Raw genomic sequence first — 121888 nt, 5'->3', positions numbered from 1 at the left:
CCTCAGGCAGCAGCTGGGTCAGACTGCCTGGGTTCAAGTACCAAGCCCACCACTTGCTGGGTGGGTGACTTGGGGCAAGCCACTCACACTCTCTGAACCTGTTTCCCCTCTGTAAAATGGAGATAATGACAGTAGCACCTTGCAGGGTAGTGTGGGGCTTACAAAAGGTAAGGCTGGCAAAGTCACTAGAAGCACTCTATGAAGCCATCATATTTCACAGATGAAGGATCTGAAGCCCAGAAAGGACCAGGGCCTGGCCCAAAGTTGCCAAGTGGCAGAGCCTGGTGGAGAGGGGCCTCCCTGGCCACAGAGCCCAGAAAACGTGGAGCTGGAAAGCTGGCCAGCTTCTCCCTGAGCCAGGGGTCTGGATAGGCCCGAACTGCATCAGCCATACCCTCTGAAGAGCTCTAAGGGAAAGCCAAGAGGTGTGTGGGGGTAGAGAGAGACAGTGTGTGTGTTGGTAATGGGGAGATGGTGCTCTCTCCTGCCTGGGCCCCAACCAGACTCCTGGGAAAACTGTGACTCAGGAATGTGCTCTTCCAGCCCTGGGGGAAAGATGGAGAGGCAGCAAAAGGCAGAAACCAGACAGGTCCTAACATGGTCTCCCTCCTGTCTCACTGGGACCCTTCCCGCATCAGCCCAAGCACACCTCACAGGTAGTACAAGTGGCCTCTGCGGAAGCAGGAGGGACCTGCTCCTTGGAGGGCAGGCAGGTCCCCATCCCAGCTGCACGGTGAAGGCTTTGCAGGGACACCAGTGCACCTATGTCCTGACTCTTGGGCTACACTCCCTCTGGGTGACTTGGGCAAGCCTTGGCCCTTCTTGGCACTTCTGTTTTCTTTGATCATGATCCAGACCTTGACCTCCAGGCCCTTCCTTTCTGAGGTCACCCAGCTACCACTAGGATTGCCATGCCAACCTCCTCCTTCCTCATGCTGAATGTGAGCCCAATTGGCTGTTCTCAGGGCTCAGGAGGAGGTCCTGCCTACCCCACAGCCCCTCTATTTTCCAGCCTGGGTCTGTACCAGCCTCACTGTGCCGTGCTTCAGTTGGGGACTACGTTAGTGCCTGTTACTTAGCCCTGCACTCCTGGTCCTGAAACTCACTACCAAGATACTCTCCTGCTCAAAAGCCAGTGGTGAGGCTAGGTGCGGTGACTCAGGCCTGTAATCCCAGCACTTTGGGAGGCAGAGGCAGGTGGATCACTTAAGGCTAGGAGTTTGAGACCAGCCTGGGCAACATGGCAAAACACCCTCTCTACTAAAAATACAAAAATTAGCCGGGCGTGGTGGCACACACTTGTAATCCTAGGTACTCAGGAGACTGAGGCACAAGAATCGCTTAAACCCAGGAGGTGGAGGTGGCAGTGAGCCGAGATCACACCACTGCATTCCAGCTTGGGCAACAGAGCGAGACTCCGTCTCAAAAACAAAACAAACAAACAAAACAAACCAGTGGTGGCTTCCTTCACAGTCTAACCCCATCCAACTTCCACCGCCACCCAGTCTGAGTGTGCTTGCCATATTAATACCCACCTCCCTGCTCGGTCCCAGCTGTGGTCCCACACATGTACCTGGGAAGCCCTCCAGCTCCTCTCCACCCATCAGGGCTCCACTGGATCCTGCCTCCTCCAGGAAGGCTTCTCTGCCTCCCGCTCCTCTGCAAAACACTCTGGATGCTTGAGTGGTAGGAAGCCTGCCAGTCTTCTCTCAGGCCCCCAGGCAGGGAGGAGGCCACATACCATCCCAGTAAAGTGTCTCCTCATATGGGGGCTACTAATCCTGGTGAGCTGCAAGAAGACTGTAGTGGGACCCCAACAGGACTTTAGATAAACTGTGTTACACTGCAAAAAATGTCATTTACACGTCTTTCTCAATCTTGGTTGTGTCCAGCAGAAGCCTCAGCTTAGGTCTAAACTGTTTGTTTTGTTTTTTGTTTGTGTGTTTGTTTGTTTGAGACAGAGTCTCACTCTATCAACAGGCTGGAGTGCAGTGGTTCAATCTCGGCTCTCTGCAACCTCTGCTCCCGGGTTCAAGCAATTCTCCTGCCTCAGCCTCCCAAGTAGCTGGGACTGCAGACGCACGCCACCACACCCAGCTAATTTTTGTATTTTTAGTAGAGACGGGGTTTCACCATGTTGGCCAGGATGGTCTCGATCTCTTGACAAGTCAAATGATCTGCTCACCTTTGTCTCCCAAAGTGCTGGGATTATAGGTGTGAGCCACCGCGCTCAGCCAAGGGCTAAACTGTTTTAACCCCTCTCTCACAAGGACTAGGTCCCTTATTTTTCCCCATTTTTCAATCTTTTATTAGACATCAAAACAGGATGTCTGACTTCTAAATGCTTTATTGTGGTACGAAATATATATATATATATACACACATACATGCTTAAAATGGTAACAAAAGTTACCATTTTAAGCATTTTTAAGTGTAGATTCAGGCCAGGTGGGGTGGCTCACGCCTATAATCCCAACACTTTGGACAAAGCCCTAGTGGTAGGACTACTTGAGCCCAGGAGTTCAAGACCAGCCTGGGAAACAGCAGACCCTGACTCTACAAAAAAAAAAAAAAAAGAAAAGAAAAAAAAATTAGTTGGTCATGGTAACATGCCCCTGTAGATCCACCTACTCAGGAGGCTAAGGTGGGAGGATCGCTTGAGCCCAGGAAGTCGAGGCTGCAGAGAGTTGTGTTCGAACCACTGCACTCTAGCCTGGCGATACAGTGAGACTCTGTCTCAAACAAACAAACACCCTGTCTCAAAAAAAAAAAAAAAAAGTGTACAGTGCAATGGTATTATGTACCTTCACACTGTCATGCAAACATCACCACATCCCATGTCCAAAACATTTTTCATATTCTCAAACTGAAACTCCATACCCATGAAACAGAACTTCCTGTTTTCTACTCCCCCAAGCCCTTGCAGCCACGGTTCTATTTTCTGTCTCTTGAATTTGACCAATCTAAGTACCTCATCTTAGTAGAATCACACAGTCTTTGCCCTTGCGTGACTGGCTCATTTCACTTAGCATGATGTCTTCAAGGTTCCTCCGTGTTGTAGTGTGTCAGACTCTCATTCCTTTTAAAGGTTGAATCACATTCCACTATGTGTATAATACACATTACATTTTGTTCATTCATTTGTTGATGGACACTTGAGTTACTTCCACCTTTCAGCTATTGTGATTAATGCTGCAATGAACATGGGTGTAGAAATCATGCCCCTTCTTAACAAAGAGAACGTTTCTAGCTAGACTTTACTAATGTTGTTTTATTTGCATGCTATTTATTGTTGTGATTTTCTTCTACTTCTGGCAAATTATACAAATTTTCTATTTACCTAGCTATATGAAATAGCCTTTAAGATACACGTAGATCCTCCACAGTGGAATGATTTAAAGAAAAATGCTAAGTAAATAAGGGCACAAGCGTCATGTGTTAGTGGCAAAAAGTGGTGGCAGTGATACAGGAAGAGAACTGCTGAAGTGTGAAAAATATCGATACACGCCTCAAAAACCTGACTGTCCTGAGAGGGAGTGGGACAGACTGCCAGAAAGAAACCCTACCGAGACCACGGGGGAGGCTGATGCCAGATCAACCTTGCATTCAGAGAGGCACCTGGAGGTGTTGTTCTAGAAAGAGAACTACAGTAAAATTGAAACAGTCAGATCTGGGATCCAAAATCTCATAGGGTGACCCCGGGCCAGTTACTTGAGATGATCCTCTGGCCTCTGCCTCCCAAGTTAGCTGGGACTACAGGTGCGTACCACCACACCTGTCTAAACTTTTCATCTTTTTGTAGAGACAGGGTGTCCCTATGTTGCCCACGCTGGTCTTGAACTCCAGGCCTCAGGCGATCCTCCTGCTTCGGCTTCCCAAAGCACCGGGATTACAAGTGTGAGCCACCGTGCCCAGCCCAGTCACTTCTGATCTTCACTTTTCTCATTATGACACGGTGGTAACAACACCCAGCCCCAAGGTAACTAAGATAACATCATGGGAGCTGCCAAAACCTGTGGCCAGCACCTACCTTGGTTCTACGATCGGGTTGGTCACGTCACCCAACCCTAGCCCCTGCAAAAGACACCCTCAGGACAATATTTATTGCTTCTCTCTAAGGAGAGAAGGCCTGATAGTGAGGAGGTTATAGCTAGAGTTCAGGTGCACCATCAACTCAGTCTCCACCACCTTCCCCAGCCCCATTTCCACCTCCAAAAACTCTGGGCAAGACCTCTGGGCTCTTGACCCAAGGCTGTTACTGACTGTAGGACCCTGTGCAAGTCTGAGCCAAGAGCCTCTCTGAGCCTTCACTTCCCCAGCTGTAAAATGTGGATGCCCTTGTCCTCTGAGTACTCAAACCGCATACATCCCCTATCTGTCTCTGGCTGGTGAACAGACGCTGTCAGCATTCAGCCATGCAGAACAAATACAAAGCAAATGAATCGACAAGTGAAACTACCAGTCTTGCAAAGTGTGGGATTTCATGAAGTTGGTGGAAGCAATGCAGGAGAAATGGAACAGCCGCTGCCCACAGAGAAAGGGAACGTCTGCAAGGGAAGTGACCCAGACCCGAAAAAAATCACTGGACTATCAAAGGATTGAGAGTGATCCTAGAGTTTGAGGAAGCTTTCAAATATTTTTGCAAAAATGACTCACTGCAAAAACCAAATCAGAAGGGAAGGATGCTATATACTCAACCACTACAAGAAAAAATAAGACTTCCAGTGTTAACATTTGATTCATTCTTGGTTCATTCTAAGGCGTGCGTGGTTGCAATCATAATCTAAACTCTGTTAATCATGGGGTAAAACGAACTTATCTTTGTAATATTTAGCTTCTTTTTCTAGGTAAAATCCCAATCAGGCTGGGTTTTCCCCACTGTCTTGGTGAATTTTTGGTCTTCTTTTAAATAGATTCACCTCGGGGGCCTTCCAGGGTACAGGATGTGGTGGGGAGTCCTCCAGACGCCTGTCCACGCTTTCCAGCCAAGATCACAAACACCCTACCCCCAAAACATACGGGCGCCCCCGAAGGTGCATTACCGTAATTCCCCAGGGCCTGCTAACCACCATCGCAATGCGGAGAAAAGCCTCTGCCCGCCGGGCCGAGTGCTCCCCGCGCCCCCCACTTCTTAAGCGCGAGGCTGCTTTGGTCAACCCTTTTGTTGTACAGAAGGAGAAACTGAGGCCCGATGGGTACAGACTTGTTGGCCCACGTCCACTCGGTGGCAGAGCTGGCCCAGGGAAGAATGCAAGTAACAACAGTGAAGACTTGTTAAGCTCGCTCCACGTGCCGAGCTGGGACCCGCGGTGCCCGTTTCTGCGGGGGGCGCCTCGTACCTAGTTGGCGCTGAGGAAACCTGAACCAAGAAAGCCGAGCCCCCCCACTCTCGGCCCCTCATGGGGGTGGGGCCTCCATCGGGGTCCGGCCAGCTCTGCAGCAGAGCCCACCGCCCCGGCCCGCACCCCTCGCCCAGAAGTTAGACTGGAGCCCCCACCCCAGCAGCTCGGCGGGCCGGGGTCACAGCGGGGCCGCAGCCTGCGACCGCCTCGGGGGCCCCGCCGCTCCCCCTGCTTCCCCTCCCCCCAGGAGGGAGGAGGAGACTCCGCGGCCCTCCCTCGGCCCCTCCAGCGGCGGTCGCCGCTTCACTGTGCCCGCTCCACCCTGCCGCGGCGGCTCGGACAGCCGGAGCCCGCAGGTCTCGGCCCGAGGTGAGTGGGGGCGGCAGGCGGGGGGCGGCACGCCACAGCGGCCCGGGAACTTGCTCCAGGCCGCGCGCTTTCCGCGGGAAAGAAGGGGTTAAGTTGTGGGGCGTGCTGTAGGAGCAGACACAGTCGGGGCGCCCGCGGCAACCCCCGAACTCAGAGCAGAACTTTCTAGACCCCTCCCCGGACTCCCTCACCCCCTGGAACCCCAGGTCTCCAGTGGGGAGGGGCCGCGGGGAGATGGGGGAGGGGAGGCGCCTCCGGAATGCCGCGGCCCGGGCCGGACGGGAGGGGGCGGCGGGCGGGGACGGAATTTGGAACTCTCCCGGGGGACCCAACGTGGTCGCCATGGCGAATGCGGGATGGACGGGCGGCACTGGCCAATCAGAACACGGCGCTCTGCCCAGAGCCGCGGCGGCTGCCAATGGGGGCCTTGCGGTGGGGTGGGCGGGACCGCGCCGCACGGGCCGGGAACCCCCTCCACCCTCCGCCCGCCGCTAGGGGGAGCCGGGCGGCTAGCAGGGCGGGCAGCCTAGGAGGGGGCGACTAAGTGAGGAGTAAGACGACCCAGGGCTGGGGCTTCAGTTTCTCTACCTTAGATGGGGGTGGTGTCTACCTCCCCACCCCCGCTCTGCCAGGGCTTTTGTGGGGGTTGGATTGATTTGGGTTAGCGAAGTCTGCTCACCTGTTAGAGCGTTCAGGAATCTTTTTAGTGCCTCTCCCCATCCTGTAGGTAGGGAAACTGAGGCCCAGAGAGGGCAGAGACTTGCACATATCACACAGCATATCAGTGACGGAGCTGGGACTAGTGGGATGTCTGCTGTACAAGAGTGACAAGTTCACGGTGTTGCCGAGAGGGGTGGGGCTGGGGTCGGGGTTGGCTCCCATGAAGGTTCACGCCGCCATCCCAGCTGTGAGTATCCACTTCGCCTGGTGCCTGCTGACCCCATCGTGTAGGTGCTCTGTGTAGGTGGGCACTGTGCCCCTCATCGTGTAGGACCCACATCGTGTAGGTGGGCACTGTGCCCCTCAGGTGGTCAAGACCCAGAAGAGGAAGCATCCCATCTCCAGCTCCCTACCCTGGCCTTTCTGCTGGTCTACGGTGTGGACACAGACACGTAGCTGTACCTCTGGGCCTCAGTTGGTCCATCTGTAAAGAAAGGAGTTCAAATCAGTGATCCAGGCTGTCTCTGTAGCTCCTCAGTCTAAGATAGGGGTACCTGGGAACAGACCAGGGGTGCCTACCCCCGGGCTCAGGTCCAGCCTGGAGGCCTAGCCTCCATCCCTTCCCTCCCCGCCAGCCAGCTCCCCCAAGAGGTCCTATAGCTGGAGCCTGGGCAGCAGGTCACAGGGACAGGTGCCCGCAGTCTGTGGGCTGACCAGCCTTGGGCCCTGCACTTATTCAATCAGGCTGTCCTCTGTGGTTTCCCACTGGGCTCTGCTTTCTGTCCGCAGCCAGGCCTGTGGCCATGGGCTTGTCCCAGGGCCCTACCTGAAAGGCTCTGGGAGGATCTACAGGGTTTCAGACCTGGGGGAAGGGGTTGGGCCACTGGGCTCCCCATCCCTTCAGCTGGCCCCTGTCCAGGCCTTGGCATTACTCATTCTTCTCACTGGATATGGAGAGACCCATCCAAACATTCTGAGGACAAAACACAACATTGTTTCCCTCTGGGTCAATTAGGCTTCCCCAGGTAAAAGGTGGGACAGCTGACCTGGCCGTGAGACGACCTCTTACTCCGACCATGGCCACAGACAGGCTCAGATACCTACCTGTCTCAGAGCCTGGCCACAGACTGACTCCTGATCCTTAGGATGACTCAACCTTCCCAAACTCTGCATGGTCACAAGAGTACCCCTAAGAGTGGTACCACCTTCTTAGGGGTACCTTCCATCCATCACGCATCTGCTGTATGCTGGGCCCTGTGCTGATGCCCTCACTTGTGGACTTCAGAGTGAAGCCTTTGCTGTAGAACAGGGAGGTGCCTGGTGCTTTGGCAGCATACTCTGTGCAGAGGTTAGAGAAGGCTTCCCAGGGGAGGGGACGCTGGAGGTGGGTTTTGAAGGATGTGTAGGAGTTTGCTGATGAAGGAAGGAGAGATATTCCAGACAAGTCCACAAGCAACAGCAACCACTGGTCACTTTCTGTGGGCAGGGCTGATGAGGGCCTAGCCTGGAGCAAGTGTCAGACCAAAATATTCCTGTTTCTGTCCTGGAGTGAGCTACCAGTGAGCACAGCTGTGGGGCTGGGGTTCAGGAGCCCTGGTTTCTACTCAGCTCTGCTGCCCAGCTAAGGGGATGTAAGGTCATAATTCAGTCTTCTGCTCTCCAGCCCACCAGCTAGCATTAATCAGTATCTGTGGGGCCTGTCCTAGAAGCTCTAAGTGGCACGAGTGTCCCATCTGGATGGGGGAAGCCTGTACTGCCAGGAGACAGCAGCTTGCCCGGCCTGGCTGTGGGAGGTTGTAGGGCTGTGCTCCCCAGGTTGGGGGGTGGTTGGGGAGATCAAGGCATTTCCTGGAGTTGGTGGCAGCTGAACTTGCAGATGGGTGGGGGTTCTGGAGTCTGGGACAGGGGCATTTGGAATACAAACCCAGAGATTTAAAGCAGTAACAGACCCGTCTCGCTGTTGGGAGGCAGGACAAGAGAGGGTGGGATAGGAAAGGCTCCCTGGGGCCTGTGGTGGCTGGTCCCACCGTGACCTGCCCCTTGGTGGGGCAGTGATGCCAAGGGAACAGGAGGCCCCACCCCACACACATACACACCTCATGGGAAGAGGGCACTGAGCCTGCTGGAAGGGGTGGGCAGGGCAGCTGGGGCATCTCCATGACTGTGGGCCATGCTCTGCGCTGCTGCTGCCCCTCAGTGAGTGTGTGCGTTACTGGGGCTGTGTGTGAGTGTGAGTGTGCACGTGTTACTGGGGCTGCATGTGAGTGTGTGCATTACCGGGGCTATGTGTGTGTGAGCGTGCAGGTTACTGGGGCTGTGAGTGCGGGTCCCTGGGGCCATGTGTGAGTGTGTGCGTTACTGGGGCTGTATGTGAGTGTGTGTCCCCAGGGCTGTGCTGTATGAGTGGGGAGGGATGGGGAGAGGTGTTGCTAGGCAGGGTCTGGCTGCCCTTGGGTCTATGTGGGAGTGCGGGATTCCTGGTGTGCTGGGGGTGGGGTGGGCTTCTCCAGAAAACTCTTGAGGACCCTGACCCCACCCCTTCCCACACACCCGCTCCAGGGGACCCTGGGCCTGAAGTACAAAGGTGGGAGTGCTGTTGCAAAACCTCCCTGCCCTGCTGTGCCCCTTTCTCCTCCTTCCTCCTAGGAGGGGCCTGGCCAGGACGCTGGGAAGGAGAACAAGCTGAGTCTGGATCCCCCATCTCTGCCTTTAGCATGGGTGCCTGGAAGCCATTAGGGGCCTGGGTGGTGCCTGCCCTGGCCCTGCGCAACAGGCTTGGATTCCTGGAAGGAGCCGGTGGCCCTCTCCGGGCCAAGCCCTGTGCCAGGCCTGGCAGCTCCCAGAGGCAGGGAGGATGTGGCAATGACCCCCTCCCTGCCAGGCTCCTAGTTCAGGGGCTGCGGGAAGGGCCCAGCCAACAGGGCCCAGGCCCCCATACCCAGCACAGCTGCTGGCTGGCACTCGGGTTTCCTGCCTCCTCCTCCTCCTCCCTTCCCCCGCAGGCTCTCACATTGTTTTTCTTTTCCAAGAGCTTCTCTATGTGGAGCTAGGCCAGGAAAATGAGGAGTGTGTGTGTCTGCGTGTGTGTGTGTGTGTGTGTATCTACTTCTCCTGGGGATGAGCATGTCTCCTTGCATGTCCTTGTAGCTGTGTGTCACTGTGCTGGCATGTGTGTGTCTTCAGGTGTGTCTGTGTCTACAGGCGAATGTCTCTCCATGCACCCGTGTAGTTGTGTGTGCCTGTTGGTCCATCTGAGCATATGTGTATCTGCCCCTGGGTGTTCGCATCTGTGCATGGGATTGCATGTCTGTGTGTGCACAGATGTTTGTGAACACACACGGGCATCAAGGCCAGCGAGCTCACTGCACAGGTAGAGAGACTGAGTCACAGAGGCACAGGCTGCTAGGGATCTCCCAGGGTGTCAGTGCCTGGATCTGTATGGCTGTATCTGGGTGTGTGACACAGATGTTATCAGGGTCAGGATGTACACGTTGTGTTTATGGAACTGTGGGTAGTAAGAAAGCAACGCGAAATACTCAAATACCCCAAACGATTAAAATGCAAATTCTCAGCTCCACACCTACCAAACATGACTCTCTTCGGTATGGGGCCAAGTGTCCGGGTGAATCTGAAGGATACCCTGATGAAGAAGCAGTGGTCTCTCTCACACGTCCTCCCTTCTACACATGGGGAAACTGAAGCCCAGAAAGGGACAGTGGCTTACATGAGGTTGGTGTCAGAGCTGGGCCTAGACCTCATGCATGGTAAAGGCAGACAGACAATAAACGAACAGCAAATGGCCTAGAGAAATGCAGTGGGGTCGCTGAGCAGCACGGAGGAACCTTGACAAAAGGTCATGAATTTTTAAAAATACTGCTCCACGTGGTGGTGTAAACCTCCAATGCCCGGCTCCACAGTTGAAGGTAAGAGCGGGCAAAGCAGTGGAGGGAACAGGGTTGGCGTTTGCCGGGACAGTCCACAACAGAAGGGGCCTAGGGCATGGAGGGTGCTGGCAAGGGAGAGATTAGGAGCACCGAAGGTGAGCTGGGAAGGAGAGGGACATGGGGGGTGGGCAGTGCAGTGGTGGGATCAGTGGCTTGTGGCTCCTTGCTGGGATTGGAGAGTATTTGGAGTTGAGTCCTAGAGGGAGTAACCTTAGAATTGAGGCTAGGGAGGAATCAGTATTGGTAATGACACAAGGGGTGGCCACCAGAGTGGTCAGGTTCTTAAAAGCAACTCTGGCTGTTGCTTTTGAGAACGGATTTGAAGGAGGCAAAAGTGCATGATGGGCAGGGAGGTGGGTGTGGGTACTGTTGCCCAGGTGAGTGAAGGTGGTGTGGACCCTGACAGGTTAGTGACTGTGGACAAAGAAGGTGGATGGAAGGTAGATGCAAGGCAGACAGACTGACAAGGTTTGGCGGTGGGTGGGGGAGGAGAGAAGGCAGATTTCAGGGGCCCCCACAGCTGGAAGGAGTGAGGAAGTGCCTTCTCTGGGAGGAGCACCCAGAAGGAGCTGGTCATGGGGGGAATGGAGGCAGCAAGTTCCATTTTGACCAAGACGAGCCTGAGTCGTCTATCAGGCATCTGGATGGAGGTATGGCAGGCTCTGAGGGCAACCTGGGCTGGAGAGAGACTTGGGGTTGAGGGTTGAGGACATAGCAAGATGGCTCGGGCAGGGATAGCGTGAGAGGAGAAGGGGGCCCAGGGCTGGATGACAGCAGCACTCGAGGGTTAAGCCCAGGGGGTCCACCTGGGAGGCTGACAAGCAGCTAGAGAGGAGGGGAAACCTGGAGAGGAAGACGTGGAAGAAGTGAGGCAGGGAAGCAGGTGGCATGGTAGGTCCACAGGGGACACCGTCACAGGGGCCTGGAAACCAGCCTGCCATAGGTGGCTGGGTGGCAGAGCACCAAGATGGAGTGGAGACAGTAAGTGTGGACCACTTTGGAAGGGCCTTAAAAGGAAGGAGCCAGGGGAGGGGAGAAGAAGGTGCCAGGAGACACTTCAGCAGGGGTAAGGCCCCTGGAGAGGATGTCACTGGCTAGGGTGGGACAGGCAGGAGGGGGCCTTCGGCTCAAGGAGAACCCCTCTGTCCTCTTAGGGGCAGAGAGGAGGGGGCCGTGGGGCTTGACAGCTTCCTTTTTCACTGCAAACCCTGACATTAGATCATCTGCCAAGAATGAGGTGGGTTAGAGATTGGAAGAGGGTGGAGAGGGGACACAGAAGGCTGCCAGGCAGCCTTGGGGACAGCCAGTGCTGAGAGTCCCACCGACAGTGCACTGATCACTCAGAAAGGGTGAGTCTTAGGGGCAGGCGTGAAGATCTGTGGACCAGGGCTCTCTGCCTAATGGGGATGGAAAGGTGTGATGTCCCAAGGGGCTATTGGTGGGTGGCAGTCAGCAGAGGCCACAATGGAGGGAGACTGGGTCAGACTGGGGACAGAGAAGGACATGCCTCTCATTTATTTTAAGGCAGAGGCATGGCCCATAAATGGCAGAGCCCATTGCTGGGCGATGGGGAGGCTGAAGTGAGACACAGAGAACAAGAGAGATGTTTGCAGTGAGTCAGGGTGTCAGGGAGGGGTGGTTCCGGCAGAGAAGGGGAGGGAACATCCTGCTGTACTCTCAGAAGCCCCTGCCATCTGAGGACTGGTTTATTTCCATCATCATCCCCAGCGCATGCATTCATTCAGCAAATCCTTACTAGAGTTTGCATTTGGACTCATAGATACCATAAATGGAGGTAATCATTTTCCTCACCTCCACTCTTTAAGGAATAAATGAGATCGTTCACCTAAAGCCCTGGGCATAATGCCTGGCTTGTGGCCTGCCCTCCACAAATATCATTGTCATCATGTGTTGGGACTAAAACAGTGGCCACGACCCAGTCCCGGACCACAGCAAACTCTCACAGCCTTGGGTTAAGGGTACAGAGCAGACACATAAAGGACAGGGTAAGTTAGTGCAGTGATGGAGACACATAAGGGGCTGACAGACCTGGCCTGAGGTGCTCCAGGAGGGCTTCCAGGAGGAGGTGATATCTCAGAAGAATTTTAAAGATAAGAAGTTAGCCCAGTGCAGGAAGAGGCAGGGAGCGGACTCCTGGCACCAGCCCAGTGCCCCTGCGTGGGTGCCGTGCGGAAGTGGGACAGTAGTATAGTATAAGCCATCGAGATGGGACCTGGATGATAAAGAACAGATCAAGGTTTCAGATCAGCGCCGCTAGGTGAAGGGATTGGAATGGGAGTCTGGAGGCCACTGAGGAGGCTTTTGCGGGCCCTTGCTCCACCAATCCTGCCTCACTGGGACGCTCCTGGAACAGAACTCACTCCTCCCACCTTGGCCGTTCTGTTCTCTCCGCCTGGCCCTTAGCGCGGCTGATCTTCCAGACTGACGGTGGTCAGTCCAATAACGGTTGCGTTCTCCCGCAGGTCCGAGGAGGCGTCCTCCGCCCTGTGGCCTGGAGAGAAACGGGGCGCGGCGCCATCATGCACAGTGGTATCGCGTCCGCCGCGCGTCCCCGGAGCCGCCCCTGAGCCCGGCCGCCAGTTCGAGCCCAGGGCCCGCCCGGCCGCACCATGAGCCACGGGCCCAGCCCCCGGCTGGCCGAATCCCCGCAGCTGTCCAAGGGTAGCCTCCTGACCATCCTGGGCAGCCCGTCGCCGGAGCGCATGGGGCCTGCCGACTCCCTGCCGCCCACGCCGCCCAGCGGCACGCCCTCGCCCGGGCCGCCCCCCGCGCTGCCCCTGCCCCCCGCGCCCGCGCTGCTGGCCGACGGCGACTGGGAGAGCCGCGAGGAGCTGCGGCTGCGGGAGCTGGAGGAGGCGCGGGCGCGGGCGGCGCAGATGGAGAAGACCATGCGCTGGTGGTCGGACTGCACTGCCAATTGGCGCGAGAAGTGGAGCAAGGTGCGCGCTGAGCGCAACCGCGCGCGCGAGGAGGTGCGCCAGCTGCGCCAGCGCCTGGACGCGCTCACCAAAGAGCTGGCGGGCGCACGGCGCGAGCGCCAGGAGGCACAGGGCGAGTGCGAGGCACGGGGCCGCGAGCTGGCGCGGCTGAGGGGCGCCCGGGGCGTAGCCGACCAGATGCGCGAAGGCCCCGAGCCGGAGGCGGAGCGCGAGCCAGTGCGTGACGTCGGATCCGAGAGGCCGCCGAGCAGCCAGGTGCGCGGCGCGGGCGCGGCGTTCGCGCCCCAGTGTCGAAGTGGGCGGGGCCGATTGGCCTGAGCTGCTGGGCTCAGAAACAAGCTAGTAAAGGCCTGGCCTCCTGGAGGTTTCACTTCTCCAGGTCGGGTTCTACTCTTGTGGGGCCTCACATCATCTTCCTTCCGGAGACCTCAGGGTGGAGAATCCCAAGTTCTGTGATACCTCCACTCCCACACCTGATAAGTCAACAGAACCAAGGAATCATCCCCTTTGAGCAGCAGAGGGATCCAGCAGCTTGCATGGAAGTTAGCTGATTCGTAGCAGAGCTGAATCCATTGATTCAATCAGAGCTGAGCGGTGGGGGAAATCAGGGCACTGGGATCACAGAGGAGGTCCCTGACGCAGGCTTCACAGAAGCTTTCCTGGAAGAGGGCACATTCAAGCTGAGACTAGAATGATAAGTAGGAATTAGCTGTGAAAAGTGCCAGGAGGGCAGGACGACGTGACTCGTACCTGGAGTACCAGCTACTTGGGAGGCTGTGACTGTGACAGGAGGATCCCTTGAACCCAGGAGGTCGAGGTTGCAGTGAAATATGATTATACTGCTGCAGTGGGCACCCTCTCCTGAGCCAGCAGGCCTGTTACCAGAAAACCACCTAGGGGCAGGGTCCTAGCTCAGCTCCCCAGCTCTGTCCCCAGCTCAGTCCCTGGACAGGCCAACTCTTCCAGATAAGACTGCCCCCTGCTCTCTCCTGCCCAGCCCCCTCCACCCCATAGGCTAGCTCAGGCACTGCTGCCTCCTGTGGCTGAAGTCCCCTCTTCCCTGGGGCGACCTGGTGTTTGGAGGTGGTGTTCACTGTGCACAATGCTGTTCCTCTCCTATCCTTGTTCCAGTTGTCCGTCACAGGCCAGAGGGCTGTGGGCAGTCGCAGGAGCCCTAGGCTTGCAGTCTGAGTTTGTCCTCCAGCCCAGCCTCTTCATGCTGTGGCCCAGAACAAGTCCTGTCTCTCCCTGTTCCCCATTCGTAAAACGGGGCTTTGAACCAGTTGCCACCCCCACCTGGATAATCTGAGATACAGAAGAGTACCTCTCACTCCTCAGGGAGTCCTCAGGGCCACCACTCCAGTCCAGCTAGAGAAACCGAGGGCCGGGCCAGGAAGAGGTTGGCCTGGACTCATCTGGAAAGGCTGTGGGAGAAGCTGGAACAGGGGCTGTGGTCCTTGTGGGTTTGTGTCGGAGACAGGGGATGGCAGGGGCAGAGAAGAAGGGGAGGATGGCAAGGAGGAAGGGGTCTCGGCCCTGGGTTCGTAATTTCTCACTGCTTCCTGTCTGAGAGCTGGCTCTTCTCACAGGCACTGCTTGCCCATGTCACCAGTCTCCCCATGCCTTACTGTTTGCCCCTAAAAAAACAGGATCTTAGAGCTGGAATTCCTTTGGAAGGAATCTAGGCTTAAGCCATTACAGGAATTCCTGCTTCACCATTTGTTCCCATCAGTGCCCCACTATAGGTTTGCATACTTCCAGTGACAGGGAGCTCACCACCTCTCCTGGGGAATCTTCTAGGATACAGGGAACCATGGCGGCTGACACTGTAGCTCCAGGAGGTGAAGGGGGAGGCCCAGAGCAGGGCGTGTCTTCCTTCTCCAGAGCTGGAGAGGCAGGCAGCAGAAGAGGAAACTGAGGCCCAAAGACACTGTGTGACTTGCCCAAGATTACCCATCAAGCTGATCTCAGACCCAGGGCCTGGCTTGGCGGCCACTGCTCCAGCCTCCACCTTGGTCCCCGCAGGAACTGGAGCTGGTGGAAAGCCTGCTGAAGAGCATGCCGGAAGAGTCTGAGGACTGCTGGGAGGCACGCAGCGTGGGGGCCGGGGGCCCGCGGGGCAGCTCAGGCCGCCAGGAGCGGAGCCGGCTGCCCTGGGAGGACACAGCTACCATGGAGGAGGAGGCCTCCAAGTTGACTGCCCTGCGGCTACGACTGGATGAGTCCCAGAAGGTGCTGCTCAAGGAGCGAGAGTGAGTCGTGGGAGGCAGGAGGGGGCAGGGGCAGGGCCAGGTGAGCACCCTCAGAATGACAGAACTTTAGACTCACGAAGATGACAGGTAGTGTTTAGGCTGTGTCTTGGAACTGTAGAGCAGTGGTGTTCCACCCGAGAACTCAATGCAAGTTTTTATTTCTTCATTCAAATAATACGTTACTGGGCACCTGTTCTGGACCAGGCACTGTGCTCAGCCCTGAGGATACAGCCCTAAATAAGACAGAAGCCCTTGCCTTCCTGAAACTTACTTTCTAGCTGGGGGAGAGGGCTGTGGGCAGGGTAAAAGCAGGAATGGAGACCGGGAAGTTGGTAGGTTGCAGCTGGGACCTTGGTTTTGTACCTGTGAGTTTGAGATGGCAGGGAGGCAGCTGGGGAAGTGAATGAGTCTAGAGTTCATGAGACGGTCCTGTGCTGGAGGTAAAAATGCAAGAGTCACCAGTGAAGAAATGATATTGAAAGCCATGAGCTGGGCCGGGTGCGGTGGCTCACGCCTGTAATCCCAGCACTTTGGGAGGCTGAAGTGGGCAGATCACTTGAGGTCAGGAGTTTGAGACCCACCTGACCAACATGGTGAAACCCCATCTCTACTAAAAATGCAAAAGTTAGCCAGGCATGGTGGCAGGTACCTGTAATACCAGCTACTCAGGAGGCTGAGGCAGAAGAATTGCTTGAAGCCGGGAGGTGGAGGTTGCAGTGAGCCAGAATTGCGCCACCGCACTCCAGCCTGGGCGACAGAGCAAGATTCTGTATATTAAAAAAAACAAAAAAAAAAAACCATGAGCCTGGCCAAGGGCCAAGGAGTGAGTATGGATAGGGAAGAGGTCAGAGGATCCAGCCCTGAAGTGCGAAGTTTAGAGGTCTGTTAGAGGAAAGGGAAACAGCAGAGGAGACAAGAGAAGGAAGCCGGGCTGGGGAAGGGGAACCACAAGAAACAGTTTCCCGGAGGACAGAGTGATCAGTAAGAACAGGGCTGAGCCCTGACCATTGGATTTAGAATGTGGAGGTAACCAGTGACCTTGATCAGGGCAGTTTAGAGGGCATGAGCTTGATGATAATGAATATTCTGCAGTTTTTCTGTCCAGAAATTAAATACATCAATAGCATAACCTATCTACATACCCCTTTTTTAAAAAAATCAATATAATGGCCAGATGCAGTGACTCATGCCTGTAATCTTAGCACTTTGGGATTCCAAGGCAGGAGAATTGCTTGAGACCAGCCTGGGCCACACAGCAAGACCCTGTCTCTACAAAAAAAGACAGAGCCTTACTCTGTCGCCCAGGCTGGAGTACAGTAGCACAGTCTCGGCTCACTGGAACCTCTGCCTCCCATGTTCAAGTGATTCTCTTGCCTCAGCCTCCCGAGTAACTGGGATTACAGGCATGTGCCACCAGACCTGGCTAATTTTTGTATTTTTAGTAGAGACAGAGTTTTAGCATGTTGGCCAGGCTGGTCTCGAACTCCTGACCTCAGGTAATCCACCCACCTCAGCTTCCCATAGTGCTGGGAATACAGGCATGAGCCTTTGTGCCCAGCCTACAAAAAAAAAAATAGCTGGGAATAGTGCTGTGCCACTGTAGTCCCAGCTACTTGGAAGGCTGAGGCGGGAGGATGGCTCGAGCCCAGGAGATCGAGGCTGAGGGAGCTATGATTGTATGATTGCACCAGTACCCTCCAGCCCAGGTGACAGAGAGAGACACTGTCTCAAAAAAAAAATCAGTATAATGCCTCTGTGAAGATGTAGGCAGAGATCAGGATGATGCTTCTGTGGACATCGTTGCATCTTTGGTCAAGGAATACCAAAGATGGCCAGCAAACTGCCAGAAGCTGGGGGAGACGCATGGAACAGATTCTTTCTCGCAGCCCTCAGAGAACCAGCCCTGCCAACAATTAGATCTTGGACTTCTAGCCTCTAGAAATATGAGAGAATAAATTTTGACTGTTTAAGCCAAACAAGCAAAAAAATCAACCTAGTGCACTAACTGAAATATAAAGTAGAAGTGAAAGTAACTTTTTTTTTTTTTTGGAGACAGAGTCTCACTCTGTTGCCCAGGCTGGAGTACGGTGGCGCTATCTCGGCTCACTACAATCTCTGTCTCCCTGGTTCAAGCAATTCTCATGCGTCAGCCTCCTGAGTAGCTAGGACTATAGGCACACACCACCATGCCCAGCTAATTTTTTGTATTTTTAGTAGAGACAGGGTTTCACCTTGTTGCCCAGGCTGCTCTTGAACTCCTGAGCTCAGGCAGTCCACCTGCCTTGGCCTCCCAAAGTGCCAGGATTACAGTATGAGTCACTGCACCCAGCCTGAAAGTAACTTAAAATACACATGTTGTGATATGGAAGGGCTTGGGCTAGCTCCTCCAGAAGAAATGATGAAGTGGTCAGAGTGGGTGCCTTTAAACGGGATGATAGTGACGATAGTTACAACAGCAAACACGTAGCACATGCTCCGAGTCAGGTGCTGTGTTGAAGGCTTACATGTATCTGCACATTTAAGTCACCTTGCAGGACAGCTACAAAGGCGGCTCATGCAGATGTGCAGAGTTAGCAACTCAAAGACACAAGTAGTGTCACTGTGATGATGAGGTTTCTTGAGAGATGAACAACCTTTGGTAAAGTTCTTTTTTTTTTTTTTTTTTTTTTTNCCACGCCCGGCTAGTTTTTTGTATCTTTTAGTAGAGACGGGGTTTCGTCGTGTTAGCCAGGATGGTCTCGATCGCCTGACCTCGTGATCCGCCCGTCTCGGCCTCCCAAAGTGCTGGGATTACAGGCTTGAGCCACCGCGCCCGGCCCCTTTGGTAAAGTTCTGAACAAAGAAAAGTGCAGCCAGGGCCGGGCGCGGTGGCTCACGCCTGTAATCCCTGCACTTTGGGAGGCCGAGGGGGGCGGATCACGAGGTCAGGAGATCGAGACCATCCTGGCTAACACGGCGAAACCCCGTCTCTACTAAAATACAAAAAATTAGCCGGGCGCGGTGGTGGGCGCCTGTAGTCCCAGCTACTCGGGAGGCTGAGGCAGGAGAATGGCGCGAACCCGGGAGGCGGAGCTTGCAGTGAGCCGAGATCGTGCCACTGCACTCCAGCCTGGGCGAGGGAGTGAAGACTCCGCCTCAAAAAGAAAAAAAGAAATGTGCAGCCAGGCACAGTGGCTCATGCCTGTAATCCCAGTACTTTGGGAGCTCGAGGTGGCACGATCGCTTGAGCCCCGGAGTTCACGGTTGCAGTGAGCTGTGAACAGACAGGAACAGGGTGGTCTTTCACAGATGAACCTGGGGCAGAGCCGGAGGGAGGTACTTGCCCAGACATGCCCAGTGCTCTGGAGCCTTGACCCCCTCCCCACAGTATGAGCTGGGCACTTGCCCTCTGGTAGGGAGTGCGGTTCCAGGGAGTGAGCTGTGATCTGCGCTCCAGTCTCTGGAATGCAGAGCCAGATCCTGTCTCTAAAAACAAAGAAAAGTGCAGTCTTCCCTCAGTTTATACAGTGATTCCATTCCTAGAAAATTCAGTGTATGTTAGTATAAACATTACTTTCTGTTTCGATGTAAATCAGAGGCTCTAGGCTCAGCTCATCTCCACCCCGAGCAATGTCCAGTGGGCTGTGCATGCATTCAGTAGGATGCAGCATGCATCCTGATGGGCAGAATGCCCAGGGCATTGCAGGGAGTCAGGCACCCTGGCCCCTGCCCACTAAATGACCCCTAATCACTGGGATAGCCAAAAATGTCCCTTTGGGTTTTCAACCTGCCTCCTACAGGGTGACGTCCCCTCTGGGAACCCCATGTTGGAGGCGTGGAGTTTTCCACTCTCAGAGAGAGAGGCCAGTGTGGTGTGGGGTTATGAAGGGCAGCGTGCTGGAAGGTGATGCTGAGCTCAGCCATTGGTGAGCACCTACTCTGCCAGGGCCAGGCATCAGGCTTGTTACCTACAGTGCCTCATTCAAGATCAAGGCAGGGTGGCGGTTATGGGAGGATGTAGGGATCCCACACAGTGACGATGGCAAGAGAGGACCCTCTCTCCGGGTCACTGGACAGTGTTTTCCAGCGTTTCTATTTGCAGAACGGTGTGTTCAGACCAAGCCTTGCAGGGAACATAGTCTACGAAACAGACAGGAGCGGGTTGGTCTTTGACAGCTCTTTGAGAAGAACAAGGTGGGGCAAGGAGTGGAGTGGTCAGTGCTGGGGCTGCCACCTCCTGGAGCCATTTTCAGATGAGCCTGGAGTACAGCAGGAGAGAGGTTCTTGCCCGGGGATGCTCAGTGCGCTGGAACCCCAACCACCTCCCCGCAATGTGAGCAGGGCACTTGCACTTGGATAGGGAATGCAGTTCCAGGAGAACTGCAAAGCCAGGGTGCTTGTAGCCACGTAGGGTGCCTGGGCCTGAATACCAAGGCAAGGATTTTGGACTTGGGCTCAACAAGTGCAGAGGGTACACGGCAGGGCCACCTTTGGTGAGGACTCCAAGCAGAGGGCCTCGGTGGGCTCACCCCTGTGTCTGTCCCTTCCCTAGGGATAAACTGGCATTGAGCAGGAACATTGAGAAGCTAGAGGGGGAGCTCAGCCAGTGGAAGATCAAGTATGAGGAGCTGAGCAAGACCAAGCAGGAGATGCTCAAGCAGGTGAGTCTTGGAGACCAGAGGGGCTTCCTGGAGATGGCAGGATCACACTGTTGAATTTCAGTAGTGGAAATAGAAGAGAGAATTCATTCATTAATTCATCTGACCATCTGACAGTCGTTCCTTTTTTTTTTTTTTTTTTTTTTGAGACAGAGTCTTACTCTGTCGCCTAGGCTAGAGTGCAGTGGTGTGATCTCAGCTCACTGCAACCTCCACCTCCCAGGTTCAAGTGATTCTCATGCCTCAGCTTCCCAAATAGCTGGGATTACAGGCGCCCACAACCACGCCCGGCTAATTTTTGTATTTTTAGTAGACAGGGTTTCACCATGTTGGCCAGGCTGGTCTCAAACTCCTGAACCCAAGTGATCCTTCTGCCTCAGCCTCCAAAGTGCTGGGATTACAGGTGTGAGCCACCATGCCTGGCCTTATTTATTTATTTATTTATTTAATTCTGAGTTGTTCTGAGTGTTGGGTAGGCACGGTCCCTGCCTTCAGGAGCTCACTTTGTGGGGGCTGTGGGCAGGGGAGACCGACAGTCACCAGGCAGATTCGTGAGTTATGAGAGAGTCAAAACAGAATGAGAGAGATGGGGTGGTAAGTCAGGAAAGGCCTAAGAAGGTGGCATTTGAGGCAAGACCTAAAGGGGCTAGAAGAGGCTGTCCTTGAGAAGATACAGGGGAGAGTGTTCCTGGCAGAAGGCACAGCGATGCCAAAGTCCTGAGGCAGGAACAAGCCCAGCACGTGCGGGAAACAGGGAGGGCCAAGTGTCTGGAGAGCAGGAAGTGAGAGGCGAGGCCGCAGGAGGGGACCTTGTAGACCAAGATGAAGAGGAGGAGTCTGGATGTGGCGTTCATTGGGATCCTATCTGTACTAGGTGTCACTGAAGCCTCATGGCAGTCCAGGGAGCTGGGTCCTCATGTCCCCACCTTACGGATGGGGAAACTGAGGCTACAGAGAAGGGAATCCACCACTGCAGGTGTCGGGGCTCAGAGCAGGCTGAGCTGCCACGACTGCCTCCTGTGCAGGCCTCAGTGGCCACCAGAGGGCGCAGCCACCCACGGAACGCCGCACTGGATCAGTCGGTTTCTAGCAGCTGGAAGGATCACAGACCTTTAGAGTCTGAACTGTCCTGGAGGTGACCGAGACTAGTCTTACATGAGAATCTCTTAGGAAATCTCCTAAAATACAGATTCCCAGACCTCACCTCCACCTTCCTGAATCAGCACCTTTCAGGCTTGGGTCCAGGACCCTGTTTTGTATTCTTTCCAAATTATGAAGTATAATCATTTGAAGAAAAGCAAAGGAAACACAAATGTACAATTTAGTAGAAAATTATAAAGGTTCTCTTTTGTATGTGGCGTTTCTCCCTCAACACTGTGTGTTGAAAACTCATCCATGTGTTGCAGGGAGCAGCAGTTTGTTGGGGTTTGCTGTATACCACAAGAAATGTTATTGTCTTAAATGCATGCCAAGCAATTCTGATGCATCTGTGTGCAGAGCAGTGTTGGAATCAGTCACTATACACTGAGGGCAGCCCTGTGCCCAGGCCATACAACGACACAAAGGGGGACAGACACAGAAGCTCCCCATCCTCCCAGGCTAGCTTTCCAGTGGGGAGTGGGATGAGGAGGCCCCTCCTCCAAGCCAGGTGGACAGAGGAGGCATCCCTAAGGAGGGGACCTTTAGGTCAAGGCCTGAGAGTAAGAAAAATCAGTCCTATGAAGTGTCTCAGAAAGAATGTTCCACGCATGTGCAAAGGCCCTGTGGTGGGCAGGAACTTGGTGTGTCTGAGGAGTAGAAAGGAGTCCATGGTGCCTGGAGTACAGTGAACTAAGGGGAGAATGGTGGGTAGGCACCCAATCGTGCAGGGCTTTGTGAGTGTAGAGAGGAGCTGGACTTTACCCTAAGGCACCTGGGAGCCATCAGAGGCTTCCTGGGAGGAGGGTGGTATGATTGCATTCATCTTTGTTAAAAGCTCCCTCTGGGCTGCTGTTGTGGAAAATGGGTTGACGGAGAAGGGCCAGGAGTAGACACTGGGAGGCTAGACAGTAATGAGGAAGAGAGACATTGGGAGGAGCGGAAGTGGTCAGATTTGAGGTCTGTTTGGAATACCTGGTGCCTGCCCCATTTGGGTGCTGCCTCAGGCTCTGCGCTGAGCACTCCTGCACTGGTACCTACCCCTGGAGCTGGTTCCAGGCTGTATCCTGGTGGTTCTCATGACCAGGTGGGGCCTTATCCTTGCAGCTCAGCATCCTGAAGGAGGCGCACCAGGATGAGCTGGGCCGCATGTCTGAGGACCTGGAGGATGAGCTCGGTGCACGCTCCAGCATGGACCGGAAGATGGCCGAGCTGAGGGGCGAGGTGAGGCCATGGATGGGACCCAGGAGGACGTGGGTTTAGGGGTCCTGGGGCCCTGCCTCCATCAGCGGGTCACTGGGAAAAGGGCAGGGGCCAGGCCTATGCTCTGAGGGGGACCAGCCACATCCAGGGGTGTCCTGATCTGCAGGAGGCAGGCCTCTCTCCCATACAGAGGCCAGAAGCGCTCTCACATCCTGTACACCATGAAATGAGCCCAGCTTAATTATAGCCAGTGCAGCTGGATCTGCTTCCTGGAGCCAAAAATGGCTCCAGGAGGTGGTGGGGGCGTCCAGCTCAGGCCCTGCATGCCCCCTCCCCTGGGAGTCCTCACTCTGCCCTGCCCTGCTGCAGATGGAGCGGCTGCAGGCCGAAAATGCCGCGGAGTGGGGCCGCCGGGAGCGGCTAGAGACAGAGAAACTGGGCCTTGAACGGGAGAACAAGAAGCTGCGGGCACAGGTCGGGGACCTGGAGGAGGCGCTGGCCCGGCGGCGGCGGCAGACAGCCAGTGCACTGGACTGTGACCTGAGGGCCAGCCAGGCCGCGCTCTTCGAGAAGAACAAGGTGGGGCAAGGAGTGGAGTGGCCAGTGCTGGGGCCGCCACCTCCCAGAGCGTAGCCTCCCTACTGTGTGTCAGGCCTGGTGATAATTATGGTAGCTGCATGTATTGAGCACCTTGTGTGCTAGACCAGTTGGTAATTATAGTAGCCACATTCATTGAGCACTTACTGTGTGCCAGGCTCCACTCTAGGTGCCAGGGACACAGCACTGAGCAGACAGATGTGGCCTCCCCTCTTCCCCTCATGGAGCTGAAGGCTCACTTGGGGGATGTGCACGTGGCTCTCTCTGTCACACAGATTCATGCCAATCACACAGCTTCATGGTCACCAGCAAGAAGAGGGGATACCAGGAGACCTGGCTTAGGCCCACGGTCCTGGAAATGTCTCCTGGAGGCAGTGAATTTTAAACTGAGTTCTCAGCTGGGCGCAGTGGCACACACCTGTAATCTCAGCACTTTGGGAGGCTGGGGCGGGCGGATCACCTGAGGTCAGCAGTTTGGGACCAGTCTGGCTAACATGGCGAAACCCCATCTCTACTAAAAATACAAAAATTAGCCGAGCATTGTGGTGGGCGCCTGTAATCCCAGCTACTTGGGTGGCTGAGGCAGGAGAATCGCTTGAAACCGGGAGGCGGAGGTTGCACTGAGCTGAGATTGCACCACTGCACCCCAGCCTGGGTGACAGAGAGAAACTCTGTCTCAAAAAAAGAATAATAAATAAATAAACTGAGTTCTCTAGGAAAAGCAGCTGTTGACTGGTAGTGTGTGGATTTAGGGGAGGGGATGGAGAGAAGTTAGGACTAACATGAATAAACGTCCGTGGTGAAAGAGACACAGAGCTTTGGAGGAACAAGGCCAGTGTGCTGGAGGGGAGTGAACGGGGGGATGTGGTAGGTGAGGCAGGAGTGGTGGGCCTCCTCGAGAGAGTTTAAAGCAGGAGGAAAATGTGAGCAGGCTGTGTGGACAGAGGATGGGAATACAGGCTGGGGGGAAGCTGTTGACATTCTCTGGACAGCAAGAGAGGGAGGAGACCTGGACCAGGTTGCAGTCGGTAGAGATGGAACAAAAAGGATGGACTCGAGACTTTCAGGCAATGCCTATTCCTATTTTACAGATATGGAAACTGAGGCTTGGAGAACTCACAGAGCTCCAGAGTGGACACCTCTTTTGCTGGCTGCCCTTCCTCTCCCCAACCACTCTGGGCTCTGAGACACCCACCTACTCCCCAGCCTAGCTCATTCCGAACCCAGGTCTTTCAATGCCATGTATATGCCCCTGAAGACTCCAGACCTCATCCTTCCCCAGAAACCCCGATTCTGCTTCAGCAGCTCCAGGGCAGATCCAGTAGCATCTGAAAGTTACACATCCAAACTGGAGCCACAGGTTCCACCCACCCAGCCCTCTCACCTCCCTAGAAGGCACCTCCAGCCTCTGGCTTCTCAGCCAAGCCTCTAATGCTGATATTTCAGACAGCAGATGGAGAGATTCTGGGAAGGAGAGACACCCAGCATCCCTAGAACTGCCTGACCTCATGGGACTCCCTGGCATGGCGCCCAGGCTGATACTGATCCCCCCTCCCTCCCACCCCATCCCTGTGCCCTGCAGGAGCTGGCAGACTTGAAGCATGTGCATGGCAAGCTGAAGAAGCAGTTCCAGGAGAAGGTGGCAGAGCTGGCACATGCCAACCGGCGGGTGGAGCAGCACGAGGCCGAGGTGAAGAAGCTGCGGCTGCGGGTGGAGGAGCTCAAGAAGGAGCTGGCCCAGGCTGAGGATGAGGTGACGACCACAGAGGGGCAGGGGCAGCCACAGACCTCAGCCAGGGAGGAGTGGGGGCCGCAGGGCCCTCCTGGCCTCTCCATTCTCAGCCCCTGGTGCCTGGCACAAGCCTGGCTCTCAGGAGGTGCCCAGGGTAGAGTGGGTAGGTGTGTGATGAATGGATGGCAGGATAGACATGTGGGTGGGAAGATGGGAAGAAAAATGAACAGAAGACAAGATGGATGTGTGCATGGATGAACCGATAGATGAAGGAATGAGTGGATGGAGGAATGGGAGAGAGAGGCAGGGCGGGCGGATGGATGGGTGGTTCCAATGGATGTATGAACAGATGATGGCTGGATGGGTAGACAGTGGACAAACGGATGGACAGCTGACTGGGTCAGTGGGTGGAAGAAAGAATGGAGAGGGAGAAAGGCCAGGTTGACGGGAAGATAGGTGTGTCCGGGAAAGCAGGAAGGCATGGCTAGGCATGCTGGATGGGCAGCCGATTAGATGAATGGATGGGGAGTGATGGGTGACTGTCTCCATGGGCAGATGAATATCTCCCTGGACGAATGGTCAGATGGACAGACTGATGGGGACAGAAGGATAGGAGGTGGATGGCTGCATCAGTAGTGCAGGGCTTGGGAGGATGGGTAGATGTGCAAGAGGAGGCAAAGGGGATGGAGAGGAACCGAAGCGATGCTTTTCTGGAAGAGGTAAACCTTAGCCTAGGCCTCAAGGAGCAAACACTCTGGGAGGAGCACCTTCCCAGGGAACAGCGGTGGGAGTGGTTGTCCCTGGGCGGGTGGCCAGCCTTGCCCAGCCCTGGGTGACCCTCATGCTCTCGGCCCTGCTCACCCCCCCGCAGCTGGACGAGGCCCACAACCAGGCACGTAAGCTGCAGCGGTCGCTGGACGAGCAGACGGAGCAGAGTGAGAACCTGCAAGTGCAACTGGAGCACCTGCAGTCCAGGTGGGCCCCGGGCAGGGAGCAAAAACAGGGCAGAGACTTCCAGCCAGGGAACCCTCCAGTCAGGGATGGAGCCCAAACCAAGGCTGGAGGGGGAGACGGAGAAGGAAGAGGTCCAGGTGCCTGGAGCCAAAATCCTTTCCCCTCCGGGCAGGAAGGGCCAGAGCCAGGAAAGCAGGGCAGGGGGTGCAGGAAGTCAGGCCAGCTGCAGGCCCTGGAATTGTCTCCTCTAGTGGGAGGGCTGGTGGGCGGAGTGAGGGCCGGAAGGGCGGGCTGGAGAGGTCAGGCCCAAGGCGGGGGTGGGGGGGACAGTGGGTGGGGCCAGCAGGGCTCCAGAGTCGTGGACAAGAAGAATAAGCAGTCCTCAGGGTTACTGGGCCCAGGTGACACCAGGACATCAGGGATCTGAGAGACTGGCAAGCAGGGAATCGTGGAGGGACTCCAGGCCTGGATCCCCTCCACTGCCAACAGGCCCCACCCAGCACGCTCTGCCTCCCTCCCCCAGCCCTGTCTCCTTCCCAGCACTCTGCGAATCACAGAGCCAGGTGATATCAGAAAACTTCAGTCCAGGTCCCTCCCACTTCACAGCTGGGAGGCCCAAGGAGCATTGGAGCCACAGCATTGACCTGTGCCGGATCACAGAATTGACCGGTGCCGGGCCCTGAGAATGCATTTACTTGCATTCTCTTCTTTCGTGGAATAGAGGGTGCCCGGTTCTGCAGCCAGACTGCCTGAATGGTGTGAAGCCTGGCTCAGCATTAGCAGCTGTGTGGCCTTGGGACACTTATTTAACCTCTCTGTGTCAGTTTCTTCATCTGTAAAATGGGGATGGTGATAGTTCTTACCTCTTGATTGTTGTGAGCATTAAATGAGCTGATCCATTCTTATGAAAGTACCTGGGCCGGGCGCGGTGGCTCAAGCCTGTAATCCCAGCACTTTGGGAGGCCGAGACGGGTGGATCACGAGGTCAGGAGATCGAGACCATCCTGGCTAACATGGTGAAACCCCGTCTCTACTAAGAAATACAAAAAACTAGCCGGGCGAGGTGGCGGGCGCCTGTAGTCCCAGCTACTCGGGAGGCTGAGGCCGGAGAATGGCGTGAACCCGGGAGGCGGAGCTTGCAGTGAGCTGAGATCCGGCCACTGCACTCTAGCCTGGGCTACAGAGCGAGACTCCGTCTCAAAAAAAAAAAAAAAAAAAAAAAAAAAAAGAAAGTACCTGGAGGCGAGGCATGGTAGCTCACACCTGTAATCCCAATACTTTGAGAGGCCAGGGCAAGAGGATTGCTTGAGACTAGGAGTTCGAGACCCCTGGGCAACATAGCAAGACCCCATGTCTACAAAAAAATACAAAACTTACCACGCATGGTGGTGTGTGCCTGTAGTTCCGCCTACTTGGGAGACCGAGGCAGGAGGATCACTTGAGCTTAGGAGTTCATAGCTGTAGTGAGCTGTGATGACACCACTGCACTCCAACCTGGGAGACAGAGTGAGATCCTGTCAGAAAGAAAGAGAGAAAGAGACAAAGAGAGAGAGAGGGAGAGAGAGGGAGGGAGGCGGGGAGAGAGAGAGAGACAGAGAGACAGAGAGAAAGGAAAACACCTGGCACATAATAAATGCTGAGTAATTGTCAGCAGCTGCTGCTATTACTACTATTACTACTACTGCTGGGGAGGGGCTTATATTTGGGTTACATATTGTGCTTCAGCATCACACCGCTTCTATGAGAGAAAGGAAAGATGTTTTTTCCTAGGGGGCTGGCAGATGAGGAAACTAAGGCCCAAGAGGGTAAGTCTTTCCATGGCCACACAGTTCGTGGGTGGCCAGGCAGAATCACCCCTGGCCATCAACCATCCAAGCCCTTATTTACTGAGCATTTACTATATGCTGCTGTTTGCTGAGATCTTGTGGCTTAGAGTATGGGCTGCAGAGACCTAACAGCCGTTGTCCCATGGTAAACTGAGCCTCGATTTCCCCACCCGCCTGGGATGATGCCCATAAAGTGTTGTGCAGGGACCCAGGCATGGGTCCAAGTCAGGACCCATGCCTGGCTGGCTCTGCCCACTCTGACCCCGCAGGACACACCCTTCAAAAGCCCACTTAGCCTTGGGGCTTTCCCGCAGTCTGGGTCACATTGTTCAAGAGCCATAAACTCCAGAAGTGGGCAGGCAGGCTCTGCTGGGCCTCTCAAGTGCTTCCATCCGGAAGGGTGGGGCCACCCAGGACCGCTGTGTCGTTTTATTTTCCAACTTTTTGTGCTTTAATGTTCCGGGGACAGCTCACTAAATCACTGTGCAGTAATGGAGGCCCCCGCCTGTGCCCCTCCCTTGCATGTTAATAATTCATGCCTTCCAGTAAGATGCAGCCGGGGTGGCCACTTTGCTGGAGGGTGGGGGGAGGGATCGGCATTTCCTTTTGCTCATAAATTTTGACTTTAGGAATTTTAATGTGAGGAAGAACTGGGGCTGAGCCCTTTCTCACTGACACTGGGAATGTAGAGGGCTCAGCCCACCGCCACCGTCGCCACCACCCAACTCTGCTGCCTGTGCTCTGAGAGCCAGGCTTGGGTTCAAATCCTGCAGCATGACCTTGAGCCAACTCCTTCACTTCTCTAACCGCCCAGCTGCTCTGGCACCACCCACTTCAGTTCAGAGCTCTGCCCCACTCCCCACCATCTGTGTGACTTTGAGCGAATGACTTCACCTTTCTGTGCCTCGGTTTCCTTGCTTATAAAATGGGGGTGATAATGGCACCTCTATCATATAAGGAGATTACAGGAGATGAGACAGCAGGGAAAGCGCCAGGGAAGGCTTAACTGCTGCTTCACCAGCTGCAGCCACCTTATTGGAGGACTGCCGGCCAGGCTGCTCTAACCTCCCATCACCTCAACCCCGCAGGCTCCGCAGGCAGCAGCAGAACGCTCCCCTCTTCGGGAAGATCCGCAGTGCTCGCTTTGGCACCGAGGAGGCCGGGGATGGAGCCAGCGACCTGGACGAGGACGAGGACCTGCAAATCCAGGTGGCCTAGAGCTTCCTGTGGCTGGCAGGATGGGCTGCCCCACACCTGCCCAGGGTCCAGGCTAACCAGCCACTCAAACTGATGCAGCACCTAGGCTCACTCTGGGACCAGTCCCTGCCACAGCCGACTTTCTTCTCTCCCAGGGATGGTGTCAACAGTCCCACTTACAAACGCCCTGTGGAAAGGAAGCCTATGTCTCATATATATATATGTATGTATCTCCAGGAGTCTTTGGACCCATTTGGTTTTATAAATACAGGACAGCTCCAAGGCCCAGTCCAGGTGACCTCACCCACCCAGGACTTCATGCAGGGCTGGGCATGTTGGGGGAGGTTGTTGGAGCCACAGCCTGGGCTGCCCCTCTAGGCTTCGCTGTTCATCATACAATGCAGTGAACCCAGTTCTTTGTAATAAATGAAGTTCAAGTTCTTGGGGCATCTGAAAGTGTGGCGGATGTGGGCGGGGGGGGTGTGGGGGACGGCATCGGCCTGCACCTGACACTGAACCAGAGCTCAGGAATGTCAAGTAACTTAATAAATGAGTGAATGTGAAGAAGAAAGAATGAATGAATGAATGAGGCCAGGCACGGTGGCTCACACCTGTAATCCCAGCACTTTGGAGTCCAAGGCAGGTAAATCACTTGAGCCCTGGAGTTCGAGACCAGCCTGGGCAACATGGCCAAACCGTGTCTTTACTAAAAACACAAAAATGAAACACACACACACACACACGAGCCAGGCGTGGTGGCGGTCGCCTGTAATCTCAGCTACTCAGGAGGCTGAGGCAGGAGAATCGCTTGAAGCCAGGAGGTGGAGGTTGCAGTGAGCCGAGATCACACCATTGCACTCCAGTCTAGGCAACAGAGCAAGACTCGGTCTCAAAAACCCCGCAAAGAATGAATAAACGAACATCTGAGCTGCTGAGCAGTCTGGTATCCACTCCTATGGTGAGGAGGAAGAAAGTATAGTGCGTGTCTACTCTAGAGACTTCAGTTCCGGCACCCGATGGATTCATGTCTCTGCCCCTTATTAGCTGTGCAACCTCTGGGAAGTTACTTGCCCTCTCTGAGCCTCAGTTTTTTCATTTGTAAGATGCCTCAGAGCTGTCACAAGAATTAGATAGGTTAACCCAGAGCTCAGTAAAGGTTAGCTATATTAAATACCTAAAGGTTTTCCCTGGAGAGGAGGAATTTGCCAGATGGGCGCAGGGGATGAAGTTCAGGTGATTGATGGAAGTTTACCTAGAGGTAGGTGTGGACACAGTAAATAACAAACCCTTTTCTTTTTTTCCCCAGCCCTGCCCTAGGTAGCGAAATTACAGGCGGTTTTATTTTTGGTATTTAATTTCTACACCTTCCATAACCAGCAGATTTATGTTAAATCTGATGGAAACAGTGATTACAAACACGGTAGCAGGTCAGGCGTGGTGGTTCACGCCTGTAATCCTAGCACTTTGAGAGGCTGAGGCAGGTGGATCACCTGAGGTCAGGAGTTCAAGACCAGCCTGGCCAACATGGTGAAACCCCGTCGCTACTAAAAATACAAAAATTAGTCAGGCATGGTGGCAGGCGCCTATAATCCCAGCTACTTGGGAAGCTGAGGCAGGATAATCACTTGAACTCGGGAGGCAGAGTTTGCAGTGAGCTGAGATTGCACCACTGCACTCCAGCCTGAGCAACAGAGCAAGCCTCCATCTCAAAAAGAAAGAAACACAGTAGTATACACTTTGGATCTTTCACAGTCTAGGTGGCTTTCAGGGCATCTGCTCTTTGGACAGGACCCTTTAGTTAAATTCTCAGTACCCGGGCCTGCTTTCTGCAGAAGGAAGCATTGCCAGAATTATTCTAGCATAAAGAAGGTGGTGAGCTCCCTGTGTTTAGGGGTGTGCACGGAGAGGCTAGGGCTCCAGCCTGGCACCAAAGAGGAGTTAAATTCAGATGATTAAGGGGCTGCCTTCTCGGGGTAGGAGAGCTGCACTAAATGATTTTCTTTCTTGGCGTGGCCTAGTTAAGAGGGAGCCCTGAGGCCACAGTGCTCAGAGCACCAGGGACACCTGGTGCTGGGCCTCAGGGTCACCAGGAGACCTGGGGACTGCGAAGAGGGGAGAGGCAGACCCAGGAGCCCAGCTGGGCGCTAATAAATACGGGCACTGAAAAATTGTCCGTTGCCAAGACTAAATGAATTATGTTAGCGAGGTGGTTTGCTGCCATGGCAAAGAGGCCCCTGGGCTCTGAGGGGGATGGAGGGGCTGAGTGAGACAACCATGGGGACTCCCCGTTTGTGGCCAGTGGAAAGTCAGCGCCAGTGGAAAACAGGGCTTTGGGAAGAAGGTCATTTCCTGCCAGGGATCTGTCTGCTTTCTCTCCCAAATAGGAAGTTGGTCCCAGAAAAGGCTGAAAGTTCTGCCCTTTGACCCTGAAGAGCTAGGAGTCAGGAGCCAGGCCCTCACTGACACTAGCTCTAAGAGCCACCTCCGGCTGGACCTGTTGGACCTGCCATTCCCAGACACAGAGCAGACCCCGTCTGGCGCGGCCAGGCTCCCCCAGACTCCCTGGCACCTCTTGTGAGATAGCACTGAGCCAGGGCCTCGTTACAGCCCCTATCTTCCAGGCAGACTGCTCCTAAGAATGTCAGCAAGGAGAGGGTCTGGCTTCCCACCTCCACGGTACATAGGAAAACAGGCCTCGGGAGGGGAGGGACTGTTGTAGATAGGGCTTGGAGATGGTCCCAGCCTGGAACGCGTGCTGCTTCTGCTCACAACCCTTCCGTGGCTCCCCACCTTACCTGCAGAGAAAGTCACCTAGTGGTCATGGCGGCCGCTGCCAACAGAAGCATTAGCTTTGCCACACGTGATACTTTAAAAAAATATTTAATGCATTGCTAACATTAGTAATGGAGGTTTTCCCACAAAGGCGTGGGTTTCCCTCTCTTGAGAAGTTAGCATCTCTGACCAGCCTGGACTCACTCCCACATGGCTATAGTTGCTGGGCTGAGAGGAGGCTGCTCCCTGGGGTGGGACACAGGCACCCTAGGCACTGCAGTCCCCACCACTCCCTGCAGCCTTCCCCTGCACCACCCTCACTCATTTAAATTACTGCCCCACTCCTGGAGACATTTGAAGATTTTTCCTCAGGCTTAGTCCAGTTTCTCTTTGAACAAGTAAGGAAACAGAGAGAGGGGAAGCACTGAGCCCGCCAGCATGAAGTGTAGTCAGGCCAAGGGCACATGTCACTCGCAGGCTCAGATCCCCTGCAGGTTCCTGGTCACTCCAGGGGTGACTGCCGAGAACAGCCAGAATGTGTTGAGCCCCCGTCCCACCTCCCGGTGCCTCACAGGCATCCTCTCACTGGTCGCTCCCAACAGCCACACACGGTAGGTGTCACCATCATCATCCTATTTTATGCTGAGGATCCAGGGGCTCAGAGAGGCGGAGTGATTGTTCCAAGGCCACACAGCTGATTAGACATGAAACTGGGATCCCAGGCCAGAGCCCACACTCCTTTATTTTTATTATTATTATAATTTTTTTTTTTTTGATACAGCATTTCTCTGTGTCGCCCAGGCTGGCGTGCAGTGGCACAATCTCGGCTCACTACAGCCTCTGTCTCCCAGGTTCAGGAGATTCTCATGCCTCAGCCTTCCATGTAGCTGGGATTACAAGCATGTGCCACCATGCCCAGCTGTTTGTTGTTGTTGTTTGTTTGTTTGTTTGTTTTTAGTAGAGATGGGGTTTCACCATGTTGGCCAGGCTGGTCTCAAACTCCTGACCTCAAGTGATCCACCTGCCTTGGCCTCTCAAAGTGCTGGGGTTACGGACATGAGCCACCACGCCTGGCCCACACTCCTGATCATGGGCTGCCACCCCATCCTCCAAGGCAAGGCCCCGTGTGGCCCCTGCCCTCTGCCACACCACCACACTCTACTCTGCAGACACTGCAGCTCCAGCCATGCCAACCTCCTTACTGCCCCGAGTACTGCCCTGCACCCATCAAAGTCCCACCAGCCCTTCAGAGCTCGGTCTACTGGGTTCATTCTTAGCATGTTGGGGTAGCTGTTTATGTGTCTGCTGCTTCTGCCTCCCTGGCTGCTCCTGGAGGGCAGAGAATCGTCTAGCAACCAGCACAGTGCCTTGGACCTAGTGGGCATTTCTTTAAGTGTTAGAGGGGAGGCAGGAGGGAAAGCGTGATGGATGCATGGAAGGATGGATGGAGGAAGGACAGATGGGTGGGATGGTAGAAGCTGAAACCAGAACCCTACCCCACCCCCAGCTCCACTGCAATAACCGCCAGGCCAGTCCTAGGAGGGTCTTTCTGTTGCCCAGCTAAGTCTTCCTCCTGGAGTTGGGGGTGTGGAAGTCCCCCAAGCCCAGGTACCAAAAGCCACAGCAACCCAGGGGCAGCAGTGCCAGGGCCTCTCCTCATAGGCCTGGAGTGCCCAGACGGGCTGGAAAACTAGCTGAGCCAGACACTACCCCGCCACCCAGTCCCTCCTCTCCTGTAGTGGGAGGGCTGGGGGCCCTGAGCCTGTCCTTCCTCTCCAGCCAAGGCCATTTTATCCAGCCTGACTCTACCAGGCAGCCCCTAGGGATTTCTGCCTAGAAATCCATGCCCAGCAGTGAGCCCTCTGCACTCCAGCCCTCCAGACAAACCTGGCTTCTGGCCCCAGCCTCTCTCTGATTGGCTGTATGTCTTCCGGTGAGCTCCTGCCTCTCTCCCAGCTTTGGTTTCCCTATCTGTCAAATGGGGACAGGAAAAAATGGGCTGTCCAAATCCACCTTCACTGACATGACTGTGCCGTTCTATTCCTTCTCTGACTCTCCCTGCTGCCCTGTATTTCCTCCCAGGCCCCCACTGCTTTGTCTTCCTGGGGCCCTCCAGCCACTCCAGGCAGCCCTTCTGGGCCAGTGGAGGGGGGCTGGAGGCAGTGGCAGCATCCAGAAGCCAGCTGCAGCTCTCAGCCGGCCGCCTCCCACCTCCCCCGCCACCACTGGCTCCCCTGCCTACTTTACTAATTGCAGGGTTGCAAGATGCCATCTGCCTCCCAGGCCCCAGGCAGGCGCCTCCCAATGGGACAGGGCCCCCCTGGAAAGCCTCCCAGTCTTCCTCAAGCCCCACAGACCCAGCTGCACTGGGGGTGGTCTCCAGAGTGCTCAGACTCCTTCCCAGTCCCAGGGAGGGGGCCTGAAAAGGTGGAAGCGTGAAGCCTTCCTCCGAGGCTTTCCCATTTCCCAGGCTTCCCCTACGTCAGAGAGGAGCAGCCTGGACTTCTCCTCCCCTGCTGAAGGCCTAGCAGGGCTGGCCACATCCTGGCCCCTGGGGTGCCCCAGACTCTCGCCCTTTAGCACATTCTCCAAGTGGGCTCAGCTCCCTGTTGCTCTCAGAAAAAGTCCAGATGGGCCTCTTGCTACAGCCTCTCCTCCTCCCCAACTGCCTTCCCCAGCAATGCCACTGCACCTGCCTTGTGACCTGAGCACCAATGACCTGGTCTGACTGCATGCCAGAGAACACAGGGATTCAGGACCATGCTTCGTCAGCCCACCCCGAACTCCGAGCTCAGAGGGCAGGAATCCTGCCTGCAGGAGTCTGACTGTGTCCCCAGGAAAGGAAGGAGAGCGTCATTCGGGGCTTATGCTCCTTCTCTATTTTGCTGTTTAATTTTTACCTTCACAACCCCCTGGGAGGTGAAAAATGGCAAAAGAGAAAACTGAGGCCCAGGGAGGGAAGGACCCAGCCAGGAAGTGGCAGGATCAGGATTTGAATGAACCAAGGTAGCTCCAAAGGCTGGGTATTTTCAGCTACAGCGCCGAGCCAGTGATGACCTGACAGCTGTCACCAAGCCCTCTCCCCTCAGATCATTCTGCAAAGCCCTTTCTCACCCAGAGCCTCACCTGATCCCCTAACTTGGATGGGTTGCAGCTGGGAATCTCATTACCTAGGTGAGTAAACTGAGGTCCCGAGAGCGAAGTGGCTTGTCCCAGGGTACCCAGCATCTGTGTCCTGAGAATCCCCAGATCCTCTTAATTAGGCGGTAATCCATCGCTCCTTTATCCCCCACCCATTCTTTTTTTTTTTTTTTCATAGTTAAGGAAATATTGACCCCTTCATTATCATAAATTCAGAGAGATGTGGATTTGCCTCCACTCCTAACCATGCAAGCTGCACAACCTCTTAGAGACTCAGTTTCCACCTCTGTAACACGGGATGTGTTGTGGGGCTTAGAAAGGACCTTTCTCAAGCCCCTCACACAGGGTCCAGCACCAGCAGTATTGTGTGTCTACCTTTGTCCCAGGGCACCTGTCAGGTCTGTGTGGGAGACCAGTTGTTCAGGCAAAAAAAGCACACTCATGTACACTGGGGCAGGATCCTTATCCAGGATCTGTCTCTGCCTGCACGGCCTGCCCCACCCAGCCACACGTGGCTCCCGCTGCCCTCAGTCCCCTCTCAGAAACCTCCACCCGATCACTCGCCCAGGTATCTTTTTTTTTTTTTTTTTTTTTTTTTTTTGAGACAGTGTCTTGCTCTGTCATCCAGGCTGGAGTGCAATGGCGCGATCTCAGCTCGCTGCAACCTCTGCCTCCCAGATTCAAGCAATTCTTCTGCCTCAGCCTCCCAGGTAGCTGGGACTACAGACGTGCACTACCACGCCCAGCTAATTTTTGTATTTTTTAGTAGAGACGGGGTTTCAGCATGTTGGCCAGGCTGGTCTTGAACTCCTGACCTCATGATCCACCCGCTTCAGCCTCCCAAAGTGCTGGCATTACAGGTGTGAGCCACCGCTACTGGCCCACTCAGGTATCTTAATGCCGAGCTATCTCAATTCCAGGATAGGATGGGATTGGGAAGTGGCAATGCTTGGAGAGCAGTGACACCTTTGTCTGTCCCTGGACCACCACCCTGTCCCCACCACCCCTGCGCTGATGGCTGATAAGCTGGACTCAGGTGTATAACAAAATCCTGTAGGAATCAGTCAGGTAGAAATCCTTTATCAGATGAAGCTTATCTAGTCCCCCAATCCCTGAAGGGTAAACTGAGGAAGCTGCCAAACTAAGAGGGGCAGGGGCAGAGAGAAAAAAGAGGTACCAGGCTAAACAGGCTGACTTTGTTATTTCTTTTGATGCTCCTGACAGCCCAGTGAGGCGATCACAATTATTCCCTATAAGGGGATAATAATTAATTATCTTACAGGTGAGAAAACTGAGGTTGAGATCTTCAGCAGCTTCCCGGGGTCTCAGAGCAACTAAGAGGCAGGGCTAGAACCAGGGCTGGTAACCCCACTGCATCTGCTGCCCATGGCACACCCTAAATATAACACACACCTCTTCCCGGGCCTCCTGGGGCCCTGAGCTCTGGATGGTGTCTCTTTTCACAGCTTCATCTCCCCACAGCACCCCCTCCCTGACTATATTCCAGTCCACTGGCCTCCTTTCCACTCCTCAACACCCCAATCCCACTCCAGCCTCAGGGCCTCCAGCCATGCTGTTCCTTCTGCCTAGAACCACCTTTCCCTCCTTCACATCCTTCCAGTCTCATTTGAAAGGTCACTTCCAGGCCAGGTGCAGTGGCTCACACCTGTAATCCCAGCACTTTGGGAGGCCGAGGTGGGTGGATCACTTCAGGTCAGGAGTTCAAGACCAGCCTAGCCAACATGGCAAAACCCCATCTCTACTAAAAATACAAAAATTAGCCGGGCATGGTGGTGCACGCCTGTAATCCCAGGTACTCAGGAGGCTGAGGCAGGAGAATCACTTGATCTGGGAGGTGGAGGTTGCAGTGAGCGGAGATCACGCCACTGCATTCCAGCCTGGGTGTAGAGTGAGACCCCGTCTCAAAAAACAAAACAAAAAAAAGTTACAGGTAATTTCCCAAGGGCAAGGAAGTGGTAAGGGCTTCCCTGACTCCTCTAGCTAAAAGGATACACTCTCTCCTGTGCCCCTATTAACCTGCATTTCAGTCCCTTGACATTGATTTTTCCAGACGGCTTCACTTTCCTCATTGCCAATGTTTTCACTTGACTGGTGCAGCCCTCCCATGCCCTTGCCAGCCGGCAAGTTCCTCCTTTTTGCTCACCTTGGTGCCCCCACCACCTATGCCAGCCACATAGCGGGAGCTCACTGAGCATTGGATGGATGGATGGATGGATGGATGGATGACCTCCCAGGCTCTCTCTCAGGCCCCTGCTCTGGGCACTCGAAGGCAGCAAGAGCAGGAGGGAGAAACCAAGTCAGGCAAATGCACTGTGCAAAGTTTTTTGAGAGGAAACTCAAAGATGCAGTGCTATTAAAAATTGATATTTCAATGAGATAATCCCTCTCCTAGGCTTTTAATTGATTGTCTAAAAAGCCTTCCTCTGTTGTTGTGCTTCTTTATTTGCAGGGACCATTAATTTTTTTATGGACGATCAAACCCGGATAGGGTGGAGGGGCTACCGCACGACTGATTCAAAAACAGTAACAGAGGCGCCAGGGAGGAACATCTGGGGTTCGGCCATGGAGCTGGCCTTGACTGTGGGTCCTGGCAGGGGGTGGCTGACTCCCTTGAGGAAGGAGGAGAAGCCCCTGTGCATCCAGGACACACACACACACACACACACACACACACACACACACACATCTCTGTCCTCAGTCCCAAAGGACAGGCTTCGTAAAGGGAGGAGAAGTTGGAGGCTCAACAAGGGACTGGGGCAACAGGCCCCCCAACATCGAGGCAAAGCCCCATTCTGGGAGGTGGGACTCCTGGGTTTCTCCCTTGCCACTGGTGGCCAGTTCCCCATCCACTCCAGGCATTGGTCCCTTGCAGGACAGGGCTGGAGGTGGACAAGGAAGAACAGAGAAGGGGACTCAGGATTTCTAGACCCTGCCACTTCTCCCCTCTGGGCCTCTTTCCTCCTGTATTCAGTGGGGGTAACAGTGGCTCTAGTCTCAAGGGATGGCTCTTCAGGCCAAGCATAGCACCTGACTCCCATAAGAGTGCAGGAAGAGCTTATGTTGCTCTCGCTGTTATTAATCTCAGCTTCCTTCTCCTGCTCTGCAGGCTGCCCTCAAATTCTTGCCACGCCACTCCCTCCCGCATGCTGGGCTTGCACAGTTTTGTGGCTGCAGAGGTGTTATGTGAACACCTGTCTCCAGGTCACTGGCCCCATCTGCTTCTACCGCATCTATCCACTCCATCAGCCTGACAGGCAGCCTGAAGGAGGCCCCAGAGGCTCTCCGTCTACCTGGCAGTGAGCCAGGGCTGGGCTGGGCTGCTCCCCGAGCTGGCGTCCCACGCTTACCTCCTCTCTGTTGCTCCACGCCTGCAAGACCTCTTTTCCAGGAGGAAGAGACTTGCCAAGAAGGCCAACTTCATGGTTGTGCGGGCAACCTGTGCTGTTACTCAGCGCCCTACAGGGCCCAGGGCTTGGTTTAATACTCTATTGTCACCCCTCGGCAATGTGTTAATCATTTGTTGGTGGGGCACATATTCTTTTTGTGCTGGGCCCCGAAAATGATGTGGCCAGTCTTGCTGCCAAGGGACAGTGCTGCTTCAGGAAATGGCCACAGGGTGCATCCCCAGGGCAATGCCCATACCTTTAGGCCATGGACTGTCCCTGCAGAGGGTTGACCTAATCCCCACACCTTCCCTCCTCACCTTGCCCCGGTCCTCCCAGCTGCTCACTGCAGAGGCCCTTCAGGGGATGTGCAAGTTTGTGGGGAATGATTTCCCCAAGCATTGCTAAGTCTCAGACCCCAGGGAGGGGACTTAAGGGTATGGCAAGGGGTGTCCCCAAACACGTATGTTCACCAAGTCTCATCTGTGGACTGAGGAAATAATGTTTCACCCAAACAGGTATGACTCTTGTCAAGTGAAGTTCGGAGTCCACATAGCAGAAGAGGAACAAAGTAAATCATCTGGGGAATTCCTAATAGCCTTTGGTCAACATATTGGTTTCCTGAGGGTTTTTTTTCCCCTAGGTACTGAATATTAAAGGTAAGACAGCTTTGACCTTATAGGCATCAGAAAGGTTTCCTCCATTGATGCCCACCCTCAGATGGGAACAGGGCAGGCTGGCAAAATGCAGCAGAAACAGTTCACTTTGAGAAATCTCTCCTAAGGAAATCTGTAAGCACACATCATCTATAAGTGCAGGTGCAAATATTTAGCCTCACGAGTGCTCATTGTGGCACTGTTTACAAAAGCAAAAATAGAGACAGCTAAATGGCCGTGGTCAGGGGCTGGTTAAATAAATGACAGTGCGTTTCTCTAGGGGCATGTCAGACTGTTGGTAAAATTCACCTTGTCCTGTGAAAGAAGAGGGAGTGAGTGAAAAATCAGTTTTGGAAAAAAGCATCCAACACGGGCTTGGTTTTCTGTCTATATCTGTGGAGGCATTGAGACGATAATGTTCGTCCCAGGGTCATTGTTTATCTTCCTTCTTATCCTTGAGTGTCCTGGCTTCCAGTAGCCAATCACCAAGGAGTCAGGGACACTTGTCATTCTAAAGATCTCTCAGACCTGTTCAGAGCCACCAACCCTCTCACTACTCACCACCTCTCTCCTTCGAGACTTGCTCGTGTTTCCTGTCTTGCTCCCCCACTTCCACTTGGCCCCCTCCATATATTCTCTAAGGACAGCCAGAGGGATTCTTTCTCAAAGTATAAACTGGGGCCTGGCGCGGTGGCTCATGCCTGCAATCCCAGCACTTTGGGAGGCTGAGTCGGGTGGATCACTTGAGGCCAGGAGCTCAAGACCAGCCTGGCCAACATGGTGAAACCCCATCTCTACTAAAAAAAAAATACAAAAATTAGCCAGGCATGGTGGCGTGTGCCTATAATCCCAGCTACTCAGGAGGCTAAGGCAGAATTGCTTGAACCTGGGAGGCAGAGGTTTCAGTGACCCAAGGTCGTGCCACGGCACTCCACCTTGGGCAACAGAGTGATACTCTATTGGAGAAAAAAAAAAAAAAAGTCAATTGGATCTTATCTCCTGCTTCGTGTAAAACCCTTGACTGGCTCCCTGTTACTCTTAAGATAGAGATGGAATTCTGGGACTGGCCTTCAAGACCCTACATCCAGCCTCTCCAAGCACTGTGCTTCCCCTCTTCACTGCACTCAGCCACCCTAGCCTCCTCCCATGCCCTTCTGCAGGCCAGGATCTCTTCTGCCAAGGGGCCTTTACATGTGCAGTTCCCTCTACCCAGAACATTCTCTCTCCCTTCTTCACCAGGTTACCTAATCCTTTCGCTTTCACCTTAAGGGCTACTTCCTTAGGAAGCCTTCCCAGACAAATCAGGTCTCCCTGTATCTCCGTCTTTGGTTTTTTGTTTTTAAAGATTGGGTCTCCCTCTGTTGCCCAGGATGGAGTGCAGTAGCATGATCTTGACTCACTGCAGCCTTGACTTCCTGGACTCAAGTGATTTTCCTGCTTCAGCCTACCTAGTAGCTGGGGCTACAGGCACATGCCACCAAGCCGGGTTAGTTTTTTTATATTTCCTTGTACAGACAGGGTCTCACTATGTTGCCCAGGCTGGTCTCAAACTCACGGCCTCAAGTGATCTTCCCACCTTGGCCTCCCAAAGTGTTGGCATGAGCCACTATGCCTGGCCCCCATATCTCTTCTAGCCCCCTGTAGCCGCTTCCACTCCTTCTGCCCTTCTCACAGTTGCGCTTGCCGGTCACTTGCACTAGACCATGAACTCCGCAAGGCCATGGGCTCTTCCCGTGGAACACTGTGTCCCCAGTGCCCAGCGCCTGGCACAGAGTAGGTGCTCAGATGTTTGCTGAGTGAATCAATGAATCAGGGAGGGAGAGGAGGCTGGCCCAAGCACTTGGCCTCCCTTCACTGCTGCCTGTCCAACGAGCAGCTTGTCAGACCTGCTATTAGCATCTCACACTCAGGAAGGCAGTGCTCAGGAAGGCAGTCCAGGGAGAACTCTGTGTGGGGAGGTGGGGCAGGAATGTTGTCCCGGGCCTCCTTCCTGTGAGCTGCTCTCTGAGCCCATCAGAAATCACCCCTCGCCCGGCCTCCCCAGGAGGAAGCTAAAGGAGCTAGGGGGCCCCCGTCTCCTTCCTCTCCACGCCCCTCCTGGTCAGTCCACTTTGATGTGAAGGTTCCTGGGGAGGCTGGTTTGTGTCACTGTCGAGTTGGGGAGGGAGACAGGAAGAGGCCTCATCTCTTTTTTTTTTTTTTTTTTTTGAGATAAGGTCTCGCTCTGTCACCCAGGCTGAAGTACAGTGACACAGTCATGGCTCACTGCAGCCTCGACCTCCTGGGCTCAAGTGATCCTCCCACCACAGCCTCCTGAGTAGCTGGTACCACAGGCATGCACCACTGTGCCCAGCTAATTTTTATTATTATTACTTTTTGTAGAGACAGGGTTTCGCCTTGGTGTCCAGGTTGGTCTTGAACTCTTGGGCTCAAGCAATCCTCCCACCTCAATCTCCCAAAGTGCTGAGATTACACCGCACTGGGCCAAGGCCTAATCTTAATTGGCCAACGGGGCCAGCTCTCAGTGCTCCTGTGTAGCTCTCGAAGACACCAGCCTCTCACCAATGTCATTTGAAAAGAATTCATGGCCAGGCGTGGTGGCTCACACCTGCAATCTCAACACTTTGGGGGGCCAATGCGGGTGGATCACATGAGGTCAGAAGTTTGAGACCAGCTTGCCCAACATAGTGAAACCCCATCTCTACTAAAAATACAAAAACTAGTCAGGCATAGTGGTGGGCGCCTGTAGTCCCAGATACTCTGGAGGCCGAGGCGGGAGAATCATTTGAACCCAAGAGGCAGAGGTTACAGTGAGCTGAGATCGCACCACTGCACTCCCGCCTGGGCAACAGGGTGAGACTCCGAATTGAAAAAAAAAAAAAAGAAGAATTCACCCGTCTGATGGCTGTGGTGACATTGCCCAGGATTCAGGGGACTCCAGGTGTCGTCCTCTTCCCTGGGCCTGGCACCTGGCTCTGTGGAGCTTACCCTTTTCCCCAAGAGTAGACCTGAGGGGTGTAGGGGAAGCAAGGACCTTGCTAGAGGCCCCATAGAAGGCTGACATGAACAGGGACCCCCATCCTTCTAGGTTATGCCAAGGCCCCAAGCAACAGAGTCTCCAGGGTCACCTGTTCAAGTCCTGGCATGACTGCATCATCTTGGACAGATCCTTCTACTTCCTGGGCCTCAGTTTCTCTACCTGTGAAATGGGAATTACTGCCGTGAGGTTCAATAGGCTAGTAAGGTGTCTCCCCAGGTGTGGAGCACACCATGGTGATAGATACAGTGATGTGAGCCACACTCTACAAAATGGCCTTAATCAACACTGGGCTGAACTATGAGAAAGCAATTCTCTATTCGTTTTTCTTTTCCTTCTCTGACTGTTGTCAAGGGGAAAGCCTCAGACAGGTGGTAGCATGGGTTTGGCCTCTCTCCGACATGTGCTGAGCTCCTTTTAACAAAAGCCTCAGAGCTTTCCAGGCAGGCATTGTTTGCCAGCCCCAGTCGAATGTGCTTGTCTTATTTTCAAGGTATTTTATTTATACAGTTTGTTCTTGAGGCAAATAGAAAAATGTGAGGTGATTTAAGGAAAGGTCTTGAGCAAATAATAGTAGAGGAGATGCTTGAATCTGACAAAAATCACAGAGTAGCTAGAATGGCCAGGCTTGGGAAATGCTTTTATAGTGTGGGCAAAAATTGCCTGAAAACGTTCGTGTGCGGTATAAACACAGTTTGAGGTCGAGGGCGTGGAAAAGTCATGTCACAAAAGGGCTTTGCCTTTCCTGGGTGAAAACTTCAGGCTTGTGGGGCTAAGGCCCAGAGAAGATGGTTAAAACAGTGGTTGGCTGGGCATAGTGGTTCACACCTGTAATCCCAGCACTTTGGGAGGCCAACGCTGGGGGACTGCTTGAGGCCAGCCTAGGCAACACAGAGCCCTGTTTCTACAAAAAGTATGAAAATAGGCCGGGCGCGGTGGCTCAAGCCTGTAATCCCAGCTTGAGCCGAAACGGGTGGATCACCAGGTCAGGAGATCGAGACCATCCTGGCTAACACGGTGAAACCCCGTCTCCACTAAAAAATACAAAAAACTAGCCGGGCGAGGTGGCGGGCGCCTGTAGTCCCAGCTACTCGGGAGGCTGAGCCAGGAGAATGGCGTGAACGCGGGAGGCGGAGCTTGCAGTGAGCTGAGATCCGGCCACTGCACTCCAGCCTGGGCCACAGAGCGAGACTCCGTCTCAAAAAAAAAAAAAAAAAGAAAATTAGCCAAGCAGCATGGTGGTGGACATCTGTAGTCCCAGCTACTCAGAAGGCTGAGGCAGGAGGATCGCATGAGCCCAAGAGTTCGAGGTTGCAGTGAGCCATGATTGCACCACTGTAGTTAAGCCTGGGCAACACAGTGAGACCCTATCTCTAAAAACAAAAGCATGCAGAAATTAGCTGGTCATGGTGGTGTGTGCCTGTATTTCCAGTTACTCGGGAGGCTGAGGCAGGAGAATCGCTTGAACCCGGGAGGCAGAGGTTGTAGTGAGCCAAGATCGCACCACTGCACTCCAGCCTGGCGACAGAGCGAGATTCCATCTCAAAACAAAACAAAACAAAAACAAACAAAAAACAAAAGCAAAAACACAAACTCTCAATACTTGCGACAAGCTCCCTCCATTCCATGAACCAGGTGGATGTTTCCACAGGTCTTATTTCACTAAACTCTTAATGTTCTCATTTCCAGAGGAGGAAAATGAAGTTCTCAATGGTGAAAGGACCCAAGATGGAGCTGGGATTGGCCCCAGATCCTTCCCTGCCTCCATTCTCAGTGTAGATTTCCAAGTGCCAGGGACACCGCCTCCTTCACACCCTCTCCCAGTGGATGCCTGGGTTAGGTCCTGAGGTGTGGGCTGCCATCTGCGCCCAGGAGGTAATCGGAGCCCAGTATGTAACCCCTCACGGAACACCATCCCCACACCACCCCCAAAACAGCCCATGGTGGGTGGGTAGAGGAGGTACAATCACATTCTCACATGCTGGAGCCTGTTCCAACAGCTTTATATCTATTTCCTCATGATTCTAGAAGGAGAGACACTCTTATCATCACCCTCATCAACCCCACATTACAGACGGCAAAGTTGAGGCACAGAGAGGCGAGGTGAGTTGCCCAAGTGTGGAACCAGGGCTCGGACACCATGGTTTGGCTCTAGAACCTACGTACTTTAGCACCACCCTTCTCTGCCTGGAATCTTCTCGTCCTTTGTAGCATAGCCTTTTGGGCAGGCCATGTGAGGCTCACCCGCCTCCATTTCCAGGAGGAAACAGAGGTGCAGAGATGAGTCTGCCTCATTCACTGTCCCTTACTCAATTGCCTCAGTTTCCCTAGGCATCACATTCTGACTGGAGGTCATGATTACCAGGGCCTTGGTGTTCCTTCCTGGCTGAGGAGTTTAGGGAAGCCCCAGGTCTGGGCGCCAGCCTGGGGCTGCCATCACAACCCCAGGCTTCACCAGATACCGCCCAGGAGAGCATCCAGCTTGGTCCTGCCATCTCTCCATCTCTTTCCTTCGTGGCTGCTCAAGCCCATTTCTTCCCAGACAAATTGGGGCAAAAGCCAGCACCCAGAGCCACCAAAAGCCCCAATAATGCTCAGGTGAGGAGTAAAGCCAGTCTTCCCATCTGGAAAGAGTGTTGGCCGAGGAATGAAAATGTAAGACGATAAAATCCATCCGCAGGGTGGGGCTGAGGGGCCCTGGTGAGGGCCGTTTGGGGCTGAATGGACTGTGAGCCTCCCACGACAGTGGCGGTGGCCTTTTGGCTCTGCAGGCTCGGGCACAAAGGATCTAATAAAGCAAACACAGCTGGGACCAGCGTGCTGCCCCCAGCCCCTCCTGGCCTCAGGCCCAGCATCAATGCTGGACTGAAACAGGCTGAGGCCCCTGGCCATGAGCTGGAGGGGTGTACCCAGTCACACCAGCCTCATTTAACCTCTCCTAGGCAGTGCTGGGGGATGGAGCGGAGACTGTCATCTATAAATTTCAGTGCAGCCCTGCGTCTCTCCCAGGATTTTATTTAATTAATTTATTTTTTGAGACAGGGTCTTGCTCTGTCACCCAGATGGAGTGCAGTGTCACTATCATAGCTCACTGCAGGCCCCAACTCCTGGGCTCGAGCCATCCTCCTGCCTCAGCCTCCTGAGTAGCTAGGACTATAGGCATGCACTACCACACCTGGCTAATTATAGAATTTTTTTTTTTAAAGATGAGGATCTCGTTATGTTGCCCAGTCTGTTCTCAAACTCCTGGCCTCAAGTGATCCTCCACCCTCAGCCTCCCAAAGTACTGGGATTACAGGTATGAACCACCACACCCAGCCCCACTCATGATTGGGGGCCCTGAGTTTCCAGGAAGGAGAAGCACTTGCCAATGGCCTCACAACCAGAGGAACATCAGGCTGCAGCTGAGATACACCCTTCAGTCTCCACTCAATCAATTCATGGTCATCCACAGTGCCCACAACCTCCAGCCCTGCCCACACCCAAGGGTGGCATGAACACCTACAGGGTGCAACTTCTTTTTTTTTTTGAGACGGAGTCTCGCTCTGTCGCCCAGGCTGGAGTGCAGTGGCCGGATCTCAGCTCACTGCAAGCTCCACCTCCCGGGTTTACGCCATTCTCCTGCCTCAGCCTCCCGAGTAGCTGGGACTACAGGCGCCCGCCACCTCGCCCGGCTAGTTTTTTGTATATTTTAGTGGAGACGGGGTTTCACCGTGTTAGCCCGGATGGTCTCGATCTTCTGACTTCGTGATCCGCCGGTCTCGGCCTCCCAAAGTGTTGGGATTACAGGCTTGAGCCACCGCGCCCGGCCCAGGGTGCAACTTCTAAGGTCAGATTTGGAAACTGGACCTTGGGAAGATTTTTCGTAGTAATAGATTGCAAATACTCCATTCCAGGTAACACATGAATGAAACAGTTTCAGATTTTGGTATGTGATGGATGTATATATTGTATATGCTGTATTGTGATACATATCACATGCATTGTGTGTAGGCATATGTGTGTGTGTCTGTGTGTGTGTGTGCACACGCATGTGTATGTATGGAATCATACGGAATGTACTTGTCTAGCTTCCTTCACTCTTACTCAGTGTAATTATTTTGAGATTCATCTATGTTGCTGCAGTATTTCGTTCCTCTTATTGCTGAGCCGTATTCCAATGTATATATATGTCTATTAAATTATTTTAAAATGCAAGCTGGCCAGGCACAATGGCTCACACCTGTAAATCCAGCACCTTGGGAGGCTGAGGCAGGAGTGTGGTTTGAGCCCAGGAGTTCAAGACCAGCCTGGGCAACATAGTGAGACACTGTTTCTACAAAAATTTTTTTTTAATTAGCCAGGTGTGGTGGCACGTGCCAATAATCCTAGCTACTTGGGAGGCTGAGGCAGGAAGACTGCTTGAGCCCAGGAAGATGAGGCTACAGTGAACTATGATCACGCCACTGCATTCCAGCCTGGCCGACAGAATGAGATCCTATATCGAATAAATAAATAAATAAACAAACATGTAGGCTAATAGATAGTGATTGAAGGTAAATCAATGGATGCCTGGGGACGGACAGGGGCAGGGAAATGATGAAGAAGGAATGTAAGGAAGAAGAAAACTATAAAATGATAGATATACTCACTAACTTAATTGTGCTGTTAGTTTCCTGGGTGTATAACTGTCAAAATTCATCAGACTGTACATTTTAAATACACGAAGTTTACTGTATGTTATATACTTCAACAAAACTATTTATACATATGCATACACACACACACACACACACACACACAAAACTAGCACCATTGGACCTGTGACTTAATGGATATTATTGTTTATTGCCTAGTTCAAGGGCAGAGCAGAGCTGGTGCTTATTTATTTTTTTAAGTGAGTTGGTTCTTCTGCTTCTGGGAAGATGGAGTAGACCTCCTTTTTCCTATTCCTCCCAGTAAGTACAACTAAAAACCTTGGAAGTTATATCCAAAACAAACACAAGAAAACTCTGAAAGATGGAGAGAAGAAGGCGGACAGGCTAGGGAATGTGGGACTCAAGCAACAACACACTGGTGATTTTCCTGGGTTTTTCTTTTGCCTCATACATGGCACACTTGGAGCTGAAAAGGCCAGCAACCCAGAAATGTCAGTGGGCACAGAGCAAGAAATACCACCAAATGAGAAAAGCCTGCTCTCTCCAGCCAAAGGACCGAGAAAGGGGCATCCTGGCTAGACATCAAATGTTTAGACAATAAGCACTCAGCTCCAGCCAAAAACCAAAACAAACAAACAAAATTGGTCCCACCTCCACCCATAACAGCAAAGGCTTAGTGGAGACTCTAGATTTCTTTTGATACAGGGTCTCGCTCTGTCACTCACCCAGGCTGGAGTGCAATGGCATGACCTCAGCTCACTGTGGCCTCAACCTTCCTGGGCTCAGGTGATCCTCCCACCTCAGCCTCCCAAATAGCTGGGAATACAGGCTTACACCACCACACCTGGATTTTTTTTTTTTTTGTAGAGATGGGTTTTGCCGTGTTGGCCAGGCTGGTCTCAAACTCCTGGGCTCAAGCAATCCACTCACCTCAGCCTCCTGAAGTCTTGGGATTACAGGCGTGAGCCACTGCGCCCAGTCCAGGACTCTAGATTTCTGCCCTCGTCAGTCTGTAACGAGGCACCTTAACTTTCCCACCAGCCAAAATCGAGACTCTCCTGCTGCCGTGTCAGTGTAGACCATATGGGAAGCCTGGACCTCCACCTGGCCTGGTAGTAATGAGGTGTCCCTCTCCCTCCCTTCTGGGGTGGTGTCAGAGGTGAAAAGTCAAGTCTTTCACTACTGCCCAGTAGTAATGAAGCCACCTCCACAGTGCTATCAGTGGAGAACATGAGGACGCTGGAACTTCCATCCCTGCCCAATAGTAATGAGTGGGCAGCCTCCTGCAAGATATAAACAGAGACCAAGTGGAGAACCAGGACTTCTATCTCCACCTAACTGTAACTAGGTGGTGCTCCCCTTCCCCTGCTAGAGCAGTAATCAGAGAAAGCCAGCTAAAACAGGAGGCTTAAACAAACTCCAAAGTCTCATAGCATAATATGAAAATATCCAGGTTTCCAAAAAGCACTCATCCCCAGAATCAGAAAAATCTCATACTGAATGAAAAATAAAAGGCAATCAATAGATTTGAACACTGAGATGACAGAGATGTTAGAATTATCTGACAAAGATTTTAAAGTGGCCATTATAAAATGTTTCAAGGAGGGCCGGGCGCGGTGGCTCAAGCCTGTAATCCCAGCACTTTGGGAGGCCGAGACGGGCGAATCACGAGGTCAGGAGATCGAGACCATCCTGGCTAACACGGTGAAACCCCGTCTCTACTAAAAAAATACAAAAAAACTAGCCGGGCGAGGTGGCGGGCGCCTGTAGTCCCAGCTACTCGGGAGGCTGAGGCAGGAGAATGGCGTAAACCCGGGAGGCGGAGCTTGCAGTGAGCTGAGATCCGGCCACTGCACTCCAGCCTGGACGACACAGCCAGACTCCGTCTCAAAAAAAAAAAAAAATAAATAAAATAAAATAAAATGTTTCAAGGAGCAACTGCAAATATGCTTGAAACAAGTGAAAATAAAAAAACATAGAAAGTCTCAGCAAAGAAACAGAAGGTATAAAGAGATCCAGTGGGAATTTTCAAACAACACAATAACTGAAGTAAAAACCTCAGTGGGTGGGCTGAATGACAGAATCAGGGGAACAGGAAGGAATCAGTGAACTGGAAGAGAGAGCAATAGAAATTGCCCAATTTGAACAACAGAGAGAAAATACACTGAAAAATACAGGACTTGTAGGACTATAACAAAAGATTTAATATTTGTGCCATCAGAGTCCCTGAAAGAGAGAAGAAGGAAGACAGGGCTTAAAAAAAAAGTACTCAAGGAAATAATGGCTGAGGCCAGGCACAGTGGCTCATGCCTATAATCCCAGCACTTTGGGAGACCGAGGCCGGCAGATCACCTGAGGCCAGGATTCTAGACCAGCCTGGCCAACATGGTGAAACTCTGTCTCGACTAAAATTATAAAATTAGCCTGGCGTGGTGGCACATGCCTGTAATTTCAGCTACCCAGAGGCTGAGGTGGGAGAATCGCTTGAACCCGGAGGTGGAGGTTGCAATGAGCCGAGATCACGCCACTGCACTCCAGCCTGGGCAACAGAGCGAGACTCCATCTAAAAAGAAAAGAAAAGAGGCCGGGCGCGGTGGCTCACGCCTGTAATCCCAGCCCTTTGGGACGCCGAGGCAGGTGGATCACTAGGTCAGGAGACTGAGACCATCCTGGCTAACACGGTGAAACCCTGTCTCTACTAAAAATTAAAAAAAAAAAAATTAGCTGGGCTTGGTGGCGGGCGCCTGTAGTCCCAGCTACTTGGGAGGCTGAGGCAGGAGAATGGCACGAACCCGGGAGGCGGAGCTTGCAGTGAGCCAAGATCACTCCACTGCACTCCAGCCTGGGCGACAGAGTGAGACTCCGTCTCAAAAAAAAAAAAGAAAAAGAAAAAAGAAAAGAAAAGAAATAATGGCTGAAATCTGTCCAAATTTGGTAAAGGACATAAGCCTATAGATTCAAGAATGTGAGTGAACCTCAAAGAGGCAACCCAAAGAAATCCACTCCAAAATATCTCATAATTAAACTTCTGAGAACTAAAGATAAAAATGTCTTGAAAGCACCTAGAGAAAACAATACCTCGCAGATAAAGCAAACACAATTCCAATGACAGCAAATTTTTCATCAGAAACCACAGTTATCGGTTGGGCACAGTGGCTCACGCCTGTAATCCCAGCACTTTGGGAGGCCGAGGTGGGTGGATCACCTGAGGTCAAGAGTTCGAGACCAGCCTGCCCAATAGGGCAAAACCCTGTCTCTACTAAAAATACAAAACATTAGCTGGGCGTAGTGGCGGGCGCCTGTAATTCCAGCTACTTGGGAGGCTGAGGCAGAAGAATCACTGGAACCCGGGAGGCAGAGGTTGCAGTGAGCCAAGATCATGCCATTGCACTCCAGCCTGGGCAACAAGAGCAAAACTCTGCGAAGGGAAGGGGAGGGGAAGGGGAGGAGGGGAGGGAAGGGAGAAGGCATCCATCCATTGTGATCAGAAGGAGGTAGAATAAGAATTTTTTTTTTTTTTTTGAGACAGAGTCTCACTCTGTTGCCCAGGCTAGAGTGCAGTGGCACAATCTCAGCTCACTGCAAGCTCCACCTCCCGAGTTCGTGACATTCTCCTACCTCAGCCTCCTGAGTAGCTGGGACTACAGGTGTCTGCCATCATGCCTGGCTAATCTTTTGTATTTTTAGTAGAGACAGGTTTTCACTGTGTTAGCTAGGATGGTCTCGATCTCCTGACCTCATGATCTGCCCGCCTTGGCCTCCCAAAGCGCTGGGATTACAGGCGTGAGCCACGGCGCCTGACCAGAACAAGATTTTTAAGGGCTGAATGAAAAGAACTGTCAACCCAGAATCCTATACCCAGTGAAAATGTTCTTCAGGAATGAAGGGAAAATTTGGACATTTTAAAATAAAACAAAACTAAGAGAATTTACTCCTAGACTAAAAAATGGCTAAATAAAATTCTCGAAATGGAAACAATAAAAGAAGAAATTTTGAATAATCAGGAGGGATGAAATAACATATTAAGCAAACGTATAGGTAAATACAATAGGCTTGGCCAGGCGTGGTGGCTCATGCCTGTAATCCCAGAACTTTGGGAGGCTGAGGAGGGTGGATCACCTGAGGTCGGGAGTTTGAGACCAGCCTGACCAACATGGAGAAACGCCATCTCTACTAAAAATACAAAATTAGCCGGGTGTGGTGGTACCTGCTTATAATTCCAGCTACTTGGGAGGCTGAGGCAGGAGAATCGCTTGAACCCAGGAGGCAGAGGTTCCACTGAACCGAGATCACATCATTGCATACCAGCTTGGGCCACAGAGTGAGACTCTATCTCAAAAAAAAAAAAAAAAAAATATATATATATATATATACACACACACACACACACACATATATATACACACACACACGACAGGCTTTTCTTCTAGAATTTTCTGAATTATTATTCATGGTTGAAGTAAAATTATTTTGCTTCTGATACAGTTCTAAATGTATGTAGAGGAAAATTTTAACACAATTATAGATTGGGGAGGATAAAGGGACATAAAGAGGTAATATTTCTTTTTGTTGTTGTTGTTGAGATGGAGTTTCACTCTTGTTGCCCAGGCTGGAGTGCAATGGCGCGTTCTTGGCTCACCATAACCTCCGCCTCTGTGTTCAAGCAATTCTTCTGCCTCAGCCTCCCGAGTAGCTGGGATTACAGGCATGCGCCACCACACCCAGCTATTTTTGTATTTTTAGTAGAGATGGGGTTTCTCCCTGTTGGTAACGAACTCTCGACCTCAGGTGATCCGCCCGCCTCGGCCTCCCATAGTACTGGGATTACAGGCGTGAGCCACTGCGCCTGGCCATAAACAGGTAATATTTCTATACTTTACTCAAACTAGTAGAACAATCTCAGTAGACTGAGAGAAATTAAATAGAGATGATGTAATACCTAAAGCAATACCACTAAAGAGCTAAACAAAAAGATATACTCAAAAACATAACAAGTAAATTAAAATGAGATTGTAAAAAATGTTCAGGCTAGGCACGGTGGCTCACGCCTGTAATCCCAGAACTCTGGGAGGCTGAGGGAGATGGATCACCTGAGGTCAGGAGTTCAAGACCAACCTGGCCAACATGGTGAAACCCTGTCTCTACGAAAAATACAAAAATTTACCAGGCATGGTGGCACACACCTGTAATCCCAGCTACTCAGAAGGCTGAGGCAGGACAATCGCTTGAACCCGGGAGGTGGAGTTTGCAGTGAGCTGAGATCAGGCCACTGCACTCCAGCCTGGGCGATAGAGCTAGACTCTGTCTCAAAAAAAAAAAAGAAAGAAACTGTTCAAGTAACACATAGGAAAGCAGGAAAAAGAAAACACAGAAATAAAAAAGAGAACAAACAGTCAAAAAAAAAAAAAAAATAAGAAGACAAGACCACGCCATTGCACTCCAGCCTGGGAGACAGAGCGAGACTCTTGTCTCAAAAAAAATAAATTAACAAAAAATAAAAATAAAAAGAAGAAAGAAAGAAAATAAAAGAAAAAAAGAAATAATGCTTTTCCACCTATCCTGGTGTCCCTTAACACAAAATTAATCATCACAGTAGACTCTAGAGCAAAGAAAACTACCAGAGACAGACAGCGACAGTATATAATAGTAAAAGTGTCAATCTATCCAGAAGATATGGAAATCCTTAATACAGGGCTGGGTATGGTGGCTCATGCCTGTAATCCCAGCACTTTGGGGGGCCGAGGCAGGCAGATCACAAGGTCAGGATTTCGAGATTGGCCTGTCCATTATGGTGAAACCGCATCTGTAGGAAAAATACAAAAATTAGCCAGGTGTGGTAGTGCGCCCCTGTAGTCCCAGCTACTTGGGAGGCTGAGGCAGAAGAATCGCTTGAACCTGGGAGGCGGAGATTGCAGTGAGCCGAGATCACGCCACTGCACTCCAGTCTGGGTGACAGAGCGAGATTCCATATCAAAAAAAAAAGAAGAAGAAGAAAAGAAATCCTTAATACACATGCACCAAGCAAGAGAACTACAAAATATGCAAAACAAAAACTGATAGAACTGAAAGGAGAAATGGACAAATCCACACTTATAGCTGGAGATAGCAACACCTCTCTCCAGCTATTGATAGTACAACTAGATATAAAATCAGAAAAGATGCAGAACTTAACCACAGCATCAACCAACAGGAGCTAACTGATATTTTTAGAACACTCTGCCTCAGAACAGCAGAATATACCGTGTTTTCTTTTTTTTCTTTTTTGAGACAGAGTCTTGCTCTGTCACCCGTGCTGGAGTGCAGTGGCACAATCTTGGCTCACTGCAACCTCCGCCTCCTGGGTTCAAGCAAGCACATCTGGCTAATTTTTGTATTTTTCATAGAGACGGGGTGTCACCATATTGTCCAGGCTGGTCTTAAACTCCTGGCCTCAAGTGATCCGCCCGCCTCTGCCTCCCAAAGTGCTAGGATTACAGGCGTGAGCCACCACACCAGGCCCACACCTTGTTTTCAAGTGCCCATGAACATATACCAAGATAGACCACATCCTGGCCATAAAACAAACTTTAACAAGTTTAAAATAATTGAAATCTTACAGCCGGGCACGGTGGCTCAAGCCTGTAATCCCAGCACTTTGGGAGGCTGAGACGGGCGGATCACGAGGTCAGGAGATCGAGACCATCCTGGCTAACGCGGTGAAACCCCGTCTCTACTAAAAAATACAAAAAACTAGCCGGGCGAGGTGGCGGGCGCCTGTAGTCCCAGCTACTCGGGAGGCTGAGGCAGGAGAATGGCGTAAACCCGGGAGGCGGAGCTTGCAGTGAGCTGAGATCCGGCCACTGCACTCTAACCTGGGCGACAGGGTGAGACTCCGTCTCAAAAAAAAAAAAAAAAAAAAGAAATCTTACAGAGTATTTTTTCTGGCTACAATGGAATCAAACTAGAAATCAGTAACACAAAGAGAACAGGAAATTCTCTAAATGCTTAGAAATTAAACCGTACACTTCTGAATGATCCATGGATAAAGAGAAAGTTTCAAGGGAATTTTTAAAAATATACATTGAACTGAATGACAGTGAAAGTAAAACATATCAAAATTTGTGAAATACACCTAAAGCAGCACTAATACGGAAATTTATTTCACTTTAGAAAAGAGGAAAAGTCTTAAATCTGTCATCTAAACTCTATATCATCTAAACTTGATAGACTGACACCTTAAAGACCTAGAAAAAAACAGTGAAATAAATTCAAAACCAGCAGAAGTAAGGGAATAATAAAGATAAGAGCAGAAATCAATGAAATCTAAAACGAGAGAGAGAGAGAGAGAGGAGGGATATATAGAGAGAGAATTAGTGGAACAAAGATTTGGTTTTTTGAACAGATCAATAAAATTGGCAAACCTCTAGCAAGACTGACAGAGTAAAAAAAGTCAGAGAAGACACAAATACCTATACCTAAAAAAAGTCAGAGAAGTGAAATAAGGAATATTGCTATAAACCCTGAAGACATCAGTAATAATAATAATAAGGTAATGTTTATTATTATTATAAAGTTGATAACTTAGATGAAATAACTACTTCCCCAAAGACACAAACTGTTACAATTCATTTAACATGAAATAGCTCATTTGAGTAGTCTTGTAACAATTAAGGAAATTAGATTTTAAATTTTAAAACTCCCAAAAAGAAATCTCTTTGGGAAGCCAAGGCGGGAGGATCACTTGATCCCAGGAGTTCGAGACCAGCCTGGGCAACATAGTGAGACTCCCCATCTCGTTTTATTTTAAAAAATTATTATTAGTATTATTTTAAAACTCCAGACTCAGATGTTTGTGCTGAAGAATTGTACCAAACATTTAAAAAATTAATACTAATTCTACAAAATTGTTTTCAGAAAATAGGAGTGAATTCTGTTCAGTTCATTCTATAAAGTCAGCACCCTGATACTAAAACCAGATAAAGGTAGTACATAAAAAAAGAAAAGAAAACTGGCCGGGTGCAGCACAGTGGCTCACACCTGTAATCCCAGCATTTTGGGAGGCCGAGGCAGGCAGATCACCTGAGGTCAGGAGTTCAAGACCAGCTTGGCCAACATGGTGAAACCCTGTCTCTACTAAAAATACAAAAATTAGCCGGGTGTGGTAGCAGGCACCTGCAATCCCAGCTACATGGGAGGCTGAGGCAGAATAATCGCTTGAACTCGGGAGGCAGAGGTTGCAGTGAGCCAAGATGCTGCCATTGCACTCCAGCCTGGGCAAGAGAACAAGACTCTGTCTCAAGGAAAACAAAAAAACAAAAACAAACAAACAAAAAAACAGGCTAAAGATGAAATATAATATATTACATCAGTCAGTATAGAAAAGCATTTGACTAAATTAAACATTCATTAATAGTAAAAGCTCTCAAAAAGTAAGAGAGGAGAACTTCCATAATTTGATAAATAGAATCTACAAAAAACCTACAGCTAACGTTTGTCCTTAATGATGAAGAATTGAATGCTCTCCCTGAAGACCAGCAATAGGGCAAGGATGTCAGCTCATACTACAACATAGTGCTGAACATTTTAGCCAATGCAATAAACCACTAACAAATAGGTAGAAAAAGAGGAAAAAAACCTTTTCTGCATGCAGATGACATGATTATCTATATAGAAAATGTCAAAGAATCTACCAAGAAAAAGAACAAAACCTCCTAGAACTAGTATGTTCGGCAAGGTTGCAAAATATGATTATACAAAAATTATTTCCATATACTAGCAATGAACTCATTCATAGACAACAAAATTACAAATGCAATACCTTTTAAAATCACCAAAAATAAGTAAATAAAATAATTAGGTGGAAAGCTAACAAAATGTGTACAGAACCTGTATGCTGAAAACTCCGTAATGCTGATGAAAGACGTTAAAAATAAATAAATAAGTGGAGAGACATACTGTTCTTGAATTGGAAGACTCAGCATAGTAAAAATGTCAATGCTCCCCAATTGATATACAGGTTTAATGTAATTTCTATCAGAATCCCAGCAAGATATTCTGTAGCTATAGATAACATTATTCTAAAACTTACATAGAAAGATAAAGAATATTACTAGGACAGCTGAAACAATTTTGAAAAAGAGTAAGTTGGGGCTGGGCGCAGTGGCTCATGCCTGTAATCCCAACACTTGGGAGGCCAAGCTGGTAGGATCACTTAAGGCCAGGAGATTGAGACCAGCCTGGGCAACATAGCAAGTACTCCGTCTCTACACAATTATTTTAAAAAGTTAGTTGGGCATGGTTGGTCTCAGCTACTCAGGAGGTTGAGGGTGGAAGATTCCTTGAGCCCAGGTGCTCAAGGCTGCAGTGAGCTATGATTGTGTCACTGCACACCAGCTTAGGGGACAGAGTGAAACCTTGTCGCAAACAAACAAACAAGCAAACCAGTAACTTGGGAGGAATTAATAACAGTCTACCTCAGAGGTGCCCAACCCCTGGACCACAGGCCAGTACTGGTTTGTGGTCTGTTAGGAACCCGGCTGCACAGCAGGAGTTGAGCAGCTATGAATGAAGCTTCATCTGTATTTACAGCTGCTCCCCATTGCTCACATTACCACCTGAACTCTGCCTCCTGTCAGACCAGCAGCAGCATTAGATTCTCATAGGAGCACAAACCGTATTGTGAACTGTGCATGGGAGGGTTCTAGGTTGTGCACTCTTTATGAGAATCTAATGCCTGATGATCTGTTACTGTCTCCTATCACGCCCAGATGGGACTGTCTAGTTGCAGGAAAACAAGCTCAGGGCTCCCGCTGATTCTACATTATGGTGAGTTGTATAATTATTTCATTATATATTACAACGTAATCATAATAGAAATAAAGTGGACAACAAAGATATTGTGCTTGAATCATCCTGGAAACACCCCCACAACATCCGTGGAAAAATTGTCTTCCTTGAAACTGTCTGTGGTGCCAAAAAGTTGGGGACCACTGGTCTACCTGATTTTGAGACTTTCTTTTTTTGAGACAGAGTTTTGCTCTTTTTGCCCAGGCTGGAGTGCAATGGCACGATCTTGGCTCACTGCAACCTCTGCCTCCTGGGTTCAAGCGATTCTCCTGCTTCAGCCTCCTGAGTAGCTGGGTTACAGGCACATGCCACCACATCCAGCTAATTTTGTATTTTTAGTAGAGACAGGGGGGTTTCATCATGTTGGCCAGGCTGGTCTTGAACTCCTGACCTCCAGTAATCCACGCCTCAGCCTCTCAAAGTGCTGGGATTATAGGCATGAGCCACTGCTCCCAGCCTTAAAACTTACTATATAGGTATAGTAATCAAGACTGTTATTAACAGAGAGGTAGACATGCAGATCAATGAAATAGAACAGAGAATCCAGAAATATGTCCAACTTATTTTTTACAAAGTTGTAAAAGCAATTCAATGAGAGTCTTTTCAGCAAATACAGCTAGAACAATCAGACATCCACAGGCAAAAAAAAAAAAAAAAAAAAGAAATCAAACCTAAACCAAAAAAAGTCATCAAAACCTCTATCAAATCTCACACCTCCTATAAAATTCAACTCAAAATGGATCACAGACTTAAATATAAAATAAAATTATGGAACTTTCAGAATAAAACATAGGAGAAAATTCAAAGAGTTTTTAGATTGGGCAACAAAAGCATAATCCATAAAAGGAACAATGGATAGTTCAGACTTTATCGAAATTTAAAACTTTCGTTTTGTGAAAGACCCTGTTAAGTGGATGAAAAGACAAGCTACAGACTGGGAGAAAATATTTGCAAACCACATGTTCAACAAAGGACTAGTAGGTAGAATATACAACTCTCGAAATTCAACAGTAAAAAAGCAAATCATCATACGGGGTACAGTGGCTCATGCCTGTAATCCCAGTACTTTGGGAGACCGAGGCAGGCAGATTGCTTGAGCTCAGGAGTTTGAGACCAGCCTGGGCAGCATGGTGAAACCCTGTCTCTACAAAAAAAAAAAAAAAAAATCCAAAAAAATTAACTAGGCATGATGGTGCATGCCTGTAGACCCAGCTACTCAGGAGGCTGAGCGGGGAGGATCACCTAAGCCCCAAGGCAGAGGTTGCAGTGAGCTGAGATCACGCCACTGCACTCCGGCCTCAGTGCCAAAAATTATGGCTTTTTATTGTGAAAATTCATTTGTGTTGTTGTTGTTGGCCAAAGCCCCCCTAGAGGTTTCTGGTATTGAAAAACAGTTTGCTATGATGAATCAAGTGCTGGGAGCTTTATGGGCTGTGGTTTGAAGCAAAGCAGGTGAGGCCAAGTTTGAAAGACGCATAGAGAGGTCAGGAGGTCGAGGCCCACGCTAGCTTGGCCATGGGCCTGGGGCTGATTAACTCAGGCTGATCACAGACACTACAATGACCATCAGGGACATTTTCAGACATCCGGAGGCAGCCTCCCTTTAAGCTCCCTGGGCAAGGCTGAGGCCCAGGTGTCTCCAGGGCAGGGGCATGCATTCCATGGGTGGGTGTTGGGATCCTTGGTCCCTCACTGCTTTAGGCCTATTCCTCTGAGACACCCGGACAGTAGCTGGACGTGGAGATATTTTCATTTCTCAGGATTCTGGCTGTTCAGGTGGCCTATTGTTTTGTTTTGTATATATGGTCTAAAGCAGTGGTTCTCACACATTAGTGCGCATCAGAATCACCTAACCTGTTAAAATACACATTTCTGCTGGAAACTCCCAGAAATTCTGATTTCATAGGTCTGAGGTAGGACAGGGAATTTGCATTTCTAACAAGTTTCAAGGTGATGGGAAGCTTCTGGTCCAAGGACCACACTTTGAAAAGCTCTGGTGTAAAAAGGTGAAAAATCTTGAGAAGCTCTGGTGTAAAAAGATGTGAAAACCGGAGGGGTCAGCTCCTCCCCAGAGGAGGCCCTGGGCAACTTCTCTTGTCCCTGCCTTGCACAGCTGAGGCCTGTGATTGGGGATTCCGACAGATCATTGACTCAGGCCCGAAGAGCAGGGGTGAGGGGGTTGGGGGCTGGGTGGGGGGAGCAATGGAGGGGAATGAAGTTTGGGCTTGAGGGCAAAGTCTCAGGGAGACCTAGAATAGGAGAACTGGATGTTTTGAGGGTGGAGAGGAGATCGGGGAGACAGAGGCGCTGGTGCGGCTACTTGAGGAGGGGTAGCAGAGGAGGTCACTGTGGGGCTGGGGGAGCTGGGCTGTGAGGGTCCAGAGAGTCATGATGCGGTTAGGGGAGCAATGGGTGTGTATGTGATTCCTGAAGAAGTGAAGGGATTGAGATGTGGGGGCTGGGAGCTGATGTGGAGTCTGGGTGTGTATGCGACTCCTGAAGAAGTGAAGGGGTTGAGATGTGGGGGCTGGGAGCTGATGTGGAGTTCAGCTTTCAGGGGCTGAGAGACGATGTGGGCTTTTGGGCCCAGAGAGGGGTGGTGGGAATGAGCTGGGGGTACCAGGGGCGACTTGAAACGGGTGCGGGGGGTGCCAGGGCAGAATCGAGTGTCCCGCGGCTCGGAGGTATACGGCGGGGGCTGGCCGCCAGGGCGGGGCAGGGGGCGGGGCGTAGCGGTGGGACCGGGCGGCGGAGGGAGCCGAGCCTAGTCCCAGCCTGAGCCCGATCCTTAGCCGGGCGGCCGCACCTCCCTCGCCGTCCCCGCCTGGAGCCCGGCGCCACCGCCGCCCTGCCGCCCCCGCCGGCCGCACCGTGACGCGGGCATGAGCCTGCTCCGCGGCCCCGCTGAGCAGGCGCTCCTGGCCCGGGCCTCGGCGCCCAGGTAAATTGGGGGGCGCGAGGCAGGGAGGGGAACATAGGCCGCGCAGAGCCCGCGAGAGCCCCGGCGACTCCCACCCCTGATTACCCTCAGTCACTTCCCGAACCTGAGGGACGCTCCGTCCCATGGGACCTTACTACTCTGGGGTGGAGGGGCTCAGAGACCCGCCCCCTACAAGCCAGTGCCTGGGCCCTGAAACTCCCTGCGCTCTCTCCACCCTCAGCTCTCGTCTCCGGGGTAGCCCAGGTCGCGAGATGACCTCCCCCGCACCCACACAAACCCCATCCGAACAACCCAGGCCCTGCGCTCCCGGGCCTGCCAGCCGGAAGGGGCATAACCCAGCCCCTGGCAGCTCCCAACCTTCTGCCAGCCTTCCTACTCCTCCTCGGGGCCTCCTGTTCTCTCAACTCCTCCAAATTCCAAGAGATGATTTTTTGTACCCCAGCTGGCCCCCACTGCCGACCCCCTCCTGACTATGGGGCTTCTCCCTACAGCCCAAACTCATGACCAGCTGCCTCCTGTCCTTGAACCTTTCTCCACTGGCCCCCAAGGTCTGTCTACCTTTTCCCCAGTGGCCCGCAAGGCCCTGAATCCAGTTACATGCTTTCTGTTACTGAAAAGGGGCATTAGCTGAGGCTGGGCACCTGGGTGATGTGGCAGAGCAGGGGCTCTGTGCAGCCCGCCTGCCCCAAGCCATGGGGACACGTCAGTTGCTGGGGCGCTTCCTCTTGGATGGAGGGTGTGGGTTGGAGGGGTCTGATGGCTAGGGCAGCGAGGGGCCTGGCAGCAGCTCTAGGAGACTACACTTTACTGTGTGGGGTGGGCTTGCTTAGGGCAGGTTCTTTCCTAGACCCTTTCAGAGGGATGTGGCACAGGTACAGGCTCTTCCTGCCCCTGCCCCCGCCCCCAACTCTGGTCCCAGGAGCTGTGTCTCCTCTCCCCAGTTGCTTGCGTTGCTGTGCTGGTACTGGTTACTCCCAGCATTTCCCTCCTGGGCAAGGCAGCAGGGCTGGGCATGACCTCACCCCACAACCCTGGCCAAGGTGGGGCTGCCCAACCAGGCCTGGCCTCGGTGTCAGCAGCACACTCTTCCCTGAGGCAGCTCTGAACCAAACTGCGGGTCTTGAGTGCAGCTGGTTCTCCAGTAACAACAGCCTGCTGGCCATGCCAGTCAGCGCTGAGACCCAGGAGCTGGGAGCCTGCTGTGGCTCACTCACCTCTGGAAGCTGAGCCAGGTCCACCCAGATGGAGGCTGGTGGTGGTGGAAGAAAGGATGGGGGGGAGGACAAGTCCTGGAGAGAACGATGCATTCAGACCCCAAATATTGAGCGTCTCATCCCCACCGGGCACCATTCAAGGAGCTGGGATAGAGCTGTTAACTAGACAGACGAGGCTGAGCCACCAGGGAGCTGACATTCCAGATGTCCCTCTGTGGTCAGAAACAAATGGACAGATGTAGGAACAAGAAAATCCCATGGTGGTGTGCGATGAAGGCAGCCACACCTCATGTTGTGAGAGAGGCTGGCTAGCGGGGATCCTTTGGTGAGGGTAGTCAGGGAAGGCCTCCTGGGGGAGGTGGATGAAGCAGTGGAATGAACCATGAGCGTGTGAGGAAATGATGTTGTAGGTGGGAAACAGCTAGTGCAGTGGTCCCTCGAGGGAGGGGTTTGGCATGTTGAGGGGCGGGCAGGGGACCCAGGAGAGCAGAGTGGTATGCAGCCACAGCATTACTCTCTTGGCTTAAGGGTCTGGGGGACCGTGGCTGTTCAGATGTCCCCTCCTTCTGCCGTCCCTCTCTGCCCAGGTGGGTATTTGGTCTGTCTTTGCCATCCACCTTGATGGGACTCACCACGTTTCGTGTGGTCGCCCCATGGGGATCTGTTGGGAGCACTCCCAGCCTGCCCCTGATAACAATCTGGGGGTGGGGTGGGGGGAGAGCAGCAGGTGATGGGAAATGGCCCTGGTGCTGGAGAGAATCCCACAGATCCGATCTTCACCGTGGGGTAGAGACAGCCAGATGACACCGAGATGGTGTCCAGGTAGGGCTGTTCCTGCAGCCCGATAAGATCCGATCTGTCAGGGATGGGGAGGCCCAGCTAGGCAGGCAGCCGCCCGCTCAGTCATTGGTTGCAGTCTCAGCGAGTAGCGTTTGTTCTGGAGCCAAAGCCTCCAGGCAGAATCCAGGTGTGAGAGGGAGTGCTCAGCGTGGCTGCCCCATGGGGCAGGTGGGCAGGGAGGGCCCTGGAAGTCTCCCAGCCCCCCGCCCCCCAGGACACCCACCCTTCCTGGGGAGAGGAGCGTTTTGGAGCTGGCTGTCCCTGCACGGGAGCCTGTGGTGGCCTGGCACCAGGCAGGTACTGTCCCTGGGTAAGCAGCAGTGTTGGTACCAGGCTGGGAGGCGGGATACAGGGGGCCCTTGCTCCCCTCCTCCTGCACTGGAACCCTGAGAGGGGCTGCTGGACACCCTGCTTAGCTGGGAGCTCGGAGCTCACAGTGCTGGGGAAGGACCCAAGACCTCAGGTTCTCTCAAAGTAGCAAGCATTCTTCCTGCTGCAGGCCTTTGAGGCTGGCGGTGGCTCAGGAGTGGATGGGGACAGTGGCCCCAGGGACAAACAGGGCAGGGGCTACTTCAGCCCGATTCCTGGCCTGCCCAGCCTGAGCTGCCCTCCACTTTTTGTATTTTTTTAATTGATTTTTTTGAAATTTTTTAGAGACAGACTCTCACTCTATCACCCAGGCTGGAGTAAAGTGGCTTCATCACAGCTCACTGCTACCTGGAATTCCTGAGCTCGAGTGATCCTCCCATGTCAGCCTCCCCAGTAGCTGTGACTACAGGCACGTGCCACACGCCCGGCTAAGTTTTTCATTTTTTGTAGAGACGAGGTCTCTCTATGGTGCTGGGGCTGATCTTGAACTCCTGGCCCCAGGTGATCTTCCCACTTTGGTCTCCCAAAGTGTTGAGATTACAGTTGTGAGCCACTGTGCCTGGCCTGCCCTCCACTTCTTGCTGTCCTATTGGGCCTTCACAGGCTCAGCTTGGGGGCTGCCTCGCTTGCTTAACACGGTGCATTCCTTCTGGAGGATGGTGGGTTGGTTCTGGGCTCCCCCTACCACTTGACACCACTGCCTGTCAAATTTGTGGCTCCACCTGTTGGCCCTGACCTTTCCCTCCTCTCCATTCCCAACCCCCCTTTGCCACACCATTTTAGGTCCTAGGTTAGGTCTTGCTCTTGCAAACCTCATTAGGGACTAAGTGTGGCCAGGGGTCCCTGTGACTCAGGGCCAGAGTAAGCTGGCAGGACTTTGCCACCCAGCCTTCCCGGTGAAGGTTACTCTTCCTGCTGGGGACCTGGGGTATGGGACAGGGACAGACTGCCTATGGACAGACGCAGCAGGAGCACTCCTGAGAGCTTGGGGCCACAGTCCCTGGTGGGGCGACACTGGGAAGGAGCAGGCTGGATTCTGGTGGTTTCATCGCCCTGTCTGAGCAGCAACTCTTGAAAACTATATCCCTTGAAGAAAACAATGTATATATATATAGCCCTTGGAGTTTTCAAGGTAGAAGCTCTAGCCAGGTGCAGTTGCTCACACCTGTAATCTCAGCACTTTGGGAGGCCAAGCCTTGTGGATCACTTGACCCCAGGAGTTCAAGACCAGCCTGGGCAACATGGTGAAAACCCATCTCTACAAACAAGTTTTTAAAAATTAGCTGGGCATGGCAGTATGTACCTGTGGTCCCAGCTATTCAGGAGGCTAAGGTGGGTGGATCACTTGAGCCTGGGTAGTCGAAGCTGCAGTAAGCCGTGATCGCACCCCTGCATTCCAGCCTGGGTGACAGAGAAGGACCCTGTCTCAAAAGAAGAAAAAGAAGGCCAGGCACGGTGGCTCATGCCTGTAATCCCAGCACTTTGGGAGGCCAAGGCGGGCGGATCATGAGGTCAGGAGATCGAGACCATCTGGCTAACATGGTGAAACCCCATCTCTACTGAAAATACAGAAAATTAGCCCCGCGTGGTGGTGGGAGCCTGTAGTCCCAGCTACTCGGGAGGCTGAGGCAGGAGAATGGCATGAACCCGGGAGGCAGAGCTTGCAGTGAACCGAGCCAGCCTGGACAACAGAGCGAGACTCCGTCTGGAAAAAAAAAGAAAAGAAGAAAAAGAAAAAGGGTAGAAGCTGTTGTCGCAAGTGGGCAGGCAGGTGCCTCATGGATTCATTTCCTCATTTAAAGTAGGTAGATTTATTCACTTTTTTTTTTCCAGTGGGGAAATTGAGGCACAGCGTCTTAAGCGGCTTGCCCAGGACCACACAGCCAGCTAGATTCACACTCCAGGCTGTGCTATGTCTGGGCTGCGCTGGATGAACCCAAGGGGCCCAGTGGCTTCCTGTGGACGTGTTCTGATAGGGGGCTTCCACGCTGTGGACCCACAGCCAGTGGCCAGCCTGCTAATCCTCTTGGAGGGGAACTCCTGAGCTGGTCCTTGCTCTGGGGAGAAGGCAGCCCCAGAGGCAGGCGGTGAAGACAGAGATGAGAAAATTGACCCATCTCTAGCTGCCAGAGCCCAGGTGTGGCAGAGCTGTTGGGGATCAGTTGCCAGTGGGGGACCCCAGACCAGACCTTATAGGAGGAAAGTAGACCACCTAACTGTGGGAGGGTCTTGGACCCCAGGGAGCTGGGATAGAGGCAGTGAATGGGCAGGAGTGGAATTGGGGGGTATCAGGGTGCAAGTGGGATAGGGGAGCATTACCCTCTCTGCCCGTCCCTTGTTTGTGTGTGCCCACTGGGGTAGTCCCATCTGTTCCTTGTTAGGCACTCAACAGACAGGCCTCCAGGACATTAATTAATGCCAAGCTGCTGGCACAACCAGCAGCATGCCTGCCCCAGGGCCCCGTTCTGGCAGCACAGATACCCAGCTGACCCCAGAAATGCTGCCCTGTTCCCACCCGGTGATCCTGAAGACACAGGGGCCACATTGCTGGCATAATCCTGCCCCTGAGGCTGGATGGCAGGGAAGGCTTAGGTGGCAGGCAGCCAGAGATGGCAGTAGGATGTTCCCCCTCAGACTGGCCTCCATCACCACCCTGGACCTTCTCCTTCATCCCTGGCTCTGCCCCAGGCCTGCTGTGTGACCTTAGTCATGTAACTTACCCTCTCTGGGCAACTTTCTTTCCCCATCTATAAAATACAGGGGTTAGACTGGGTCATCACTGAGGTCTCCCTTTGAGTTGGAGTCTTTGTTATCTGTAGATCTGCCTGATTTGGGGTGGCCCTGCTGGTACCCCCATTTCCTGCTCCATATTTACCTCTCTCTGGTGTCCCACACTGTCTCCTGCATGTCTTGTTGCCCCAGGCCCTGGCTGGTTCTCCTATAATTAACTCCTGCCCATGCTCAGGACATGGAGGCCCGGCTTGGCTTGGCCAGACCCAGTGGCCTGTTGGGACCTGGGCCCCACCCTCACGGACTGGCCAGCGTTCCCAACCCCAGGGCCAGGGCAAGGCGTCTGCTCCCACAGTGGCCACCTCCAGCCGGCCCAGCACATTCCTCAGGCTTATCTGGGGGCCCGCCCCACTGGACTCTGCCCTCCCACCCAGGAAGCAGCACCCAGAGCTGTGTGCGGAAGAGTTGCAGGGCCTGGGAGCAGACCCTGCGTGAGCTCAAGGTAGTGATTCTTAGCCTGGGGCTGGAGAGAAACAGGTAGAGGACCGGGTCCGGCAGGAGGGCAGAGGGGTTTGTGGGGGCTGCTGAGCTGACTAGGCAAATTGTCTTTAACATTGCAGAGCGTGGGGTTCACTCAGACACCCAGGGGTCATCTCCTGGGACCCCCATCCCCCATCTCTGGGAAGCGCTTGCCCCTACCCCTGGGAGCGTTTGTACCCAGGAAGGGGCTTTTGCTCTTGGCAAGTTGCCCTAAATTTGCCCCAGAGTTATCACAGTTGATGGGGCCCCAAGCCCGAAATGCTGAGGAACAGCACTCCCCACCACTTCCCTTCCTAGGTCCCCACCTCCACAGCAGGAGCCAGAGCCAGTCCTCCCAGGAAGGGGTTAACTGCCAGCCCCAGCCGTGAGGGAGGGGACTGGGCTGGACCATTTTCCTCACTGCTGCCTCCACCTCGGTTTTCCTGAATGGTTCTGTCGTCCTGGGGTGGGGAGGGAAGGGAAGGAAGAAGGGCGGGAGGAAGGCGGGAGGGAAGAGGGAGGGAGGAGTGTGGGAAGAGGAAGGAAAAAAGAGAGCGAGACAGCGAGAGGAAGAGAAAGATGTCACTGCCTCTAATCTCCCTGTCATTTTTATTTCCAGCAGGCGCCGGGCGAAGGAGCTGCTAGAACAATGCTGAGGCGGGGGAGGTGAGGAGCAGCCCCTCGCCCGGCAGCCCCGACAGAGTGTCTGGAACAGGTGATTGGAGGAGCCGGAGACCCAGGCACCTGGACGTTCTTCCCCTCGCCTCCGCCAGGCCCCGCGCCCCCAAAAGGTGGGAAAAGCATGGCGACCAATTTCAGCGACATCGTCAAGCAAGGCTACGTGAAGATGAAGAGCAGGAAGCTCGGGGTGAGTGACCCTGACCTGCGGAGGTGCCCTGCCAAGGGAGGGGGTCCCGAGGACTGGGTCCCAGGCACGGAGGCATGGTGTGTGGGGCATGCGGCTGCCCGCCGGCTGCCGGGCATCGTGCATCTGTGGTCTCGGGGCTCCTCGCCAGCGTGCTGCCTGGCATGTGCCTGGGCTGGATTCTGTCTGCTGCAGCCCCCGCCCCAGAGGGCTGGCTGGCATCCCAACAGCTGGGCCAGTGGTGGTGGTGGTGGCAGCAACGGTGGCCGCCGATGGGCAGGCGGCTCCCCTGCTATTGTTGAAGTTGTCACCACAGCAGCAGCAGGAGCGGCTGGCAAGGCCGGGCTGTGTCTGAGCTGAGAAGCAGCGTCTCTCTTCCCCTGGCCTCCTCTCCCTTCCGTTTGCCCCCCACCCCCGGCCTCCCCTCACCTCTCCTGGCCTCTTTTCTTTTAGGTCCTCTCCCCTTGCTTCCGACTGCTTTCCGTGTGCAGATACTTAGTATATTTCAGATTGTCGTTTTCAATGTTAAAGAAGTGTTTGAAAAGGGGAGTGGTTGGCTGGGGGAGATGGGGTGGTGTGAGGCGCTGAAGCTGATATTTATGTGGTTTCCAAATGAGAACTTTGGGCAGAATGGTCCAGTGCTCTGGGACAGGCTGCTTCCCTCCAAGTTGTTGGCTTGGTGCTTGGCCCTGAACTGGGGGCTTGAAGGGGCTACAGAGAAGAGGTCTCACTGGGCGTGCATCCTGTCCTACCCCCTGTAGACCCCCAACTGGTGAAGACCCCTCCGAAGACAGGAGCAGAGGGGATCAACTTCCTGATCTCGGTGAGGCTGTCTGAGAGCTGCCTCTTTTCCTCTGCCAGGCCCCCCTGCCAAAGACAGGTCTGGCAGCTAGCTGCCCCTTCTCCTGTAGGAAGGACAGCCCTGGTGACTGAGGTCACCCAAGTCTCGTGTTTGACCCCGGACTCCTGTCCCTCTCTCCTTTTTCTTTCCCATTGCCTTGAAGGGGTGGGTGGGCTCAGGCTGCTCAAGGCTTCCTGGCTCAGCCTGAGGGGGGTGGGGGGCATGCGGAGTGGCAGAGGGATCTGCCACCCGGCTTCCCTACCTGGTTACCAGACAGAGCAGGGCTGGCCTTGGAGAGGGCGGTTCTGGCCCCACCTCCCCTCCTGTTCCTCCCCACCCTGGGGCTCAGCCTAGTTGAGACTGGGCCCTGGCAGCCATCGGCTGCTTTGCTGTTCCTCTGAAAGGCGGATCAGCCCACTGACTTGGAGCACAGAACAAAGAGAGAAGCTGAGGCTGAGGTAGGGAGGCCAAGGAAGCAGCGGCTTCGCTTCTAACATCACTCCTCATTCCTATGGCCCCAGACTTAGCAGGTCCCCAGGGCCAGCTGGGCTGAGGCCTTGCCCAGGGCAGAGCATGCCAGGAAGGCACCGGCTACAAGGGCAGCCACTTGGGCTCAGTATCAAACCTGTTCCAGAGGGAAGGGAGACTGAGCGGCTGACAGGTGGGCACAGCCTGGATGGGAAGGTGGGGCGTGGCCAGGCCCTATCCATGCAAGGAATTCTCTTCCCTCTGAAACCAGGAGCCTCACTTCCCCTGGTATGAGAGGCTGCAGTCCCTCCCCAGCAGCCATTCTCATCTCAGCCCACAGAGGTGAGGGGGGAGGGGCTGAAAGAGATCAGGAGTCGGCACTCATACCTGCCAGGGCCTTTCTCCCGTGGCAGAGCTGTGGCAGAGTGTTTCTGAAGCACTGATCAAAGCCCTGTGCGAAGTGGGAAGGAGGGCTCTTGAGCGCGTGGCTCCCTGGGGCTGTGAATGTGTATCCTGTAACCAGGCAACCGGCGTGCTCAGGTCCCCAGGCCTTCTGCCCCTGATGCTGCGGGCTGCATGGAGCCCACCCTGGCAGGGTGTATCTGGGTCGGCAGCATCCATCCATTCATCCGTCCATTCATTCACGGTTCCTTCATGTGGTCATTCACTTGTTTAGCATGGCTGTTAAAGAGGCTACCAGGATATGAGTGAGGATTCTGAGGATAAAATTCAGTGTCTGTCTTAAAGGAGCGCTGCAGCTGAGAACTGAGGGCTGCTGTGGTTTAGGTGGGTAGAACAGGGGCCGAGCCAGGGTCAGGAGTGCAGGAACAGACATGCCTCCTAGGGTCCCAGATAGGAGCCAGAAGTGGCCTGGCTCTGAGTGGTATCTTGAAATGGGGGCTGCCTAGGACCACTGCACCCTGGGACCCTGCCTGCCAAGGACCTACCCATGGCACAGTAGAGCTGAGGAGAGGGTGGGGCCCAGAGGTCCCCTGGCCTCCTCTGCTGTGCTCTCGGCCGCCACTCAGTCTCCCTACTGTTTCCAGTAAGAGGAACACCAGAGATGCCTGGGGAACAGGCTCTGCAGGGCTTTTGAAGTGCCCGCTGGAAGTAGGTAAACCCCAGCCACAGACTTTGGGCAGAAAAAAGCCTAGGTGGGAGGGAGGGTCTGTCCCTTCAATCCTAGAGTGGTCACTCCCCTCCCCTCCCTACCCCCTCGGGGGAGTCCCTGAAGCTACAGAGAATGTAGGTGGTTTAAGGTACAGGAGCCTCAGCAGTGGCCAGGACCAGGAGGGAAGGCACCATGCTGTGGGAGGAGCCTCAGATTCCTAGCTCCGCCCCTTTACCTCGAACAGCCTTGGGTTCCCAGCTGGAACTGCGCCCCTTACACTTCAGGGTTGGTAAGAGAATGAAAAGAGAGGGTGAGTGAAAGCCCTGGGAGACAAGAGTGGGGGTTACCTACGTAAAGACCCTCACCTGGCCGGGCGCGGTGGCTCAAGCCTGTAATCCCAGCACTTTGGGAGGCCGAGACGGGCGGATCACGAGGTCAGGAGATCGAGGCCATCCTGGCTAACCCGGTGAAACCCCGTCTCTACTAAAAAATACAAAAAACTAGCCGGGCGAGGTGGTGGGCGCCTGTAGTCCCAGCTACTCGGGAGGCTGAGGCAGGAGAATGGCGTAAACCCGGGAGGCGGAGCTTGCAGTGAGCTGAGATCCGGCCACTGCACTCCAGCCTGGGCGACAGAGCGAGACTCCGTCTCAAAAAAAAAAAAAAAAAAAAAAAAAAGACCCTCACCTGACTCAGAGAACTAGGGGCACGGGGATGTACAGGTGGGCAGGAGGCAAGGGTATGTACAGGTGGGCAAGGGGCAAGGGTCTAATCCCTGTCCCCAGGAGACCCCTCTGTTGTGGCTGGCACTGCCCGAGCCCTGGCCAGATCCTGCAGTAGGCTGTGAGGGTCTGCCCTGGATCTAGACAGCCTGCTGCAAATACCAGCATCACCATTCCTTAGTGTTTTGATGCCTCCCTTTCTCCGTCTATAAAATGGGGATAACAGGACTTATCTCAGGAGTGGCCCTGAGACTGTGCACAGTGCGAATAACAGGTGTGAGCAGGAAGCACTCAGGAACGCTGGCTACTCGCTAAAAGCGGGGCACACAGTAAATGGCAGGTCAGGAGAGCACCCTTTGTGGAACAGCGTTTTGGAGCCAGCCAAGAAGTCAATGACTTTTCAATTTGGGGAGGAGGCTTCTCTCCCAGGGAGGTGACACTGCTGTTGACTCCCGCTCCCGGTGTCCCCAGGCTGGGGCTCCAGGGAAGGCTGTGCAGCACCGCCCCCTGTGGCAGGCAGGGGTGACTGCAGGGCCATGCTGGCGGGGTGGGAGTGGTCCAGGGAGGTCTGAGCCCTGTCATCTCGCCCCACAGATCTACCGGAGGTGCTGGCTGGTGTTCCGGAAATCCTCCAGCAAGGGGCCCCAGCGGCTGGAGAAGTATCCAGATGAAAAGTCAGTGTGCCTCCGGGGCTGCCCCAAGGTTAGGAGGCCTGGGTCCTAGCTCCCCCAACCTGTAAGCAAAGACAGTCTACTGAGACCTGAGGTCTGTGCACCCTCCTGGGGGTGGCAGGGCTGTGGGGGATGCAGAGAGAGAGAGAGAGACAGAGAGAGAGAGAGAGAGAGAGATGCACTGGCCTGGCTAAGTCCCTCGTGGATGCTGTCCCAGGTGACTGAGATCAGCAACGTCAAGTGTGTCACGCGGCTCCCCAAGGAGACCAAGCGGCAGGCGGTGGCCATCATATTCACTGACGACTCAGCACGTACCTTCACCTGTGACTCAGGTGAGGCGCTGAGTGTGGACCTCCATCTGCCTCCCCTGGGGTGGTCATGGTCAGAGGTCCAGCTAGGAGCAGGCAGAGCGGGGCTAACCCTGGGTGGAGATGGTGGTGGGGTGTGTGTGGGGTTGGGGGTGCCTTCAGGGAGCAGGCCCTCAGGGTTGAGGCAGGATAGGCAGGCAGAACCCACTGTCCTTGCCCTCCCTGCTGTGCATGGTGGCATAAGTCAGGCTGGGCAGATGGGTTGGGCTACCGGGCTCCTGGAGCCGCATGATGAAGTAGCATTTTCTTCAGAGCTGGAGGCAGAGGAGTGGTACAAGACACTATCTGTGGAGTGTCTGGGGTCCCGCCTCAACGACATCAGTCTGGGAGAGCCTGACCTCCTGGCCCCAGGGGTGCAATGTGAGCAGACAGGTGAGGCTGGGCCCTGGCCCTGGCGGTGGGGAGGGGGAGGAGGAAGAGGAGAGGAAGGGAGGGAGGAAGCCCCCATCTGGGGCATCTCTGGGCCCACTTGTCCACCCTCCCCCACACCAGATCGCTTCAATGTATTCCTGCTGCCCTGCCCCAACCTGGACGTGTATGGTGAGTGCAAGCTGCAGATCACGCACGAGAACATCTACCTCTGGGACATCCACAACCCCCGTGTGAAGCTCGTCTCATGGCCCCTCTGCTCACTGCGCCGCTATGGCCGGGATGCCACACGCTTTACCTTCGAGGCTGGCCGGTAGGACCCTCTCGCCTCTCAGCCCTGTCCTACCATGGTGTGATGGGGGCTACCATTCACTCTGTGTTGGGCACTGCGCTAGGAGCTTGGTTTATTTATTGGCATAGCAATCCCAAGGGGGAATGTAATGTTCCCATTTTACAGACGAAGAAATGAAATGAAGGCTCAGAGGAGTAACTTGCCCACAGCATGCAGATCAATTGAAGCTATTTACCAAAAGTCATAGACTACTTTGGCTTAAGTCAAATGTGGGTTCAGGCACTTACTAGTTCTGTGACTGTGGACCTGAGTCTGGGTTTCAGGGATAATAAAGTACCTAACCTCCTAGCATTATAGTGAAGACTGGGTATCCCCTCACTTGAACTCTGGAGTCAGCCTGCCTAGACTGAAATTACATATAATCCTCTGCAGAACCTTGGTTGAGTTATTTAGCTTCTGTAATGCCTCAGTTTCCTCATCTATAAAATGGTTTGGGAAAATGCATAACAATGAGGAAACCATTTATGGTACAAAGACCAGAGGGAGGTGGTAGAGAAAACTGAATGGGTTAATTCTTGTAATGCATTTTGAGCACCAGCTGGTAGAGAAAATGCTCAGCATGTTTACATCATGTGGTCGGACCCCCAGACCACAGCCCTGCCTGTCCTCCTGGCCTGGAAGGCAGCCACAGCTTGCAGTTGCAGGACAGCCTAACCAATTACATGCATGTCTGTGGTGGGTCCCCACCGTCTTGCCCTCTGTGCCATCTGTGTCCCCAGGATGTGTGATGCTGGGGAAGGACTCTACACCTTCCAGACACAAGAAGGGGAGCAGATTTACCAGCGGGTCCACAGTGCCACCCTGGCCATCGCTGAGCAGCACAAGCGGGTCCTGCTGGAAATGGAGAAGAACGTGAGGGTGAGGCAGCGGGCATCAGTCCAGGTTACAGGGTCGGGGGAGGGGGGCGGGTGGGCAGGCAGGGCCAAGTGCCTGGGGTACACAGTGGAGGCAGGTAGGGCCTTGGGCGGGCTGCTCAGGGATACTGTGAGCCACTAATGGGAGTGACCCCTTCCTTTGCCCCACAGCTGCTGAACAAGGGCACGGAGCATTACTCGTATCCCTGCACACCCACGACCATGCTGCCCCGCAGTGCCTACTGGCACCACATCACGGGTTCCCAGAACATCGCCGAAGCCTCCAGCTATGCTGGTGAGTCGCTTCCATGCCCCACACCCACCTGCCAGGAGGCTCTGTGGAGGATGAGGCCTATTGGGCAGGGGTCTTTTGACCTAGCTCTGAGTTCTGAGCCTGCTTCTGTGCCCACAGGTGAGGGCTATGGGGCAGCCCAGGCCAGCTCGGAAACAGACCTCCTCAACAGATTCATCCTGCTAAAGCCAAAGCCCAGCCAGGGGGACAGCAGCGAGGCCAAGACCCCATCCCAGTGACCACAGTGCTGGCGAGCACCAATGACTGCTGGGGGCTGCCTGCCGCGGGGCTGGCTGCAGTGTACCGTGGACAGCCTCAAGGGGCTGTCGGCCAAGAGCCTGGAGAAAGGGAGCAAGCTGCCCTCTCCTTGCCCCCAAGGGTGAGACTGGACTGAGGCAAAGGGCTGGCCACACCACCTGAGCATGTGTGAGGGGCTGGAGCTACCGTGGGACTATATACTGTTAATGATTTTAATATATATGGCTTATGACATACTCTGTATCAATGAGATCCCCTCACCCTCACCCCATCCTTCCCCACCAATACACACACTTTTTAATCCTATGACCAGACCATGGTCAAGGCTGTTTTTGAGTATAAGGGCAGTTGTGTCCATCCTCCATGGCACAACCCTCCTGCTGCCAGAACCTGCTTGAACTACCAGGGCCAGAGGAGGGGGACAATCAGAGCTCGAGGCTGGCACTCTGACTGCTGGCTTTTCCCAAACAGCCCAAGGGCCGGAACAGCAGGTGGCTTCTCAGTTCCTCTGGGCCTGGAGTGACACAGGAAGGATCTGCGCTTCCACTGTGCTGCTTGCCAGCCTTGCAATTGGAGTTTTAAGCAGAGGTGACATCTGGTTGACGCCTCAGGTGAAAATCTGGTTTTAAAATTTAACTTCTGCACAGGCTCCTTCCTGCTTTGTAGGCTGGGAAGATGCCCTCGGGGTAGGGATGCTGATTACCTCAGCCATGTGGAGGAAGGCTGGAGCTTGTTCCTGCCCCACAGCCAGGCCAGGAGGGAAGGCTGCAGCAGGACTGCCGTGGGGAGCACCCCTGCTGCCCCCCTCACTGACCAGGGGTGGACAATGCCCAAGCAGAGGGAGCCCCTTGGCCCTGTTTGGCCACCCTCTGGGCAGCCAAAAGCACTCTGAGACCTAGCCCTTCCCGTTTCCTCCTCCCCACATGGTGCTGAGGCTCCCTGCTGTAATGCAATTAAAGCAATTGATTTTCTAGTGCTGGTATTTGTTGACTACCATGCAGAAGGGCTATCTTTCTATTCACGTCAAACCTTTGGTTGTGTGGGGTTTTTTGTTGTTGTTTTTTGGGTTTTGTTTTTTAATACTTTAGGGTCCTGATTTGTGGGAACAGACCTTGTAAATAACCACTATCTGAGTTGTGGCAAGTTGTGGCAGGAGGATGATAAAGCACGCAGCCCCTCCCAAAGGAGCCCTTGAGCTAGGGAGGTGGTGCAGTCAGCCTCGCTCTCAACGTGACCCGGGAATGACCACCCAGAGGGATGAGCTAGCCTGTAGAGGGGAACTGGGGTCCAAAGGTCTTTGGGGAGGGAGGCAGAGCTGGCTGGCTCAGCTAAGTGGCACGATGACGCATGAAGGAGATTATGTTGTGCTCTTTATTGCCAAAAATAAACACTTTTAAAAAGACAACTTCTGTTAATCAATAAATATCCTTTCCTTTCTGTACTGGATCTCTGGTTTTCTCCAGGCTGTCTAATTAACTGCTTTGTACATGTTCCTATCCGGAGACACTGCTAAGGGGTTAGGGCCAGAGCCTTCATTAAGGAGAAATGAAATATTCCTCCTGTTTATGTGGGAGGGACCCTTGCTCCTGCGGCAGCTTCCACCCTCGCCCACCACCACCAAACTAAATGATCAGGCCATTGATGGTGAAGGGGTTCATAACTGCTGGACAGAGAATGAAATATCATGTTTATTTGGTGGGGAGGGGACAGCCAGTGTCTAATGCTATTCCAAAAGGTTACTTCTCAAATTAGGGACACCTGGGAATTTGAAGTGCCAGCCCTGGGGCAAGGACTGGAAAGGTTTATAGGCCCCTTGAAAAAAGGCTATGGCACTTGATCCTAACACTAGAAATCTAAGGTACAACTGAAAATGACTCATCTTGGACAGAAAGGGTTTAAAGAGCTGGACTAACCAGGAGAGAAGTGCAGTTGGTTCCCTACAGGTGCGTTGGAAACAGTCCAGAAGGGACCTTCTGGGATCTGGGGAGCACTGCTGCCAATGATGAACAGCAGTCAGGGCCAGTAAAGACCGGTCCTGCCTAAACACCACTGCATCCCTGGTAATCTATCTGTGACCCTCTTCTCATTGGTACTGATGTCCTGCCAAGACGCTCAAGCAACAGTAGACTAGATTCTCAGAAACTAGAAGAGTCTGAAGAGAGACCCCCATAACCAGCTGCTGGCCTGAATCTCCGTTTTTGCTGAAGCAGGCAAACTGCAGTTAATTTATGGTTAGCACATCACTCTGGATCTCGTGGCTTAATTGAGTTTGTAAATCACTCAGTTTCTTCTTCAATCCAGAGAGGGCTGACAGGACAATGGTTTCAGGACGCAGAGAGCCACAAGACTCCACGTTGTAGTAAAACCTAGGAGGCAAGAGTCCAGTGAGTGCCCTGTGAGGCAGGGTGGCCGACCCGAGCTCTGGCCATGGACAACCCTCCCTCCTTCCGGGTCTTGGCTCTGTTCCCACATGGAACTTGACCTTGGGCCAGGGCTGACTTCCTTTCGTCTAAAACCTCTTACATAGGGTAGTTTCAACACACTTTGCACGACTGCAAGGAGGCTACAACTACCTCATAAGGTACCTGTGAAAATCCTAAAGTTCTGTATGTACGCATGCCCCACTGAGGAGAGAGTGGAAAACCAAGTGAGCAGTGACCAGTGACAGCTCTTTCATAGTCACCCCTGTGGAACTTGGGTCCCAATCTCTGCCCCTAGCATTGACCTGAAGGATCTCTTCTTTGGGGGCTGAAAATCAGAATAGGAACAACCTGGATAACTGGAGGTTCCTCTTTGTCACAGTGACCAAAAGGGGGCTGACAGCCTGCCCCGGGATGTGCACATACCACAGGTCTGGTTTAGCAGTCAGCAGCCCTCCTCAGCTTGTGAGAACTACGAGGTCGGGAAGAGGGACGCCTAACTCATGGCCTGAACCAAAACCATCCCTTCTTACACACTTTACCTTCCCATGTCCGGGCAGGCTCTTACCTTTCTGGCTTGCCGTTGGGGTCATAGGGAGCCTGCGACTCATCCTCATCCAGCTCCGAGTACTCACTCTTTGGCCTGAGGTCAAACACAGGTCAGCACAAGGTTGCCACTGCTGCTTTTGAGGCACCCAAGTTCCTAGAGAGCCTGCCACCTCTCAGTCAACAGCAGCCATTTCTATGACACACCCACCCCAAATGCCTGCCATCACTCCTAAGGGGAACATACCATTCCTCAGGCTTGGGGTACACTGTGTGCCTCAGGGCATTGTCTGGATCGTATTCAAAAGCCACCCCTGCAGTAGGGTTCCACTTGGCATGCTCCTTGCCAAAGCCCTTTTTGGCATAGGCTCGAAGTCTCAGCTCCTGGCCCTTTCTCAACTTGACGATGAGGATGTCTACAGGGAGAGGCACAAGTCAGTCAAGGTCCAGGAGAGACATGGTTCTCCAAATTCTGACTTGGAGTGCCACTGCAAGACCACACACATCTGGAAAAATGGGTCTAAAGCCAATTTGCGAGGAGACCAGGCAGCACGAGAGGCTGTGTCTGGTCTCTGCTTCCCGCTGGCCCACAGAGTGACAGATCAGGAAGACTCACCATCCTGCTCCACGTAGTCATTGGGGTCATTATCTCGGTTCCGGGATGTCACCTGTAGGGAGTCCACCAGGCATTCATTAGCTGCTCACCTCCCCAGTCACCTCCTCTGGCATCCATATCCCAGCACCTCTAGACTGCAATCTGTCAATCAGGGAAGGAGCACCTGACGAGGTGGTGGCACAGATGCCCCCAGGACTCCAACCCCCACTTCATGGTGTGGTGATGGCCTCAGGCAGAACAATTCCATGGCCTTTAAAAGGGTCCCTGGGTAGGCCGGGCGCGGTGGCTCAAGCCTGTAATCCCAGCACTTTGGGAGGCCGAGACGGGCGGATCACGAGGTCAGGAGATCGAGACCATCCTGGTTGACACGGTGAAACCCCGTCTCTACTAAAAAATACAAAAACTTAGCCCGGCGAGGTGGCGGGCGCCTGTAGTCCCAGCTACTCGGGAGGCTGAGGCAGGAGAATGGCGTGAACCCAGGAGGTGGAGCTTGCAGTGAGCTGAGATCCGGCCACTGCACTCCAGCCTGGGCGACAGAGCGAGACTCCGTCTCAAAAAAAAAAAAAAAAAAAAAAAGGGTCCCTGGGTGACAGAGGGTGTGCAGCAGCAACGATGCTAACCATGCAACGATGCCCAAGAAGAATCCAGAATTAGCACTTCTAGGGATCAGATTAAGGCAGAAGGTAACAGGGAATGCCAACATTTGATAAGGATCAACCCCAGTCTAGCCCACCTGGAGCCAGCAAAAGAAGAGAAAAGATCCCAGGGAAAAGAGGCTGCTCTCCTGCACTGACCGGAATGACCCGGGGGCTGTTGGAGATGAGGTCTCGAGAGGTGACATGTCGCGTCTGGTCTTCATTGCACCGCACGTCGAGGGTGAACTCCACTGAGCACTCAGGGCAGAACTCCTCACATGTGCAGTCCTAAGGTAGGAAGAGAAGCAGGAATGAGTTTACAGGGAGATGGCAACTCCTGCCTTGGCTCCTTGTCTTGGTTCCCTGCATCTAATGCCCAGTTCCTTAAGTTTCTTCACCTGTAAAAAGGGGTTCATCAGTCTCCAGGTTCTTGTGGGCTGTGACAATCTGGTATACCATTCTCATGGACTGCCCAAGTTTAGAGACAACTTATACATACATTGGCACCCACATTTCCTTCCCACTCCCACCAGCTGCAAAGCCACCTCTGGAGACACACTGCTAACATCTCCCTCTGGCCCTTGAACTACTCTTCCTCAGATAACCAAGGCTATGAGGCAGAGGAGGATGCTTTCACACTCTATAGTTCAGCTTCCCAAGAACTAATAGGACCAGCTTAGGAATGTAACCATCATTTAAAATAAAACCACCAAGGAAGAGAAAAAAGTACCTTTCAAGTTCTAGACTACTCACCTTTTCTAAAAAATCCTTTCTATTATGGAAAATTTCATATATAACAACCTTCCATAATTATTAACATTTTGCCATTCTTAAAACAACTGACTCATTCCCAAGTTAGGGACTATTAATTGCAGTTCCACTTCAGGCAAGAAGACAGTTACTAGGATGCAATCAAGCAAGTTGTTCTCTCCCTCACACCAGTGAGGAAAACCCAACATTCTTTTGATGTTTGCATGATAAGGAAGAAGCAGCAGCTAGAGGTCCCACCTGGGTCCTCTACAGTCACACACAGGTGAGGTATGAAGGTAACCCAGAACCTTGAGACAGAATCACTTTTAGAAATATGAAATGGGGCTGGGCACAGTGGCTCACACCTGTAATCTCAGCACTTTGGGAGGCTGAGGTGGGAGGATCGCTTGAGTCCAAGAGTTCGAGACTAGCCTGGACAATATGGCAAGACCCTGTCTCTACAAAAAATACAAGAAAATTGTATTTTTTGGGTGTGGTGGTGCACAGCACCTGTAGTTCCAGCTACTTGGGAGGCTGAAGCAGGAGAATCATTTGAGCCCAGAGGCTGAGGTCACAGTGAGCCGAGATCATGCCACTGCACTACAGCCTGGGTGAGAGAGTGAGACCTGTCTGAAAAAATAGAAAAAGAAATATGAAATGGGAGAATCAAAACGTAATGGAAGATAAAAATATGAAAAGATATTCAACCTAAAAAAATGTACTGAGGCCGGGCGCAGTGGCTCACACCTGTAATCCCAGCACTTTGGGAGGCTGAGGCGGGTGAATCACAAGGACAGGAGATCGAGACCATCCGGGCTAACACAGTGAAACCCCATCTCTACTAAAAATACAAAAAAATTAGCCGGGCGTGGTGGCAGGCGCCTGTAGTCCCAGCTACTCGGGAGGCTGAGGCAGGAGAATGGCGTGAACCCAGGAGGCGGAGCTTGCAGTGAGCTGAGATAGCGCCACTGCACTCCAGCCTGGGCGACAGAGTGAGACTCCATCTCAAAAAAAAAAAAAAATGTACTGAAAGGAGAGGAGTCTGTTTGAGATGAAAAGAGATTAAAGTGCTATAAGGACCAAACGAATCTTGACTGGATCAAGACTGACCCACAAACAAACAGAAAAGCAATAAAGGACATTTGGGGAAAAACTAGGAAAATCTGAATATTGATATTACAGATTAATGCTAACCTTCTTAGGCACAATAAAAGTGTGGTTATGTAGGAAACTATTCTTATTAGGAAATGCATGCTGAAGTATTTAGAAGTGTTAGGATGTCTGCAACTTTCACACAGTTCAGCAAAAATAGCAACATGCATATGAAAAATAAAGCAAATGTAAAATATTAATAATTGGTAACTATAGGTGAAAAGTAAAAGGGTATTTATTATTCTAGTTTTTCAACTTTTCTACAGATTTTCAGAAAAAGCCAGAGAGAGAGAGAGACCATGCCATCTTTGTTCAATAAATACTAGAAAAAATTTTAATGAAAGGAACTGCTAAGTGATAGAGCATGCATCTCTTTATGTAAGATGTCGCCAAATTGCTCTTAATTGGTTGTACAACTGTCCCCACCAATATCTATGTTCTGTTTCTTAAAAAACAAAAATCTGGAGATCTGAAACAAATAGGGCAAAATGTTAAAATGTGACAGCTTAGTATTAGGTGGAAGCATGGGTATTTATTACACTAGCTCCATGCTTTTCTATGCTTGAATTTTTTTTTTTTTTCTTGAGACGGAGTCTTGCTCTGTCACCCAGGCTGGAGTGCAGTGGTGCGATCTCACCTCACTGCAAGCTCTGCCTCCTGGGTTCACGCCATTCTCCTGCCTCAGCTTCCCAAGTAACTGGGACTACAGGCACGCGCCACCACACTCGGCTAATTTTTTGTATTTTTAGTAGAGATGGGGTTTCACTGTGTTAGCCAGGATGGTCTCGATCTCCTGACCTTGTGATCCACCCGCCTTGGCCTCCCACAGTGCTGGGATTACAGGCGTGAGCCACCGCATGCAGCCGAATATTTCTTTTAAAAAAATACATATTTATAAGATGTATCGGGCCGGGCGCGGTGGCTCAAGCCTGTAATCCCAGCACTTTGGGAGGCTGAGACGGGCGGATCACGAGGTCAGGAGATCGAGACCATCCTGGCTAACACGGTGAAACCCCGTCTCTATTAAGAAATACAAAAAAACTAGCCGGGCGAGGTGGCGGGCGCCTGTAGTCCCAGCTACTCGGGAGGCTGAGGCCGGAGAATGGCGTGAACCCGGGAGGCGGAGCTTGCAGTGAGCTGAGATCCGGCCACTGCACTCCAGCCTGGGCGACAGAGCAAGACTCCGTCTCAAAAAAAAAAAAAAAAAAAAAAAAAAAAGATGTATCAAATTAGCCATCACAAAAATGACATGGCCCTTGAGAATATTAGAAAATGGACTGATTCTGGATCACCCAAAGCCATCAAGAGGGAGTAGTCTTAAGCTGCTATGTAATGCAGCCTAGTGAAAGGATGAAGGTAACCTACTACTATTCCACTCTCTCCAAACTCTGAAGGCCTGTTAACATGCCATCAGGGAGCAAACACGACCAGGAGGAAGGGGGTAAGAGTGTGGCCATGTTTAAGCAGCATCACTTGCGAGTGAGGGGACAGCATGAATCTGCAGACACCAGGACTAGTTCCCCAGAAGCTGCTCTTACGAGACAGCTCCCATTCCCTCTGCTCCTTGCCTACCCCAACCTTCTGTTGACTCCTGTAGCATCCTAAGGCCCCTGCTACTGGGAAGAGATGCTTTGGAAGGAAGAACCTCCACTGTAAACAGGCAATCTGGTGGAGCTGGCTAACAACATTTCCTTATGTTCTGCATGCTAATCAATCTGAAGCCCCATCAGAACCAAGGATCAAGGCCTGCCCAGGCTCTAGACAACATCTCCACATTGTTGTTCCAGACCTACAATACTACTCAAGCTGGATGCCAAATGTCAGGAAAAATCCCTTTGAGACCCAAGGCCTCCCCACCAAACCTCACATTCCACCCAATCACACAGCATACCCGGGAGTACTGCAGCTTGTCCACAATGTCATCACTAATGAGGGGAATTAATCCTGTAAAAAACAGAAAAGCACTTTAAAGAAAACCAAACAGCCGAGCCAAAATGAGAACCCAGAAGCCTCCTGGGGGTGAGGCTGGAAGGAAGCCCCCTCCTGACACTAGGCACAGTACCCTCCCTTCGAATAAAAGGAGTACTCACCAAGCCTGTGAGCGATGAATTCATCATGAAGGACTGAGGAATTGGCATCAATCTGAACCCAGTCAATGGCTACAAAATGAAAGAAGCAGACATGGAGTTTAGCCATCAAATTTACCTAGAGACTTAATGCAGTGGTTCTCAAGATTTAAGAATCACCTGACACTAAACTGCAGAGGCTGGGCTGATTCCACAGCACTAGAGTGGGGCCCAGGAACTTGCATTTTAATAAGACCCACACACACCGCACACCTCACCTCCCTGCCCAGGTGAATTTAACGCAGGGGGCTCCCTGCTTCACAGAAAACACTGACTCAGAGAATATCATGGGAGTGGAAACATGTTTATTTGAGCTGAGTATTTCCATGAGAAGCACTTAAATCTGCTACCTGTGCCACCACCAAATCCAAGAACATGAACTATTTGAGCACTTCAAAGTCAGGGAAAACCTCACAGAAGTAACACAGACTTATGGGCCATACCTCATTTTAGGATATAATGACTGGACTGCCCAACTTAGCACTTTTTAAACATTCAACCAACAGACGTTTACTGAATTCCTTTAACGCGCAAAGCATACTAAATATAGAACCCAATCCCTAGCAGCAATGAGCAGGTAGGAGGGTAAAGACGGTATTATCTATCACACACGCTTGACTTAAACACATATTTATTCATTCATAAACATTTGCATGGAACAAACTAAATCCAGGAATCAAATGGCATTGGAGCCCAACTGCCAAATGAGGGACACAGACACTAGGAACAGAGGTCGGAAGAGGACCTCCACATGCTAGGCCTCCACCTACTCTGTCCTGCTATGCTTCCCATTGCTTCCCCAGTCCAAGCCAACTAAGAGAACCCTGACCCAAGCTTTTCTGCCTCTTTAATCCCCTGGCCCCTTCCTTCAGCACACCCTTCCCCTCCTCACTGTACAGGTTAAGATCCTCTGTGCCTCCTAAAAACTAAGCCTTGCCTGCCCTCTATGCTACAGGTGTGGCACGCCCTCTCTTTCACCTCCTCTCTCACAAAACTCTCTTCAGACTTCCCTGAAGACACTTGTCATAGTGTGCCTTGTGTCACATTTGGGTATGTTATGTCTATACCCCAAGCTTCAGAAATTCCTTCAGGCAGGTGCTGGGATGTCTTTGTATTCCTAGCTTGGGTGCTCAACATTATTTGTAGAACTGAATTTGTGGGGAAAGAGGCATTTAGACTCAGAATGGCAGGGCTGCATCATGAAGTACAACTCCCTCACCTGCCTCTTGATGAAACTGAGGTCCAGAGACATGAAGTGATTAGTCAGGGGGAGGTCCAGCACTCCAAGCTGAATTGAAGAAGTGACTGGGGGGCTGGGGGTGGTAGTGGATAAACTACAATGTTCTCTTGCCTAATCATTTGGCTTGCTTATTTCCTTAAAAGTCTAAATATTTGATGCCACAGCTATGACTTATATTTCTTTTGCCTAACCCAAACTCTCTGGACCTGACTCTCGGAAATGCTTGAAGTATTTCATACAAGTATAATCAATGCATTAAGCACCTGGAGCAAAGTGGCTGGAACCAGATCAGAAATTGATCTTCCCTCCTCTAAGAGCCAACTGCACCATAGCTATGCTTCTCCTGAACTACTGATCAGTCTACCTTGCTTTAGTGTTGTCTGTGGATTCATCTCTCCCCCTGCAACCTCACTGTGGACTCCATGAGGGCAAAAACCGTGTTCTCTACAGCTTTGCATTCCCAGAGCTTACCACCATGCCTGCCACTTACATGCTCCATAAATGCTGCTGAAGGAATAGATTAATAAAAAAGCCATTTACCAGCACTGAGCACTCACTAAACATAAAGCACTTATATGGATTACCTCACTTAATCCTTAACATTACCCTGATAAAGATCATTAGTGGCTGAATGTTACAGATGAGGAAACTGCAGCACGCAGAAGTTTAATAACTTGCCCAAGTTTCTCAAAAATAGTAACTGATGCAGCCATAAAAAAGAACGAAATCATGTCCTCTGCAGCAACATGGATGCGGCTGGAAGCCACTATCCTCTTTTTTATTTTCTTTTGTTTGAGAAGGAGTCTCAACTCTGTTGCCCACGCTAGAGCGTAAGAGGCATGATCTCAGCTCAATGCAACCTCCACCTTCCGGGTTCAATCAACTCTGCCTCAGCCTCCCCAGTAGCTGGGATTACAGGTGTGCACCACCACACCTGGCTAATTTTTGTATTTTTAGTAGAGACGAGGTTTCCCATGTTGGCCAGGCTGGTCTCGAACTCCTGGCCTCAGGTGTTCCTCAGCCTCGGCCTCCCAAAGTGCTGGGATTACAGGCGTGAGCCCGGCCTGGAAGCCATTATCCTAAGAGAATTAACACAGGAACAGAAAACCAAACACCGCATGGGAGTTAAAACTGGGCACGCATGGACATAAAGATGACAATATAGACACACTGGTGACTACTAGAGCAGGGAGGGAGGCAGTGGGGCTAGGAGTAAAAAACTACCTATTGGGTACTACGCTCACTACCTGGGTGAAAGGATCATTCATATCCCAAACCTCAGCATCACGCACTATACCCAGGCAACAACCCTGCACCAATGTACCCCCCTGAATCCAAAATAAAAGTTGAAAAACTTTTGTGACAATAGTAGTGAGAACAGTGTTTGAACCCAAGTCTGCACACTGTTAAACCCATGCTTCTCAGCAATGCATATGCAGGACAACGGTGGACCTAAGTGGTCCGTGGGTGCCAGGGAGGCGGCCACTGGGCCAAGGGCACAGGGTATGGTCAAGTCTCCAGCAATGCACTTTTCTCAGCACTACCACCCTCAGCCCGAACCAAGGACTGGAAGGAGCCCCAGGGAGTGTGGGTGGAGAGCGGGGCAGGACCCCGTGGGCCCGGGAACGAGGAAGGGGGGTCGCTTACCTATTATGGGCACCTCAGCGATGAAAACCCTCCGAATCGAATTGGCCACCCTGAAAGACGAAAAGCCAAGAGGCGTGAAGGCGCTGCAGCCTCGACAGGCTGGGTCCGCGCCGCAGGCTCCCAAAGCTAAAGCCCTGGCGCAGGAGGGCAGCTCTGGAAGGACATCACCCCCACTCCACCCCCGCTCCCTACCCCCGGGGCACCGGCTTGGGCCTCCCGGCGCCCCAGAGCCGCCAGCCTCTTCCCTCGGCAGCCTTACGCCAGGTCGGTGTTCTCGATGATGAACTTCACATTCTCGTCAGTGAGCTCAGTGATCCGCACGGTGGGCTGGTTGGCGTACGGCATCGCTCCCTGTGGCCGCCAGCCTCCGCGTCAGCTCCGCGGTGACTGCGCCTGCGCCACCGCCGACACCGGAAGTCAATCAGCGTGGCCTCCGCAAAGACTGCTCACAGCGCCGCCTGCTGCTCGGAGGCCGGAACCGCCGAGCGTCTTCTACCGCCTCCTGCTTTAAAATGTACCGGATTCAGCTATCTCGGAGGGTACTTTGGCAAAACACGCGTACGTCCTTGACTTAACAGTAACATTTCTAAGAATTCATACTGCAGAAACACTTGAAGTTGTAAACAAAGATACGAGTGCAGGGACATTCATGGTAGTACTGTTTGTACTGTCCATTGATAAGAGACCTGGTGAAGTATACACACATAGAATACCATGAAGCCCTTAAAAAGAACTTGTACATCTACAGAAAAACAAAAGTATATTTTAATATGAATGCATATTTTAGCAAAGTATACCTGAATTATAAGTAAATACCCTTTCCCTTGCAGTCTCAAGTATGGACCATGCACTTCTGAAAACTTCAGGAAAAGATACAATGTTCTTTAACCTAATGCTTCCTCTGCACTCTGTGTAGCTGCAGTGGGTGAGTGGGAGCTCTTTGTCTCTGCATCCCCAGTGCCTGGCAGTGGGTACCATGTGGGGTGCATGCTCAACCAAGAACTACTGAAGTCCCCTAAACAGACTGGAGAGAGTCTCAAACTCTCAATGGGCCTCAAACAAAGTGGCAGCTGCTCCAACAGACAAAAGCTCTAAAATAGAACTTGACAGGAGCTACATTTAAGAGGTGGGAGAAGAGTAACCAGATAAAGAGTTTGCCTTTGCAAAGACTGACACCTCTTCCTGAGACAGAGGGTGGGCACTGATGGAACCCTGCTCGATAGCTTGTGTCATCTCTGTAAATTAAGAATTATGGTTGTCTGCTGAGTGTGAGATGGATGCTATGAAGGAAAAAGGAGAATGCAATGAAAACTGGAACAGCTACTGCAAAAACTTCACAGGATGTCAAAAGATACAAGGAATGAAGAGAGGTACAAAAAACATCCAGTGGAAGACCCACAAGAGATCTGAAATTCAATTAGTTGCTGACTTCCCCCAATAATATTTAGCTGACTTAGGCAGAAGAGAGCAAAGCAGAAAACAGAGCTAACCAGACATGCAAAGGGAACCCAGCCAGTGTACAGGCTGAGAAAATTACTGGGGCTAAAGAATGTACCACTGAAATCGTCAGACAAGGGCAGCCAAGAGAGCTAATGGTCTGTGGGAAGGCTTCTGTTACCCCTATTTTACTGATGGGAAGACTTGAGCCCAGAAACGCAGAGGTACCATAATTACTACTATGTACTAGGCAGTGGCAGCGCCAGAACACAGGTCTCCTGGCTGCCAGCCTCAAGCCTCTTCCATAACACCTCTGTCTCCCTCTGGGGTCTTGGATACCTATCATGGTTGATAAGCAAACTAACTACACAATAGGAAACTACTTCAAACATATTTATTATTTTTAGACTCAAAATACACTAATAATCCTGCGATGCATGCTGGTGTCATATGACACCAGGCCTGGGATCACACCTCTGTCCAGCAGGCACTTGTCTCAGGTGAGGCAGTTTTCTGAGGGGTTTCCCAGGAGTAGCATCTCAGGACACCTGAGAGGGAGGGGGGTGCAAGGAACACCTCTGTGTGCACACGCCTGTGCTGTGCTGGGGATGAGCTGTCACCTTGAGGTGGCATGAGGCATGCATCACCTTGACTCTGGCTTGGGAGCCCCAAGGTTAATGGAAGGTTAAGACATGATCAAGGTGCCCATGAGATCGTGACAGGGACATGCTGGGTTTCTGTGGCTTGACTGCTTGGATGAACATCTCATTTTTCAATCACACAATTGCAGTGCAGAAAGGCATCAGGAGGCTTGGTCTGGTATTAGGAACTGAAGAAGCGGCCCAATCCCTGACCAGAACGGTAGCATCAAATGCCTTGTGGTTTCCAGGTGGCTGTAGTAGTGTCTCAGGAGTCCTTTAGTGTATTCTCATGAACACCAGGTTACACGGATGGCACCTCATACTTTTCAAAGCTCTCTCAATCTGTCCACTCATTCTCTTCTAGGCATTGTAGCTTACACCCTTTCCTCTCACCGACGCTGGTTTAGACCTGTCAAGTTCTTGAGCTGACACGGGAATGGAAACAAAAAGCATAGTGAGGGCTTACCCTGCCTATAAACTCTAATAGAAAAGATGTAGCTTTTCTTTTTCTTTCTTTCTTTTTTTTTTTTGCATAGAGGCAGGGTTTTGCCAGGATGCCCAGACTGGCCTCAAACTCCTGGGCTCAAGTGATCTTCCCAAAGTACTGAGATGATATGCATGAGCCACCACACCTGACCAAGATCCAGGTTTGCAAGGTGGCAGGTGCAGCTATGATACAGAGACTCGATATACCAGGGTCCCAGGAGTCAGTGATATCTCCTGATAAGAGGAAAAAAATAAAGAAGTGGGGTTTTTGGAATCAAGACACTAGGGCTGAACCACTGTCAGCCTTATTATTAGATTATTAGGTTTCCAGGTTAGGGCTACAAAATGATGTGAAGTCAGTAACACATATATCACAGGGCTGGAGTGGGAGAAAGGAGGGGCAGGGATGTGCTGGGCAGTACTCACCGTCACTGCTGCACCCATAAGTCCTTGCACCAGTGCCTCTCCTGTGGACTTTACCTAGAAGGAGTCAGTGTCAGGTTCCCTTAGACCACCAACACAAACTTAAAGTTGAGACAGGCAGGATAAATCAGGAGGCCTATAAGCCCCAAAAGGTGGAGACATGGAGGCCACATTACTGGAAGGACAGCTTTGGACAACACAATCACAAATGGGCAAAGTATGGCTCTTAGGAAAGGGCTGGCCTGAGGAAGAACCAGCCAGGCTCCCTGGGAAGGCCCTCAGGACTGTCAGCTGAGGCCAAAAGGGAGCAAGAGCACAGTCAAGTGACCAGCTGTAGCCTGAGGAGAACAGGTATGCCTTCTAAAGAGGGTTCCCCAATGGCTAGTCCCCAGCTACCTGCTTGGCAGTGTGGCCCATGTTCATTGCATCATTAATCCGGTTTTCCAGGAAGCGCCAAGTGTCCTCAAAGTCTGGAGAGGAGTCCTGCATCATCACCAGCTCTGTCGTATTGTAGATGCCAGCCAGCATGGCTCGGCGGGTGTACCAGTTAAACTGCAAAGAAACCCACGCTACTGCTGTGGGCTGGAGCAAGTCTGAGGCAGTTCCTACCCAAGGCCATGGGAACTCCTGGTTCCCTCTTGACTACTTCTTTCTCTCACAGATACATCTGGCCCTCTGGACAACACCACCATCTCAAACTTGACTGAGCATCAGAATTACCTGGTTGATTAAAAATGCAAGCTCCTGGGCCCAACCTCTTAAAAGCAGAGTCAATGGATCTAAATTAAGTGCCAGGAATCAGGATACTTAATAAGTATCCCAGATGATTTCGCTACATCCAATCCATTTTGGAACTGCCAGTAGAAAGCCTACATCTTAGGACATCTGAGTCCCAGAAGATGCTGTAATCAGTCAGTTATGACCAAACCTTGGTATGTTCATCAACAAAGTGAGGGCTGAGACAGGCTCATGGACAGATTACAATACCTGGGCAAAGCTGAGAGTTCAAGTCCCTCAGCAACTTCTGATTGTTCTGGCAAACTGCTCTTCAGAGGACCAGCTCAGCTGCTTGGTGTTTTATTCCTTTAATTTCTTTGCTTTCTAATTTCATTTTCCTACCATCTCTGTCGGCATTATATTCCCACATGGGAGAAGTTTATTAAAACACTTCATTATAACTATGGTGGGAGTATTTCTGTGCCTCCTTATCCAGGATTCCACAAAATATCATCACATTTTAATTTCCTTTATGAAGGTATATTTTTAAAAATTTCCTACCAGAAATATGATAACATTAACAAGTCAGATTCTTTCCTGGTGCTGTTTAAAGAGCCTTATTGATCTCTTAGCAAAGCAGGTCAAGATGGGCTGGGGAAGGGAATTTCTTTTTAAAGCAATGGGTGTTTCCATGGCATTTCTTTTTTTCAAAAGAGGAATTTTGCTGCAGAATCTACATCTTAGGAGAGAGAGAAATGATAATAAAATGGCAGCCCAATTAGCTTTGCCAATGCTAAAGGCTCTCTGACACCTGGTATCACCACCACAAGCTGGAAGAAATAATAACTGGTTTGTGGCTAGAATGCTGGTCCCTGAATGAAGATGACCTAGATCCCACTTTGGCTTCGTGAAGGACCTTCCTCATACCTTAGATGGGAATGACACTACAGCCCCCCTACAGGGGCTTGTGATCAAAGAAATTTCACAAGCTTCTTGAGGCAATGCTTAACACAAGCCTTTCCCAGCCTCCTGTGGGCCTGCAGAAAGCACTCACATCAGTGGACTGGTCCCCAGCGTAATGCCACATGTCATCCACCATGCTGGTGAGCAGGCTCAGGCTGGACGGGATGTTGTGAGGGAGCATGAGGACGCTGAGGGCCTGGGGAGAGAATGACAGAGGAGTAAGCTCTGCTCGCAGATAATGGTGCATAGCTGACCAGCACCTACCTCTCCAATGAGAGGTAGTATGAGGGAGCCTGCCCAGCTCTGGTTCTCTGAGACCAGCATCTTCACCCACCAGTGTGAGTTCTGGGCAGCTAGCAATGCTGACCACAGCTGAGGAAAGCCAGGGGCATAGCCCTGTCTTATGCAAGCCCAAGCACATTCTCCATCCCTAGCATTTGGAACTGGGAATGCAGAGGGACAGAGGGTCTAGACTGGTCTAAGCAAGGATGGGCGCAGATACCCCAGTCTGTCACACAGAAGAAACAGCAGAGATAGGAGTCTGTTCACATACATCAGCTCCTACTGTCAAACAAAACAAGGTCCTGCTACTTTACCAATGCTACATCCACTGGGGAGGTGGTCAGAGAGGTCCTGGATCGGCTGTAAGGTTTTCTCTTAGTGAGGTAGCCCGGAAGAAAACACTATGCTGAATCAGGAAGGCAGCTGAGAGCCTCATACATGCACTTCCACTGATTTAACTGCAAGGTGGAATGAGTCACACTTGGCCTGGGGTTGGGCACCACCGTAAGTGTTCAAATGTCTATCAACTGAATGACTGAAACTACATGCTCAGTAGTACTCCAGCTGAGCAAAGGACACAAGATGTCTGAGTCCCTCTCACTTCGGGTGTACTTTCACTCTGTACTTTCTTCACTCAGAGAATGGCCCATACTGTGACATGCTTTAAAAAAGAGGAAAAAGGAAGCTTCAGAAAAGGTGAAAAAAACCCTTGCAACAAATATGCCAATTCCCAAGCATCACATTGACAATTTGACAAATCCCAGTCCTCGAGATCTAAAATCCACAGGGCTGTTATTCAAGTGAAGACAGCCAATAAAATCTTCTGACTCTTCTAACTTCCTGCATGGATTCTGCTCCCTGCAGACCTGGTGGCACACTCAGGCCACTAGGAGAACCCCACCCAGGATGGGATCCAGTACCTGAACCACTCACATTTCCAAGAACTGAGACACAGATGACTCAGGGTCACTCTCTTTGGTATGCCCAAGTTTGAAACCCAGCTCTACCAAGCGTACTAAGTATTCTCGGGTTTATGGAGATTGATGAGCTAACTTCAACAGTGTACAAAGTCATCTGTGTGAAAGGTTCTGAGAATAATAAATATTAGGATTATTGTTGCTCTGGGGCCTGGATATGGACTCGGTACCCGGGGCCAGTGCTCAATGTATGGGATCAGCATTCTCAGTCTGGTTTCCACTGCATCCCTCAGGAACTGGTCTGTCTTCTTCTTCCTGGAAGAGGGAAAAGAAAACAGTGTGTCTCTGAGCAAAAGGCAGAGGCTTAGTGCTCCACGGTTTACTCAGCCCTACGGAAAAGGGTCCCACCAGCTCCTGATGCTGGCCTGACTAAAGCTGTCAGAGACAGGCTGCCAGGTGTCAGTCCCATCACAGCAGCAAGGCTGCCCAATGCTACTTTCTTTGGGTTCTGCTTGGATTGGCCTCCTGGGGATAGCTAATAGGGCCCAAGTTCCCTGATCCTTAGCTGCCACCCTGTGTAATAATGCCATGGGACTTACTCTGCCTGGCCCAACTGTACCAGCTTCTGCTCCTCTTCCAGCACGCGTGTGAGCCGGGCATTGCACTCGGTCACAAAATGCAGTATTAGTTCACTGCCATCCTTCCCAAACATGCTGGCTGCTGCACTGGAGAGACCTAGAGACTATAAAAGGGGAGACAGAAAACAGAAAAGCGGTGCCCAAGTGTAGGGTACATTTGTTGCCTGTTCATCACTAGAGCCTCTTCCTAGTGACAGCGGCTTGATTTTCAGTGGGACACCCCTACTCTTCACTCTGGGTCCATGTGATTTTGGTGAAACTGACCACCACCGGTCCCTCCACCCCACAAAGCCCCTTGGTGTGTGTGCAAGAGTGGAATCCAGGCTTGAATAACAAGTTCACAGAGACTAGCTCAGGTATGAACACATCAACAGGTCTTCTTTCTTTTTTAGAAACTAAGCCTTCAGCTGCTTTCTCCAACTTTGCACCTAACACATCTAAGGCCAGCCCTTCCATCTGTTGTCCAGATCCCACAATTCTTGCCTTCAAGGAATTTCACTCTCTTGATTTTGCCTATTTTCTCTTGTAAATTCACCCTCACTCTTGTTTCTTTCCTTTTTCTTTTCTTTTCTTTATTTTGAGACAGTGTCTCGCTCTGTCACTCAAGCAGTGGTATGACTGCAGCCTTGACCTCTTGGGCTCAAGCAATCGTCCCATCTCAGCCGGGGACCATAGGCATGTGCCACCACATCTGGCTAATTTTTAAATATCTTTGTAGAGATGAGGTCTCGCCATATTGCCCAGGTTGGCCTCAAACTCCTAGTGTCAAGCAATCTTCCCGCCTCAGCCTCCCCAAGTGCTGGGATTACACATGTGAGCCTGGTGCACTCTTGTTTCTGTACTCTTCCCATTTGTGTTCAATCATGTGCAAACTTCCATCTGTTTCCCCTGCTTGGTGCACCGTAGTTCTCATCTACCCCTCGCAGCCAAACGCCTCGCCACTTCCTCGCCTTCTATGTACACCTCGATCCACTCCAGTTGATTTCTGACCCAGTTCTCCACTCAAACAGTTGTTGCTCCAGTAACCAATGTCTAGCTGCTTAATCCACACTCTCCTGCTGTGCCTCCAACATCAGGATGCTCTGACTTAAGACTTTGACAGCCCATCCTATTCTACCCTCCCCTTAAATGTCCAAGTTCCTTGACAGTCTGGACTCCCCTCTCATATGACATTATATTCTTGCCCTGGACATTCTCACTGACTTCCATAATTACTACATATATATATATACACACAGCATATATATGCGCGCTAATAATGCCCAAATGTGTATCTCTAGTCCAGCTATCTCCTCCAGTTCCCGAACTGTATGCCTGATGCCTCCACTGGTTGACTGAAAAACTCCTCATAATCAATAAAGATCAAGGCTGTACCCTTCCCCAAAGCTGGTCCTCTTCCAATGGCCTTAACCTTAGAAAACACTACCACTGTGTACCCACACATGCAAACTGGCAACTCTGGTGCCATCCTGTCACTCCCTCCCATGTCCAAGCTATTCCCAAACTTACCCACTGCCATTACTCTAAGCCAGACCACCTTCTCTCTCCTGGATGTCTGGCAGCAGCCCCCAGTGAGTCTCTCTCTGCCTCCAATCCACTTTTCATCCAGCAGCCAAAATGAGCATTTTGAAATGCCAAATTTAATCCAGTATCTTCAATTGTTCTTAGAAGAAAAGCTTGACTCCTTATCATGACCTTTAGGGCATTGCCTGATTTGACCTTGACTGACCTTTCCAGCCTTGCTCATCTCAAGTCTCTCTTCCTGCACTCTCTGCATGGTGGTTCTCTGTGGTTCCTCTAATGCACTATCCTTCTTTTTCTTTCCACCTTGCCTTTGCAGTTTCTCTATTTGGACTTGTCCATCCCCTACCCACGAAGTCACGTAAAGCCTATTCATTCCTCAATTCTCAGCTCAAAAGCCTTTCCTGACTGCCGTTACCCACCCCATATATATATATATATATATATATATATTTTTTTTTTTTTTTTTTTTTTTTTTTGAGACAAGGTCTCACTTTGCTGCCCCGGCTGTAGTGCAGTGGCATCATTATGGCTCACTGCAGCCTCGACATACCAGGCTCAAGAGATCCTCCCATCCCAGCCTCCCAACTAGCTGGGACCACAGGCAAGCACCACCATGCCTGGCTAATTTTTGGTTTTTTTGTAGAGATGGGGTCCCTCCCTAGGTTGCCCAGGCTGGTCCCAAACTCCTGGGCTCAAGCAATCCTTCTGCCTTGGCCTCCCAAAGTGCTGGGATTATAGGCATGCACGACTGTGCCCAGCCCTCCATCCCCTTGGTATGACAAATTAAACTATTTGTCATAGTTTAATAGGACACATGTTTTCTTTTTTTACTGATGTACTTAAAAATGGTGCTTCTTACAACCAATGGCATCTTAGAGTCAATGAAATATGGTAGTTTTGATCACAGACAATTCTTGCCAATGGGTTGCCTTTAGAACACAACTCCCAACAACCAATTCCATGGTTCATTACTTTTATATCTACAAAATAAAGCCATTCCACCCTATTGAGGGAAAAAACAAACAATCTTGCAGCTGTGACCTGATCTAATGATCAGGTCCCTCCATGATACAGCCCAACAGCACCTTTCCTTGATAGCACTTACCACATCGTCTAAGTAAATATTTGTATACATTTTATTAATGTTGCTAGACTGGAAGCTCAACAAGGGCAGGAAGCAGGTCCATCTTGACCCCTGTCATGTCCCTTGGACTAGCACAGTGCCTAGGGCACATTATTTGCTCAACAAACATTTAAAGAATGAATCATTTAAAGGGTTTTAATGTGGAAGAACTAGGCATAAATGTTGGTAATATGATCTTTGGTGTGATTATAGGTGTTTTCTACATTCTTTTTTATATTTGTTTGTATTGTTCAGTTTTCACAATGAGCCTACAGTGGAGTCAGAGCATCTGCATTTCACTAATGAGACTTCTGTTACCAAATGTGCACTGAGAAGACAAGGAAATAACAGTTAAATTTCAGTAAAGCAGCAACCTTGCCCATTGGCCATGGGTAGATGCCCTGCAGCAAGCCTGGGATGGGAGATGCAACTCTGTCATCCCCTCAGTCTCTTGGATGATGGTATCTTGCTATGCTGGAGGACTCTCTACAACATGGCCTGAACATGAGCCTACTGCCTAATCTAAAGCAGCAGTCTCTACTAATGCAGGAAATGCTGTTAGAGTTTCTGGGAAAATAAGATGTGTTGGTCTCCAAAGTGATGCCTTCTTGGGGGTTTTCAAACACCATATGTCATTAATTCAAAAATGCATATAGATTTTTCATTTAAAAAAAATGAGTGTCAATCATAGAAGTGCTCTGTCATAGTTCAAAAGGCAGTATGTTTTCTGTTTTACTGATGCATTTAAAAACGGTGCTTCTTACAACCAATGGCATCTTAGAGTCAATGAAACATGGTAGTTTTGATCACAGACAATTCTTGTCTAATAGGTTGCCTTTAGAACACAACTCCCAACAACCAACTCCGCGGTACGTTCTTTATAACTACAAAATAAAGCCAGTTCCACCCCATTGGGGGAAAAAACCCAGTCAATCTTGCAGCTGTGAGGGGCTCTGAGCTGGACTGGAAGAAGGCATGAGGCCTTCCGCTCTGCCTGGTGTGACTCCATCCTGGCTCATCTTGGTCAGGTGGCTCCACCTTCACCTATACACACCTGGGCTCCTTCTGCAATCGCCTCTGCTGTCCACCCGTGGGTGGGCACGAACTCCAGGGCTGCCGTCAGGATGCGGTCCTGCAGCTGCTCCTCACTTTCATAGCCCTCCTCCTCCTCGCCGCCCTGGTCTGTATACCTGAGACAAGAGGACACAGCCCAGCATACTTCATCTCCTGGCATGTACAATGGGCCTGACCAGAAACTAGGGGCTCTGGATCTCCTCTAAGCACATGCTGGGAAGACATTTATTCTTGTGTCAGTATCAATGTGGGGTTTTTGTGTTTGTTTGTTTTTTGTTTTTGAGATAGTCTCCCTCTGTCACCCACAATGGAGTGCAATGGTGTGATCTCAGCTCACTACAACCTCCACCTTCTGGGTTCAAGCGATTCTCCTGCCTCAGCCTCCTGAGTAGATGGGACTACAGGCATGCGCCACCATGCCCGGCTAATTTTTGTATTTTTCAGTAGAGACAGCGTTTCACCATGTTGGCCAGGCTGGTCTCGAACTCCTGACCTCAAGTGATCCGCCTGCCACGGCCTCCCAAAGCTCTGGGATTACAGGCGTGAGCCACCGCGCCTAGCCAGTATCAATGTTTTAATGCCAACAGAGTAAAAACTAGATCATCCTTCCCCTCCCCATAGGCACCGAGAGGAATCCAGCAAATGAGGTCATGTGGTATGAAGGCAATGCTGCACCCTGGAGTTCCTGTCTTCAGCCCTTAGCACACTGTGCTCAGAGGGTTTCTTCATCTAAACTCACACCAGACTACCTCCATGAGGGCAGGAGCAATGCTATGTTACTCACAGGGCCTGGCATGATAGTAGGGCCTCAAAAAATATTTCTTGAATTGAAATGAAAAGTACTTTAGTTAGGAAACCAGAAAAATGAAAAGGAACACTCTAATTTCTTTTTTTTTTTTTTTGAGACGGAGTCTCGCTCTGTAGCCCAGGCTGGAGTGCAGTGGCCGGATCTCAGCTCACTGCAAGCTCCGCCTCCCGGGTTCACGCCATTCTCCGGCCTCAGCCTCCCGAGTAGCTGGGACTACAGGCGCCCGCCACCTCGCCCGGCTAGTTTTTTGTATTTCTTAGTAGAGACGGGGTTTCACCGTGTTAGCCAGGATGGTCTCGATCTCCTGACCTCGTGATCCACCCATCTCGGCCTCCCAAAGTGCTGGGATTACAGGCTTGAGCCACCGCGCCCGGCCGGAACACTCTAATTTCAAATCTAGAGAAATTTTTCAATGGCAGGATTAGGAAAAAAAAAAACCTCTAATGGAAATGTAAATTAGTATTACCTTTCTGGAGGGCAACTGGTCCCATATATGTAACAAATCTTTTTTTTTTTTTTTTTTTTGAGACAGAGTCTCGCTCTGTCACCCAGGCTGGAGTGCAGTGGCACAATCTCAGTTCACTGCAACCTCTGCCACCTGTGTTCAAGTGATTCTCCTGCCTCAGCCTCCCAAGTAGCTGGGACTACAGCCGCCTGCCATTGCACCTGGCTAATTTTTGTATTTTTAATAGAGACGGGGTTTCACCGTGTTAGTCAGGATGGTCTTGATCTCCTGACCTCGTGATCCACCCACCTCGGCCTCCCAGAGTGCTGGGATTACAGGCGTGAGCCACCGCGCCCGGCCTGTAACAAATCTTTAAGTGTACATATCCTTTGACTCAGTGCTCCCACTTCTAAGGAGAGATTCACACACTTTATCACATTATTTCTTATACTAGTGAAGGAAATCTAAATATCCATCAATAAAAAACAATAAAAAACAGGAAATCTAAATATCCATCAAAAAAAATCTAAATATCCATCAATAAAAAAATCTAAATATCCATCAATAAAAAACAGTGTCAAATAAATTTTGGCACAGCTATTTGCTGGAATGTTATACAACTATTAAACTATGAAAAGACATTACAAATGTACTGTTGAGTGAAAAAACAGGTTCTAGAACAGCATGTAGAGTTTATACACATTGTATCTATTCTATACAAAAATGTATATATGAAATAAGTTTAGAGAAACATCTAAAAGGATATTCACAAAAATGTTAGCAGGGTTATCTCTGTAATTTTGGATAAAACTGTTTTATTTTTGTGAACTTCTCTATACTGTTTAGATGTTTTAGAACAAACAGGCACCAATTTTATAAAAACAATAGGTTATTTCCAAAGACAGCCTTGGGGTCGGGTGCAGTGGCTCACACCTGTAATCCCAACACTTTGGGAGGTCTAGGGGAAGGACAGTTTGAAACCTAGGAGTTTGAGACCAGTCTGGGCAATGTAGCGAGAAGTCACCACTACAAAAAATAAAAAATTCTAAAAAACAAAGATGGCCTTGGAAATGAAGGTAGATATAAAAGGGGATGGAGAGGAGAGAGGAAGTGAAGGAGGAACAGACATACTGAAGCATGTGAAGTGGCCAGAAATAGGTGGATTAGTGCCTACCTCGGGGGAGGAGGAGAAGACTCTGGATCAGGTTTTTCTGCCCCCTGTGTCTCAGAATGCTGCTGAGAAAATGAAGGGGGAGGCTCCTGCTTCTGCTCATCTGAAGACCTTAGCCCCACAGCTGAAGCATGGAAGGCACGTGGCACCAGGGCTGGTCGGCAACGGGTCACTGAAACAGAAACTGGGCTGGTCAGTCAGGGACATTCAACAGAGAAGACCCTTTCAGACCCAGAGTGGTAACACAGACAAGGAGGAGGAAAAGCAGGCCAGAGACTCCTCCAGAACCACTTATCCAAGTGTTGGGTCCCACACAAAAATATTGGGCAAACCGGGAACTTTGGGACATGAAGTGGTAGGAAAAGTGGTAAGCCAGGAGACAAGATCTACCTAGCATCTCGACCTGTTTCTACCACTTGTTACTTGTGTGATAACTGGCAAACAATTTTACCCCAATGTGCAGATTTTTAAATCTGCAAATTTAGAGTAATAATTTCTACTTGCTCAATGGGACCACTGTGTGGCCCAAACAAAATGTAAAAGTGGCTTGTAAATGTTACATATTTATATATATTATGGCAAGAGCTCTGGAGTAGTAATTTAATGTCTCAGTCCTACTCTCCCAGTGTCTATGTGGTATCTTTGGACAAGTCACTAATCTCTGCTTTCTCATCTGCAATATCTGCAACATCCCCACTTATTTTAAGAAAGATGAGAAGTATGTTTCCTAAGCATAAATTCATACTACTTTTTTTATTTCCCCACATTTTTTATTCTAAAAATTTTGTTTTTGGTTTTTATTTTAGTCAGAGTCTCACTCTGTCTCCCAAGCTGGAGTGCAGTGGCACTATCTTGGCTCACTGCAACCTCTGCCTCCCAGGCTCAAGTGATTCTCATGCCTCAGCCTCCTGAGTAGCTGGGATTACAGGCACCCGCCACTACTCTCGGGCTCATTTTTGTATTTTTAGTAGAGACAGGGTTTTGCCACGTTGGTCAGGCTGGTCTCAAACTCCTGACCTCAAGTGATCGCCTGTCTTGGCCTCCCAGAGCGCTAGGATTACAGGCATGAACCATCGTCCCCGGCCTATTATAAAAATTTTCAAACACGCAAATTGAAAGAATTATGGAATGAACACCTGCATATCTGCCACTAGGTTCTACACATCTGTCATTTCTTCATCCATCTTGATTTTTGGTGCATTTGTTGCAGATATCAGTATTATTCATCTCTAAACATTTTAGCATGGAAGAGTTCTATGTTCACTGTTTTTTTGAGATGCCATTTACACACAATGAAATGCATAAATCTTAAGTGTACCATTCTATGAGTTTTGACAGATGTATACACTTGCACAGCCTGAACCCAATCTAAACAGAGAACATTACTGTCACCCCAGAAAGTTCTCTTATGCTTTTTCAGTCATTCCCCATTCACACTGTTCTGAATTTTTCACTCTAGGTTAGTTTTTGCTTGTCTTAGTTTTGCCTGTCCTAAGATTTCATCTACATGTACATATTTCAATAAAGCTTCTTTCACTTAGCACTATATATATGTGTGTGTGTATATATATATATTTATTTATTTTAAGTTTAAATAGGGACAGAGTCTCGCTATGTTGCCCAAGATGGTCTTGATCTCCTTGGCTCAAGCAACCCTCCCACCTTGGCCTCCCAAAGTGTTGGGATTACAGGTGTGATCCACCATACCTGGCCCTTAGTATATTTTTGAGATTGATCCATATTTTTATGCATATCAGTAGATCTGGCAAAGATTGTCTCCTTGATCAGGCTCTAACCAGGCTCCTCTGAGCCCTCTTCTTATCTAGGCCTCAACCTTGGCCTATAAAGACTTGAACACACACTAACATAACCATCACTCAGGGCCACATCCCTTACGATAACCCTACCCACCTTTAAAGTGCCTGCCTGAGAAAACTCAGGCTGTCAAGAAAAAATTTACTGTTTGTTCTGGATAACACTTAAGAAGGATAGGACTTACAGCTCCCTTTGGGAAAACAGAATCCTAACTTTGTTAACTGCCAGCTAGCAGCCCAATCTCATTTATAATTATTCACTTTCTTGACTCTACTGAGTCCCCACCTGCCTTCCTACCTCCTCCCTCATTTTTTTCTTTGAAACACCCAGTTACTTCTGCATGCACTAAACTCAAGGTTGCGCTGAGTTCATGCTAGACCCTTTTCCCTACTGCAAGTTATTACTGATTAAAAACGGTCTTTATCACTTTAGTGTCCAGTTTTCTCTTTGACTGATTTTTAGTATTTATCGCAGAATAGTGTTCCGTAAAAAATATTATTCTGTTGCTAGACAACTGGATTGTTTCTGTGTTTGGCTACTATGAATATAATTGCTATGAACATACTTGTACTAACTTTTTTGTAGATACATACCTTCACTTCTCTTGGTAGATCTGTGGGGTCATAGGCATTACTTTAACTACACATCTTTAGTTCGGAATTTTATACAAATACAACAAAAGGGGGCTAGGCGGTGGCTCATGCCTGTAATCTCAACACTTTGGGAGGCTGAGGCAGGCGGATAACTTGAGGTCAGGAGTTTGGGACCTGGCCAACATGGTGAAATCCCGTCTACTAAAAACAAAAAAGTAGCTGGGCATGGTGGCTCAAGCCTGTAACCCCAGCTACTCGGGAGGCTGAGGCAGGAGAACCACTTGAACTAGGGAGGCAGAAGTTGCAGTGAGCCGAGACTGTGCCACTGCACTCCAGCCTGGGTGACAGAGTGAGACTCCCTCTTAACAACAAAATTAGCCAAGTAGGGTGGCACGCACCTGTAGTCCCAGCTCCTTGGGAGGCTGAGGAGCCAGACCCTGTCTCAAAAAAAAAAGAAAAAAAAGAAAAAAAAGAAAAAAAAAGAAAAAAAAGAAACAGAATAGTATGTGTAAAAATATCAATATTTTAATACACGTACTGAAAGATATGGCACAAATATCCATAAAACTTTGAAAAGGAAGGAGCGGATGCAAAGTGTGACTGTAGTACCACTGAGGGTCATGAGAAGATTTTAGGTGAAATACAGGTGAACGTTTCATCAGTTATGTATGTATGCTAAAGTGTTAATGCATACATTCTAATTAAAGAAGGCGATATTAGTTTTCCATTTACGACAGTGATATGAAGTTTCCTCTTTCAGAACTCCTATTTAAAAATAAAAATACTGAGTACATAGTGGCAAAGGTGGTAAGAGAGTATCACAGAGTTCATGAAGCGGTGGGGAAACGACTAGCTTTCGGGAAACAATGGACTAGGCTCTCTGTGGCCGTGTCCACCTGTCCTTCTAGTGGATTTGGCAACGGACTTGAGAATGGGTCTGCGACTGCCAGTTCTGTAACCAACAGGCTCAGGCTGCGTGACCTTCGTACCCCCAGCCCTCTCTGAGGCTCCGCTAACTCCATGAAATGGGGGTGACAGGCCCTGCCCCCCTGCACCTGCCCCGCAGCGGGGCAGGGCCGAAGCTAACCAGGCAGCTCGCCTGAGCCCGCGCCGATGCCCTTCACCTCACCTTGCTCGCGGGCCGCCCCAATGGCCTCTTCCCCCCACCGCCGAACCCAGCTCAAGCCGGCCTCGCGCCCCCTCCGCGCTCCCCGCCTCTCCCCGGCTTGGCAGCCCCCTCACCGGGCAGGCACCGCAACTGCAGGAGCTTCCAGCCCGCCCGGCCAAGCGCACCAGACACGGCCGCCGCCGTCGCCATTTTGGAAGCGGGCACGTCGCCCACGGCGACGCGACGGGCAGCGTCGGGACCACTGCCCTAGGAGAGCGGAAGTAGTCGCGCCGGGGACCTCCTCCTCTCGCGAGAGGCGCGAGGCGTGGAGTCGACTGCTGAGGAGAAGCCGGGAGCGAGCCCAGGCAGCAGGTGAGAGTAGTGGGGGCCGGCTGAGCGCCAGAGCTCCCTCAACTGTCCCCTCCCGGCCCACCCTCGTCCCTATATTCTCTCATTTCCTCTTCCTTACCCCGTCCCTCGATGCGAACGCAGCCACGGACGCCCCGCTGAGAGTCCCGGCGGGTTTATTCCTGAGAAGTTGGTGTGCGGGGCCAGGCCCGGCCCTAACCGCCCCGGGGTCCTGACCGGGAATTTCTGCCGTTCCCAGGCTGCCTCGTCCCTTGCGCAGCCGGCCCTACTCTGAGGCCCCGGGGACACCACGCTGAGGAGAAAGGGCTCCGAGCTCTGGGGTCCGGGAGACCTGGTTCTGAGACCCGGTCCTACCAGTAGCCAATCGTTGTGACCTTGGGCCTCAGTCCCCGTGAAGTTTCGGTCCCTAGGGATACTTGGCAGCAAAGCGCGAAAGCTTGGCAGGGTACCTGAGCTCACGGTTATAATTTCGAACCTGCGACTTGTCCGAATCCCCAGCGTGTTGAGTTGGTATAGTTAAATATCCAGATCGGAAGGATGCTTGTTACTAGGACAGCCAGCCAGGCCTTTGTCCTGGAGGATTGATTGAGTGGTTCTGGGTGTGGTCCAGGAATCTCATTTTAACCACTCCCTCGGGTGATTTGTAGGATCTGCAAGTTCGGGAAAGGCTGGTGCCCTTCATTCTGACGTTACTGAGTGCCGAGCTCTGGATGGCTCAAGGAGGTCACGGTCCAGTCACTAACAGAGCCCTTCACGGGGGTGTCATCAGAGAAGGCTTAATAGGAAGAAGTAAATGGTTTTTGAACTAAGAGTAACTAAGGACAAGAGCATGTGATTCTGTCGATTTTGTGTTTGCACTCAGACCCCATCTTTGTATCTGTGAAAGTTGTGCTTTGCACACCCCTTTTCAACTCTAGTCTTTTCAGAATATCCGCTTCCCCTGCACGGGTGTGGGGAAGACCTCCTAAGCCAAAACTTACCCCAAAGGTTAAAATTTTAGATCCATATTTCTGTTTTAGGTAAAACACTCCTCTCCATGAGGATTTGTTTCTGAGTTCTGTCCACCCAGCTTTAAATGAGCCTTTCCTGTGGAAACTAACATTTGGGTATCCTTTCTGAAACTCTAATTCCTGACACATGCCAAATGCCTGGAGATATTCTTGTTTCATTGTTGATTCTCACTTTTTAAAAAAAAATTCTGGGCCAGGCTCATGCCTGTAATCCCAGCACTTTGAGAGACTGAAGTGGGTGGATCCCTTGAGCCCAGGAGTTCGAGACCAGCGTGGGCAACATGGCGAAACTGCATTTGTACTAAAAATACAAAAATTAACTGGGCATGGTCGTGGGTGCCTGTAATCCCAGCTACTTGGGAGACTGAGGCAGGAGAATCGCTTGAACCCCAGAGTCGGAGGTTGTAGTCAGGGAAGATCGTGCCACTGCACTCCAGCCTGGGGAACAGAGCAAGACTCTGCCAAAAAAAAAAAAAAAAAATCTCTAAGGTCCTAGTCTAAGTGTCTAGACAGAGAATTCTCTTGAGGGCAGGGAACAAGTGTCTTCTTGTCTGTCTCCTGTGTAGGGACAGGCACATAGTAGGTTTCTTAGGTCTCATTTGCAGATTGTAATTATGCCTTCCTACCATTCTGCTAAAGCTGGCAGGGAAACTGAGGCCCAGAGAGGGGCAATGGCTGACTTGGATTGCACAGCAGGCTGGTTAGGCCCACTTGGCACTAGTCACCCAGAGGCCAGGCAGTGACATGTAGGTGCACAAGAGCTTCAGTTAATTTTATTTTTTTAATTTTTTTTTTCTTTTGAGATGGAGTCTCACTCTGTTGCCCAGGCTGGAGTGCAGTGGCAAGATCTTGGCCCACTACAACTTCCACCTCCTGAGTTCAAGCAATTCTCCCTACCTCAGCCTCCCAAGTAGCTGGGATTACAGGTGCAGGCCACCATATCCAGCTAATCTTTGTATTTTTAGTAGAGACAGGGTTTCTCCATGTTGGCCAGGCTGGTCTCGAACTCCTGACCTCAGGTGATCCACCTGCCTAGGCCTCCCAAAGTGTGGGATTACAGGTGTGAGTCACCGCACCCAGCCCAGTTAGTTAATTTTAATTAGGATTTTCCTTTCTGATAACTGTCAGTATTCTTGGAATTCTTTATGCACCCAAGTTAAAGGATTTTTTGATCTGAAGCCCAAATTTCAGTCTTACTATTTTCTTTTGTCCCCTTTCACCAGAAGAGAGACCAAATGCCTCAAGATTTGATGCTTACTGGGCACCTGAAAAACCGTCTGTTCTCAGACATCTGCTTTTACTCCCTGCCAGTAACATTTCAGAAGGGCCATGGACATGTGTGTGCCTCAGTCAGGGTTGGAGAGGCACCTAATGAGCTCAGTGACATGACAGTGATGCCACCTCTTATTATGAAGCTGGGTCCTGAATCACAGCTTCTGAGCATGTTGTCTTAGATACGGGACACTTTTTCGTTATGGGTTTTTTGTTTTAAAAGACAAATTCACAACAGCAACATAAAACTCTGATGATGAAAAGTATCACACTTTGGTTTTAGATATTTGAAAGAATATTATCTCCTATTTTGTTTGAAAAATGCTGACTGAAAGTAGTGGCTATGCCGGTTTTTTGAGGGTTGATGTTTAATTAATGTAGTTCATAAGCTCCTCTTACCATAAGATTAGTTTTGGGAGATACAGAACGCAAAGCATTTTACATTCTTCTAATTTACTGACATAGTCCCACTGGAGTGCTGTCCAAAGATCATAAAGCACAGCTCTTACACTAATTCTAACAATGAAAAAGCAGCTTCCTCTCACTCCCTGGGGTGTCCTCCTATCAGGCATGGCTAAGGAGAAACAGGGTTTTATAGGACTGTTTGAAGCAAAGGCAGGTAAACTAGCCACAGAAAAGTGGAAGCCCAGAGTTCTAGAACATTACTTTACAGAGCTCTGTGTGCCAGAGCCTGCCGAGTGCCTTACATATTATTATCTTCTCATTTGCTTCTTACAGCAGCCTCGCAAAATGTGAGGTTATTATCCCTGCTTTACTGATGAAAAAACAAATTCAAAGAGTCTAGTAACTTATCTATGGTCATATGCCCATAAGATCCAGTGGTGGATAGGACCCTAGGTCATCCGCACTCAAAACCTGTGCCCTATAAAACTTCCTCCATAAATGTTGCTGAAAAGGTCTAGACATTTGGCTTTTTGTTTTTCTCTAGTTGATAAGTAAGCTTTTGCCCCTCGTTTCCTTCATGAGGGTTTTTCTGTAAATACAGTGCAAAGTTGCAGTAGTCTAGTAGGTGGGGTCTTTATCATCCTTTTCTGTTATCCCAAGGAAGAACCTATTCCAGCATCATTCTAGAAACAGGTCATTTTTATTCTTATAACTTAATGTCCAGCAATCTATAATCCCATCTTGCCTGGCTGGTTCTTAAATGTGAGATTGATCCCATATTGCACACCTTAAAGTTTGCAGGGGTTCTTCCTCGACATCATGTGCCAGTTAAAAGTTTCAGTCCTTGATTGTGTGCTGTTTAGGGATTTAAAAACCAGAATTGGCCGGGCACGGAGGCTCATGCCTTTAATCCCAGCACTTTGGGAGGCCAAGGCGGGCAGATCCCTTGAGGTCAGGAGTTTGAGAATAGCCTGGCCAACAACCCTGTCACTACTAAAAATACAAAAATTAGCCAGGTGTGGTGGTGTCCACCTGTAATTCCAGCTACTTGGGAGGCTGAGGCATGAGAATTGCTTGAACTCTGAAGGCGGAGGTTGCACTGAGTCGAGATTGTGTCACTGCATTCCAGCCTGGATGATGGAGTGAGACTCTGTCTCAAAAAACAGAACTAACAAGCGAAAAAACCACAGAATTAGCTGAGCACATGACTCATGCCTATAATCCCGTCACTATGGGAGGCCGAGGCAGGCAGATCACCTGAGGCCGGGAGTTCAAGACCAGCCTGACCAACATGGAGAAACCCCCCTCTACTAAAAAAATACAAAATTAGCCGGGTGTGGTGGTGCACGTCTGTAATCCTAGCTACTCGGGAGGCTGAGGTGTGAGAATCGCTTGAACCTGGGAGGCGGAGGTTGCGGTGAGCCACGATTGCACTCCAGCCTGGACAACAAGAGTGAAACTCCATCCTTCCCACCCCCCCACCAAAAAAAACCCAGAATTATTCTCTTTTGTATTATTTTTTTCTTTTCTTTTTCCATTTTTACTTGCCCTCTGCCATTAAAAAAACAGAGTTAAATGACTAAAGAATCCTACTTGTCTAATAACACTTAGCATCCTTTTAGGGGCGCTAGCAGTTGGATCATACGGAAGGAGCCAGATAAAAGGCACTATTAAGGGAAAATGCAAAGGGTTTTCATAGAATAAGGTGGGATCACTTTGGAGTGGTGGGAGATACAGGTAGAGCCAGATTATGGAGGCTGTGGATCCAGAAGGCTAATTGACTTCACTCTAGCAAATAAAACGTTTAGTAACTCCTTTAGAAAAAGAGTGACAGATCAAAGTGCTACAGTATTTAATGCTTGAGTGTTAAATATTTGACATCCTAGGTATGTTTTGTAGGCAAAGAGGAGAGTTACTTGAAGTAAACTTTGGTTTTTTTGAGACAGGGTCTTGCTCTGTCACCCAGGCTGGAATCTTGGCTTACTGCAGCCTCAAGCTCCTGGGCTCAAGCAGTCCTGCCGCCTCAGGCCCTCTCCTCCACCCCAGTAGCTGGGACTACATAAGATTACCACATAAGACTACCACAGATTCTGCCACCACACCCAGCTAATTTTTGTATTTTTAGTAGAGATAGGGTTTCACCATGTCACCCAGGTTGGTCTTGAACTCCTGGACTCAAGGGAGCCACCTGCCTCGGTTTCCCAAAGTGCTAGGATAATAGGCATGAGCTATAATTTTTTATTTTTTTATTTTTGTTTTTTTTTTTTTTGAGACAGTCTCACTCTGGCTGGAGTGCAGCAGCACGATCTTGACTCACTACAACCTCCACCTCCCAGGTTCAAGCGATTCTCCTGCCTCAGCCTCCTGAGTAGCTGGGATTACAGGCGTGCACCACCACGCCCAGCTCATTTTTGTATTTTTAGTAGAGATGGGGTTTCACTATGTTGGCCAGGCTGGTCTCAAACTGCTGGGCTCAGGCAATTCGCCTGGCTTGGCTTCCCAAAGTGCTGAAATTACAGGTGTGAGCCACTGCGCCCAGCTGAAGTCAACATTTTAAAAGAAAGGAGAGTGTAGTGACTTGGCTTAAATTCAGTCTGTATCTGTTTTGGCATGATTGCCACTGAGTTGGCCACCTCTACAAAAGTCTGAAATGTTCAACATAAAACTAATCCAAGTTTGACCACTCTACTAGAAATTGTTTGTTTCATTTATTTGAGCTATGTTAAATTGGAAACTGTGTCATTAATGTTTAAGAAAGAAAGGAACCGAATAGAGTACTATCTCTTGAACTACTTTCTTTGTGAGCATATTATATACTCACCTGAGTATCAAGTAGAAGAGAAAGTTGATCTATGGAGGGAAATTTCCAAAGGTTAAAAGCATGGGCTTTACGGTCAGATGAATTTGGATTCAAATCCTAGCTCTCATTTTATCCATGTAACACCCACTAGTTGTGTGACTTGGACAAAGTAAATTGCCTGAGTTTCCAGACTGTAAAATGGTAATAATATCTAGTTTAAGGCTGTTCTGAGATTCAGTTGAGATAATGTTTAGAAGATGCTTTGAATAGTCTGGCTAATATTAAATGGTATAGACGTAGTAAGTATTCTTGATCACTGCAGAGTCAGTGAAATTAAATTTTCATGTTTTGATGAAAGGGAAAATACCAGTATTCAGTTTGCAAATTTTAAATGTGTTGTTTCATTTTAAAAACATTGAACCTGTGGTTGGATTATTTCTGTCAATTTATTTGCCTTCCTTGCTGAGTCACCCTTTGCCTAATTGATGTCCTATGTGTTTTGCATTCCGTTCATGCTGAATTATCTTAAAGAGGAAATCATCTTTCTGCCTCCAACCTTCTTACTTGCCTCTAATCCCCTTTGTTGACTCTTCTAAGTCAGGATTCTCACCAAGGAAGCTATCGGCCTTCTTTGGGAATGTTGGGATTATGAAGACTTGAGATAATGGGGTTCATGTATTCAGACTCTTTAGCATATACAGTAGGGTTTTTAATGTTGTCAGCATTCCCTAGTGGGCGGTTACAAGTTAGGTTGGGATTCTAATCATATTTTATGATACCTCATGGATTAAATTGCACTTTGTCTCTGCCCAGTCTTGATTCTCTTTTGGCCAGCAGTTTTTAGGTCCATCAGTACTGCACTGCAAGAATGGCAGATTTTGGGATCTCTGCTGGCCAGTTTGTGGCAGTGGTCTGGGATAAGTCATCCCCAGTGGAGGCTCTGAAAGGTCTGGTGGATAAGCTTCAAGTGTTAACTGGCAATGAAGGCCACGTGTCTGTGGAAAACATCAACCAGCTGTTGCAGTGTAAGTACCCACCCATGTTGTCTGTATGAGGCTGGAGGGATTTCTGTGGGAGTGTTGCGTTTCTGTGGTTCCTTGATATCTGAGTTTTCGTTTAGGGTGGCATGTGATAGTGGTGGCTCGTCACCCTGTTGTTTTTCAGTTGAGATACACTGAGCTTAGGAGTGTAGTTGATGATTTCCATAAGTATGATGTTCTTTCTGTGTAGCTATTCCATGTTTTTTTAAAACACTTACTATTCATCCAGCTTCTTGGATGGATACCGAGTGGTGTCCATTCTCTCAGGGTGAGGTCTGTAGCCTTTGTTGGGGGTTGAAAGGGACCAGGAGATTGTCCCAGGCCAGATGATTGCTAATTAGAGTCCTCTTCTTTTCAGCTGCCCACAAAGAATCCAGCTTTGACATTATTTTGTCGGGTTTAGTCCCGGGAAGCACCACTCTGCACAGTGCTGAGATTTTGGCTGAAATCGCCCGGATCCTTCGGCCTGGTGGATGTCTTTTTCTGAAAGAGCCGGTAGAGACAGCTGTAGGTAAGGAGATCTTCACTTGAAAAACACATTTGACAGGGTTGAGTCTTTGAGCATGTGTGCTGCATCTCCCTGAGCAGGAGATATCATTGGGAGATCAGTATTCCTATAGCAAAACCTTTTCCTTGGGGATAAGTTATCGTTAAAATCTGAAGCAACATATCTGGAGAAATTGTAATCTTTGGCTGACTCATTATGTAACAAAATAGAAGGAAACTGCCATCTAAAAGTAGGTCCTTTTGCAGGTGAACAGTTAAACTTTGATATGTTCATAATATGGAAAGTGATGCAGCAATAAAAAGGAACACGCTAACTATATGTACATCAGCTTGGATGGATATCAAGGGAAGTAGCTGAGTGAAAAAAGCCAATCTCAAAAGGCTCTGTGCTGTACAATTCCATTCATATTCTTTTTTTTTTTTTTTTGAGGCGGAGTCTCGCTCTGTCGCCCAGGCTGGAGTGCAGTGGCCGGATCTCAGCTCACTGCAAGCTCCGCCTCCTGGGTTTACGCCATTCTCCTGCCTCAGCCTCCCGAGTAGCTAGGACTACAGGCGCCCGCCACCTCGCCCGGCTAGTTTTTTGTATTTTTAGTAGAGACGGGGTTTCACCGTGTTAGCCAGGATGGTCTTGATCTCCTGACCTCGTGATCCACCCGTCTCGGCCTCCCAAAGTGCTGGGATTACAGGCTTGAGCCACCACGCCCGGCCTATTCATATTCTTGAAATAACAAAATTATAGTAGTGGAGATCAGGTTAGAGTTTGCCAGAGGTTAGAAGTGGGAGGAAAGGGGTGTGTGGAGCTATAAAGGGGAAGTATAATGCTTCTCCTTTATAGATAGAACAATTCTGTGTTCTGAATGTGGTGGTGGTTATACTTATCTACACATGTAATAAAATTACTTGGAACTATAAAGCCCCCTCTGCCAAACGAGTACATATGAAAGTAATGAAATCTGAAAAAGCTATGTGGACCATCAGTATCAATTTCCTGGTCTTCATATCAGGCTATAATTGGGTAAGATGTTACTGTGGGGAGAGACGAAGTGAAGACCTCCTTAATATACGGAACTTTTTTGTTTTTTCCAACTTCCTGTGAATCTATAGTTATTTCAAAATAAAAAGTTTAAAAATAATGACTGGAACTCTGGGAGTGATGTAATTATTGATTCATGTGAAACTAATGACAGTGTTCATGAAGTAAAAAATTTTTTGATCAGTGGTATAGCTGTCAGAGTGATTCAATTCTGGATTTTAATATTTTTCACTAGACTTTCAGTCAAAATGTAACAATTTCATCAAATAGAATAATAGAAATGAAAGTATTTTGAAATATATAAAGGTGTTCATTGTTTATGGGGAAATAGAACTTTGTGTTATGTGTAGTATACATCAGCATTCTTTGCTGGGAGTTGAAACCTTACATGACTAAATGCAGTGTCTCAGTCAGAACTATACAGAGAGAAAAAAAGAACTATACAGAAAGAATACTTGTATTTTCTGTGCACTTTGCAGTTCATAAGCCTCTTTTCATAGTCATTATCTCACAACCTCTGGAAGGGGTTTCAAGAAGCAGAGAGTGATTAAAAAAACAATAATAATGGAATTATAACATTTAAGAGCTTAGGTAAAAACACTTTGAACAAAAAAAAAGTGTTTGTCAAGTTAAAATAGTATCACTATGGCCAGGCACAGTGGCTCATACCTATAATCCCGGCAGTTTGAGAGGCCAGGGCAGGTGCATTGCTTGAGTCCAGGAGTTCGAGACTAGCCTGGGCAACATGTCGAAACCCCGTCTCTACAAAAAATACAAAAATTAGCCAGGCATGGTGGTGCCCACCTATAGTCCCAGCTACTTGGTAGGCACTGAGGCAGGAGGATTGCTTGAACCTGGGAGGTCGAGGCTGCAATGAGCCGAGATCATACCACTACACTTCATGACAAAGTGAGACCCTGTCTCAAAAATAATAATAAGAATAATAATAAAATAGTATCACTAAAATGTATATACAGTTGTCCTCATCTTACAATGGAGTTACGTCCTGATAAATGCTATTAAGACGAAAATGCATGTAATTCATCTAACCTACTAAACGTAATTGCTTAGCTTAGCCTAGCCTACCTTAAACACGCTTAGGACACTTGCATTAGCCTACAGTTGGGCAGAATCATCTAACACAAAGCCTGTTTATAATAGTGCTGAGTATCTCATGTAGTTTAGTGAAAACTGAAGTATACAGTTTCTACTTGAATGGGTATCACTTTTACACCATCATAAAAGTTGAAAAATTGTAAGTAGAACCATCATTAAGTCAGGGACCATCTGTACATTAAACAGAATAGGTTATTTTGTTTTGTTTTGTTTTTTGTTTTTTCTTTGAGATCAAGTCTCACTCTGTTGTGCAGGCCAGAGTGCAGTGGTGCAGTCTTGGCTCACTGCAACCCCCACCTCCTGGGTTCAAGTGATTCTCATGCCTCAGCTTCCCAAGTAGGTGGGATTACAGGCATGTGCCACCACGCCTGGCTATTTTTTTGGTGTGTATTTTTAGTAGAGACGGGATTTTGCTGTGTTGGCCAGATTGGTCTTGAACTCCTGGCCTCAAGTGATCTGTCCACCTCAGTCTCCCAAAGTGCTGGGATTACAGACATGAGCCACCACGCCCGCCTGATTATTATTGTTTGAATGCTTGCTAACCCACCTAGGATTGAGCCTTTATTATTTTTCCTGCTTTGACCTATAAAGCTATTAATTGAGATTTTCCTTTCGGCAGATAACAATAGCAAAGTGAAGACAGCATCTAAGCTGTGTTCAGCCCTGACTCTTTCTGGTCTTGTGGAAGTGAAAGAGGTATGTTTGTAGACAACTTTCTTTGATGCCCTGCAGTTGAGGTAATCAGTATTGCTTAGAACTAGGAAACAAGAAATGCTTTGCATGTAAGATACATGATGCTTCAAAGGACAAAACTTGTGAGAATAGGCCGGGTACTGTGGCTCATGTCTGTAATCTCAGCACTTTAGGAGGCCGAGGCAGGTGGATCACGAGGTCAGGAGATTGAGACCATCCTGGCTAACACGGTGAAACCCCGTCTCTACTAAAAATACAAAAAAATTAGCTAGGCCTGGTGGCAGGCGCCTGTAGTCCCAGCTACTTGGGAGGCTGAGGCAGGAGAATGGTGTGAACCTAAGAGGTGGAGCTTGCAGTAAGCCGAGATCACGCCACTGCACTCCAGCCTGGGCGACAGAGTAAGACTCTGTCTCAAAAAAAAAAAAAAAAAATTGTGAGAATAATCAACTTCGAAGAGACTCAACTTGGCCCATGTGGGCTGGGGCTTGTTCTTGTCTCCTTGGTACTAGTTTAGTGGTAGTGACAGCTGAGGGGCATGAGCAGCAGCTCTGTTGCTTCCAACACCCACCTCTCAGTAGACCCGAATCCTAGGCCTGGGTGAACACTGTCACCTAGTTCAGCCTCACATTTTTGGTGGGAGGCTGGAATAGGTTAGGGGGCGAAGTTCCTTTTCTGACAATTCAGTGGAAATATTTAAATTAAGTACAAGTGTTTATATTTCTACACTCTTTGATGTTAAAATTTTCTTGGATGTGGGAGAGGTAAATGTTACTGCATGATAGCTGTTGTGCCTGTTATTTCTTACATAATGTAGGGCCTTACATTCTTTATTTTATTTTATTTTTTTTAATTTCTTCTTTTTGGAGACAGTCTTGCTCTGTTGCCCAGGCTGGAGTGCAGTGGCATGATCTCTGCTCACTGCAACATCCGCCTCCTGGGTTCAAGCAATTCTCCTGCCTCAGCCTCCCAAGTAGCTGGGATTACAGGCATGCACCGCCATACCCAGCTAATTTTTTGTATTTTTAGTACAGATGGGGGTTCGCTATGTTGGCCAGGCTGTTCTCGAACTCCTGACCTCAGGTGATCTGCCCGCCTCGGCCTTCCAAATTGCTGGTATTGCAGGCGTGAGCCACTGCATCCTGCCAGGCCTTAGATTCTTTATGCCAACGCTTTCTTATTTTTCCTTTTAGCTTAAGGTTTTCTATGCTTGATTTTAAAATAAGGAATGTGTATTAGACCGTTCTTCTGTTCCTATAAAGGAATACCTAAGACTGAAGAATTTGTAAAGACAAGAGGTTTAATTGGCTCACTGTTCTGCAGACTGTACAGGAAGCATGGGCGTGCAACTGCTGGGTTTCTAGGGAGGCCTCAAGGAACTTTTACTCATGGCAGAAGGTGAAGCAGGAGCAGGCACATCACATGGCAAAGGCAGGATCGAGAAAGAGAGGAAGAGTTGGGGTGGGGAAGGTGCCACACTTTACAACAACCACGTCCCATAAGAATTCGGATGGTGCTAAACCATGCATGAGCAGTCTGCCCCCATGATCCAGTCACCTCTCACCAGGCCCCACCTCCAACACTGGGGATTACAATTCAACATGAGATTTAGAGGGGACACATATCCAAACTATATCAGACTCCTCATAAAAATTCACTTTATACTGAAGCATACAGAATATAAAGTGACATCCTACTCCTTGCTCACACTTCTTTCCCCAGAGGAAGCCACCAATGCCTTTTTGTATGTCCATTCAGACCTTTCCTATGTATTTACAAGCATCTACATGCACATACTTTTTAAAAAATTTAAATAAGATCATATGCATACATTGTTCAATCACCAGCTTTTTTCTCACCCTTAGATATCATAGACACTTATCCATTTCAGTGTATTTCCCTTCATTCATATTAATGATGTAATAGTATTCCATGCAATAGATGGACTATGATTTATGTAACCAGTCTGTAATTATTGGACATAGAGGTGGCACCCTAACCCTTTTTTTCTACCTTTACTCTCTGCTACTTTATCCCAAGGAACATAGAAAGGATTTTGCTCCCCCTTTGTGTTTTGGGATATAAATTTCTGCTGTGTTCATTGTGGGCATTCTTTCCTGTTACACAGTAAGACTACATCTGGTTCATTTTCATAATTATATTACATCCCCTACAATAACTAGCATATGCCTCATACCTAATATTTTATAACTACTTTTACATTTTCCAAGGGGTAGGCTCCAAGTAAACATGCAGACAAGGGTTATACTCTAGGGTTCCTCTCAGTGAGAAACTGAATGTGAGGCATAAAGCGATATCTGTTACCATCTACTGTTATATATTTAATGCACAGAAATGAGTCTTTAACTCCTGTGTAGGTAGACATAGTAAACCATTTTATAGAGGAGGGTGGACTAATCCTTTTGATGTCTTGAATTCTAGCTGCAGCGGGAGCCCCTAACCCCTGAGGAAGTACAGTCTGTTCGAGAATACCTTGGTCATGAAAGTGACCATCTGCTGTTTGTTCAGATCACAGGCAAAAAACCAAACTTTGAAGTGGGTTCTTCTAGTCAGCTTAAGCTTTCCATCACCAAGAAGTCTTCTCCTTCAGGTAAGGCTGGCCTAGGGACATTCTTCTGTTTGAATGGGCTTAGAGGGACATGTTAGAAATTGAGCCAGCAATAAATGAAATGGTGATATTTTTAGAGGATTAGTCCTTTGATTTCTGCCATTTCCACTATAGAAGAATACTTAATGTACTATTATCATGGGCATATTAGGATCCCAAACTGAAATAATGCATAGGTATTACCTAGTTCAGCTCCTTCTTCTGCACCAGAAGATACTGAGGCCTCCTAATTCTACAGGACTGAGTCACACAGTTTAATTAATGAAGTCCTTCCAGGTCCCAGAATTAACGTTTATCCTCAGAAGACCTCACAGTGTAGTGGTAATGGCAGATGAGAGTGCCCTGTTCCTCTTTTCATGTGCTTTTTTCCCCTATGCCAGAAAAACCAGCTGTTCTTACTTTGAGGATGCTAAGACACTTACAAACTGTATTTCTTCTGCCTAGAAAATTGTGTACAAGCACACACGTGCACACACACACTGCCCCATGCTCATCCTTCCTATCACTATTTTTAAATGCCTGAATTGACCCAGCTGTGAGGTATGCACACATTTACAGATATTTACTGGTACATCCCCACTTGTACGGTTTTGACCGTCTAACCTAAATCTTCAAGAAATCCTTTGGAATCTAACCTTTCGACTCATGGTTCCAGAATGAGTAGGAATAGCTTAGAAGAACAGTTGGCCCTGTGGCAGGTGTGAGCATCCAGTTGTGACAACGATCACTGGAGGGTACTCTTACCCCAAGGGCCTGCGAGGATTTGCGCACACTGCATCTGAGCCTCAGCTCTTGGGCTGTTCCTTGCATTCTCCTGACTAGACAGAGAACCAGGAGGTGTGAGGTTTGTCTTCCACTGATGGTGTTACCTTGCCACCAGCAGCTCTAGAGCCTATTTTCTTGTACGTAGCAGGTTTACATGAGGCTATAAAGCTCTGCTATTTTTAAAGGTTTTGACACATTTCTCGTTTAATCCTCAAAACACCTGCAGTAACATAGGGAGTACGATTTAGCTTCATGTTATAGGATGGAAACTAAGGTATCAAGGAGGAAGCAATATGGAATGGAGATTAAAAGCATCAGACAGACTTTGCAGCCTGTGGAACCAGCCTAAGTGTCTAAACCTGTTTCCTCAGCAGTAAAACTAGGATGACAGTTACCTCATAAGGTTGTCAGCAGAATTAAGTTAGATAATGTATATAAAGTGCTTAATATGGTGCCTGGTACAAAGCAAGTGCTTAGCAAATGGTGACTGCTGTAACTACCAGAAAGTGGTTGGCCCAAGGTCAGACCTCTTACAGGAGTAGGGCTGGACTTTGAACCCACGTCTTCTGCCTCCCAGGCCAGTGTGTTCTTTTCTACACAGCAGAAAGCATTTAGGTATGTTTGTAATTAATAGTTTCTGACTGTTTTTATGGAGTTTTTTTCTTTTATTGCTTGGACTCAGTGAAGCCTGCTGTGGACCCTGCTGCTGCCCAGCTGTGGACCCTCTCAGCCAACGATATGGAGGACGACAGCATGGTGAGCTGGCACCACGGTCACTTGATGGCTTTCTTTCAGGCCCCGGTTTGGATGTGAACAGCTATAGTGACCTTTCTGGACTTGTAGGTGTGAATGTATTTAAAGCCCAGATTTATGACTATGCCTGTCACTTATATCTTTGATTTAGAAGGAAACTCCATGTTGGTGGCTCTTTTTTTTTGGAGGCAGAGTCTCGCTCTCTTGCCCAGGCTGGAGTGCAATGGCACAATCTCGGCTTACTGCAGTCTCTACTCCCGGGTTCAAGTGATTCTCGTGCTTCAGCCTCCCAAGTAGCTATGATTACAGGCACGTGCCACCATACCTGGCTAATTTTTGTATTTTTAGTAGAGACGGGGTTTCACCATGTTGGCCAGACTGGTCTCAAAACTCCTGACCTCAAGTGATCTGCCCACCTTGGCCTCCCAAAGTGTTGGGATTACAGGCGTGAGCCACTGCACTCAGCTGTGTTGGTGGCATTTTAAATTTTTTAGCATTTCTTTTTCCCCACATAATTTCTTGTTCTCACTTCATATGATATGTTGAAAACTCTTGTGGGCATGTGTAAACCTGAAAAGATTTTGTCAGCTTAAATAGTTTTATTGGCACCTTTGGGCAAGTTGCTGAACGTTCCATGCTTTAAAAAGCCGTGTTTTCCATCTTTGATTGGCCCTGCCTGTAATAAAATTCTTCATTTCTACACCTCTACTATTGAAGTTAGAGTAGTGAGCAAAATAAGTCAAGTTCATGCTCTCATAGGGTTTACAGACTAAGTGTCTACACATTTACAAAGAATTACATAAAGGTATATATAACTTTGATTTTTCTCTGGGATTATGTAGAAGATATTTTGTTCCCTTTTTCACATGACTCTTCATAAACACTTCTATCCCTCTCTGTTCTGCCTGTTCCCTCCCTTCTCCTCATTCCTGCCCCTAACCCCCAACGTGTGTATATTCTCTACACAATGCTGGCCAGTCTTACAGCTTTTTCTCATGTAAATTTGTTTCTAATTCCTTCGCATCCTAGTGCATCTTCTGTGGATGTAGTTTAACTCACCGTTGGCCTCTTGAGCATGTGGTCAGGTTGAACATGATGATCAACCAAAAGTAGGACAGGGTGGACACCTTCTTTAGCCCGGACTCCAAGTTTCCTGTTAAAGCCTGTGGTCACTTTAGCTTTTCATTAGCAGAGACCACGACTGTGTCACTCATTGCTTTGAACACTCTCCAGGATCTCATTGACTCAGATGAGCTGCTGGATCCAGAAGATTTGAAGAAGCCAGATCCGGCTTCCCTGCGGGCTGTTTCTTGCGGAGAAGGGAAAAAGAGGAAGGCCTGTAAGAACTGGTGAGTGCTGGGGTGACTGGAGCCTGCCATGCTGCATGCAGTTGCTTTGTGCTCAAGTCATCACAGTGCTGTACTATTTTTAAAACATACGTTTTCCAGCCTGGGCAATACAGGGAGACCATCTCTGCAAATAATTAAAAAAAAAAAAAAATTAGCCAGGCATGGTGGTATGTGCCTGTGGTCCCAGCTACTTGGGAGGCAAAGGCAGGAGGATCACTTGAGCCTGGGATGTCAGGGCTGCAGTGAGCCGTAATTGTGCCATGCATCTAATTTCACTCTCCCTCAAAACCCTACCAGTGAGCCACGATTGTGCCACTGCACTCCAGCCTGGGCATCAGAGTGAGACCTTGGTGTCTTCACATTTGTTTTTATAAATGGCTGGGAAGGATTGTAGACAGTTAATCAGTGGTATTCAGGCTTGTTTAATCATCAGTGTTTTTTAAATGTAAAAGCTGCCAGCATTTACAAATCAGGAAATTACAAGTGAAAACAGATTTTTTTCCCCTTCTGTTCTTGAATTTGGAAAATATGGCAAACTGGGTCCACTTTCCCCAGCATGATTACCAGCTGAAGTTGAGTAGTGGCTGCCCTCTGTAAACAGAGTACACACACTCTACTTCCCTCATCCTCTTCCCACTCCTGTCTCCCTCAGCAGCCTCTCACATTGCTGCTGTCTGCCTGGCTCATAGGCTTCTGAGTTATGACACTGGTGTGAAGAGAAAAGGCTTAAAGCACATTTTGGCACTGTTAGGATTTGGGATTTCTGGGTGGTGACAATTCTTGTTCATTAATTACTGATTTTCCCACAGCACCTGTGGCCTTGCTGAAGAACTGGAAAAAGAGAAGTCGAGGGAACAGATGAGCTCCCAACCTAAGTCGGCTTGTGGAAACGTAAATATCAGGATCATTCCTTGGCATTCACACACCCCCAGGGGGATTAGGCCTCCTTCTAAACCAAGCACATACAAGCTCCACCTCAAATATTTTAGTAACAGACGAATGCGTGAGCACACGAACACAGGTAGTAATGGGGAGAGAGGCTTTCTCCTGAGAGTGAGAGTGGGTTAGCATGCTTGTGCTAGTCGGGGAGGGTCTTGTTGTTTTTTTATTTTTGGCCCATTTCTTTATACTTCAGAGTGGGACCTGATGGTTAGACATTTAGCTGAAGTTGGTTGTGTTTTGAACTGCATAGAATATAGAACTATGGCCGGGTGCGGTGGCTCACGTCTGTAATCCCAGCACTTTGGGAGGCCGAGGCGGATGGATCACAAGGTCAGGAGATCAAGACCATCCTGGCTAACATGGTGAAACCCCGTCTCTACTAAAAATCCAAAAAAATTAGCCGGGCATGGTGGCAGGCGCCTGTAGTCGCAGCTACTCAGGAGGCTGAGGCAGGAGAATGGCAGGAACCCAGGAGGTGGAGCTTGCAGTAAGCCAAGATCGCACCACTGCACTCCAGCCTGGGCTATGGAGTGAGACTCTGTCTCAAAAAAACAAAAGAACTATGGCCTCCTAGGGAACTTTTCTTGACTGTAGTTTTTCACGAAACCAGAAATCTTGAAAACTCTTAATATTTGGGACTCAATTGGACCTGCAAACATACTCAGCCATTTCCTTCAGGCCACTGTGACCACATGAAATTAGGAATTTCTTTCTTCTGGCTGGTATGCCTGGGATAAGCTGACCCTTGGCTTCCCCATTTTCTCTCTCCAGTGCTACCTGGGCGATGCCTTCCGCTGTGCCAGCTGCCCCTACCTTGGGATGCCAGCCTTCAAACCTGGGGAAAAGGTGCTTCTGAGTGATAGCAATCTTCATGATGCCTAGGAGGGACCTGACATGGGACCCATCTGCTCCTCCAGCCAACTGCTGTCCCTCACATCCCACCACGGTGGCTCCTCCCACCTCCTCTGGATTTGTTCACTCTGAGATCCATTTGCAGAGTGGGTGCTTAGCAGACAGAGTGAAGCTGGCTGGGGGGCGCAGTGGTGTGTAGTGCTGCTGTGTATCAAAAGGCCAAGGTATTATGGGGCCCGGTTACTCAGAATGGGATGGGTTTCTTCACCTCATGTTAAGAGAAGGGAGTGTGTCCTGAAGAAGCCCTTCTTCTGATGTTAAAATGCTGAACAGAACACTCTTGAGCCCAGGCATCCTGGAGCATTAACACTCTGTGACAGAGCTCCAGACCCCTGCCCCGAGTCTTAGCTCAGCAATGCTGCCACCTGCTTGTCTTTCAGAGTTGTTAGTTTACTCCATTCTTTGTGACATGAGTTAAGTGTCTCACAACCTCCTCAGGGCACCAGAGGACTCACTCACTGGTTGCTATGATGATATCCAGTGTCCCTCTGCCCCCTTCCACCCCCAACCACATTTTACTGTAGCATTGCATCTGTGTCCTGTTGTCATTTCTGTTAACCTTCAGGTATTAAACTTGCTGCATATCTTGAGATATCTTGAGATTCTGCATGTCTTGTAAAGAGAGGGAATGTGCATTTGTGTGTGATGTTGGATAGTCATCCACGCTTAGTTTGGACCATTGGAGGAACTTAGTGTCACATACAAATGGGGCTAGTCCTATGCTTAGAATAAGGCCTGTCTGCCCACTCTAGAAGAGCCCAGGTTGGTGAGCATTTAAAGGGAAGCAGGGCAGAACTCTGAACAACAATAAGTCTCTCTGAGCAGAGACCCCTTTGTTCTTGTTTCCCACCCGTACAGACTTGGGATCAATCTTGCCAAATATTTGGAGAGATTGTGTGGATTTAAGAGACCTGGATTTTTATATTTTATCGGTAAATAAAAGTGTTAATTGGTATCTGTCCTTGAAACTTGATTGGATTCTCCAAGTTTGATTTTGCTTATGCTAGTCCCTGCTGGTGGATTTTAGTTGTTGGTGTGGCTAATTGAAGTTTGGCTCCAAAGACTCTTTTATATGCAGGTCTAAGATGACCCCTAGTGACTCATGCCCTTGTATAATAACCTCCCCTTGAGTTTCAGCAGGACCTGTGAATGTGATGGGATAATCCGTACTGCGATTAGGTTGCATTCTGTGGCAAAAGTGAAAGGATTTTGCAGATGTAATTAAAGTCCCTAATGGACTTTAAGTTAATTAAAAGGGACATTATCCTGAGGGGGCCTGACCCAATCAGTTGATCCTTTAGAAAACTAGAGAAGAGTTTCTTTTGCTAGCCATGAAGAAATAAGTTGCTGTGTTAGTCTACTCTCATACTACTATAAAGAACTGTCCTTGACTGGGTAATTTATAAAGGGAAGAGGTTTAATTGACTCAACAGTTCTGCATGTCTGGAGAGGCCTCAGGGAACTTACAATCATGGCGGAAGGGGAAGGGGAAGCAAGACACCACCTTCACAAGGCGGCAGGAAGGAGATATGCCGAGCAAAGGAGGAAGAGTCCTTTATAAAACCATCAGATCTTGTGAGAACTCACTATCATGAAAACAGCATGGGGGAAACCGCCCTCATGATTCAGTGACCTCCACCCCTCTCCCTTGACACATGGGGATTATGGGGATTTCAATTCAAGATGAGATTTGGGTGGGGACACGAAGCCTCACCATATCAAGCAGTGAGAGGGCCACGGAACTGTGAGTGCAGGCTCCTCACACGTTGGCAGACAGTCGAGAAAAAGGGGACCTTAGTCCACAGCTGCAAAGAACTGCATTCTGCCAACAACCACGTTAGCTTGGAGAGGACCCCAAGTTCCAGATGAGAATGCAGTCTAGCCAGTACCTTGTAAGATCCTGAGTAGAGGCCCCAGTCTTCTGTGCCAGGACTCCTGGCACACAGAACTTGTGATAAGAAATGGGTGTTATAAGCAGCTAAATGTGAGGTCGTTGATTACACAGCAATAGGAAACTAATTCAGCCCCAGAGTGGTTTGACAGTAACATTATTATTATGATTATTATGATTATTATTTGTTGTTGTTGTGGTTGTGGTTGTTTTGAGACTGAGTCTTGCTCTGTCACCCAGGCTGGAGTGCAGTGGCGTGATCTTCGCTCACTGCAACCTCTGCCTCCCAGGTTCAGGTGATTCTCCTGTCTCAGCTTCCCGAGTAGCTGGGACTATATAGGCGTGCACCATCACGCCCAGCTAATTTTTTGTATTTTTAATAGAGACGGGGTTTTACCATGTTAGCCAGGCTGGTCTCAAACTCCTGATCTCGTGATTTGCCTGCCTCGGCCTCCCAAAGTGCTGGGGTTAACAGGCATGAGCCACCACGCCCAGCCCGATAGTAACATAATTATTAAGCTGCAGGACCACTGTTAGTTGCTTCTGCTGCACTTGCCCAGATGAAGGACAAAAATCTCACCCTCCAGGTTGAGGACAAGAGATCCTGAGCCAGAGCTTCCTGAACAGGCCTAGCAAATGCAACAAGCCCTCGCCGATTCTTGTTATGAGTCCCAGATGCTGCTGGCAAAAAGGACGCTGCCACCTCCTATCTGCTGCAGTTGGTGTAGTTAATGATTTCACGCTGGCAGTTTTGCCGTGTCACTCCACAGGGTCCGGGGCAAGCCAGCCAGCTCGGAGTTTGGGGCCCAGAGTGAGGAAAGAGTCCTTGCCAATCAGCAGAGCACACCTGGGCTGGGGGCTCAGCCACACCTGCACCTGCACCTGCACCTGCACCCAGTGAGGCAACAGCCAGGCAGGCTATAGGTTTCGGCCTTCAGCAAGCTCACGGTATTGGAGCCAACACGGGCTCTGATAATCACTGAATGCAACCTCATCTTACATCTGAGGAAAGGGTGAGACCAGGAGGGTAACCTGCTGCCATCATTCACCTAAGCACCTCTTAAAAGTACTGAGGCCTGGCTGGGTGCGGTGGCTCATGCCTGTAATCCCGGCACTTTGGGAGGCTGAGGCAGGCAGATCACGAGGTCAGGAGATCGAGACCATCCTGGCTAACACGGTGAAACCCCGTCTGTACTAAAAATACAAAACATTAGCCGGACGTGGTGGCGGGTGCCTGTAGTCCCAACTACTTGGGAGGCTGAGGCAGGAGAGTGGCATGAACCCGGGAGGCGGAGCTGGCAGTGAGCCGAGATCGTGCCACTGTACTCCAGCCTGGGAGACGGAGACTCCGTCTCAAAAAAACAAACAAAAGTACTGAGGCCTGGCCTGGCATGGTGGCCCACACCTGTAATCCCAGCTCTTCGGGAGGCCAAGGCAGGTGGATCCCCTGAGGTCAGGAGTTCGAGACCAGCCTGGCCAACATGGTGAAATGCTGTCTCTACTAAAAATACAAAAATTAGCCAGGTGTGGTGGTACATGCCTGTAATCCCAGCTCCTTGGGAGGCTGAGGCAGTTGAATCGCTTGAACCCAGGAGGTGGAGGTTGCAGTAAGGCAAGATGGCGCCATTGCATTCCAGCCTGGGTGATAAGAGTGAAACTCCGTCTCAAAAAAACAAAAAAAGTACTGAGGCCCAATGTCCTTGGACGTTCTGAGTCAGCCCAATGTGGACCGAGGTGGGGCTAGGGATGTAATCTTTCTTCTTTTTTTTGTTTTCTAAGGTCTCTATCTTAGAACTTGGCAGTGTACATTTGGGACTTCCTCCTTCTGAAATCACTCAAAAGCAGTAAATGGAGGGGATAGCAGAGACAAACCACACCTGGTTGGGGTTAGGAGGCAGCCAAAACAGAACCACAAAATACTTGGAAGGAGGTGAGAGCAGAGGCTTTGGAGCCAGAGTGTGGACAGGAGAGAAGGGAGAGCAGTTGAGGGTGCAAACCTGCTCCAGGTGAAGAAACCCCCGAGCTGCAGAATGGGCCCCTGTTTGTAGCAGTGGGGTCCAAGTGCACAGGCAGGCAGTGGAGCTGAAGGGAGAACCCCACAGTGGAGCCTGACATCCTGGAAGCACCCTGGTCTCTGCACTGGAGAAGAGAGACTGTGAACAGCCCAGCTGCCTGTCCTCGTGGCAGGGAGAAAGCTAAACAGAAACCTTACCAAGTGTGGGTGAAAATGTGGCCAGGTGGGAACTCACTGTTGGTGAGGATACTTTGGGCAATGTCAACCCTCATGTCACTTTGAACACTGGCTGCATATTAGAATCACCTGGATAGCTTCCAAAAATGAACCAAACCAAACCAAAACAAAACAAAAGCCTATTCCTGGGTTTCCTTTCCAAAACCCAATTCAGTCAGAATCCCTTGGAGTAGGGCCCAGGGCATCAGCATTTTTGCAAAGCTCTCCCAGGTCATCATAGAGTGCAGCCAGGATTGAGAACCACTGCCCTAGAGAAATTCTTTGGCCCATGCACCAGGAGACAATCTAAGCAAGTATTCAAAGCAGCAGTACTTCTAAGAGACAATCCAAATGGCCATTAACAAGAATGTGAATGAATGAGCTGTGTGTCCAAGCAGTGGAACACTGCACAGCAGTAATGAGTTATAGCTGTGCACTTCAACATGGAAGAATCATGAAGCAACAACAGCCACAAAAGCAAGTCACAGAAGTGTGTGTGTGTGTGTGTGAGAGAGAAATATTTCATTTACATAAAGTTCAAAAACATGCCAGATCCATCAGCCTGTCATTACGGATATACACATACACATGTGCATATACATGATGTATACAAACGTGTGTGTGACAAAACTAATAAAGAAACTCAAGGGGAATGATAAAATTCAGGACCACAGTTGGCTCCACAGGGAGACGGGAGAAAGAGGCAGGACTTCATAGTAGCAGGAAAGTTCTATTTCTTTGGCTGGACGGTGGGCATACAAGTGTTAATTTTTATTGGTTTGTATACCTGCCATATACATGATGGATTTGTATTT

General features: G+C 50.3%; 5 protein-coding genes across 13 annotated transcripts; 3 read left to right on the top strand and 2 right to left on the bottom strand.

Moving 5' to 3' along the window:
* The first annotated feature begins 5584 nt into the window (after window positions 1–5584).
* Window positions 5585–29377, top strand: CCDC102A (coiled-coil domain containing 102A). The gene is made up of 9 exons (XM_025370621.1): window positions 5585–5711; window positions 12799–13530; window positions 15301–15527; window positions 20059–20167; window positions 22409–22525; window positions 22874–23083; window positions 24684–24854; window positions 25705–25808; window positions 28702–29377. Exons 2-9 carry the CDS (start codon window positions 12946–12948, stop codon window positions 28829–28831), a joined length of 1653 nt encoding a protein of 550 aa, XP_025226406.1. The 5' UTR covers window positions 5585–5711; window positions 12799–12945; the 3' UTR covers window positions 28832–29377.
* Window positions 29378–59040: 29663 nt separating this feature from the next.
* On the top strand, window positions 59041–73468 carry DOK4 (docking protein 4). Of its 4 annotated transcripts, XM_025370752.1 has the most exons (9): window positions 59041–59223; window positions 65515–65763; window positions 69494–69601; window positions 69788–69902; window positions 70191–70310; window positions 70431–70620; window positions 71379–71517; window positions 71685–71808; window positions 71926–73468. In XM_025370752.1, the coding sequence occupies exons 2-9, from the start codon at window positions 65698–65700 to the stop codon at window positions 72042–72044; spliced, it is 981 nt and encodes a 326-aa protein (XP_025226537.1). In that variant the 5' UTR covers window positions 59041–59223; window positions 65515–65697; the 3' UTR covers window positions 72045–73468. The 4 variants fall into 4 exon arrangements, with proteins under 4 accessions (XP_025226537.1, XP_025226534.1, XP_025226535.1 ...); XM_025370749.1 differs by having other exon boundaries at window positions 71685–73468; XM_025370750.1 differs by lacking the exon at window positions 59041–59223 and adding an exon at window positions 63365–63447 and having other exon boundaries at window positions 71685–73468.
* POLR2C (RNA polymerase II subunit C) lies at window positions 73417–85223 on the bottom strand. Its single transcript, XM_025370761.1, has 10 exons — window positions 85107–85223; window positions 83455–83700; window positions 83196–83245; window positions 80273–80341; window positions 80074–80126; window positions 76440–76568; window positions 75646–75697; window positions 75277–75445; window positions 75052–75126; window positions 73417–74429 (listed from the first exon to the last, which is right to left on the bottom strand). Exons 2-10 carry the CDS (start codon window positions 83538–83540, stop codon window positions 74285–74287), a joined length of 828 nt encoding a protein of 275 aa, XP_025226546.1. The 5' UTR covers window positions 83541–83700; window positions 85107–85223; the 3' UTR covers window positions 73417–74284.
* COQ9 (coenzyme Q9) lies at window positions 85007–99649 on the bottom strand. Of its 4 annotated transcripts, none has more exons than XM_025370756.1 (9): window positions 99495–99649; window positions 95848–96016; window positions 93401–93536; window positions 89661–89803; window positions 89292–89376; window positions 87954–88058; window positions 86579–86734; window positions 86186–86239; window positions 85007–85698 (listed from the first exon to the last, which is right to left on the bottom strand). In XM_025370756.1, exons 1-9 carry the CDS (start codon window positions 99568–99570, stop codon window positions 85663–85665), a joined length of 960 nt encoding a protein of 319 aa, XP_025226541.1. In that variant the 5' UTR covers window positions 99571–99649; the 3' UTR covers window positions 85007–85662. The 4 variants fall into 4 exon arrangements, with proteins under 4 accessions (XP_025226541.1, XP_025226539.1, XP_025226538.1 ...); XM_025370755.1 differs by having other exon boundaries at window positions 85010–85698; window positions 95848–96028; window positions 99495–99600; XM_025370754.1 differs by having other exon boundaries at window positions 85007–86239; window positions 99495–99638.
* Window positions 99545–117904, top strand: CIAPIN1 (cytokine induced apoptosis inhibitor 1). Of its 3 annotated transcripts, XM_025370759.1 has the most exons (9): window positions 99545–99732; window positions 106030–106241; window positions 106615–106767; window positions 109532–109608; window positions 112045–112213; window positions 113679–113752; window positions 114983–115098; window positions 115908–115989; window positions 116812–117904. In XM_025370759.1, exons 2-9 carry the CDS (start codon window positions 106085–106087, stop codon window positions 116920–116922), a joined length of 939 nt encoding a protein of 312 aa, XP_025226544.1. In that variant the 5' UTR covers window positions 99545–99732; window positions 106030–106084; the 3' UTR covers window positions 116923–117904. The 3 variants fall into 3 exon arrangements, with proteins under 3 accessions (XP_025226544.1, XP_025226542.1, XP_025226543.1); XM_025370757.1 differs by lacking the exon at window positions 116812–117904 and having other exon boundaries at window positions 99619–99732; window positions 115908–116338; XM_025370758.1 differs by lacking the exons at window positions 99545–99732; window positions 116812–117904 and having other exon boundaries at window positions 105600–106241; window positions 115908–116338.
* Window positions 117905–121888: the final 3984 nt, after the last annotated feature.

This window comes from Theropithecus gelada, chromosome 20, assembly GCF_003255815.1.
Source record: "Theropithecus gelada isolate Dixy chromosome 20, Tgel_1.0, whole genome shotgun sequence".
In the NCBI taxonomy this organism is placed as follows: Eukaryota; Metazoa; Chordata; class Mammalia; order Primates; family Cercopithecidae; genus Theropithecus; species Theropithecus gelada.
This window is presented reverse-complemented; position numbering and strand designations above follow the sequence as displayed.

What these genes read in the sequence shown, in the direction of transcription:
- CCDC102A (XM_025370621.1), top strand. Translation starts at nt 12,946, where the DNA reads ATGAGCCACGGGCCCAGCCCCCGGCTGGCCGAATCCCCGCAGCTGTCC. An exon ending in GTGCTGCTCAAGGAGCGAGA is followed by an intron (nt 15,528 to 20,058) that starts GTGAGTCGTGGG and finishes TCCCTTCCCTAG; the next exon opens with GGATAAACTGGCATTGAGCA. An exon ending in TGGCCGAGCTGAGGGGCGAG is followed by an intron (nt 22,526 to 22,873) that starts GTGAGGCCATGG and finishes GCCCTGCTGCAG; the next exon opens with ATGGAGCGGCTGCAGGCCGA.
- DOK4 (XM_025370749.1), top strand. Translation starts at nt 65,698, where the DNA reads ATGGCGACCAATTTCAGCGACATCGTCAAGCAAGGCTACGTGAAGATG. An exon ending in TACCTTCACCTGTGACTCAG is followed by an intron (nt 69,903 to 70,190) that starts GTGAGGCGCTGA and finishes CATTTTCTTCAG; the next exon opens with AGCTGGAGGCAGAGGAGTGG. An exon ending in GGTGCAATGTGAGCAGACAG is followed by an intron (nt 70,311 to 70,430) that starts GTGAGGCTGGGC and finishes CCCCCACACCAG; the next exon opens with ATCGCTTCAATGTATTCCTG.
- POLR2C (XM_025370761.1), bottom strand. Translation starts at nt 83,540, where the DNA reads ATGCCGTACGCCAACCAGCCCACCGTGCGGATCACTGAGCTCACTGAC. An exon ending in ATCGAGAACACCGACCTGGC is followed by an intron (nt 83,246 to 83,454) that starts GTAAGGCTGCCG and finishes TTCGTCTTTCAG; the next exon opens with GGTGGCCAATTCGATTCGGA. An exon ending in CGCTGAGGTGCCCATAATAG is followed by an intron (nt 80,342 to 83,195) that starts GTAAGCGACCCC and finishes TTCATTTTGTAG; the next exon opens with CCATTGACTGGGTTCAGATT.
- COQ9 (XM_025370753.1), bottom strand. Translation starts at nt 99,570, where the DNA reads ATGGCGACGGCGGCGGCCGTGTCTGGTGCGCTTGGCCGGGCGGGCTGG. An exon ending in GTACAGTTGGGCCAGGCAGA is followed by an intron (nt 89,377 to 89,660) that starts GTAAGTCCCATG and finishes TCCCTCTTCCAG; the next exon opens with GAAGAAGAAGACAGACCAGT. An exon ending in TGGGCCACACTGCCAAGCAG is followed by an intron (nt 86,240 to 86,578) that starts GTAGCTGGGGAC and finishes GACTCCTTCTAG; the next exon opens with GTAAAGTCCACAGGAGAGGC.
- CIAPIN1 (XM_025370757.1), top strand. Translation starts at nt 106,085, where the DNA reads ATGGCAGATTTTGGGATCTCTGCTGGCCAGTTTGTGGCAGTGGTCTGG. An exon ending in GTCTTGTGGAAGTGAAAGAG is followed by an intron (nt 109,609 to 112,044) that starts GTATGTTTGTAG and finishes CTTGAATTCTAG; the next exon opens with CTGCAGCGGGAGCCCCTAAC. An exon ending in CAAGAAGTCTTCTCCTTCAG is followed by an intron (nt 112,214 to 113,678) that starts GTAAGGCTGGCC and finishes GCTTGGACTCAG; the next exon opens with TGAAGCCTGCTGTGGACCCT.